Source organism: Sphaerodactylus townsendi, linkage group LG06 (assembly GCF_021028975.2).
Source record: "Sphaerodactylus townsendi isolate TG3544 linkage group LG06, MPM_Stown_v2.3, whole genome shotgun sequence".
NCBI classification, from domain to species: domain Eukaryota; kingdom Metazoa; phylum Chordata; class Lepidosauria; order Squamata; family Sphaerodactylidae; genus Sphaerodactylus; species Sphaerodactylus townsendi.
Window position 1 is genome coordinate 94,499,373 of NC_059430.1, and position 144,179 is coordinate 94,643,551.

The 144,179-nt window shown below is 42.7% G+C and overlaps 4 protein-coding genes across 9 annotated transcripts; 1 reads left to right on the top strand and 3 right to left on the bottom strand.

Moving 5' to 3' along the window:
* Positions 1-9,445: 9,445 nt before the first annotated feature.
* Positions 9,446-92,312, bottom strand: MACO1 (macoilin 1). Its single transcript, XM_048500564.1, is given in 12 exon segments — positions 9,446-11,502; positions 14,683-14,702; positions 14,704-14,849; positions 19,473-19,593; positions 21,407-21,589; positions 22,731-22,889; positions 56,984-57,482; positions 59,795-59,973; positions 65,076-65,199; positions 67,926-68,052; positions 68,458-68,599; positions 91,920-92,312. Coding segments are annotated over 12 exon segments (1,983 nt in total). The 5' UTR covers positions 92,000-92,312; the 3' UTR covers positions 9,446-11,299.
* A 5,824-nt stretch (positions 92,313-98,136) lies between these two features.
* Positions 98,137-122,888, top strand: LOC125434599 (RH-like protein). Of its 3 annotated transcripts, XR_007244804.1 has the most exons (11): positions 98,138-98,512; positions 102,559-102,745; positions 107,194-107,344; positions 110,216-110,363; positions 113,533-113,699; positions 116,523-116,660; positions 117,800-117,936; positions 118,089-118,168; positions 118,874-118,947; positions 120,373-120,472; positions 122,604-122,888. XR_007244804.1 is itself a non-coding variant. In XM_048500127.1 (10 exons), the coding sequence occupies exons 1-10, from the start codon at positions 98,350-98,352 to the stop codon at positions 120,397-120,399; spliced, it is 1,272 nt and encodes a 423-aa protein (XP_048356084.1). In that variant the 5' UTR covers positions 98,139-98,349; the 3' UTR covers positions 120,400-120,568. The 3 variants fall into 3 exon arrangements, 1 of the variants encoding a protein (XP_048356084.1); XM_048500127.1 differs by lacking the exon at positions 122,604-122,888 and having other exon boundaries at positions 98,139-98,512; positions 120,373-120,568; XR_007244805.1 differs by lacking the exons at positions 117,800-117,936; positions 122,604-122,888 and having other exon boundaries at positions 98,137-98,512; positions 120,373-120,568.
* Positions 121,187-127,754, bottom strand: TMEM50A (transmembrane protein 50A). 4 transcript variants are annotated; one of them, XM_048500131.1, is made up of 7 exons: positions 127,640-127,754; positions 126,240-126,352; positions 125,346-125,458; positions 125,010-125,077; positions 124,487-124,579; positions 123,888-123,948; positions 121,187-121,504 (listed from the first exon to the last, which is right to left on the bottom strand). In XM_048500131.1, the coding sequence occupies exons 2-7, from the start codon at positions 126,330-126,332 to the stop codon at positions 121,459-121,461; spliced, it is 474 nt and encodes a 157-aa protein (XP_048356088.1). In that variant the 5' UTR covers positions 126,333-126,352; positions 127,640-127,754; the 3' UTR covers positions 121,187-121,458. The 4 variants fall into 4 exon arrangements, with proteins under 4 accessions (XP_048356088.1, XP_048356085.1, XP_048356087.1 ...); XM_048500128.1 differs by having other exon boundaries at positions 127,549-127,703; XM_048500130.1 differs by having other exon boundaries at positions 127,552-127,673.
* Positions 127,755-129,811: 2,057 nt separating this feature from the next.
* SYF2 (SYF2 pre-mRNA splicing factor) lies at positions 129,812-136,272 on the bottom strand. Its single transcript, XM_048502125.1, has 7 exons — positions 136,203-136,272; positions 134,394-134,501; positions 133,622-133,747; positions 132,494-132,611; positions 132,103-132,193; positions 130,569-130,667; positions 129,812-130,313 (listed from the first exon to the last, which is right to left on the bottom strand). The coding sequence occupies exons 1-7, from the start codon at positions 136,224-136,226 to the stop codon at positions 130,148-130,150; spliced, it is 732 nt and encodes a 243-aa protein (XP_048358082.1). The 5' UTR covers positions 136,227-136,272; the 3' UTR covers positions 129,812-130,147.
* Between the last annotated feature and the right edge of the window lie 7,907 nt (positions 136,273-144,179).

Consider the following 144,179-nt stretch of genomic DNA (forward strand, 5'->3'; position numbering starts at 1 on the left):
CTGAAGGCAGCCAGGTCAGATAAAGGTGTTTAAATTTCCCACTTGGGGATTTTAGAAGTTGGCAAGGACGCCTGTGTTAATGAAGCTTAAAGCTGCTCCTGACCCCACCAGCAGCCCAAGACACTCTGCAAACGGAGGTGGAAAATCTAACTGGCATCTTCCTTATGCACTCTAACAAGCTTGGGATACAATTTATGGAAAAGCTCTCCTGTGCGAGCTGCATTTCAAGGAAGAAAGAAATTCACGAGTATTTTGTTCTGGTTTTTGTATTGTGGTCATTTTATTTTGGAATATGTATTTTTTCGACCGCAAGCCACCACCAGTATCATAATGATCTTGCCTAACAAGCTAGATAAAAAAGAACACACTTCTATTGTGAATCAGTTGCAAACCCTGTTTCACTCAGTAGTCAACCAATAGCCCTACAGGGCCGCAAACTGGGCACAAAGGCCAAAGCTTTCTCCTGATGTTGGAAGCATTCATGTATTTTTCAAAATTTATATCCTTCTTATCTACCTAGTTGGGACTCAAAGTGGCTTAGAACATCATTCTCCCCTCCTCCAATCTCTCACCACAACCATTCTGTGAGGTAGACCAGGCTGAGAATTTGTGACAGGGCTAAAGTCACTCAGTGATTTCCCATGGTAGAAGTGGGGATTCAAACCCAGGTCTCACAGGATCTTACTCTAACACTCTATCTGCTACACCACAATGGCTCTCATGTTGTCTCTTGGCTAAGGTGACCAGATTGTCACCTTTGTAAACTGGGACCTGGCCGGCCAGCTGGCCGGCCGCAGGAGCGCACTGCCTTCTGGGGCGCTCCTGTGACAGGGCGGAGAAGCAGACACCCAGAAGGCAGTGTGCTCCTGTGGCCGCGTGCGCGGGAGGCTTCCGCACTGCCTTCTGGGGCGCGCCCCAGAAGGCAGTGCAAAAATTGGGACGGTTCAAAAAACCCATGGGACGCAGGACAAATAGTTTTAAGGCGGGACTGTCACGCCAAAAGCGGGCTGTCTGGTCACCATACTCTTGGCCCTGGTATTGAGGCTGGCTACCTCTGAATGTGGTGTGACCCTCCTTGCCTAAAAGTCATGGTTGGATGGACCTCTCCTTTGTGAATCTTTCTACTCTCCTTTTAACACCATCTACGCTCACAACCTTCACACAATTCACTAGCAGCAAATTCTACATTTTAATTACTCCCCTTCTGTTACCTCATTTTGAGTTATAGCTGGAGGCTGAAATCTTCCAAAAGCTGGTTTTTACAGGTTATCTGGCTCCAAGGTAATGAGAGATAAATGCTGGCCATCCGGAAAGATTTGTTGTTCTGGTTGCTGTGCTTAGCACCTGGTCCTGAACACATTTTCAGATAAAATGCAGATAAAATGAGACTTGAGGGGGCTGCGTTTTCAACCCACCAACTGAAATATTTCTGTTTCTAATTTCTGTAAGCCATGAATATTTCATATGATCCAGGTAAAATCCCAACAGTGGCACACCACGTGGCCCATGTCGCGTGAAGGAAACCAGTGTCTTAATTATGGGGATGCCGCTGTCAGAAACAAATGTGAGCAGAGGTTGCCATGGAAGCACTGGAGGTGATAATATTGCCTCATTTGTAACGTGTTTTCAAAAGTTCCAAGCGCCCACTGCCATTTTTTATAATAATTACTATACTACACACACATTAAAAAAGACAATGAGCAAAGCAAGGGGCAGAAAGGAAACTGGAGCTAGAATGGAGCAAAGCCTTTGGTCTAGAGTTGCCAACCATGTTGGGAAATTCCAGTAGCTTTGGGGGCAGATCCCAGGGAGGATGGAGTTTGAGAAGGGGAGGGATCTCAGTGCAGTATATAATGCCATACAATTCACCCTCCAAAACATTCATTTTCTCCCAGGGGAGGATTGATCTCTGGATATCAGTTGCAATTCTACGAGACCTCCAGGCCCCACTTGGGGATTCCCAACACTACTTGGGTTCTTGGAGGTTTGAGACTACTTGCATGGCCCTTGCCCTTCATGGCTACCTAAATATTCTGGAAAGGGGGCAGTCTGACAGAACCTGAGAGGTAATTAATGTCTCCTTGAGAAGAGAGAGTGGTTGGTCCAGCCTTGAAACTAGCCCCCCACTGTAGCAGGGATCCCTAATTTTAGCGCCCCAATAAATAAATAAATAAATAAATAAATAGATAGATAGATAGATAGATAGATAGATAGATAGATAGATAGATAGATAGATAGATAGATAGATAGATAGATAGATAGATAGATAGATAGATAGATAGATAGATAGATAGATATTCAGCCAGCCAGTGGGGGGAATTTCAAGCAATAAACTTACTCCAAGGCCTCTGGCATCTGAAACATGGTGACACTGTCTCTGATGTAGACCAGAAGTGACGTCATTGCATTGCCAATGACTGTGGGAGCATTCTGCTATTGAGGCAAAACTATGTGGTAAAAGCAGCTTCTATTATAGAGTTTTAGAGCATCGCTGCAGTCAACAATGCGATGACATCATTTCTGGTGCATGTCGGAAATGACATCATCGTGTTTTGGATGTCAGAGGCTTCAGCGTATGTTTGCTGCCCATTATGTGGGACTGCCCTTCAAAAATATTTGGAAACTTCAATTGGTGCAGAATGCAGCAGCCAGAATGCTGACTGGAGTAAGTTGTAGGATTCTGAAGGTAGGAGGAACCTCAGCCTCACAATATTCTGCAGTGCTGCGGACAAATTGATGGGAAAAGGTTTTCTTGAAGGAGAGAAGGAAGTTTGTTAGAAAGGCATTTGCAGAACCATGTCTACCTGTTCTGGATTGTGTCTACAGGTCACAGGATCCTACAACACAGTATCATTTTTATAAAGGGAAACCACCAACTGCAGAAAAAGGAGACTCGCAAGGCACCAGTAAACTAGTGAGGTATTATTGCACAAGCCCTCCTTCCCTGTTGTAGTCCTCCATCTTCTGCATAGGAATGATAACACACTGACCTACCTTGCAGGACTGTTGTAAAGGTCACTTAATACATATGAAGTGATATGAATATATATTTATTTATTCTGCTTCTGCTTCTTATAGTGAGAAGCTAGAGAAGGAGAAGAGTTGGATTTATATCCCCCTTTCTCAAAAGGGCTTACAAACAAACACCTTGTGAGGTAGGTGGGGCTGAGAAAGCTCCAAATGCAAAGAGCAGACTTCCCCACCTATTCAGCACCTCCTAGTCACTTATTTCTCATATTTTATGAAAACATTCCAAACATATTTTACCAAGCTTCTAACACACTTTCCAATAATTAAATGTAGCTGCACCAGCTTAGAACTTTTGAAATGCTCAGTGGAAATCATGCACTTAACAATAAATTATCCTGGAACTGATGTGTACAGATTCCTGACTATGCATAGCTGAGACTTGGTAGGTATCTAGTAGGTTCTAATAAGTTTATCTATTGCAAACTACACACAACTGAATACTTCATTTCAAAAGATAGTTGAATTTTTGCTGTGTAATTTTAACTGTACCTCTAAGGTCGTGAAGAAACTTGCTTTTGACAGAACAAAAAGCAGTACTGACAAGATTCATAACAGATCAGTTGCAAGAGTCCATACTTCTGGTTTGCAGCCTGAATGACACACAGCCCATTATGGCACCATTTAGCAAAATGCCAATTTTCAAATTCATGCCCATCTTTCCAAACACATCCCCAACTGCAGATTAAAGCATTGTTATCCAAGTATAGCTTTCATTTCTTTGGGAGCCATCAATTATTCTCATCCAGCCTAAATTTAGAGAGAAATAATTGCTATAATTATGCAAGAAGCTTCCTTCCAATCTGCAGAGCAAAGGAGATTTTAAGCTTCGAAGCCGCGGAAAGGAAGATGGGCTCATTCTGACAATGTGCAGCCCTAATAGAATGCTTTGCTTGAACTGACAGAGATTGGACACATAAGAATAAAAAGGAGTCAATGTTATTGGATTAGTTTCTCTCCTTATTAGAGTTGATTTCCTTGAAATGCTTCTGTGGTATTATCAACCGTCATCTCATAGAAAATGGCATTCAATTAATGTACAAATAAATTGCGGGTCTTCTCTTATTCTTTATAGTATCTATATTAATTGGTATTTTGAGCTAGCTTCTTAGCTGTCCCTCCAAAAGAAAAACAGCAGCAACAGCTTCCTTGCTTTATTCCGTGGCAGTAGGAGTCCTTTTGCTTCTGATACACTTGTCAATAATAAAGACAGAGGAATTTTGGGTTGTTCTGCTATCAACCAGACCAATAATTCCCATACTGGTATCTTGAAAGCAGGACTACTGGGGTTAACGTGTGCAATATTAAAGCATTCAGCACAAAAGTGGAAGCACTAGAACTATTTCTGAAAGCGGTGGAGGATGAAACTCAGAGAATCAAGTTAAAATACAAGCATGAGTCCTCTCATTCTTCAGAGCTGTTGTCCAAGGTGGGGGTGGGGGGCAGGTTGCAGTCACTGTTTACCTGCTCTTTTCCCTTTGAGCAGCAACTGGGGAAGAAGCCAGATGGGAGATCAGGTTTCTCATTGGCACATGGGCTGAGCCACCCTTTCCTGTCTTGTGGGAGGAACAGGAAGAGTCACCAGCTGCGTGTGTGCGCGTGCGTTATTTTAGAGACAAAGACAACCAAGGGGTGGGAGTTACTCCAGGCTTGTAGACACCCCACATGGGTTGGAGAAACTCAATACAACTCCTTCTCCCTCTTCTATCAGACAAACTCAGGGGAACACAATGAAACTGAGGGGCAGAAGAGCCTTGACTGACAAAAAGAAGGACGTCTTTATGCAGTAAGTAATTACACTGCAAGGTTCACTGCCAGCAGATACTATGATCACCACTAGGATGACAGTGGATTAGAAAGATTTAGGGAGGAAGAGCTACTTGCCATGGTGAGGAAAGGAAACCCTCTATGTCCAGAGGCAGTCAACCTCTGAATACAGTGCTGGAGGGCAACATCAAGTCCTTGGCCTCTATGCCGGTTTGTTGGCCATCCGGGGCAACTGGTTGGCCACTGCATGGAACAGCATGCTGGACTCAATAGACCACTGGTCTGATGGATCTCATCCCACTGCTTCTGCCATCTTCTCGGCAGCAAGAATTGTGTGTGTGTGGGCAGGGGGAGGATAAGGTAGCAATGTTTTGGTACATGGTGGTAACCAACAATAATCCCTCTATCAGCCTTAGCTAGCTGCCTGACTGACTCAGCCCAATACTTTGCTTGCAATGGGTCTCACCTTGGTGTTGCAGCCTTTGGTAACACCTCTGCCAGAATTCTATCAAGCTCTGAAAGAGAAGCACATCCCAATTCAGAGAAAGACGAGGAGTCCTACCCTGTTGACATGGTGATTTCCACTGTCTTCTGCGTAGGCAAAGCACAACTAGCACAATTCATGAAGACAGCTCTCTTCCAACTTGAAGTTACTTAAAAATCATTCAGTTATGTGTTCCAAATGATCACAGGTTGCTTCTTTTCACCTGGGTATCAAGCATTTCAACACTTTTTTTTTTAAAAAGACATTAACTACACATTTAACATTGACCTCAAGGACACAACTCTGCAAAAGAGGCTAGGGACTCATGCCAAAGGAGAAATAGATATGTTAGGTCAGGTAGAATGTCTGAAACCATTGGCCAGATGAAAACATCTATAATATGTACTGGCATGGGACTGGCTTCTCTGGTTTTATCCGATTTCCTCAAAGGCTGGAGAAAATCTGGGCAGTTGAATATCACAACTTAGGGCCAGCTTGACACATGTAGGAGAACAAAATAGTAGAATGAATTGCTCCAAGTTGCAAATGGTGGATTTCAGCTCAGAAAGTTTCTGTGCATTAAAAAAACCCCTCCATGTGGTACATTGAAAGTTAGCATATTGGGAAGAAATATTCCACCATCTTGTTCACTAGTTTATAATTTGCAGGAAGGCTTTTTAGTGTAGGAGTATATTCCAGAATGGGTTCCTCTTTCTCCTGCAGGCCAAATTTCATTCTACCCCTCATTTTCCTTGCATGTGTGAACTATGACGAGGATTACCCATCTTCATCACCTTTTCCAGCCCCCACAGCTTCAGCAGTGTAGACAACCAAGTGTCTAATTCACAGGGCATCCTGTTTAAGCACCCTCGTGTGCCAAATTCTAAATCTGGAAAGGACCAAAGCCTCGTACTGCAAACCTAGGTGTGCGGTCATTTGTCAGAATTGTTTTGCAGGGCTTCTGGAAAGGGCTTTAAAAGTGAGAATCGCACTTATGAATAGAGTGGTAATCCTTCAGATTTCACTACGGAATTAAAAAATGTTTAATTTGAGATAAATACAGGGATGCATAGTGAATGTGATGTATAAAACTAAGGAACATTCTCTTCACATAGATTCAGTTCAAAGTTACATCATTTGGGGTGAACATTATACTTGACACTCCATTTAAAAATCTATTATACACTAAATTTATCACAAAGCCCAGCACTTCACACTTTGGCAATGATGAAAATTAATAAATCAAATGAAGGTATAACTTTTTTTATTCAAGCAGCCCAAACACTTGCAGATATGAGTGGCCAAGTGCAGGTCTCTAATATCTGGCAAAATCGGGTTCTGTTGATCACCTATCTTTCATGAAGGATACTGATGACACAAATCAAACAAACAGTTTTCACCTTGACTAGATCATCAGTATTAACAGAGACAATGTAAGATGCTGCCAAACACTCATCAGATCTTGGAAGCTACACAGGATCTGTTGTTGGATGGGAAGACCATCTCTCCCTCTCTCTCTCTCTCTCTCTCTCTCTCTCACACACACACACACACACACACACGATGCTTCTTGATAATCCAGGGAAAGATGGCAAAACACACAAACTACCTTGCGCTTTCAATTATTGCTTCAACTATGCCAGGGGCAGGATCTTTATATTCCTGGCATGCTTCAGGAGGGAGGCCTTTCTACAATTAATCAGACTCAATGCCATTTTAAGAAACAATGCAATTACAAAAGCCTTTTATGACATTTCCCAAAATTGGTTCAAGCTTAATAGGTATCCAAAGTCAATCCATGAAGCATGCAATCAGAAAATACTGACTAATATAGCCATGGGATGGCAATTGGGTTCCTGGCTAAATTTGTTTTGGTACATAACACCTGGGTCTGGGGGCAGTTCACAACAATGCTGGTTTAGGGCACTGATGCCATGTGGAACATACACTTTGACCTCAGGCAGAAATTTTCACTGGATCAATTTGTACCCAATTGCTCAGGAGGATAAAACATACTGGAGATAAGAAGAGAGCTGCTCCCCTCATGTAGAAATGAGCCACAGTAGTTCTCTTTCTACTAGGAACCTTCCAGCTGGGCCTCCTTCCCAGATGTGCTTTAGATGAGGAGTTATGGCTTCGTGGTATAAGAGAGGCTTTGTAAGCAGAAGACCAACTCTCTTGAATCTTGTCTTAAAAGGACCAGCTGCTTAGAAAGACCCATGCTTGCCTGAGACTCTAGAATACCACTGCTAGTCAGAACAAGCCATCGTGAGCTTATGGGTGATGGTGTGATTCTGTGCATGGTACCCTCACAAGTAGGGATATGAGTCTGCAGGAGTGCCCTTACAGAGCGTGGCAACTGACTTGCAGGCATTTGCTCATTAGTGTCACGTGTACACAGATCTTTATAGAAAACTTAAAGCAGATTCTGAGGATTCATCAAAAAGACAGAAGGGACAGGAGGCGCAGGGGTGGCAAAACTGTCCTCATATCAACCAACTCAGGAACCACCTCTGGAATTCCTTTCAAAAGATACAGGTGCACACATTTGCAAATCAAGATGGTTGCAACAGGACAAAGAGAAAAATTGTGTTTGATAAAATGACAGGTGCCGGTTCAAAGAGGATTCACTTTTTCTGGAAGTTGCCCTTCCTTAGATGGCATTCATTCATATGTGGTTTGGACTCTCAGCAATACACACTGGAAGCTGCCAACAGAGACCAGTCTGAAGAGGTGCAAATGATAGAATCAGGGTCAGTGCCACAAAACAGTCTTCAACTGAGCCGCATTTACAATATTCTACAAATGTATATTTCTACCAGTTGGCTGGTAGGGGGAGGAAATACTGGAAACAATCCCCCAGGGAAGGTCTCCAGTATAAGGTCCCACTGAAATGAATGGAAAGCGTGTTCTTGTGGAATTGCTGTTCATTTTGATGGGTTCAAGTTAGAGAACTTGATCATGCCCATTTGCTAAATTTCACTAACTTTTTAAGCCTTCCCCTTCTTTTTGGTACAGCAGTGGCATAGTGGTTAAGAGCAGGTGTACTCTAATCTGGAGGAACCGGGTTTGACTCTCCATTCTGCTGTCTGAGCTGTGAAGGCTTATCTAGGGAATTCAGATAAGCCTGTGCACTCCAACACATGCCATCTGGATGACCTTGGGCTAGTCCAGGGGTCTGCAACCTGTAGCCCTCCATATGTTCATGGACTACAATTCCCATCAGCCCCTGCCAGCATGGCCAATTGGCCATGCTGGCAGGAGCTGATGGGATTTGTAGTCCATGAACATCTGGAGAGCCGCAGGTTGCAGACCCCTGGGCTAGTTACAGTTCTTCTGAGCTCTCAGCCCCCCCACCTCACAGGGTGTTTGTTGTGAGGGGGGAAGGGAAAGGAGTTTGTAAGTCCCTTTGAGTCTCCTTCAAGAGAGAAAGGGGGGGATATAAATCCAACTCTTCTTCTTCTTCTTCTTCTTCTTCTTCTTCTTCTTCTTCTTCTTCTTCTTCTTCTTCTGCTGCTGCTGCTGCTGCTGCTGCTGCTGCTACAGAAAATGCTCGTGCAGTTGTCATGACATGTTTCCTTTATGCATTTTCACAGAATATTTCACAAGGAAGAACACAGAGCCCTTGTACATGAGAAGCTTCTATATACGTCCACTGCTTATACCAATTCTGTAATTTGGTGTAGACTAATTATTTCAAGAAGGCTCCTGGTCTGACATTCTACAGATCAGCATGATAATTCTTAATGGTTTAGTTAGTAGAAGTCTATAAGCGGTCAGCTACTTGACCACTTCTGGGGAGTAAGAATCATTTTGAGGCAATCAGACACGGACGTTCTGCAGAAAATCATGAAGTTGGTAGTCCTTGACACAAGTAAGATAAAATAATATTGGCAGGGGAATCAGTAATGTGTGGATTTATTAGTAAAGGTATATTTAGAAGCAAAACTCAAACGATAATAGAAATATGCTGAATAAATTGCTGCTCCCAAGTGGTGTGAAAGACAGGAGTAATTCTGATCAATCTTTGCAGCAATATTAAATTGTGCAAAGTATCTTTCACCTGAATGGCAGATACACAAAAGCTTATTTTTGGTTAAACACACACACACACACACACACACCCCTGCATATGAGCCTCAATAATCCAAACCACTGGCAAAAAACTATCTGCAAGAAAATGTTTATTTTTTGTAAACCCCACAGAAAAAAAGAATGCAGCCAAGACTGAGTATTTCAACAAAAGTAGTGCCCAAAAGGCAGCCCAAAAAGGAGAAAAAAGGGGAAAAAGGAAAAAAAAGGGGGGAACCTCAACACAAAGTCAGTGACAATATTCCATGTTCTGCACAAAGATGAAAACCTATGACATTTCTGAGTAACACTTTCATGGTGACAATTACACGAGATGATTCAAAAATGCAAAATGACAGCAACATGCACGCTTGGCTAAAGCTAGTAGTTTTATCTAAAAAAAAATCTCTGATTAAAATGATGGATCTTTAATACTCCTATTTTGACTTGCTTGTCCTACTTAATTTTTTTTAAACGAGGCATATCTGCCAATTATTATGAAACTTTTAAAAATGTTTTTTAAAGAAGAACATTGTCCTTCCAGAGTCCACTGCATCTTTGTGCAAAATCATAAACTGTTTTGATTTTATAATTTTGCGAATTACTAATACGGTTTTTGTATCCCTGTTCCCATTTTGACTCTCCCACCCGAGCCCAAACCTTAAACACTTCAAAAGTCGCCAGTGCAACACACTTTTCTACCAATGTACAATATACATTTCAACTTAAATCTCTGTGCAATTTTAATGAGTTTCTATTTAAAAACTGTTTTTTAAAAAAAACCACACACACAAATCCTTGGCACAGTTGCTGAGATTGTCAGCCTCACTGAAATTAAGTTGTCAAAACACAAAATGATGTAAAGCGAAATCGCAGTTGACTTTTTTTTAAAAAGAAAGAACCAGAACTGTGGCTTTGATGAGCCAGCTTGACAGTCTCTTGTATACAGTACATTGCACAACTCCGCCTTCCCTAGAACTCTCCCTGTCACTACTGAGACCTCTACAGCACATCCTACAATCAAGTCAAGTTACAGAACACTGTTGATTTTTGTACCAAAAAAGACCACAATAACACAGAGATGTAACCTTGGGGTTGCAGTGGGCATCCAATTCTGCAGCAGACTCTGTAAAATGAACTCGGGTGTCTTAAGCTAGATGACAGCAAGGGGGGGGGGGGTAGGAGAAAACTGTTTGAACTACCAAGTTTCCTCTTGAAATGTCTTTTCCCAAGGCACTGTTGAACAAGACTGGTAGCAATTTTCAAAATGACTAACACACACCAATGGGAATCTAAACACTTCACACAACCAACATTACATTTTTGTTTCTCTGTTCTTTACTTCGTCCCTCTCTCAAAATGGATGCCCCCTTGAAAATGTTTGGTCCTTAGAGGGATAAGCGAATGGACATCTCACACATACCCTTTCCCGCCCCTTGTAATAATACACCAATGTAGCAAAGCTTTGTGTGATTCAACCCTTTCACAAAAACAGAAACAAAAGAGAATTTCCATCATTATTCCTTGCAACTCTCCATGTGCCATTTGGGCTTCATTATGTGTAAAGAAATGTGAGAGAAAAGGTTTAGAATCAAGCAAAGCTCAACGTTATATTTTTGTCCTTTCAAGAGGAAACCTTGCAAGAGTGTTTGTTTTTAAAGAGGCAGAATTTGCTACAAGAAAACTAATATTTGTGATCTTTTCCCCCTTGATGCATTGGCCAAGAAAAAAATTGTAAAGTTCTGTGAGGTTTTCTAAAAATTTAGACAAAAAACTGATGGGCAGTTCTAGCCAAACCTTGATGTTGGGGTTCTCTCCCCCCACTTCCTTCTCTTTATTTATTTTTCTTAAACAATAAATCAGTACAGTCTCACACAATACAAATTTCATCTTGACTGCAAGAAATTTTTCTGTGTGATGCCTTCTGCATGACAAACCAGACACTGACATTTACTTCTTCAGGGGCTGATAAACTGAGGCATTGGGATCAAGTCCAGAAGGGCTGGTCTCCACAAATTTGGAAGAATAATGGGGGGAAACCGGACTCAGCGTGCTGGTGGCCGGAGTGTACGTTATGCTTGGCATTACTGCCATAACTTCTGCTATCTTCTGTTTTAGGTCCTTGATTTCCTGATCTTTTTGAATGATTTGCCCTGCAAAAGGAAGGGAGGGAACATGTTATTAACCAGCATCGCAGAACAGATTAGCCTTATTGTCTGAAATGTTTCGGTGGCAGAACCTGAGGGCAGAAGAGGTCCCCACTGTGAATCAATGAAAAACATAATCTTAAAAGAATCCATAATTAAATAATTCTGCAACATTTCATTTTTAAAAAGCACCAAGTTCTTATCCATCATCCCAGTCTTTCCAGCCCAAGAAAGAGCATTCCTCCTGCAAAAAGGAAGGAGTGATAGAGCACTTGGTTTAGTGATAAAGCATATCTGTCACAAAGTCAAAAAAATCTCAGATAAGAAGCACTGGGAAAGATTCTTCTTTACCTGGTGCCCTACAGCAATGAGTTATATATATATAAAGCCTGATTCTTAGTGCCAACATTTTGTCCTTCCCTCTTTGAATGCAGAAGGACTAGACAATCTCCCCCCAGCCAACAGAAGCTGACAAATCAGAGAATGGATCTAGAATGTCTGAAAGAACAGCCCTCTATTTTCCCCACCCCGCTTTGGCTACAAACTGGCCTTGAGTGTGATCCTGTAATCACTGCTTTTGAAAAACCCAGTTTCATTTTTACCGGTTTACACTGAATTTGTGCATGGAGACTGCATATCATCAATGCTCAAGACACACACACACACCCCCACCGCCCATTCCCTTCCAAGGTGATGGACGACCCATCTAACAAAATCTTTGTTGGTGACAAAATAAACCTTCCCACGGTAGCATAAGCAACAAACATGCTGGTTTAGGAAGACATGTCACACAGCTCCATTTTGTTCTCAGAGGGGCTTAGTGGAACACACAGAGAACTCAGCACGAGCATGCAACCATTTCTCATTTTATTTCCATTGATTTGCAAAAGCATCATTCAAAAATCCCAAGGGGGTTTCTACCACAGTTTTCCATACAATTTAAATTTTATGCTTCAACTCGCACATTTTTAAAAGCTGGAAATTCCATTATTGCCCAATTAAAATGCGGTTGTTTTCACAGATCTGTGCAAATCCACTTAAAGTCTGAAGAAAAGTGATACAACAGCCTATACAAATGAGCGTTTTAACTTTCACCCCAGATACTCGATGGCTGTACCAAGATGCATGAAATTAGCAAAAGTTTAATATGGAAAAAAGGAAATCTCCAGCTTTTTTTTAGAGGACTGAACAATATACTGGCGTCAAAATAACAACTTTGTTCACTTGTTTTGATTATATAGAACACAGGAAAACACGATTTGTGCAAAACTGCCTTGATTGAACTGGAAATTAACAGCTTTCCTTGAACACAGCTGTTTTGTCAGGGAACAAGGCTCTTTAGTTAAGTTTGTGCACCCTCTACTGACTGAACTGGCAGCTTACAGCTCATAAAAACCAGAACTGAGCAATACAAATATTTCCACATCTTCCTTCAAAGAGGATGCCCTTTTCATAGCAATTTGGGGAGGGGAAGCTTAAAAAGTAACAGAAATGTGAAGGGACAGCCTGTGTATTATTGTGCAGCAGTGAATCCATCACAGAAAAATGAGGAAATGGGATGTTCCTTCCACACATGCTGATTAAACTGGGCAAGAAAGGTCAGCTCGCTTCTTTCCCCCCACTCTTGGTAAAATTATCAGTGTAGCCCAATCAAATTGGCTAGATCATGCTGTGACATCACCACCTCCCTATGGGATGCCTAACTGGCTGGATTCACTTTGGAAGCGCAGACAAATATGGTGCCAAAATGCAAGGGGCGGGGGAGGCTCATATTGCCTTGGGCAGCAGCAAAAGTAGTACTCATTGAGCTCCCCCCCTTCCCCTCCAAGTCCACACATGCCACTCAAATATTTAAGGATAAAAATTTAATACAGTCTAATTGCAGCTTCTACCTATTTCGTTTTTATAGAAGTTTGCCCTAGTGGGTCATCTCCCTAAAATTAAAAAAGAAATCAGCTTGTACCCAACCATCTGCAGACTCCTGGCACTCTTTCATTCCCACCCCCGGACCACTACAGTTCACTGAGAACCCTGAAACCTTCTTCCTGGGTGTGTCAATGGTCTCTGAGGAAGAGAACTGGGGGCTAAGTGAGGATTTGCAGCGGGTGGGTGAGGGAACTGGTGGAAGTTACCGTCCCCTCTTCAAACACATGCAGGCACGTAAGTCTTTGGAAATTCGCAATTCTGGTGACAGCTAGAGACATTTTACACTATTCAATCAGTTATCTATTTATGAGTTTTGTCTTCCTTCGCCCTCCAGCATTTATCTTTCCTTGACAGAATATACAAAATTTAAAATTCTAGCTGCGTCTAAACTGTTAATTTCCCACCATTACATTTCCACAGTGTTTGCACTTAGGAGTTGCACTCAACAATCCAATTGAACAATTCAAACTCTATGTTTACCTCACAGCTGTGAGCAAGTGTCCTGAGTCACATGCAGCTCCTGTGCTTGAAATGGAGGATGCTGTATTTGACTAGAACTGTCTGGCCAACTTGGTACTGTTCAAGTGGACCAAAGGCAATTAACTATCAAATCTCTGCACCAGCCATCTGTATTCGTTCTCTCTACCCAGACTCCACAGAGAATCTCAGTTATTGTTAGATACGCAAACAGTAGTTAACTTGATTTAACAGTGCAGTGCCACTGAGTCAACCAAGGGCTCTACTGCGGCAAACAGCTGCTACTGAAACTTTCTTAAAATGAGGTGGGAGTTTGGGGCCTTCAGGAATTTCAGGCGAGGGTAGAAGGCTAGGGAAGTTTCTCAGGGGAATACAAGATATCCTATAGAGCACTGTCAGCTTTAATAAAAATTCTAAATGAAGTTGGAGGTTCTTCCTCAAGTGATGCATCAAAGGGAAGACAAAAAAGTTTGGTTATTACAGGCCAGACTTCTTACAGAAAGGGAAGGAGGTGCCCCCCCCCCCTCCTTGTATGGGTAATTTTACATGAGAACTGTCGTATGCTTTAGTGGAGTTGTGCTGGCCTTCCCCTAACCACTGGAGCAAGATCTGATGTGTAGCTGGAAGGGAAAAATTGCCAGTTATGAACGGTCCCCTCAAAATGTACGCATGGAAACAATTTCCATTTGCACATTGTGAATCTTTGTCCAGCCACATGTTGCAAAATATACTCTCCTCAATTTACACCACTGTGCCCATTCGGGTTAGAAAAATCCAAATTACCTTGGGCGATCTCAAGTTGCATCTCCTAATGCAGAGAACAGGTCCAACTTGATCCTTGTCTCCGCGCTCAAACTGTTTTCTAAGTGCTGTGTCTTATCTTGCATGGCTGAAAGTGCAGACATTAACACCTCTGTATCCTTTTCGTTCTCTTTGTATTTTCGCAGTTCCTTTGAGAGAAATTGAAGCAAGATTATTACAAACTGGGTCTTGATTCTGAGACATGATCAACTTGTTCTGTCTCTGGTGTTCTCAATAATTACTTGAGAGAATCTGAGGCATGCTGGGTTTTTAAGATAACTTGGTTATATTGTCAGAAATAATCAGTCAAATATGCTCCATCCACATCTAAAAAATAACTTACTTAAGATCTGCCAGAGCAGCAGCTTAGAATATACCATATTCAGGTGTAATTATAGCCTCTTTCACCCACTCTCCTATTCACAGGAATGGAAGAAATTGTCAAGGCATTCTTATCATGAAATGTTTTACACTATTATCCACGCCAGGAACACTTAAACCTCTGATTTGTTTTAGTGTTCATGAGGTCAATCAGAGTCTGAAGTGCATTAAGTCTGCTAGGTCCGGTAAGATGACCTCGTCAAATTCCTTGTTCACACACAGGAGGACTTACATCTGGAGATAATCCCGAGATGACCCATTTATGAATTTCAAAAGGACCGTTATGCACAGGTGTGTTACAGGAAGCTCATCTATCAACTCTGTAAATGTCAAGAAACAGCCAGTTTCCACGGTGTGAGATACTGTTGCCTATAAACTCCTATATGTAAAAAAACCCAGTCTCCATAGGAATGCAATATAAATCCACAAGCAAATTATACTAATGCAACATTACAGTGTGCACAAAGGCAATCAAAATCACTCTGTGAGATATTCCATAGAGATGCCAGTTCATCCTAAATTGATAGGTTAGCCTTTTTGTCTGTGGTGTAAAAATTGGTAGTGTGGGTAGGTAGCACCAATGGTCAACTGGATACAAGAACTAGTCCTTGCTGCTGAAGATAACTGTTTAATCATTACTACACTTAATAAAGTAGGTGGCTTCAGCCAGAAGTAAGCTCAGACTACCCACAGACAAGGTAGAAAGAAAATATGCAGAAAAGAGGATATAAATCGACTGAAAGAAAAATAACCCCATCTCCCCAAATGGACTGAGGACTGTTAAGTCAAGTCAACCTTTATTACAGTCACAGACCAGCGTAAGGTAAATAAAGTAAAGGATAAAACATATTAAAGTGTAAAAAAATTAAAATGGTATATACGTATCAAAAGGAAACTAAAAGCAAAACCTACTGGCAAGAGGACATTGGGGATACAAAAGGCATGAGAATATAAAAGAATAAAAGCATGAATACTAAAAGAGAATAAAAACTTTACAGACTATAAAAGAGGGATAAACCTATTAAACAATAACAGTGGTGGTTTGACGGCTACGGCTATCAAATCAAATAAATGAACATGGCCCATGAGGCAGGGAGTGCTGCTGATAGTTAAAGGAAAAACAAACAGAGAGATGTGAGGAAAATTAGCCTACTCAAGACTGAAAGTATACAGAAATGTGGAGAGGTTGATTTCATTTGATTTCTTCATCACCCTTCCCTAAAAGGCTCAGAGCGATTTACAACCTCGGGTTAAAACAATACACATCACAATAAATACTTTAAAACTTCTTCTCTATAACACATTTAAATCGACCGGAAATTACTTAAAACTATCAGAGCTATTAGAGGGTAAATGCCTAAATCGCTCCCTCTTATCACCAGATTGTTTAGTTTAGGTCAACCCCTGCAAAAGGATCAGCAAAACAAGGGGGGGGGGGGGAAGAAGAGGAAAAAAGAATTTTTTAAAAGAAAATACAAAAAAGAAAGGGAAGCGGGGAAGAAGAAAAAGGGAGGGAAAATGGGGAGAGGGAGGGAGGAAGGAGGGGGCATTGATGTATTGCCGTACTTTCCTCAACCATATGCCTGCTCAAACTGCTCCTGCGGAATTGCCTTAAAACCTGCATGGCCCTGGTCTCTCAGGGCAGAGCGTTCCAATAGGCAGGGGCCAGAGCTGAAAAGACCCTGAAAAGGTTGATATGAGTGGGTGTATGGGGTCTTTTAAATGGGGTCATGAGGCCTTCACCATGGCAGCTGCAAGGGGCACAGGAGCACCATCCAGTCTTACCCATTCCTGTGCTGATGCTACTCCACCTTTCCTTTTGCTCCCTTTGTAATGCTACAGTGCTGCTCAGCTGAGAGAAAACCTTCTAAAGGGATAGAGGGTAGTGGCAGTGGCTAGCGGTTAGCTACCCAGTGCCATTTTGCCCCACCCCTTGCACTCTGAGGATTCCCCTTCAAACTGGAAAAAAACAGGCATTTTTTTTTTCTCCTGCTGAAAAAAAGAAAGTCCTGGAAACTCCACGAGCTGTACTTGGCAAAAAATACAACTTCATGCGTATGCTCCCTTTGATCCAGACGTTCCCTGTTTTCTGTCTGGGAGGGGGGCAGGCGGGGAAATCCCTGTGTGGAAGCCGCCTGAAAGAATTCTGATTAGGGGAAAAATTCCCAACAATTCATCACAGACTCCCCACTCCTACCTTGTAATCTCTGATTTCCTAATAAATGGAAGAAAGGATTTTCTAACTCTCTCTCCTCTCAAGCTAAATGTCTGTGTTTGCTTAATTATTTTACTAGTCTATTTACTCACCAAACCAGTAAAATGTTTAAGGCTAAGGGTGGTGCCCTTTTTACTTTTGATCCAACTATTTTCACCTTGAAAACTTGAATAACTTGAGAAATCCAAAATGCCCTATTAAAAAGTCTATAAACATGCATGTCAAACTTTTATTGATGGTGAATCTAATAGGTACTCTATCTCTCCTATGGCCTGCCTAACTAATTTTGAACTACCTAGATGGGGAGAGCTTTTCTCTGGCTCGGTGCCAGACCCTCCCTTCAGCTGTACTGGAAGGCCGATACAGGAAGATTCCTTATTGGAAGTGAAAAGGTCCCTGTGGATTCGGGCACATAGAAAAAATAGAACTGACAGTATTATAAAAATATATGTAGTCATTTTATTTCACTTCTGCTTTGACCGCTGCAGCCAGCCAATCGTGGGACCTACGTAATGCTGCTTCGGTTCTTCTATCTAATGGGTCCTTTATATTACTCTCTCCCTCCTTAGCTACTAGGGCTCCTGAGTGCAGGACTGCCACTGGGGCATCAATAGCTGGAACCTTCAACATAGTATGGAATTGTTGAGGTAAAAGATAGGTCTTTTTATAGGCTGGTGGAAGCCCTTTCGCAGCGTAGTGCAGGGTAAAGGAACCTCGCGTTTTCTCTCAGATGTTCAGGGTCCACACTCCATCCTGTTCGCCATCCCAGCCCCTGCCAGCATGGCCAATTGGCCATGCTGACTGGGGCTGATGGGAATTGTAGTTCCTGAACATCTGGAGAGCCGCAGGTTCCCTACCCCTGGGCTAGTGGGATTAAGCCATTCTCTTTGTATGCGTTTTAAGAAGTACTCTGGTACCGGAAAGAATTTTTGTCCTTCAGCATCTTGGGGAAAATGATCAGCTTTTCCCTTTGGAAACCCCTTAATAGTTTTGGCAGAGGTGTTGGTTTTATCCTGTGAGGGAGGTTCCTCCGCATCTGCCTGGTCATGGAGTTCCAGCGCCGAGATAGTTTTATTTATTAACAGCTGGATGTCTTCTTGCTTAAAAAACTGGGGAGAGTGGTCAACTTTCTTCTTCCTCCTCCTCCCCTTCTAGATCCTCCTCCTCTTCCTCCTGCAAGGCGAGGGGGTCGCGACATCTCGCTACAGCAGCTTCTCCTGAGAGGCTGGGTTGTGCTCTGGGGGGTTGCACTAACGGTCTGCTGGGCATGGCTCTTTGTTCCCTTGCATCCAGTACCTTTTCAATCTCAGCCCTGAGCAATTGCGCAAAAGCTGCTGGCGGCGCGTTTTGCCAGACCAATATATCATTGGGGGCGGGGTTGTCTTCGTCCGCGTCGCTCCCCTCCCCACTGTTTCCCTGGGGCCCCTGTACTTGCCCTGGATGAGAAGTCGCCTCTTCCGCCGCCTCCGCGGTGGGATTAGCCAGTGGGGGGACACAGCACTCCAATTCCCTAATAGGGTAGGAGGAACTGGTCGGGGAGCCGCCGGTCCCGGCTGTGCCCTGGGAAGGCGCTGAGCTCCCAGGCAGCACTTTCGCTTTCTCCTTCTTAGACGCCGGAGGAGCCTCCGCGCGTCCTGCTGCCTCGTCCTTTCTTCGTGTCTTTGCCGGTTTCTCCGGCTGAAGCTCCGCGGGGGCTTGTTTGCGCCCCCCTTTCTTTGCTCTGGTTTCCTCCGCGGCTGATCTAGCGAACTCCTGGCGTGGCGGGGTAAAGGAGCCCGACGCCATGTTGGTTTGCAAAAAGGCGGGAAATTAAGGCTTTTTACCCTGCGGCCGTTTTTTGTTTTCTCCTTCCCAGTCTAACTAGGCGGGGAGAGTTGTGAAGTACTGCTCCGAGCCCGGAGCAAGCCACTTCGCCTGAAAATCACTCACACTGAGAGCCCTCCCAAGAGCCTCACACACACACATGCACTCCCTGCTAGGCAGGAAAAAATACTGATCGAAAATGGCCTCGGAGCTCCAGACGGGAAGTGACACGGCTAATTTATGACGACTTCCTGCCTCCTTGCTATTGGTGGAGAAGACACCCATCTAAGATGTCCCCCACCTACAGTAGAAAGGAGACTGTTTCTCAAAGAAAAATTAGCTGCCAGGTTATGGAAGCAGGCTCATTCATTACCTGAACTTTCATTTCTAGATCTCGTATCTGATCTTCTTTCAGCTTTATGTCAATTGTTAACTTCTTGCACTCTGTCTCCAGGTCTCTGATGCGATTCCGTAAAGTTTCAGTGCATTCTCCTCTGCCCAGACAAACAAAACAAAACACACACTCAGAATGAAGGAACTTTTCAGCATGTTAAGTAATACAAACTGTGCAAGACCAAAAAATGGGGCAAAATGGGTGCAATCAGGTCTGTTGTTTTTACAAACAATTCAGCAACAGGCAAAGACAACAACTGCTGGCTTACACCTTCCTCGTGAGACACAAAACTCTCAGACACCTTTTGGCTGCAGGCACCAAATGTCAGATCCAGATCACTGGGAATCAGCAACAATCCTCCCCAGAAGAAGGGAGGAATACTTCTGTGTGCTTTTGTTTTTTATATCTTTCTAGTGAGTTTGTACTCTCTGTCTCCCACCTCAGTACTTGCGTGAATAATCAGGAAGGAAACTGAACTAGCACACTTGTGGTGGTTTAGTCACCCAGCATTATGTCACACAACTCAACAATGGCCAAAAATGTATTGTTGAAGGCTTTCATGGATGGAATCAACTGGCTATTGTGGGTTTTCCAAGCTGTGTGGCTGTGGCGCCAGACCACTCCAACACAACTCATAAAAACCACAACAGCAAATGGCCTCTGCACCAGACATTTTCATATTCAAGTACTAGCGGGGGCCGGCCATGCGTTGCTGTGGCTTATTGTGGTGAAATGGGAAAGGAACAGTAGCAGCAAATCAACTGCAGAGGCCAGCAGTATGTGCTCATGGAAACGCGCAGGCTGATACTGTGCGATGTCATTGATGTGTGCGAACCACATCCTCCCTCACTTATCTTCCCTTGCATTGCACCCCTCCCCCTCCCTTCCCTTTGCTAGAGTGGGTGGGTCATATCCTGATGCTGGGCCCCCTCCTTCCCCTCGCATGCCACCCCTCACTATCTCCCCTCCCTAACTTCTGTTCCCTTGCATGGCTCTCCCTCGGTCCCTTCCCTCTCCCACCCTCTCTTCCTTTGCATGCCAACCCTCCCACTCCCTCCCTTTTGCCTCCCTCTGCTGGGGTGGATGGATCATATCCAGATGCTGGACCCGCTCCCTCCCCTCCCTTGCATGCCTCCCCCTCCCCCTCCGTCCCTTCCCTCTCCCTCCGCTGAATGTGTATGAGAGTAGGTGTGTTGTGCGGCAGTAGTGGGTGAGGCACAGAGAGTGAAAGGTACCTGTGTATAGGGAGGAACCCCACCTGACGTCTCAAACGGCAACATGTGTATGTGTTTCACGTCCACGTGAGTTATTGCCTATGTACTGTTTTCACTGCTCATATCTGGCCATCTGAGCGAACATTCTAAGGGCACGAACATTCTAAGGGTGACAGTTACACACAGGCAGCTTCATGGCCTGGTGCGCCAGGAAAAAGATGTTTTACCTGGCTCAGGTGTGTTGTCTGACAGCGGGAGGTACGTGAGAACACAGTCGGGGGAATGAGTAAGTGTCTGTGAAATTTTCAGAGCGTTTGGGCCAGCAGGTGCGGGGTTATTCTCGAAGCAACAAACGCATGGTTCCATTTTTATATATATAGATAGATGTGATGGAATCCTGTCACTAATGTGACCATGGAAAACAACAGGGATCTAAACATTCAGTAGAAATAGTCTTCTTGGATTATGCAAATTCAAGGAACGGAGAAGGGAGTGGTTTGAAACATTAGAAAACTTGCATTCCGGAGAAAAGGAACAAGCTTTCCCCCTCATATCATATTAGGAAGATTTAAAAAAACACCAAGTGGGGTGGAATAAAAAAACTGCAATCTCCAGTGTGGAATCCCAAAAAACAAACTAGCACTTCGCTAGTTTAAACTAGCATTCTCTGAGATGGAGAAAAACAAGGAAACTAAGTACCTAGTAGCAGCAGCAAAAGCAACAGCCCGGGCAGCAGTGGCTTCTTCCAACTTCTTCCTTTTTTTTTCTTCCATCAACTGTTTTTCTACAAAGGTTCGTGCCTCTTGCTCTGCTTTCAGCTTTTTTTCCAACTGGCCAATGGTCTGCTTGTCTTTTTGTTTCATCTGCACAGCGTTGTGTAGTCTTGTGAGGTGGGGGTTGGGGGTGGGGGGAAGAAAAGAGATGTACATTATTGGTGGTGCAGCTACCATCTTCAGCATTAAAAGAATGCCCTTCTGGGCATAAGGAGACAGGTCTCCAAATCTGAGTATAACAAGAGAAAAGCAGAGAAAGCCCTGTTAAAAACAGGAGACTCTGCAAAAAGTTTCTACAGAAGCTAAATAACAGCAGTCTTGTACAATATAGCTGATTCCTCTGAGCAAAGGCAACCCCTTCCCCCAAAGAATTTAAAGCATTAACGGTATTGGGTTATTTAATACATTTCCACTTTGACCCAGACAGACAACATCTGCGGAATTATCTCCCTCCCCTTTCTCTGGGGCCTGCTCTTTTGAGGTTCAGGTGCCAGAAGAAGACATGTTTATTTCCACAGGCCCCTGGAGATCATTAACATTATTTTGTCCTGTCATTATGGCCAATTAGCTCCTGCTTTGTTATCTACCTGCTACTGTTGACACTTTAATACAGTACACCACTGCCTTTTGTGAGATCTGTTCCTAAGATCACAGTGAACAGCAAAATCTGCAAACACTGCTCCAAAAACACGAAGATTCCTGCAAATTTCAACAATTTATAGATTATGATCATGACACGGTGGGGGAGGGGCTTCAGATTTACAGACTGCAAGTAAGTAAAAATGTGAATAACAAATCCACGAATGGCAAGGGTGTACTATATTGCTGTTATGGTTTGTTGTTTTTATTATACTTTGTGGTACTCTAAGCTGGAGCTGTAAGGAGAACAATAAACTTTTGAAAAAAACCCCAATAACAAGCAAGTTAAAAATCCAACCTATTTACATCGAGGCTGAACTAAAGATAATGGCAAAAACGTTTCATAAAAGTCTTTGCCATGTGTTGAACAGAAAGATTCTTTTTTGGAAATTGTGCAGCAGTTTGCTACTGTTAAGAGTGACCCCGATTGGCTTAATTCTCATCAACTGAAACAAGAAGGCCTTGAAAGAGATTTTTGTCCGCTGGATTGTGCCCCAACATTTTAAAAATCCAAACCTATGAAATATAAGGTAAAGTTCTGAAAAACAGCTTATGAATATAGACAGACAGAGAGGGCCTACCACCTTTTTGGGCAGCAAGGTTCAACTTACTTATTCTGAAGCAGCTCATTTTCTTGTCGGAGCTGTCCGATTTCAGATCGAATCCCCCGCTCTGTGCTAGTCAGAGAACCAATCTGACTACGCAGCTCTTGCTCAATTTGCCTGCTTGCCTGAAGGTCAGCCTTTAACTTCTTAATATCTTGCTCCAACCTAGGACAAAACAGTTTGTTCTTAAACAAATTCAATCACCTACAAAAGGTTCAAGGGTCAGCTTTGAGCTTTTTTCAGTTTCCTTCTTTCATCTTCTCCTCCAACTCACCATTTATCCCATCTTTCCACTGGCATCTTATCTTGTGTAGCTATTGGTGGTCAAATGTCACATGAATATAGTACATCTGCATCTTTAAATGCTGATCTGTGCACAGGTCAGGGAATGCAATTTAAAATACAAAAAGGATGCTGAACCGTCTACCTGGCCAGTTATTTTCTCCTCTGTGGTCCTTTCCCAACTGTGCTCATGTATGGTCCTAGAACTTAACTGGATGGAGTGTTGATAGAGAGTTACCTCAGTGGACAGCCTGTATGTCTGTCTAGCAACTGTTATAACCGTCTGCCATCTCATGTCCACACACCTCTCCAGTGCTTTAACATAGTGCCTCCTACCAAATCCGCCTCACATACAACTGGGACTGAACCAGTCCAAGACACAGTCCTGTTGCTGTTATGTGTAATTTGGCCCTCATGGAGGACAAGAAAAGGGTTACCAATGACATGTGCAAGTACATTTTGAGGCAGGTAGTTGATATTTGAAAACTGAAAGATCCTTTTTATATCCTGAGATTGTCTGCAATAAAACTGAAGCACAGGGAGTTTCAAGCTTAAGAAGCTCCACATTCCAATTCTGAGCACTGGAATCCTCATACTACTTTTAAGTGAAACGTTTTGGCAAGTTTTTGCTTGGATATTACAGAAGTATGCTCCCCACCCCCACCCCCACCCCCCAGGAGAAATGAAATGTGGGAAGGCAAGGCAGAAAGAGAAAGTGCTAGATGTTCAAGAAAATGAATAGCTGATTATGCAGGGAACGCTTACCTTAAAGCTGCTCTCTGAGCATTGGGCTTTCAGAGGGCTCTCCTCGCATTTCTCTGTTTACAAGTGAGAGGTAGCTCAGTGCTTGCCCTGCAGCTACTCACTGAAGTAACCTGCCCATTAACAGCCTTAAAGGCACAGATCTCTCTGACATTCTCTTCCTCTTCCCCTCCCTTCACGCACAGTGGGAGGCGGGCTGGGGGAAAGCCCTGTCTATCCCAGGTTCTGTTGGGGAGCACTGTGCTGTTGAAGTCAAACTACTTTGACAGGGAAGGTGGCCTGGGTGATTTGGAGAGAAGGGAAAGAGCCTTGCGGGGGTGGGGGGAGGAGGCTTCCCTCTTACAGGAGCGCACAGCCTCTTCCCCTTATGTGTGATTCTTCACCTCCCAGCTTTCCCTGCTCCTTTCCAGGAAGTCCTGCCAAAGATATTTGTAATCTGAGAATTAAAAGGGCTGCTGGTACTGGGTCTTGGTGGTGGGGACACCTTTTCACAATAATAGTCAGTGGCAGTCAGGCTCTGGCAAAATGGAGCTGTCAGTCACCTAAAACCAGGTGGGATTTTCTTTATTTTGGCAGAATGGAGGGAAATTATGTTTGAAGTCAGCACAGTAATTGCTGGCAAAGGGGGTGACAGTAGTGGTGGTAGAGAATGATCAGAGAGTAGGTCTGAACAATCGAGAGAGAGGCGGGCAGGCACAGCCTTGTCAGCTGCTGCTAATGTTAGAGGTGACTACTGTTGGGGGTGTGTGTGTGTGCTTTTGGAAGGAGAGGAGGGATCCACCACTCCACAACATACATACACCCTCCCCACCGGCTGGCAGTACTGGAAGATCCCAGCAGACACCATGCCAGGGACGGGGAGTACCTGTGGTGGAAGCTGAGAGCACCTCCATCTCTCCCCTTTCTCCTTCCCCACACCCTCCTTCCCTTCCTCCAGTGCACGAGAGAGTGAAGATGTCTTGTGGTGTTTGATGTATTGATACAAGCATTTAGAGAAGTGGGAAGGAGATGGCAACAGGGAGGAGGGCAATGGGAAAGCGTGCAAAGCAGAGTGAGGAAGTTGGCGGGGGAGACTAGGCAGTCTAGCTGTGGGTGGAGAGAAGAGGTCCAGGGCAAAGCTGTGCTCATTGTAGAATCTGCCCACTCTGGTTGTGAAGCAAAAATTAAATTAAATTCATGCTAGAAGTGGTCTCACTTGCCACGGGGAGAATAAAAGTGAAAGCGGGGCTTGAGGAAATATGTCTGTTCAAGAAATCTTGCAGCGACACACATTTGCCCCCATTGCGCAACAGATGCCTTGTACATAATTGGTCAACGCTTACTTCTCCTACAAAGTTCACTATCACACTTTTAAGTCTTGATTTAAATGCCCATTTCTCCTTAGTCTTACAAATGTAATATCTGAACATGACACCATTTATTTAAAATCTATATTCCACATTTCTTCTGGTACAGCAACTTAAATCACATACCAGGTAGGCACTGAAGCCAAGGAGGGAAGACTAGGAGAGGAGACCACTGGGACAGAAATATCAAAAAGAAAATAAGTACATCTTAACTTGCACCAACTTAACAAAGACCAACACAGAAGTCCTGATCCAGAGATCCTCATACAGAGAAAGAGGTTGTGCTCCCCTGCTGGGTCCATAATGGACCCTCTGACAAACTGGAAAGGGACTGAATCCTCCACTCCCACAAGTCCTTTCAATCCACACCACTGATCTTAGTTACACATATACTTGCTTCGGGAGCACCGTAAGCATATCTACTGGATGCTGGATGTGAGATTGTTACCCACACAGCACCTCATCCAGCAGGACACACCTGATTCTGTACATCCATCTGGCTTGCTCGATTTGGACTGTTTTAACTGTGTTTGGATAAAGAAACAGCAACACAAAAGTCTACCTATCAATACTGTACATAAAAAAAAGAAAAGAAATTAAGACCACTTAATATGGTAAACAGAGAAACTTGCTTCAAAAAGCTGTTCAATCTCTTTCATAAAGGCCAACCAAATTAACAAAACACAAGCTTTGGAGTTCTCCAGATCTCTTTAGCAGGCTGTATGTTAAACACAGAGAGAGAGAGGGGGGAAAGCAAAGGAGTGGAGGTGGGGGAGATATTTCAGGCCATAACATGAAAGCCACTGTCTGCATCTTGAACAGACTGCTCAGCTGGATTCAGTGCATGTAGCAGGCTGCAGCAAGTATCAGGTTTCATCCATGGCCTCCTCAGACAAAGGAGAACCCAGTTGCAAACCTAAAAATCAACTGTTGATCAAATACTGAAGTATGTTGCAGATCCAAGTGCGGCTCTCTGTCACACACACTCAGTAAGAGATAAACACACAGCAATTTAGAAGGTTTAATTTTAATCTTTCCTGACCAGCAACCATCTGCTGTGTGTCATATTTAGAAGTAAAATGTCATTTTGCATAGGAACATCTAACCTTTCACTGAAATGCAACAGAAAGTAGAACATAAACAAGGCGAGGCATATAAAACTAGCTAGACTCTTTTTGCAAACCAAGACGTTAATCTTGTATTACCCGAAGTATGTAACCATTATAGCAAATAAACAGTGCGACAATAAATCCTGATTTCTATATTAATGATATTCTTTTTTATCATGGTCTACAAAACCACATGTCTCCTCTTCCATGCTGGTGCAACTAGAATGCAGGAGGACTGGTCTGCTTGTAATTTGGCCACCAGCCTGGGAAGAAGGGGAAACGGAGGAAATACATATAAAAATGCTCCCTACCATGCAAATTGAAATGCATCCTCCAAGAATCCCTGTCCTACCCCTGCCTGAGAGCAGAAGTTGGGGCACTTGCAGTTCTGGGGCAAAGTGAACAGATCTATGCTGGGTTTTCCCCATATATCAAACATCTTGCCCAGATAGCATCATTCATGATTGGAGAATTCCTCCCTGCTTAGAGCATCTGCGAGGATATTGTCCTTCCCGCAATATGAATAGATGACAGGGACACCCCGTGTTCTATGGCCCACAACCAGAGATGGGTGGCCTCCTTTCAGAGGCAAATAGAACTTGTTCCCCCTGGTTCAAGATATATTTCATCATGGTATTGTCCATAACCACCTGGTTGCTCTTTCCAGAAACCATCCCTGCAAAAGAGATAAGAGCTAGTCTCACTGCTCACGCTTCCAGCATGTTAATATGCAACTGAGACTCAGAGGGTGACTGAAAACCCTGCACAAAATTGTCCCCCACAATGTACTCCCCAACCATAGAGTGAGCCATCCGTGAATAACTGCAAATCATAAACGGAATCCCTTCTGTACCAACTTTATGTGCTTTGTCCCGTTTTATGTCCCGTTTTAACACCTGCTCTATCCTGTATTTTGTTTTTTACTGATATGCCTAATAAAGGTCAATTGAAGTTAAAGTGGAATCCCTTGCAGTAAGTTAGAACCACCAATGCATCAATTGATCTCCTGGGACATGCTTTGCCAAGACCTGATCCACCATCCGCTTCCAGAATGGTGAACTTAATCACATGGAAATTGATCACAGTAGAGATAGGATAATGCCCTGATGATACTAACATGACCCTGGCATCTAGGACACTTTTGATATCTAGAATATGCAGTGCCACATGGAAAGCTTTTATTCATTGGTGCAATTAGAAGAAAGTACAAAGCCTTCAACCAGACTTGAAAGCAGTGCTAGAGTTCCTCCAAGAATGGCTAGGTGTTCACACTTAAAAGCATCCACACTTTGGCTACAGTTATTCCTACCTTTGATGAGTTTGCTATTTCTCAACATCCCCACGTCACTTGTTTCCTTAGAGGAGCCTCTGTTAAGGATTCTCCACCAGTACACAGACTTTCTATCTGAAAACTAAATACGGTCGTATCAGCCCTCATTAAAACACCATTTGAACCCATTTAGGAAATTCCACTCAAATGGCTTTGAATGAAGGCTCTCTTTTTAGTGGCCATCACCTCCGCCAGGACAGTATGTGAAATTGGGGCTCTTTCCATCCGTTAGGATCTCTACATGTTCCATAAGGGTAAAGTCACATTAAGAGCAGACCCCATCTTTCTCCCTAAAGTCAACTCCTTGTTTCACAGATCCCAAGTGATTCACCTTCCTTCATTCTGTCCTCAACCTAAGTCACCTGAACAAATGAACACTGCATAAGCTGCCATGTTCAAAAAAGTGAACCTGGCGTTCAGTTTCTGAAGGGCTCTAAAGTGCTTCATTCTTAGAACAGAGAGAATTAGTAAAACAGACTCTCTTTTCATATCCATATCAACTCCAAATACGGGACAAAGTATGTCCAGGGCAGTTATTAGCAAATGCATCAAGGAGTGAACAGCAGAGGCCATAAGGCCAAGGGCCTTGTACTCCTAAAGGCAATACTGTCCAGGAGCAGCAGTGGTATAGTGGTTAAGAGCAGGTGCACTCTAATCTGGAGGAACCGGGTTTGATTCCCCACTCTGCCGCTTAAACTGTGGAGGCTTATCTGGGGAATTCAGATTAGCTTGTGCACTCCAACTCATGCCAGCTGGGTGACCTTGGGTTAGTCACAGTTCTTCAGAGCTCTCTCAGCCCCACCTACCTCACAGGGTGTTTGTTGTGAGGGGGGGAGAGAAAGGAGACTGACAGCCCCTTTGAGTTTCCTTACATGAGAGGAAGGGGGATATAAATCCAACCCCCCCCCCCGGGGAAAAAGTAGTTCCTGTGTCCCTGACTAGATGGTGGGAATCACCCAACAAGATGCCCTCCTATCCTCAGGGAGAAGAAACTGCCATGATAAGTAACCACTGGCTCATTTCTATTGTGCCTCAATTATATTACAAGCAAGTTATTTTTGCAGATCTTCAGTTTGTCCAACACTCCATTTTGATTGTCCTGTTGCTGTCTGCTTATGCATTCTCCGTATAGTTTTTGAGACTCCACTTTATAGATTTGGATTATTTCAGCTCTGCATAGTTTCAGTTTGTTTTTATCCCCCCATGGGCAAATGACTGAAAAGTACTCTGTAAATATAACAAGGAAACAAGAAATGGTCCCAGTTTAAAAGCCACAAATTTGGCAACTTTCCTTTGCCTGCATCATAACTGAGTCTTCATCTATCCCAACATAATGGAACTACTTTAAGGGTAGATGTAACTATCCCCCAAGAGATAACTACTGATGATTTAATACAGTTTGCAACAGATATATCTGATATATATCTGATAGATCTCAGATATATATATCTGAGATATATATATCTGATAGATCTATATATCTATATATATAGATATATATATCTGATAGATCTCAGAACAGTGGCATTCACACTGTGGCTCATCAGTCAAAGCAGCAACATTTGCTTCCATTGGTGGCATGAGGCCGGCACCTCAGGTAGGCTTGCAGCTTATTTGTTCTCCCTGCTGCATTTGTTTCAAGATGGAAACCATCTACCAACCATAAGCCCCAATGGCCAAAGGCTTTTCCTGGTTCCCTGACAAGTTCCATTCTAAAGAACAGTGCTCAGAAGAGCCACTGGTAGCAATGTCATAGAGTCACATGTGGCTCCTGAGCCACTGAGTATCACAGCCTTAGAAACAGCAGTTTTTTCCATATTCTCCTATGCCCCTGTAGGTGGCAGGGGTTGGTCAGCAAGGCAATCGCCACCACAAAATCAACATCTGATAATTATAGTTACCCAAATTGCTCAAACAAGAAGAGCTGAAACTATAACCTGAGGGGGATAGTGCGCAGGAAGCTGAAAGGGAAAATCAAGAGAGTCAAAACTGTCCAGGATGCTTGGAGGTTATTTAAAAACACAGTAATAAAAGCTCAGCTGGAATGTGTTCCACGGGTTAGAAAAGGCAGCACCCAGTCCAAAAGAAAGCCACCATGGTTAACAAGGGAGGTTGAGGAAATTATCAGAAAAAAGAAAATGTCTTTTAGAAAATGGAAGTCCAGTTTTGCTGATGAAGAATATGAGAGGGAACACAAATGGTGGCAAAAGAGAAGCAAGTTAGCTGTAAGGGAGGCAAAAAAGGATTATGAGGAACGCATGGCTGCGAACATCAAGACCAGCAACAAACAGTTCTTCAAGTACATCAAAAGCAGGAAGCCAGCAAGGGAAGCCCCGGTAGGCCACGTTAGATGACAAAGGAACAAAGGGTGTGCTAAAAAGATGGCAGGGAGATTGCAGAGGAAGCTGAATGAATTCTTTGCATCTGTCTTCACCCAAGAGGGAGGTGGAGGAACATTCCTGCACCCCTGAACCAAGCTTCTTAGGAGGCGAATCCGAGGAACTAGGCGAAGATAGTGATAGACAAGGAGAGAAGTTCTTGGCAGCCATTGATAAACTAAATGTTACCAAATCCCTGAGCCCAGATTGCATTCACCCAAGAGTTCTTAAAGAGCTCAAGCATGAAATTGCTGATCTTCTCTCACTTTTAATATGCAACTTATCCCTGAGAATCCAAGGGCTCCATCCCTGAAGACTGGAAGATGGCCAATGTCACACCAATCTTTAAGAAAGGATCTAGGGGGGACCCGGGAAATTACAAGAGCCAGTCAGTTTGACATCTGTTCCTGGTGTAAATTAGTAAGAATCTATCATTAAAAGATAAAATTATAAAACATGTAGAAAAGAAGCAAGAGAATACTGCTGAGAAAAGAGAGTCAGCATGGCTTTTGCAGAGAGCAAATCCTGTCTTACAAACTTTACTAGAGTTCTTTGAGGGTGTAAACAGGCATGTGTGGACATGAGGGTGAAACCGGGATTGGACAATGTCTACTTGGATTTCCAAAAGGCTTTTGACAAAGTTCCTCACCAGAGACTGTTGAGAAAAAACTCAGCAAATGAAGGAATAAGAGGGGAAGTCCTCCTATGGATTAAAAACTGGTTTGAGAAACAGGGAAACAAGGGGAGTGGGTGTAAATGGGAAGTTCTCACAATGGAGAGATGTATGCCGGGAGTGGGTGTCCCCAAGGATCCGTTTTGGGACCAGTGCTCTTTAACCTATTCATAAAATGATGACCTGGAAGTAGGGGGTGGGTAGCGTGGTGGCTAAGTTTGCAGATGATACCACCAAATTATGTAGGGTGGTAGAGGAACTTCACAAAGGATTGCGAAGAGCTCCAAAGCTGACCTTGATAAATTAGGTAGAGTGGGCTCAGAAATGGCAAATGCAGTTCAATGTAGCAAAATGTAAAGAGTGATGCACATAGGGCAAAAAATCCAAACTTCACATTAACGACGCTACAGAGGGTCCAGTGCTATCAGTCACAGACCAGGAAAGGGATTTATAAGAAAGCGTCTTAGTTGATAGTTCCATGGGAATGTCAACTCAATGCATGGTAGCACAATGTGAAAAAGGCAAACTCTATGCTGGGGATCATTAGAAAAGGAATTGGATAATAAAACTTGCAAAGATTGTCATGCCCTTATATAAAAGCAGTGTAATGCGACCAAAGCACTTGGAGTACTGTGTCCAGTTCTGAGTGCCGCATCTCAAAAAAAAAGGAATATTGAGGAGATAGAAAAAGTGCAGAGAGAAGGGCAACAAGGATGATTGAGGGACTGGAGGCACCTTCCCTATGAGGAGAGGAGCTGCAGCGTTTGGGACTCTTTAGTTTTGAGAGAGGCTGGCTGAGGGGGATAACGATTGGGGAAGTCTATAAAATTATGCATGGGGTAGAAAATGTTGACAGAGAGAAATTTTTCTCTCTTTCTCACAATACTAGAACCAGGGGCATTCATTGAAAATGCTGGGGGGAAGAATTAGGACTAATAAAAGGAAACACTTCTTCACGCAACGTGTGATTGGTGTTTGGAATATGCTGCCACAGGAGGTGGTGATGGTCACTAACCTGGATAGCTTTAAAAGGGGCTTGGACAGATTTATGGAGGAGAAGTCGATTTATGGCTACCAATCTTGATCCTCTTTGATCTGAGATTGCAAATGCCTTAACAGACCAGGTGATCGGGAGCAACAGCCGCAGAAGGCCATTGCGTTCACATCCTACATGTGAGCTCCCAAAGGCACCTGGTGGGCCACTGCGAGTAGCAGAGAGCTGGACTAGATGGACTTTGGTCTGATCCAGCTGGCTTGTTCTTATGTTCTTATGTTCTTAACCTATTACTTTGTCACACCTGCTAAGGTTAAATGCAGGGGAAAAATGTTTTCATGTGCTTGCTGGCCCCCTCAGCTGTAAATGCCATTATGCATCTGGCAAAGTACACTGATTACTGGCACAGTTGCTGCGCCAGTGCTAATGCCGGTAATGCTCAAAGGAGGGCAATCAAGTGCTCAAAAGATGGGATTTGTCACTGTTTCCCAGGCCTCAAACTGCCAGTCCCCCAAGATCACTGCCTTTCAAATCTCACATTGCAGCAGTTCCTCAGCCGGTCTCAGATAAAAAACAGTCACCAGCCAGTGTAAAAACAGAAGCAGACAGGCCCTGGTATTTACATTCACTGCACAGACTGCTAAGGAATGAATCATTTGTCTCTGTAATGACACAGTTAACCCTTTGAAATTGGAGCACTAACAGACACCTGACCCAAGCACCAATGACAGACAGGCAAACACAGCTACAAGAGGTGGTGAGAAGCTAGTGGAGAATCTTGAGATGCATGCAAGTAATTTTATTAAATTGCCTACTGAGGGAAAGAATCAAATAAGGCAGCCTAAGAATGTGTGTCATGTAGGACTACAGAAGTCACCAAACCTGAGATTCCCAAGGGAACCTGCCAAGAAATGTTTGTTTTTGTGGCTATCCAACACCCTGAACTTGCCTCCTCTCTCAAAGTTTGCTGTTTCTGTAACATATGCGTCACCCTCTAAGGTTCACGCCCTGAGCCAATAGAAATGAAATAAGTGCTAGAGGCCCAAGTTCTATTTGTCCTGTCCACAGTGCACTTTCCTTATCTCAGACCCACTTCTCGTGTCCCAAATCTATTTTGTGCATGCTGAGACACTACCTTTCTCTTGTGTCCATTCTCAAAGGACAATTGTTTCTCCAAGACACCTCATCCCTCGCCTCCACTATAGAAAGATTCAGCAGGATTAAATGAAAAACTAACAGAATATATTTGTTATGAGAAGACACAATGGCTAATATTGAATATTAAAGTTTTAAAAGCTAGGGACTGGGCAAGTTCATTAAAGGGGGAAATAAGTGATATTTTTCTGTGAGATTGACATTAATTGAAATCTGAGCACCAAGTATCTAGCAAGGAGCCATTCATTACAATAAGGCAATGCAGCCACCAACATGTGCCCACAACATTCCTTGACAGAATTTTAAGCCAGGGTGAGGTTTTTCAACTTGAGGACGATGTTCTGGGGTATGGCTTGACTTACAGGAGGTTTCTTATTCTCCAGCAACGAAGTATTATCATACTATCTGGTTTCCATTTGCTGTGCACCTTAAAATGGGAAGGTTTTTTGGAGGAGGGAGTACCCTGAAATACGCAATTCTTGCTTTTTATCAAGCCTAAACTCAACAAACTTAAAATATATAATTTACAACTTAGCATATAAAAATGGACTTTGGGACATTTTTGAAATTTCAAAATGCAAATGGCTTAGTTTTTTTAAATTACAAATAAAGTTGCAGATTCACCCAGCATGAGAACCAGCAAAACAGCCATATCTTGTTATTTTACCACATATTGCTTATTTTAATGCCATCTGTGATAGTGAAAATTTTAACATTGAAAATAAGAAAGGCACATTTTTGTTATATATAATATAAAGTATATTAGCAGGAAAGAAAACATCACAATAAAGCTAGAAGACAACCTAAACACTGAGTTAAATGTAACAGTTAACAATTGGACCATTTAACACTGTAGTACCACCAAATTAGTCACTTTTAAACAGTAAACAAATCTGACTGTTGCGGGGTTTTGGGGCTGTGTGGCTGTAGTCAGGTAGCGTTTGCTCCTAAAGTTTTGCCCCACATCTGTGGCGGGCATCTTCAAAGGCCTGTCATGGTGGGATGCGTTTCTCTTTGTGGCACTTCCACATCTCTCCATGACATGCCTCTGAAGATGCCAGCCATAAATCCGGGTGAAATGTTAGGAGCAAACACTACCAGACCATGGCCACACAGCCCAGAAAACCCACAACAGCCAGTTGATTAAACCGATCACTGAAAATGCTGTCATCACCTCCAGGGCAATAAAGTGCATGTTTCCCAATCTGTGGTAAGTCAGAGACGTTTGAAGACTACGTTGTAAATATAGACAACACAAGGTTCTGGATAAGATGATAACAGATTCAGGGTACTGGTTTCTACAGTTTTTATCTATCTAGATTAAAGTCACCAAAGGAAACCAAGCAGCAACCCTCAAGTAAACTACCCTCATGAAGCTGTCAGTGCTTTATTGGTAAAGAAACGCAACTTCAACTTGAGAGTTTTATAGTGCAGTCCAGAAGGGTGAAAGGGCTGTGACCCCATCACCGGTGTAAATGCCACCCTGCGCACTGTAAGTGAAATCTATGCTAGCAATGGGGCCACTGATGCTGAGAAGCCTGGGTGTGAATGCTGCGGCTGCACCACACTTCTCTGGTGCAGGTGCCTGTGCTGGCAGAGGCATCCAGGGGTGTAGCTAACTTTAATCAGCTTTCTGAGGCCTTTCAGCCTGGGAATACTTTTGCTGGAGTGCATTTATGCCACCAAAAGGGCAGGAGCAGTCCACTGGGCTGCTTAGTGGGATTGCAGCACAATTAGAAGTTTTTCTGGTTTTCTCCTCTGTATTTGCAGTGTGCACTGCCAGAAACCTCTTTGGAGGCAGCAGTGCCCTGCTGTACCTAGCCACTGCAAATCCCCTCTCCTTCTGGATTGGCTGTCCTATGTCGAAAGCAACAATACTTGGTGACTCAGGAGCCAGATGTGATTCGTCTGCTGTTCTCTAATGTGGCACCTGGCTCATGTTTCAGGAAAGTAGGCAAGGCACTTGCCCGATGGGGCTTCTGATTTGCAGGTGGTTCCCACCTCAAAACAGCCACTGGCAGAGGAACAGGTAAGCTGCAAGCCTTCCTGAGGTGACAGCAACAGGACCAGGATGAAGTAAATGGGGCTGTTTGGTTGATATTAATTGCAAACGTGACTCTCCATGAGCTGTAGAATGGATACCGCTGAACAGTATACACAGGAATTATTATCTAATCCAGTAAAAATGCTTCTCTTAGAGCATTTTACTCATTCAAAAAGAGAAAATAATTCATAGGATTTTTTCCCAGTGTTCTACAAAAAGCCTTTGAGAAAAACTGAACCCCCTCCAATTTTCTAGTTTTTTTCCAGGTAGAGGGACCATGGGTACATCTGTGAGGCATAGGGTTTAGAGAATTGGACTAGGACGAGGGAGAGCCAAACCTCCACTGATACGAAACTTAATAGGCATTGTTTACTTGATATCCTACCTTTTCCCCCAGTGAGAACCCAATGTGGCTTTTATCATTCTCCTCTCCTGTTTCACAAAAATCCTAGTCCAACACTAACAGCTGCATAATGTTGGCTCTCATTCAGTCACTGTCTCAGCCTCATTTTCTCCTAGGGTTATTGTGAAGATAAAATGGGGAAGGAAGAACCAAGCACGCTGCCCTGAGCTCTGGAGTGGAAGGGTGAAATACCTGTCACTAAAAACAAAAAACTAAACATTATTCGTAGAACTCCTGAATTAAGTTTCCTCAAAATCTTTAAAATTATAATCAAACGAACAGTTTGCTAAGCCAGTACTCAGCAGGAAGTGTCTAAATCAAGCTACATTCAGATCTGCTATGTTTACTATGGCTGTTTAGCAGGCCCCAGCATCCAAAAATAAACACACCACACTGATTACTAGATAAACCTGCATCGTACATGCCCTTCTGTCACTGCTTGATAATCTGTTAAAAGTACAAAAAGACAAATGTTTTAGTCAACAGAAGAATGACAAAATAAAAGTAGACGATATTGCAAATCCTCAAGTCCAGTTTTGCAGTGGGTCTACCGTTATTTGCATTATTCTAGCAGACTGCAATCGTGTGCACGCTGACTTGGGAGTACGCCCCTTTGAAAACAGTAGAACTTACTTTTGAATAAACCTAGGACTGGCATACAAGTTTCACCCAGCGTTTCTGAAATCAGATTGCACATAACCTGTGTGCCACCCTTTGGGTGTTCCCACACTTAGAGTGGCAAGCCTGGTATGGACTACAGCCCAGGCTTTTCCTATTGTGCCATCCACCGTGTGAAATGTTCTCACCAAAGAAGAGAAGGGAGCGCCCTCACCGGAGACCTTTAGCAGGAGCGGAAGACTTTTGATGGGCAACGAACAGCAACAATCTTTAGCAGGGGAGGGGCATATCTGCAGTTTATAGTTTTATTTTGGTTTTAATTTTTAATGTTCCAATAATTATTGTAAGCTACCTTGTACCAAGAGGAAAGACAGGGTCAAAATATTTTGATGAATAAATAAACCTGAGTCCCGGGGATTCTGAAGGATTCAAAAGCCGGAGTTCAGAAATTTTGGCTTACCTTGGTAGGCGACCACATTATGTGTGGTCATCTCTGACTACAGCTCTTCTCTAAGACCTAAAGCAAGCCCAAAAGAAAAGGAATTCTGAGACCCCCCAGGAGTGAGAATCTCACTGTTTCTTAGCAATTGCTAAAGCCTGGTCTGAATTAAGAGATTGAGTGCCCCCTTCCCCAAAGTTCTCTGCACTCACTGAAGGGACAGGGTTCTTCTCTCTTGCCATCCTCAGATACTCATTCTTCAGCTGAGTTTTTAGGATGGAGTAATCAGTAAAGAGGCCTTGAGCACCATGCCACACAACTAGGGGCAGCTTTGAAATTGTTATCGGCCACCTGGGATTTGCAGGCTAAAGCAAAAAATGAGTGCAAAGAAGGTCCTGGTCAGGGAGATGCTGCCCTATTAGAAACCACTCTTCTGTCTTAAGCAACTAGGTGCTGCTTTCAACACATTATTCCTAACGCTCATGGCAAAACTTTGTTAAAAGGAACAAATACGCCTCCTGAAGTGCCATTTTCATGTGTTATTCCCCCTTCCCCTCCTGAGAATCTTTGTTTTCATGTAAGAAGGTAAATTTCTAGTTCTTTTGAAGCGTGCATATTTAGTGAAGTTTCTCCTAATTTGTGCAATTGTAAAACATTTTATTCCTTGTGTGATCTGTTTTAGATTTGCTAGCTAAGGGAGTAGTCTGTTCTGCGCACTACAGATCCTTCCGAACACCTGACAATCTTATTCAGTAACTCCTGTCTTTTGAGTCTTCCACATGTGTTGCTCATATGCTTTCAAGAATCTTTTTGCACTCAAAAGAACTAGAAATGTACCTTTTCACAATGTGAACTGCCTAAGAGAAGAACTAAATTTTTTAAGCATGCATATTCCCAGCAACCTGACAACTCCAATTCATTACAAAGCTTCTTTCCTTTATTTAGCATCAATCCTGCAATAAAGCAGTTTACAAACAAAGCTAACAGAGATGGGTAAAAATTATAGGGAAGGAAAATGAAGGTCATATACATATTAACATTTTTGTCACGCTATCTCCACAAGCACACAAATGTTTACACCAAAAACTCAGACGACTGCTTTTATTACAGCAAACAGGGTTCAGAAAAAGATAGTCTGAAGTGGAGAAGCAGCAGTGGAGAGAAAATGGGACTTCAATCCTTGCTTCTGCGGAGTGCCCACTGTGCAATTTTACCTCCTACAGGAATCCAGATATTTGTTTGTCCTGGCAAATATGCAGCTAAGACACAATGGGAGATGAGTAGTAGAGGAGAACAAGGATTAGGCAGCCTACTCTCACCCCAACTTCTTTTATTAAGTGTGTCAGGAATCTGGCCTGACATACTTCTAAGTGATAACAATTTTTCAACTGGTGCAGCAGCAGGATGCAACTAAATAGAAATGCTAAGAATATTTTCTGTGGCTTTTAGAGTTCCCATGAAAATTAAAAACGTTATTCCTTACAGACTTGGAAACTAGGAATCCTAAGAAAAAGGGCTGAAGAGGAAGAGGAGGAGGAAGAGGAACACGACAATGACTTTATTTACGGTCAATGACCAAATTTCAGAAAAGGGGCAGGTAGAGAACACAGTAACACATACGAAACATGACAAGTCAGCTTCACAACATGGAAGCACTCTTCTTTCCTGCCCTGGGACATGGTAGGTATATTTTAGCTTCCAAGTGTTTTAATGATGTATGTTTGCTTTGTTTTAGTGGTTTATAAGGTCTGTTTTATTATGTAAGGTTTTTTTATCAGTTAGCCACTCTGGTAGCCCTGCAAAGGCAGAAAAGGCAGGGTATAAATTTTATAAATAAATACTTTAAAAATGGTTCAAAGATAACCAACCAATAAATGAAAAATGTAATGCTACTACTGAAACAAAATGGTAATAAAAGAATTTTTCAACAAAATTATATTGATGTCTTTCCTAATCTGTACATTATTATATAATTCAAATACCTCATGGTTACAGTTGTGCAAGAAGTAAGTGCAATTTGCTCTGTTAGTTGTGCCCAGAAGAGTCTACTGTGGGAGCAATAGCAATCTTGAAAAAGACAACTTATTAAAAGGTTTCTGGCTGATCTCAAATGGGAAGCAGTCTGGATGGTACATTCTCCAAGGCATCTCTCTCCAGCTGGAGGTCTGTAAGTTATATCTGTAATACAGTTTGATTTTAGGAGACCTCCAGCAGTATATATCTAATAGAAAAAGGGACTCTTTCCCTTGTAACCAGTAATGGCTTATGTGGCTTAAAGCACATAAACCTCTCACCAGTCCATTATATAGAGAACTGCTTAAACATAGAGAGAGGATACATCTGTCATTTGCCAATTTTACAGGAGATTTCTAGAATCCCCATATTGCTCCCTTTCTGTACAATTAAAGTCTTTAAGAAGCACCCTCATTGTACTTGAATTTTTGTTCTTTAAAGGAGCCACAGAAGCAAGAGACTCTTGTCACTGTCCCTAAACAACTTAAATGTTAACAGTATGTGAGAGGCAAGGAGATTAAGCAGTGGCTGAATAGAAGCAACTGCAGTTACAGATACAGTATGAGCCATAATTTCACAGCTGAGGAAAAAGACTAAATAGATAAAAATGTAGGTCTTAGAGGTCAGTTTTGAGAGTGTATTCTGAGAGGAGGTTCTAAGCATAGGAACAATACTGAAGAAAGGGAAAGAGTAGTTTACCATCCAGCACACATTCAGAACATGCTGCTGTATTGGTAAGTGCCCCTACGGTTGATGACATCTGAATCATTTGTATCGTCTTCCTTCAAGGACCACTGAGGAGTCTCAGGACTGATTTCTCCAGGACACAGGCAATATGCATAAGCAATGCAATGTTTAATTGCCTTCTCATACATGCAGGCCCATCTGTAAGTAGTTTTAACCTGCCAACGGAGAGCAGCAGTGGCGTGGTGGTTAAGAGCAGGCGCACTCTAATCTGGAGGAACCGGGTTTGATTCCCTGCTCTGCCACTTGAGCTGTGGAGGCTTATCTGGGGGATTCAGATTAGCCTGTACACTCCAACACACGCCAGCTGGGTGACCTTGGGCTAGTCACAGCACTCTTTGGAGCTCTCTCAGCCCCACCTACCTCACAGGGTGTTTGTTGTGAGGGGAAAAGGGAAAGGAGCCCCTTTGAGTCTCCTACAGGAGAGAAAGGGGGGATATAAATCCAACTCTTCTTTTTCTTCCATCAGGCCTTACTCTAACAGCCTTTGAGGCAGGTTAGGCTGCATTCAGACATCCCAACAAGCAGAAATTAAACTGGAAAACATGCATGAGAAATATGGTGCTTATGAACCCCACCTTATGAACCCCAGCTCTCTCTGTGAGTGAAGACTGGTTAAAAACATCTTGGTTTGCCAAGCTCTAAACTCCTGTGGCATCCAAATCCAAGCACCTTGGCAAAGTGGATTCTAAACCTTATTTTATTACCATCTTAGACTCATAATTTGCAGGGAAATAAACAAACACCAGTAAGCAAAGGCACATGAATTTGAGTATCAAGGCAAACTGAAGAAAAGTTCTCCAATGTGTTGGAAATGTGAAATTAAAAGAGGGCACCTTTTTCCATTTATGGTGGCAATGTAAGAAAGAGAGAATATTGGAAATTGATTCATGTAATACTGCACAAAATTATGAAAGCAAAATCTGAAACACACTTATTAGGGATAATTAACAATAAAAGGGTAAAACATAATAATGTTGTGTTTCTCTAATTGCCAGGATTGTCTTGTCAAAAAAAAAAACTGGAAACTACAGACAATGCCCACTGTAGATAAATGGATAGCAAGAGTTTGGAATATAGTTGAATTAGATAAACTGACCTGTTAGTTAAAAGACCTAGGAAAAGTTTAATGTACCCTAGGCTCTTTTCATGAATTACATAATGGAACAACTTAAAGTAAATTTGTTAATGGTAAGGTTAAAAGAATAGGAACAAAAGAATCTATTAAGAATTAGATAGTATGCTGAATAAAACTATGCTGATGAAGAAGTTATAAGTTAAAGGAATGTCTGAAGAAAATTGTTATAGTCAGAAACAAATAAGGTCAAAAGGTTTTGCGGGGAATACATAAAGTCTAGATTTACACATTGACTTCAGAGATGGACACTGTGGTGTTTGTTCTTGTTGCGATGGATGTTCACAATTCTTTTCCGCATTGTCTTATACTGTTTTTGTCATTCTAGAGCTTGAGCCAGAGATTTTCTTTTCTCTGACTTGTGGACTGAGACTGAGACTGTCTTTTAAGTATGTTTATGCATAGATGGTTTTGTTTATTGAACTTTGTAATAAAGATTTAATTAAAATAAAGGGAAACTGAAGCTTGACCAAACCAGGTTGTTCCGAATCAAGCTTTACACATAAAGGGAGGAAAGAGTGGATTGTACAAGCTCTGCAATAAGCAGTGTTCTTTGTAAGTAACTGTAGCTTTGGTGGAATGCTGGCTGTTGTTCCTGTCAGGTGTATGGGCACACCACCAACTGTCTAATTGTTCTCGGCCACCCATTATGAAGAAAACACCAGGGTGGACATTTCCAAAGCTTAATCAGCAGGCAGAAGGAAGATGATTAACTCTCTCCTACATATGTCTGTTCTTAGACAATTTATCAGGAGGCAAGTTGGCGGAAGACAAACATGGCCTCAGGGAAAACATTTACTATGCAGAACTGGAAAGTGTAGGAAGGGTCTATTCTTCTCTCCAAAAGGCAGTCAGTTCTCATTCCCCTCCCGCAACACATATTTTATTCTATCCCACCCTACAGTGCAAAGCATTCAAAGCAAAACAAGATCCCATATATATGTAGTGGTTAGAGATTCAGATTCAGACCCCCATTCTGTCATGGAAGCTTGCTGGGTGACCTTGTGCCACTAACAGGGGGCAGCAGTAGTGTAGTGGTTAAGAGCAGGTATACTCTAATCTGGAAGAACCGGGTTTGATTCCCTGCTCTGTCGCCTGTGCTGTGGAGGCTTATCTGGGGAATTCACATTAGGCTGTGCACTCCAACACACGCCAGCTGTGTAACCTTGGGATAGTTTAGGTGTCTGCAACCTGTGGCTCTCCAGATGTTCATGGACTACAATTCCCATCAGCCCCTGCCAGTATGGCCATTTGGAGAGCCACAGGTTGCAGACACCTGGGCTAGTTCTTCGGAACTCTCTCAGCTCCACCTACCTCACAGGGTGTTTGCTGGGGGGGGGGGGCGTAAAGGAGTTTGTAAGCCCCTTTGAGTCTCCTTGCAGGAGAGAAATGGGGGATATAAATCCAACTCTTCTACTTCTTCTTCTAACACACACTCACGATAAAAGGGAGAAGAGAAGAACTGTTCGAGTTGCTTTTGGGGTTCCAACTTGGGAGACAGGTAGTGTAGAGACGAATACATACATATAAAGTTATTACGCACAGAGTACACCGAAGGCCAGTTTTGCCTACTCTGACTGGCATCAACTCCTTAGAGGCTGAGGCAAAGGAAGTCTTCTCCAACTCCTGCCATTTCAGACCTTTTTCAAATGCAGGAGGCAAGGACTGAACCTGGGATAGTCTATGTGCAAATCATGTACTCTACTAAGCCACTGACTCGCTGAAGAAAAAGATCAGCTGACTCTTTTTAAGTTCGTTAATAACTGGCTGGGGGGGGGGGAGGATCCTTCTTTGAAAATTATAGCTCATGTTGGTTTGCAGTCAGTTGTACTGAGTTGATGATATTTCAGGCTTTCGTTAATAATTTTACATGTATTTATTGGAACTTCTAACGTGCAAGCTGCTTTATAACCCCTGTGGGGCTACCAATACAAATTAGGTACCACACGCATTGTCTATTACCAGCATTGCATGCTCATGATAAAATCTTCTCAATATTTGACCTTCATTTGTTAAGGCACTCCTAATCATTTTAAAATAAAATGCAGCACTTCTAAAAAAAAGTGCTTTCATGCCATTTTGAAATGAAAAGGCACCTAGCTCATCAAATGGTACTTTTCTTGGCAAGAGTACTTGATTGAATAACTTTCTTGGAACACTGCTAATCTCTGGGTGTTCTTCACTGATATATCACTGAAACCCCATAAATTGGGTATCCGACAAATGCTGCAAATGCTGCACTGGTCATAAAAGTTATCAGCTAGATTCCTTTTCACTAGCCTGCATATGTATGTCGCTTCAGGCCATTGGCTACTTCCCATGAATTGTTCTTCTCCTCTGAGGACATCTTGCTGGGTGACTCCCACCATCCTCTTGGCAAGGAAGGAATTACTTTTTTCTCCTTTCCATCTCCATTGTGGTGGTTCCAGTGAGATCTTGTGCAGATTCACGAGGAATCCATGGGTCTGTAAGCAGCACGTGGTTATTTTTGGATCTTCCCTTGATTTGTGACAAGAGCAGGACCTGATTAGGATGTCACAAAGGTAAAGGGTGTATATGTATTCCTTGTTCCCTCAACTTTACGACTAGATCAATCAGCAGTTTTGAGACCACCCATGGGGCTGTAGAGACCAACAGATAAGGCTCTGAATTGAAGATGTTGCTCTCTTACACAGAAGTGCAGGAACTTTTCATACCCTTGAAAAATCAGTATGTAGAAGCAGGACTTCTATCGCAACAACGAAGGATTCTAGGGAATTTTCCCTTGTTATCAATAGTCCATATAAGGATTCTATCAAGTGACTCACCAAACATTTGTCCCCCTGGAATGGATAGGCTGAGATGATGGCCTTGGAGTGGAAATCCACCTGCCATGAATGCAGCTACAAGGTTCTTCTGGGCTATGGCCCTAGATGGAAAAATCATGGAACCTAGGGTAGCATTAATCTATTGATCTCTTTGCCGGGATAAGTTGGAGGAATTTTATGGATCACACTGTAGCCACCCTGAATGCAATGGTCACTGTGGTGGATGCCCTAAATGCCATGGCTGTGGCTTCCTGAACTTTTCTTAATGTAAAGTCACCCTTCTTGTCCAGACTGACTTTAATGAAGCGTTGGCCTGACAGGCCAACAGACCTGACAAATGAAGTATAACAGGTGGGTCTTCTAAAGAAACCTGTAAGAATTCACTGACATAAGGAGCAAGGCATATAATCTTTTAATGAAACCTGGGAGCTGTTTATTGGTCATAGATTTGGACCATTCTGCCTTCAGTTGTTTCTTGAAAAACTCAGGGAAGGGAAAAACTTTCTCATTAGCGCCTGATCTGAGGAAAAATTCTTTATTCGCTTTGGCCTGCACCTTAACCCTTGCATTGTGACTCCTCTCCCTCAAATGTTTCCTGCAGGCCGAATGCTGACAGGGTATCAGGTAAGTGATACTGATCATCCTCCATTTTAAAAAAATCTGGTTGATAAGTCAGGGATTATCAGCATCTTCTCCCTGTCATTTAGATCACTTTCTGAACAAGGATCAGTTTCCTGACATCGACTGTGTCTTCCTCCTTGCCTGTTGGATTAGTCCTTTGGGCCACTTTAGATGGCCATTGGAATGTGAAATCTCCACCCAAATGTTTGTGTATAATAGGGAGGGGAAAGAGGAGGGATTGGACAGAACCCTGAAACCACCCTAAAAGCAAAAGCTCTGTATCTCTTATCTCATGGTCTGCCTGATGAGAGAGACTTCTGTAGAGAGGCTCATGGATAATCACTTCACTGTTCTTACTCAATTTCTGATTGTTCTAGAGCTTAAAGGGGGGGGGGTGTCCCAACTGTTTCTGCCATTTGCTGCACCTGACTGAATTGTACAAGCGGTGAGACCTTCAATGCAGTCTTGGCCCATGTGTTGAAATGGCACTACTCACAGGCAGCAGGCTAGAGCAGGCTGGCAGTTTAGATGGAGCTTTCTGTAGGCGGCATTTGTGGTACCCTTGTTTAGCGCCTGTTGGGGCACATCGGACACTGCAACTAGAGCAGCCTGTTTGGGACAATGCCCGCCTGGTTTGGCAGCTCTCCTATTGTAATGCTGGGAGGAATCTGTTGCTTTCTTCTTGCAGCACGGCTTGAGTGGCTGAGAAAAAGATACACCTGGCAAGCCAAAGAGTTGCACTTGGTTGTTGTTCCTTGGGGAACCCTAATTATGCTCTCTATTTTTTTACAGTGAAAGGGAATAAGAGAGAAGTAAGATGAGAGTTAGATAAGAGTAATAAGGAGAAGGGCTGAAAGTTGAGTGAATAGAATTAGAAAGAGGGTAGGCTAAGACAGGCTACTTTCTAGCTGCTCTCCTGGATGAGGCAGGAAAAGAACTGAAGGAGGGATAACTCCTACAACAAAGACAGGAAGGGAAAAAAAGTTCCTACCCTCCTCACAGGATGGCGGGAGTCACTCACCAAGATGTCTTCCACCTCAGAGGGAGAACTACTGTTTTGGATTTAAGCATTCTAAAAGTTCACATTTAGAATAGAATTGCAACCTGCCCTACCAGCTTCTTTGAAAAAAGAAGACAAAACTGCTTGGAATCTGATTTTGCACCTAAGGAGTAATTCCTATGAACATACCCATAATATAGACAGTCTTTGAGAGTGTACAGAAATGTCTGTCCTTTCTGCTGAGAAAAAATGCCTGTTTGAAATCTCAGAGGCACATTTGACATGATGAATCCCATTCATGCATAAAGTAGGGAGTGAGATATGTACAAGTGGGAAAGCCTGTGCAGACCAAAGATAAACTCCAGTTTAGTCCCTGGCACCTCAGTTGAACGGATCGTACAGTCTTTTAATTCCCAATGATCTCCCAATATTGAGATATCAGGAAATTAAATCTGATAAACACCCATATTGGGAAATGCCCTACAAAAGAAATTCAAAGGGGAAATTGCACACAAAATCACAGATTCAAAATTCATTAATAAATTCAAGGCTATGCACTAAATTTAACAAGGATTACAAATTTCTCAATCACTGAAGCTGCTAATTTCTTGCAAAGTCCCACTTCTTATAGATGTTAATTAGTTGTCATACCTCTGTAACTGGTTTTGGGGGCCCTTTGTTTGATTCCCCTCTTTTAAACATGACATTAGTGGTCCTCAACCATCCGGAGCAAACGGACTACTGTTTTTGACTGAAACTTGTTTTCAACCAGCTTCCCTTTGTAACATCGTTATCTTTCAGTTAATGCAAATGCATCAGCTGAATGGATAAAGTGCATGTGATGAAGCAGGTTCTGACTCAAGAAAGATTATGTTGGAATAAATTCTCCTAGTCTCTACATCGACACCTGATGTCATGTTTTATTTTTCACTCAAAGACTGTGCAGAGTCACCATTTGTCAAAGTAGGGAATACTGTGCTGCCTAAGAGCTAGTATGGAATGGTGGTTAGAGTGTCAAAGTGGAACCTGGGACAACCAGGTTTAAATCCTTGCTCTGCCATGAAAGCTTACTGGGTAAACTGGGGGTAAACTACAATCTCTCATCCTAAACTACCACACAAGATTGTTGTGAAAATAATGTGGAGGAGAGGAGAATGATGGGCGAAGATGCTTCGGTTCTCAACTGGGCCACAAGAAGGTTTAAAAAAAAATAAGATGAACCAATGGTCCAACGAGGTAAAGGCAGCCTTATATACTTTCACATACATATACAATTAATTTACACATAAAACATAAAAATGTGCTTAAGGGGAACTGGAGTCTCCCATAATTTCCATTTGGACTTTGTTTCAGACACTTTTCATTCCAGCATTGATTCCTTCCATTATTGGAGCCAGACTGGCACAAGGGACTGGCCTGATGATAGGCATCAGGAAGAATTCTATGCCTTTTCCCAGCATGTCCATTTATAAGTGAAAATTAGGACACCCCTACTCTATGTTATTAGTGGCTCCCAATGTGACACCCATTAACACATTTCCTGGTACTCACCAAGTGTTTTTAGAAAGTGGGTGGGGCCACATGGGGCTCTTGCCAAGCAGGGTTTCTGACTGCTTGAACAGATTTAAACAACATCATTTCAGCTGCATCTGCCTGCACAGTGCTGTTTTATTCTGTCACTCCTCTTTCCTAGTGTATTTTTAAAATTATCCCTCTTCTACATGGTACTCCAGTTTCCCCCGTACAAGAGACACTGCCTCCTGTGGCAACTGTTTTGTGGCTGCGCCCACCATGTTTCAGAATTTGAAAGGCGCCCACGGTCTACTGGGGATCATTGCTGTACATGAAAGGGCAGATACATGAAAAACATGGCTACTCCTTTATATTTGTATTTTATTTATTGAAAACATCTTTCTACCAAAATTAGGGTCCCCAAAGTAACAAACAAAACAAGTTCACATTCTGAAAAAAATATATAAAATATTTTAAATCAGGAAATAAAACATACAAGAACACAAATACACAAGTCAAGAGAAGGACAAAGGAATGTTAGTGAGAGGACAGCAAACCAAACCAAAATAGTTTTTACCCACTGGCAGAAGACAATGAGGAGACACAGATGAATCTCCCTGGAGAGGATGCTGCAGTGTCTGGGCATTAAGGCTGAGAAAGCTCTTTCTTAAATTGCCACCCATTTAGCCTCAGATGGCAGGGCCTCTGAAAGTAACTGTGACTGGGTGGGTTGATATGGGAATAGGTGGTCCTTATGGTATGCTTGCTCCAAGCTCTTCAAGCGCAGCCTCACATAGAACACTGTAGTAGTCTAATCTAGATGTTACCAGGGCATGCACAACAGTGGCAAGATATTTTCTGCCTAGGAAGGGCGACAGCTAGTTCACCAGGCAAAGTTGGTGAGAGGTACCTCTTGCCACCACTGCCACAGGTCTAGCCAACAGGATCCAACAGCACCTCTAAACCAGGTTATTTTGGCCTTCATATATGCATGCACCCACTTCATATATGCATGCACCCATGACGTTTCACAATCAGAGAAGAAGGCGGCAATTAGGTGATGGCATTTCTCATTTTAGAAATACTGGAAGGAGCAGAAAAGGAAAATAATCTTTTTGCTTTTGAGTTAATTGCTCACAAAAGCAGTTCCTAGACCTGCTGCTCCCCCTTCAAATGGCAAACAGCTCCAATTACCTTCACAGTTCAATTCATACCCAACACTCTCAAGTTACAGGGGAGAAGAAAAACTACGGCTTCTAGACTCTGTCAACAGAGGGATCCTATTTAGGTTCACAAATAGAGAGTACAAGCTTTAGTACTTACAGAACAAGCTTTATTTTTTAAAAACACACACGAAATGAATAGGGTTTAGAGCATATAAAATGCTGACCATTCAAAATCAGAGTTTTTCACCCTTAGAACATCCAGAAATACACTGAGGAACCAGTGTAAAGTGCGGGGGGGGGGGGGAGGGTTAAATGACCCATCACAATTCCTGGAGGTAATTTGTACTCAGTCTAAGCTATGGAGAAGGGATCATTTGTTGATCTGCAGTATCACAAAGCATTAAGAACATAAGAACATAAGAACAAGCCAGAGTCCATCTAGTCCAGCTCTCGGCTACTCGCAGTGGCCCACCAGGTACAATTGGGAGCTCACATGCAGGATGTGAAAGCAATGGCCTTCTGCAACTGTTGCTCCCGATCACCTGGTCTGTTAAGGCATTTGCAATCTCAGATCAAAGAGGATCAAGATTGGTAGCCATAAATCGACTTCTCCTCCATAAATCTGTCCAAGCCCCTTTTAAAGCTATCCAGGTTAGTGGCCATCACCACCTCCTGTGGCAGCATATTCCAAACACCAATCACACGTTGTGTGAAGAAGTGTTTCCTTTTATTAGTCCTAATTCTTCTCCCCAGCATTTTCAATGTATGCCCTCTGGTTCTAGTATTGTGAGAAAGACAGAAAAATTTCTCTCTGTCAACATTTTCTATCCCATGCATAATTTTATAGACTTCAATCATATCCCCCATCAGCCATCTCCTCTCCAAACTAAAGAGTCCCAAACGCTGCAGCCTCTCCTTATAAGGAAGGTGCTCCAGTCCCTCAATCATCCTCGTTGCCCTTCTCTGCACTTTTTCTATCTCTTCAATATCCTTTTTGAGATGTGGCGACCATTAAACCTAAAACATACCTGGGAAAGACAGCAAATGGACTTCCCAGATCTTTTCTCCATTCATGAATGCTTTGTTATATACTGTACTCTATATTTATGTACTGCCTGGGCTACCATTCTACAGGTGCCTGAAGAGCAGGTACCACTCTGGAACAATTATAAACATTTGTTTAAAGCCAGAGGTGAGCTAGTGCTCTCACCTGATTTCCTGACCTCTCTAGACCTGTCGGTAGCTTATCTCCACGTTCCCATTCATCCGTCGCACTACCAGTTTCTCCGTTTCGCCCTCGGTCCAGATCACTTCCAATTTGTAGCTCTTCCTTTTGGGCTGGCAACCGCGCCATGTGTTTTCACCAAAGTCTTGATGCACCCATAGCCCTTCTTCACATGGAGGGGATTCATCTGTATCCCTATCTCGATGACATACTCATCCGGTCGAGATCCAAGGCTCAAGCATGTCAAGACGTACAGAGAGTACACCAGGTCCTCACTCACCATGGCTTGATTGTCAATGAAGCAAAGAGTTCCATGGTACCCTGTCAGAGGATAGAACACCTGGGGGCTCTCATAGACACTACCAACTGTACTCTTTTCATTCCAGCTCACAAGATCGTCAAGATCCTGCAGGTCACCAGCAAGGTCCTATCTCAAAGAACTTCCACTCTCCTCCAGCTTGCCAGCCTACTCGGTCTCCTGTTGTCTACCATGGACTTGTTGCAATGGGGCCGTGCCCACACAAGACCTCTTCAAATGCTGTTATGACCTTGGGCTCGTCAGATCATCCTGAAGAGGGATCAGGAGACCTTGGTTCTCAGTGTTTCAAGAAATGTCCATAAAAACCCCGTTCCATCTTCCCATCACAGCAGATCTCTTGACCCAGGGTCCCATCTTCCATTGGTTGGTTCAAATTGACCGCCTGGCTGTTGAGCAGAAAAGGCTAGTCAAAAAGGGCTACTCCAGGAAAGTTATTGATACCATGCTGGCCACTCGACATAAATCAACCATAATTCTTCCTGGAAAGCGTTTGTACGCTGGTGCAGACGGAAAGCTGTCGACCCGGAGAATCCCTCCTTACCCACAATTTTGGACTTTTTGCAGAAGGGTTTCCAAGACAGTCTGCGTAGCGCCACCCTATGGAGACAAACGGCAGCGCTTAACACAGTCCTGCCAGAGCTGCACGGCTTTCCAGTCTCCAGGCATTGGACATCTTAAAATTTCTGAAGGGGGTACAACAATTGCAACCTCCTGTAGTTCACCGGTTTCCATCGTGGTGACTCCACATAGTCCTGGACGCTTTGACTCATTCTCCCTTTGAACCCATTCAATCTATCCGCCTCCGTTGGCTCCGGATGAAGTTACTTTTCCTCATAGCTATAACATCAGCTAGACGGGTCTCCGAGCTTAGGGCCCATTCATCTAACCCTAATTTCTGTTTGTTTTTCCCAGACAAGGTGATCCTGAAATTAGATCCATCCTTTAGACCTAAGGTGGCCATGCCCTTCCACCTGCAACAGGACGTGGTTCTTCCAAATTTTTGTCCCACTCTCACTCACCCGAGAGAGCGATTGTGGCACCATTTGAACGTCCGCCGCTCCCTCAAAGCTTTTCTCATCCGCACGGAAAACTTTAGGAAATCGGAGGCTTTGTTTATCAATATAGCCCCACCTAGATTGGGGGATCCCATGTCAGTAGCTTCGATAAGTTCCAACATCAAAGCCTGTATTTCAGAAGCTCACCAGGCTAAAGGGGTCCCCGTTCCTTCAGGCCTGACTGCCCATTCCACTCGTAGTGAAGCTACAAATGCAGCCTTGTTAATACATGTTTCAGTAGAGGAAATTTGCAGGGCTGCTACCTGGGCAAATCCATCTTCCTTCGTCAGGCATTATAGGCTGTCCTCCCTGGCCGCCAACCAGGCATCCTTCGGTAGAAGGATCCTGGAACATGTTATCGGGGAATAATGCTACCCGCCCTATTGGGTCATACTGCTCTGGGAGATCCCAACAAGATGGACTCCGCCATCCAGGAGAACGACCCATTGGATACTTACTGTGAAGGGGTCTTCTCCTGGGTGGCAGGAGTCCATCTTGGCCCTCCCTAGGTAGCATTCTTGACCGATAACTCATGTTCCCTTATGCCAAATTCAAACTTAAATTCATCTCAGAGCCTACTATTTAGATACTTTGGTCTTAGTATTATAGATATAGTTTATTGTTGCTGTTTGGAGGTTGTTTGTTCCTTCTGTGTTTACTTGTTCCAATGTTACTGTTTGGTGTGTTGTTACAGCACTTGTTGTGTTTAGTTTTTTCTTCCTCGGCTAGTGCAGATACTGGGGACTTTTGGCGCCAAACACCAGACAGGAAGTGACCAAAGTATCTTTCCTGCCCTCGGATCGAGTTTGGGAAACACCCCAACAAGATGGACTCCTGCCACCCAGGAGAGACCCCTTCCGGTAAGTATCCAATGGGTTGTTTTACTGCCAACATTTCTACACCTGGATAAACAAGCAAAAGCTGGTAATTTTAATGGAATCTGGTGTGAGCATTTGAATTGAAGATCTAGTTCATATTCTAATCCCATTTAATTATCATGGCTGGGCTGTGACTGAGGGGAAGTGGAGTAATTACTTTTCAAGGACATCTTGTCCCACAATGCTAAGCTACATTCAAGTTATCATTGCTAGATTTTTACAGCACAATGTTTCACCACCCCGCAGGTCACCACTGCTATGCTACATGTGCTTCTGGTTTTGTTTACTAGTTCTTCTCTGCTTCCATAAAGTATGCACATTGCTAATTACTGCCCTGATACATTTGGTTAGTTCAGGGACTTATGGCAGGAATGCTGAGCAATTAATATGTGCAAGTATCAATAAGTTGCTGCTGGATACATGATGAAAACCTAACAATACAACTTGACACATGTGAAATATTTTAAGCACAGTATATTCTCCCAAGCAAGATAGCTGGGAGGAAAATCCAGCCAAAGATAAAGGTCTTTGAAGTCCACTAAATCCACTTGGAAATGGACTTCTATTTATTGCCATTAGTCCTAGTCCATTACCAAAACTTCACAACTGCTACAAGAGTCAATATTCATATATTGATTTAATGCAGATTTTTTGCATACTACCTCTTCCCACTCTCACTATTAGGATTTAGTCCTTTACTGTGCAGCTTTGTACCATGAAGACAGCATCCTATTTGTTCAGTTACTTTCTGTAAACTGATAAGCAAGGAGGGCAGATTTAATCGCTTTTCGATCACTTAGATGTGATATAATGAACTATAGTATGAAATAAATCGCTGCAGCTATAAAGGCAACTGCAGCAGGATGCTGTGACATAGTTTTGGTCAACGTGATCCCTTCACCCCACTGACCAACAATCCAGCAGTGGTTACCACTATTATGAACTGCATATCACTGGCTGGCAAGCCATATGCTGCTGGATGCTCACTTCAAGAGCTAAACAAACCACTATTACAAATACAAAACATTGCATTGTTTTTTCATGTTAATTACCAAAGGAAACTATGATTACCATCACACAGAAAAGACATTTGACGAGTCCTACCTTTCTGTAAGTGATTACATTAGAATGGAGTCTGCAAGCACTCTCTTCCTTTGAAAATGCATTGTGATCTCTTGTTTTATTAGCCAACAGAAGACCCCATTCTCACTTGTCATTTTTACTGGTATTTGGCTCCTGAGAAAAAACATATGCAGCTCTCACATCAGTTCTGGATGACATTTTAAGGAGACTCCTTTGGAGACAGGGACCTGAACCTCTCCCAATCACTGTATAATGTAATTCAAACAGGTCAGCTAAAAGTTAAATATGCACAGGACCATTCAAAACCAATGTAAGGAATGTGTACTTCACACTTGGCACTCCTGTAGGGAAGTAGGGTTGCCAGCCTCCAGGTGGGGCCTGAAGATTTGCCAGAATTACAACTGATCTCCAGACAGAGATCAGTTTCCCTGGAGAAAATGTCTTCTTTGGAGGATGGACTATATGACATTATGCTTGGCTGAATTATTTCCCCAGGATCAATCCCCAAATAGCCAGGAATTTCCCTAGCGAACGTGGGCAACGCTATAAGGAAAGTGAAAATGGGATAGTGCTCCTTTCTCACTGGGACTCACTGAAGATTACAATAAGTCAGTATGAGTGGGCCATCCAAATGACAATGCAATAAAATTTGATTTGTGGATATCAGGAAACCAACCGGAGGTAAAGAACAGCGTAAGTATTAACATGATACCTTAAACAAAAGCAAAAATTGCATAGAAAGAGCCCACTTACCACAACAGATACTATATAAGTGGTATAGTCTACAACTCCTAGCCTTTTAATACAAGGTTCCCTCTAAACCATATTATTCAATGCAACCTGATTTCCTGTGCAAAAAGCCCTCTTGAATAATTCAGCTTTGCACAGACTACGGAAAGTCAGGAGGGTGAAAGCTTTCCTGACTTCATCAGGCAGACCGTTCCATAAGGCGGGGGTCACAATAGAGAATGCACATATGAAATATTTAACATCTAGCATTTTATTTAAGCCCACAAGACAGCTAACTACTAAAGTAACATAGATCATTAAAACAAAGCAACCCAAAATAAGCCATGACAATGCTGGTCTGCAAAAAGACCTGCTAAATAGACAGCAACACATAAAAGCAGAGAACAGCAACAACAGATATATACGAGGCTCCAAAACACTCTTCTGAAGAATATCACTGAAATGCCACCAGAAAAAGAAACACAGTGAATTTCCTCTGGGACACTGGGATCTATAATCTGTGTGACAAATGAAAAGGGCCTGTCTGGTACAGCCACCCACCAACTCTTTGATGGTGAATGAACAGGTTAATATGGTAGTAAACAGTCCCTTAACATCCAAAACCAAGACCACTTAGGACTTAAAATCGTCAATTTGTAGCAGGCCTGGAAGCAAATTGGCAGTCAATGACTCTGGTACAGAACTGGCACAATATGATCTGTGTAGCAAGCCTCAGTTAACCAGACACTCTTCATATAATGTATATTACAGTAGTCTAATCTAAATGCAAGGAAGACTAGTTTCTGCAGCTGGGCTGTTTTCTCCAGCAAAAGCAGCGCATGAAAACAAAGTCTAAGCAACTGGTAAAAAGCAGTTTTTAGAAAACCTGTAAAAATCTTTACTCCAGCAGATGCATAGTAACTGCAGAGAAAGGTGATTTTTGAAGTGCTTTGAATTGGTTTGCCTAATACTATAAGAAGAATCCTACTGTATAAATAACATGTCATTGCTATGCTTTGCTTTTGGTCTGTTTTCAGAAATCAGGGTGGTTCCAGATTTCTGTTGCAGTGTTGACTGCATGTCCCATCCTGTTGATTGCACTGATTTACTCAGAACAGTCTGCCTTCAGTCCGAGTGAAAAAGGCTAGCTATAAGAGACTGTTACTCATATGATCTTCTGTCCTAAATATGCGAGTATCAGATATTTGCTGCCACAAGCTACATTATTAATTTGATCAGCCAATTCTGGAATTGCCCTTCTTCTAAACAGTAAAAAACCACAGGTATTGGAAAAGATTGCAAAATTTCTTCTGCAAGTGTTTGCTATATGTACTCAAGAACAACATAAGAGAACTTGTTTTAATATCTATTTATTTTATACTTGCCCTTGTTTTATGCCTAATAAAGGTGATGTGATTAATTATAAATAATGTAAATAAATAAAAATAATAAAATTAGTTACACGTTTTAAGAGTTTTATTGGTGCTTCAAAGTATGCTTCTCTACATATAGGTAGGTTACGTGAAAAAATACTTGCGCACACACTTGAAAAAGAGACTTCCTGGACTTCCTTGATGGAGATTCCTGCACATGACTGGAAAACAAAATCCTGTTCAACCTATGTGATCTACTCAAAGCCAGGAGAATCTTGAGAGTCTCACTCTAAAGCACCATTTGCTGAGCAGCATTTGCTTCCCAGACTAGGTTTCCCATTTGGCCTTGTGAAAATAAAAAAAACACTGCTATAAACTACTATATCTCCAGAAGAGATTTCCTAAAGTTTAATCCTACGCATGTTTACTCAACCATACCAACCAATTCAATGTGATTCACATTCAGAGCAACAAAATTCATTCACAAAGCTTTGCAGCATATTATGTTTTATGTTGTCTTTAACAAAAACAAAACAAAGGTCTATGAACATTCAGAAATTCACTTTTTTATCTGGTGTAGTGGTTAAGAGCAGGTAGACTCTAACCTGGAGAACTGGGTTTGATCCCGCACTCCTCCAGATGAGCAGCGGACGCTAACCTCGTGAACTGGATTTGTTTCCCCACTCCTCCACATAAAGCCTGCTAGCTGACTTCAGGCTAGTCAGGGTTCTCTCAGAACTCTCTCCACCCCACCTACCTCACAAGGTGTCTGTTATGGGGAGAGGAAGGGAAAAGAGTTTGTAAGCTCTTTTGAGTCTCTTTACAGAAGAGAAAGGGTGTATAAATCCAAACTCTTCTTCTTTTCTTCATATACACATACAATAATGTATCTTATTTACCTCCCTCAGGCCCTCAAGACTATCTACATATTTTAGCACTTATTTTTCAGATTCTCTGCCAACATGAGAATTTGTACAGCATAGTGGTTAGAATTAGACTAGGATACTGGGAGACCCAGGTTCGAATCCCCATTCTGTTTTGAATACTGGGGGACCTCAGGCTAGTCACACCTTCAGTCTTGGTGTGAGGAAAAGATGTAAGGAGAAGAAAACAGCATAAGCCACTTCAGGTCCCCACTGGGGAAAAAGGCAATGTTTAAATGAAGAAAATACATGAGAGGCAGAATTACACTGACTGGCAAGACCGAGGTTCAAAATTCCATCAGTCAGTCGCTCAGCTTGAACTACTTATCAGCGCTGTTGATAAAATGAGGAAAGAGAGAATAATTTTTACCACCCTGAACTCTGTGGAGAAGGGCAGACTAAAAGTGAATATGTGAGAACATAACTTTAGCACTTATCTCCCTCCCCAAGTAGCAGACTGAGTCTGTATACTCAAATTAATCTTAGGAGCCAAAGTCAAAGATTTTGCAATTATTCTAAGCACTAGCAATAAAACCCATTGTGGTAAAAAATACAACGGCCTCTAGACTAGAGGCATAGCAGGGGAAATGACGCCCAGGGCAAAATGGCACCTCCCGTGCCCCCCCCACTCTGTGCCTCACTTACCTGAGCCAGCGGCAGTCCTGGGTAGCCCGGCAGGGTGGGGCTGAGGGGTGCCTGGCTACAGCCTCTGATGGGCCTGGGCTGAGAGGCCCCGCTAGGCCTGCTGAAGGAGTGGTCTGGAGGGGCTGGGGCTAGCTGAGGTGGAAGGGGCGTGGGGGGCGATTTTCCGCCCAGAGCATTTGTCCCCACCCCGCCTCATGTTAGCTACGCCATTGCTCTAGACCGCTGTTGTTGGCGGGTGCAGCAGGATTAGGATCTCCCCACCCAACCTCCCTCTAACCCCTCCCCCACCCAACCTCCCTTCCCAACTTCTGCTGGTCTTGGGAAGTGAGGTGGGGGGAACGATCCTGTGTGCAGTACTGCAGATCTCAGTCTCTCCCTCCCCCCTTGCTTCCCAACCTCAGAAGGAGTTGGAAAGCAAGGAAGGGGAAGAGATCCTGCATGCGGAGCCAAGCTAGCTTGGCTCCACAAGCAGAATCATGTTCTCTCCCTCTCCTGCTTGATGCCCAACTCCTGCCGGCTCAGAGGCGGGAGGAGTGAACTTGCAAGATCATGTCCACTCTCCCTGCATCTCCCATCCCAGATATCATTCAGTAAGAATGGAATGCAATTTGGCTACGAGTGTGACGTCACGATGTGTCCCATTCTTACTGAATTACATTTTAGGATATTCTCAATCACTTCTTCCCTTGGTGTGAATTTAACTACAATTAATTCCATCAAGTGTACAAATATCTGCCAAAGTCATACTGTATATCCAGCAAGAAATATTAACACAAAAATGCCAGCCAAAGCTTTTAGCTTAATTGTTGGAATGTTTTAAATTTTAAAATGCATATTATTTATCTGTATTTTATATGTAATTAACCTAAGGTTAGCCACCTCGGGGCTCAAGGGGAGGAGCAGCTTGTTAAGTCCAATAAATTGAATATAATAAGGTGCCTTAAAACATACGAAGCTTTAAGAGTAAATGTGATGGTCATGGGACCCTGTCACTTGTGCAGCACGGTATTAGGTTCTCTTCACTTCCCACATGGTACACATTGAGAGTGATGCTCACCAATCAAATGTTAAGTCTCTTTAATCAAGAAGTATGACTTGAAATGTATTGTTTCCACAAACAGACACTCATGTATTAGCCAGCGTGTGGGTCCCCACTCTTCCCCAAATGAACAATTCCTTCCAATGAGGTGAATCAGAAAATGCATCTGTAATTCCATACTAGCTCAGTCAATTATAATTGTGAAACATAGCAAGAAGTAGGACTCAAGGAATCAGGAACCTAAAACAAGCTCCATAGCAATCTACTCATTCCTTTACATACAGATCCCATAACATGATCACAAGACCATATCCTGATTTTAACCCACCGTGCTTGTCTTCTCCTGATTGCCAGTCTTCTCTTTGAAAGGAGTCTTAATTGGAAACAAACACAGAATGCACAACAGCAAGCAAGGAAAAGAAGCGAGAGGAAACTAGGTCACTAACATATCAAACTTACCTTACCAGTGCATCTGGTTTGCTTAGCTGGTTATTGGGAATACAGTTTTCCAATAAGTCTTTGTGTGTGCATGGGCTCTTGCTAGCACACTTCTGTTTTTTGTCATTCTTCGCAGATGAGGAAGGAATGCTCCCATTAGTTGCACTGTGGCTGCGAGGTGAGGAGTTCACAACACCGCTGGCATTTTTGTAGTTTTTGGATGAGGCAGTGCATGAGTCCTCTTTTAAGAGGTTTTCTGTACTTCCCACAAGATCGTTATTTAATCTTTTGCTATTGATATGGTTCTCCATGTACTCGATTTCCTGTATTTTCGAGTCTACAGGTTGCAAAATATTGTTATTTATTCCAAGGTTATGTTTTTTGGCATCTTTGTCTTTTTCTTTCCCCTTTTCCCTGTACTCCAATTCCGGTAACGTGGTAGATAATTTTTTATTGGCTGGAATACCCCCATTGTGCTGCAAAAGTATTGAGGAATCCATATCAGACAGTCCTTTGGCCGCTGGAAAAAAGTCAAAAGGAAAAAAATACTATTAATGTTTTTTTAAATATACAAACAATAGTGATCTTTGTCCTCTTTACCAGGGTATGTACTTGTTTTATGGAGAAAAAAACTAGGAGTCAGACACCATGGTTCTGAGCTGGGTGAAGAGAAGAACCGTGGATAGTTACCATGAGGATTCCTTCTGCTTTGTGGTAAGGAGGGCATCTTGAATTTGGGTGTTTCTCACCAGCTGTTCAGGGAGGCAGGACTTATACTTGTAATTGACAGGGAGATCTAAATTCTCAGCCTTAATATCTACATATTCTCATTCCTGTATTTTCTTTTTGTTACTCCTCCCCCCCGCACCCCCACACACGGAGGATGCTAAGGTTCATGAGGAATTCAGCAGGGATGGCATTCTTTCTGATGAGAAGTCAGATCCAGGGCTGCTGTTTCCTTTGCCTCTAGGAGACAACATAGTCTCCAAAAGCCTGAGGCGGCAAAGGAGTGTGAGAATGGAAGAGTACTTGGCGCCAAAACAAAAGTGGCAAACCACGCAGCAGAAAAATGGTGTGAAAAAGACCTTGCTGGGGGAAAAAATGGTCCCAATGACTGCCGCTTTGGCCCTGAGTGGCAACAATGGCAAATCCAACTCTTCAGAGGATATCTCCCCTAAACCCAAGAAGATGAACCACCCTCAAAAGGCTAAAGTACTTCTATCCGCCGTCCTCCCGAGGTTGTGGAAGGACAGCCATTTTGTTCCATCAATATTATGGAGACAGTCAGGAGGCCCCTAAGGGAAGAGCTGAAACAAATTCAGATGCACTCCCCTCCAACTACTAACTATTCCTTTGGTGGAAAAGCCACTGAAACTGGAGGAACGCTTTCTGATGAGCTGAGAATTCTCGACTTCATTCATTTCTTCTAATTGCAAAGATTAATGAAATGCTGGACAGGATCTGATGGATGCTCCCACATGGGCTCAATGATAAACTGTGGCATGCAAATTGGGAGCTGCCCTCTGGATTGTGCCTTCCCTTTCATTCTCATGACAGCAAATTCCCTTTTCCTTCCAGTGAAGTTGAAAATATAAGTTAAACATCATGGTTAATGCCAAAAAAAATGCTAATGCAACCCCCCCCCCCAAACAATAAAAAAACAGATTCCTTTGTAACAATATTTCGCAAACCATGGTTACAGTCTCTGATTTACAAGGGGAAAAGCAGTTACCTACCAGTAATTATCATTCTTCAACTTATCATTTATGAAATTAAACTATCGTGTCTGCACATTGCACTGCTGGAAACTTTAGTCAGGGAGACAGCTCTCCTGTCCCTCCCCTTAGAATGAAGTACTCCACCCCATCTAGCATGTCCTGAGGGATGGGATGAAGGCATTCAGTTTCCCGTGCCTAACCATGTAAGAACTCACATATAAATAAGAGCCCAGCACTGGGAAAAGAGATTATCACCAGCATCAACTTGCACATATATTATTTTACTGGCCACCTAACTGAAAGACTGTACAGACAGACTCAAAAGAATACTAGCCACAGGCAAGCAAACCTTCCTTCCCCTGGCCTCTGTACACAAATATGTGGGTAGTTGCTTTAAATGCACCTGGGAGGTGGATGCTCACAAGTTAAACTAGTCTGAAGAACAGATCTTTCAAGTTTTGTGTCAGCTGGATTCCTGATCTTTAGACATAAAGTTTTGACAAATATGGACTAGTCTGCCCATGTGGTAGCTTTGGAGAGTCTTAGTGGGGAAAAAATAATACCATTATGAGGAAAGTCATAACAAGTGAATAATTTTGTCCTTGACAAGAAGAAAAATAAAATCTCTCCCAAGAGAACTGAACTTGGTGGCACAAGAAACAAAATTATAGCACAGCAAGAATATTCTAACTTTAAGATGGGAGCTCTTACAAAAAATCTCAGAGAAAATGCCTGATGGTGTTGCTATTGTGGCAAGATCCAGAAAAATCAGAATGGCTCCTTGAAATATGCTTGGAAAGGTCAGTTGCTCTACCCAGGAAGAGGGCAAAAGTGCCAACACCTCCATCCTTGAACTCTAAATGTTTTTGAAGACATTCTACTGAGGTAGAGAACATGATTGCGGGACCTGACAGAGACCACGAGGAAGCAAGTTTGCAAGCATCATCATCTGTATCAGTGCACATGTAAAAGAAACCAGTGTTAACACAGCGAAGAGAACTGATTCAGAGAGAAAGCACATGCCAAAAGACTGGCTCCAAATTCAAAAACCATGGTTTGCAGGGAGATACTGGCATTAACTCTGTGCCATGTCTGTGGAAAAGCAGAAACTTACCTTCCTCTGCTTCTTTTTCTTGTCTTTGTAGCATCTGCTGTTCCGGGGGTAAAGCTTGCTGAAGAAGCTGCATGTAAAATTCATTCTCTTTCTGCACCTCCTTTTGTTTTCTTAATCGCATTTTATAGCTGACATAACTTTTGAAGCCAAAGCCCAAAGTCACAACAGGATAGCCAATACTGGGTACAGGGTGGAAGACAAAAAGGCAATAGTTAATAGAAACAAAAGCACCTTGGTAAATAAACTACTGAGATGTTCAGAATATAATGAAATATATCAGGATTACCATTCTCATCAGAAACTATGATGCCCACAGAAAGGCACAAACAGGATTTGGATATTATTTATATGTCAAGATAAACAACAAATGAAGTCCTGGAATAAAGCAATATCCCCACCACATCTCTCCCTGTATATTGCCATGTCTTCAGCCTGCTACTCTCTGGGCAGTCTCTCACTAGATGTGACTCAACAGGCATCAATGAAGGCCCACAGTTTCTCAGTGCTATTCTTATTTTATGGAATGGGCTCCATTGAGGAGATGAGGATGACATTGTCTTTGGAAACTGCTATAAGGCACTGTAAGGCTCTTTTTATTTTGCAGAGCTTTTAATAGAATGTAAGATGCAAACATTAATTAGATAGGGACGCATGTAGACTGGAGTTTTATTTGATGCCTTTGTTATGTATTATAAGTAGCCCCAAGGCATGAGAAAAGGTAGAATATAGGTGTTTCAATAAATAAGTCAGAATAAGTTTGCCCAGTCTATCCCCATACTTATAATCTGCAGTGAAGACAGGAGGGTTAGTTCACAAATAATGTTTCCAGATTTCCAAAGAATGAGAGTTGTTCTCCCTTCTCAGTCTGAATTGCTCAGCTATCTCCTGGTTTAGGCAACACATTTTTTGCTGTCACAGTCCAACTGGCAAACTATGGCTTCAATCCCACCTAGAGTTTCTGGGAGAGGGCATGTTCATGGAGAAAGTGAAATATTTGTAGTCTCTTCTCTCATCATAATCCAAAATGCTCCCTGAAATGCTGTTTCTGGGGAATGGGGGACCCCACGAAAAGAGGAATCAAATGTCTCTTGAAGAAAGGGGGAACTGGCAAAAAACCACCTTGGGAATCCAAATCTATGGCACACACTTGCTCATAGCATGACCATGCAAGGAGAGGAGAAAAGGCATAAGACATGTTCATAGACCCTTTCCCCCCCCCCCCCCAAAAAAAAAATGGTTTAGAGGAGTGGAAATGCTATGTATGAATTGGAATATAGTTTGTGAAAGGGGAGAGGAATCTCCCTGAATATGCCCAAGAGTACTATGCTACCTTTATGAAAAAGATTACCCACACACATAAAAGTTATAAGCTTCAATTGACCCAAGATGTTGAACACTGTTTCAGTGGTAGGAAAAAGTGCTCTTACAGAAAGCTCTCAATTAACAAGTCTCAAATAGAAAGAGACTGCCTAGTGAACAGACACATTTCTAGCATGTATCATCTTTGCCACTGCGCCTTCACAATATTGGAACACTTATGTTATATTAAAGCAACACATTAATTCTCGGCTAAGCGCAATATTAGTTACTCTAATTAATTATAGTTCAACAGTCCACTAATTCCATTAAAGTGATAGTCCTGGGCACAGTTCTGCCAGCTGACCCTTGTTGACTTCAGCGGAGCTCCTTTGGCACTTGATATGCTTACAATCATGAACTTCAAAGAATTAATTTAGCAGCTGTTTTAAAATCACAATTGTAAACCAAGTAAAGGGCTATAAACAAATAATGAAACAATGCATTAAAAAAGGGACATTGCGGTTCTAATAATTTTAAAACCACCCAAACTATCCAACTATCACCAAATCCCGTTGCACAGAAATCAATAATTAAAAAAATTAAAAATAAATTTTTAAATTTAAATTGGAGTTAATAAAAGGCCTTTTAAGGGGAAAAAAATCTGTCTAAAGATAGTTTAAACAGTTTTCCATTTAAGATACATTATAGTCCAAAGGTCATTTATCATGAAAGGATTGATTTTTAATTATGTGACATGAAGCTGTATATTTTTATTTGTTTGTTTGTTTGTTTAATTTCTAAACTTCCCTGCCCCTAGGGGCTCAGGGTGGTGGAAAACAGTTATAAAAACAGCTTAAAAACATAACATAAAACAATTAATTAGCAATAATAAAACCATGTTTAATTTTTTTGGTAAATAAATTCCATTAATCCATTCACAATGTCATATTCTTCCAGAGGTTTCTATAAGACTATTTTGTGTAGTTTTTCATCTAGAAGACATTTTTTATTTTTATTTACACTTTAGATTTTTAGGCCGCCCTCCCTGGAAGGGCTCAGGGCGGCAAACAACACAATTTTTTGTCACACATGCATGGTTTTACAGTTCTCAAAACTGTGAATTAGTGTCTGCAGATAATAAGCCTCATCTTCACCCAACATTCAAAGCTATAACCAGTGGTGGGATTCAAATGATTTAATAACTGGTTGTTTACAAGCACCATAAATATGAAATAAACATACAGAATTATACAGAATGATTATAGCTATAGCCAAATATTAAGTAAACCGGTACAAATGTACATATTTATCCATAGTCATTTAATTAGATATATGCAGTTTTAAAATGGCTGGATTGCTTGCTTCTTGGTTCTGACTTGACTCTGAGGAGAACATTATGTATTAGTATGTTATTGTTTATTTACTATGTATTATTATGTTATTGTTTATTTTCTATGTTGTGCACCGCCCTGAGCCCTCCGGGGGAGGGCGGTATATAAATTAAATATCTAATCTAATCTGTGAAAAAGACCTTAATCCTATTGTTCCTTTGCTAATCTGTGTACCAAGAATCAACCCCTACCTCTTAAGCACTAAGTTTCAAGAAGTTCAATGAATTGAAGATTGTTTGGATTGGAATAGATCTGTTCAAAGAGCGAAGTGTGATGAGGGACGGGCAAGCAGTAAAAATGAAAGTGAAACCTTTTCAGCAGAATGTTCTACAAGTCTTGGGATCTTTGTGTGCATATACTATTCTCTCCATGCAGGAGAAAATCTATAATGGCAGCAGGTCATAAAAGAGACCAAGTTTGAGAATACTTTTATGAAGTTTCTCTACCTAAGGGTACAACAGGCATTATTCTAAAAATTAAACTCTCCTCTTGATTTAAATCAACTCTTGCTGACTAGTGATTTGAATTGCGATTTAAATCAATTTGATTTAATGAAATCCACCATGAATCAAACTACCACTACCAAAAGCCTCACTGAACAAAGAAGTCTAACGAGCAGCAGTGGTGTAGTGGTGAAGAGCAGGTGTACTCTAATCTGGAGGAACTGGGTTTGATTCCCCGCTCTGCTGCTTGAGCTGTGGTGGTTTATCTGGGGAATTCAGATTAGCCTGTTGTAACGGATCGAAGCTTCTGGTAGAAAGGATTCCTGGTAGCTGTTTTCAGGAACCTTCCTTTTAATTAACTTTTCATTGCCACCATTTAATTCAGATAACTAGAGAACCCCACACTGTTACTAGACACCAAGGCTTTAAAGATTCTCACCTCTCTCCCACTCTGACTTGAGGAGAAATTACTTCAGAGTCCCTTTAACTGTTTTGGAGGGAACTCCTAATGGCTGGGGTTTCTAGCCAGTCACCCACTCTAAAGACACACACACACACAGACTCTCACAGGCACAAGGGAATTTGAACACCGTAATTGAAATTTATTTTTAAAACAAAAGAAAGGCTTCTTTAAAACTGGCTCAGAGAAGTACTAAAGCTTGGCGGTTACAGAGAGGTTCTTTTCACTTAGGTTTCAGAGACGTTGTTGGCACTTTAGTTTCACACAGACACATGCAGGTGTCTCTTCAGAGAAAGGTTTTACTTTAAAATATCAAACACCTTTACTGACAGACACTAGTCTTTTGCTGTACCTCACCCCACTGAATCAACACACACCCAGTCTATGCCCTGTGAGATTCTGGCATCCAAGCCTCCCTCTCCCACTGTCCCAAACTGGCCAAACTGCCACTGGACTGGACTGGGCCTCCCAAGACTGGTGTTGAACTGGGTAGGACAGACTCTAGGTCTGGACAGTCTCACTGTCAAGCCTCTGACTGGCAGGTCCCTTTCCACCAGCCTCAGGGCCTCCACCCTCTAGCAAGTCTCCTCAGCTCGTAGAGTTATCTGAATCTTGACAGTTAACACAGCTGAGTCAGAATCCTTCTCTCTCTCAACTGTCAGTTTCAGACCCCAAACTCTGACTGATCTTCAGTCTCGACTGCTCTCTGACAGACTCTGATTAGAACTGCCTCTAAGTGCTGTAAGCACACTAGCTCCCCCTAGCTTTGGCCAAACGTTATTGGACCTTTTCCAACCTATCAGGTGGGTTCTTTGCTTGTGGAGCCTTTTTCTTTACTCTGGCTGTTGCTAAGGCCTTCTTAACTAGGCCTGCTGTACGCCAGCCCTTCAGGGTGAGGCAAGTTTGTTACATTGTACGCTCTCAACACATGCCAGTTGGGTGACCTTAGGCTAGTCACAGTTCTTCTGAGCGCTCTCACCCCCACCTACCTCACAGAGTATTTGTTGTGGGGGGGAAGGGAAGGGAGTTTGTAAGCCCCTTTGAATCTCCTAAAGGAGAGAAAGGGGGATATAAATCCAACTCTTCTTCTTCTAAGGTAATGTTGACATTATCAAAACGCAAGGGTAAGTCATTCTATGAAGGATTGCATATATACTAAAGGTAGTATGTTCTTTCCCACATTCTTGATGTTACTGTGCAGCTGCAATCCAAAGAACAATATGTGTGCAGAAAGTGCTTCTGAAGGATCAGTTTAAGTATTTGCCACTATCCTGATTTAGTCTCTGTGTATCGCTAAAACCAACTCTCACCCAACATTCAAAGCTATATAACCCCTAGACCTGTTGTTCCCACAACAGGTCTTATACAGTAAAAGATGTCTCTGGAGAGAAGAACTAACTAAGGCTGCAAGAAGTCTTGGTCTATATTTAAAAGCTTCCGACTCATTAAAATTTGAAGGACAACCCTCCCAACCGTTTCTGATTTGTGGGCTTGTATGGGATCCTTACAGCCAGCTTAGTTGTATATCAGTTACAAGTCCTTTGAAGAATTAAAAATTCACAAATACAATTGGCTGCACATCTGAAGCATATGAAGACTGAAATTCCATCTGCTTTGTAATGGGAAACAAGGTCATGAATTCTGAAAAAAAGATCAAATGAAAACTAAAATATTTGGAGAACACTTACCAATGTGCAGCGAAAGGTCGACAAAGATCTACATGAAAGTTCTTGAGATCTTTAAATCTAATTGCTGCTTCAATATAAACAAATAGTATCCACAGCGATACTGTAGGTAAACATACTCCCCTCTCTGTTAGCAACAAAAGAAAGCCAAATATCATTAACATATAAAAAGAAACCAGAATTCCTAGGATCATGTTTTCAGACATTAAGAGATCAACAGAACTTTGTTATGACACATCTAGAACTAAGCTAAAATAAGATGCCCTTTCTAAAATACATTTTAAAACTTGTACATTTGGTCTTGTGTTCAACAGATTCTGAGTTATGTAGAGACAGCAGTTCATTCACCTTAAAATATTTATTTCCTGCCATTTGTGACTTAACAACTCATTAAAACAGATTAGCACTTTATTATGAATAAATAAAATTTTAAAATACAACCACATCAAAATTAGACAGAAAGTCTATTAAAAAAGAACACCACAGTTATCCATTCAAAATAAAGTTAAACAACTCAGACTCCTGCTGAAACCAACCAACCAATCAGCTTCTTGAATTGCATCAGTGAGGAGGAGGCCATATAGGCCTTTCTCAGGAGGGTGTCCTACAAATTTGGTGTCACATTAAGGAACATTTATTATGTTCCCAAAGCACAGCTGGTGGATACACACAGCAGGGCTACTAACGATAGCACATGAAAAGTCACATGAAAGGAACAGATACTTTAATTATGGCAAACTGTACCTACCCACTACTATTCCTATTCTGCACATCCCTCAAAAAGATTGGACTTGAGTTACGTACGTCCACTGAAGTAGTTGGGCACAGAGGGGTTAGGACTGTACTATATTTAGGACTGTACTGATAATCACTCATGCATCCTTCCTAAATCTAGAATTCAGTCACCTGACAGGCATGAGATGGTACATCATTGTTACTGAGACAGAACCCAAAGTCCAGAAACCCTCCTCAGGCAAGCTGCATTTTCTCAGCCCCATTCCACTTTCTGCAATATGGGAGCAACGATACAGTCTTGTATTTCAGGACTACAGAAGAGTGCTTTGGCACTTGGAAACACCAAAGAAAGCCTAAATATTATTATAAATTACTTTGAACCACAGCCACCGGATCTGAATATACTTCACTGTACACAAAAAGTGAACTTTTGCTAAATTCAAACATGTTTTGCAATAAGGCAACTTGAAAGAAGGGGAAGTGGTCTGAGAAAGGGCAGAGAAAGACATGAGAAAGAATAAACTCTGGCTTGATTAATGCTTCCATTATTGAAACCTACTTTAAACCCATGGTCTCAGGCTCAGTTTGCTCATACTTGGTAGGAATGGGGAATCAAAACACACGAAGGGAGCAAGGAGCCACATGGAAGCAGTTCCCATATTACAGTGGCTAGTCTCCTTTAGTGGGATTCTTCCTTTCACACATTGGCTTGGTTTAGATCAGGGGTCTGCAAACTGCGGCTCTCCAGATGTTCATGGACTATGAATCCCATCAGCCCCTGCCAGCATGGCCAATTGGAGAGCCGCAGGTTACATTCCTGATTTTCCAAAACACCCTAATAACATTTGGCTACAGGAATCACAGACTTGAGGCAAGGACATTATTCCTTGCCGTCTGATCAACCCAGCTGGGACCGAGGGAGCTGACTGGGCAATAAAGGATAGTCCCACTGGCCCTGCCGATACTGAAAAACAAATCCACCAAAAATCTGCTCAGACTGATGTGTGAGTCACTTGTGGCACATTTGTGGCCAGAAAGAACCAAAAATACTTCCAATTTATAAAGTTTCCTGGTAAAACCTTTTGGAGATTGTTCTTTCTTTTTTTTAAAAAAGGAAGAAAGAAACAGCAGCTCCATGGGCAAAGAGGTCAGTGCCTATTTTCAAGCCAGGTCTTGTGAACATGGTTCCTCCATACAAACATTACACTGTTGCCTGAAAAAAAACAACTAGAGGAAAGAGGCTTTCATGCTGCTGGAAATGCACAAATTATCCCTGTGGGAAAGTGTTGATTTTGTCAACAAATTATTTCCAGAATTAAAAATCCACAATGTTTGTTGTTATTCTGGAGATTCTTTACACACCAGTAGTTTTCAAACTGTTCCTTGTGTATTCCCAATGAGAAAAGTAGCCAATAAGATTCCACAGAAGACAACCTGCCCACCACTACAGTTCCCCCTGAAACATGTTTGAGGCCTCACTTTATTTTGCAGAGGACAACTGCAAAGCCTGGCTCACATTCAACATGAACCAAATTATCTGCTGTAAGTCAAAGTAAGCTAGTCAGAGTTTCAGACATAATTTGTTTTCTTCTAAAGCCGTTGTGGAACTGGGGTGGAGGGCATCAACTTTTCCCTCCACACGCACCATTTCTGCCCTTTTCCCCATGCAGATATTTTCCAGTGGGAAAACAAAACAACTTGCCAGTCTTTTTTTTCTAAAGGAGCTTATGTGGGAAATGTCCAGGGAAGAGAAGATAATAGCCCCTGCCTGAAAACCTACTGCACCTTTAGTAGTCACTGCAGACATTTAAAAAATGTGGAGATCAGAATAGATCTTCAGCACCTCATCAAGCTGTGCCGTTAGTCAAGATACAGCGCCAGCCAAGAGATCATGAGTTCAGTATATATCAGCAAGCCATTAAAGGTATTGTATTTGTATTTGTATTTGTATCAGCAAGTTAAGAATATTTTAAGACTTTTTGGGCTCTCCTTCAAACTCCAACCACAGGAAGATGCTAGTCTAAAACACAGTTTTTGCAAAAATAAACAAACATACATATTTGACATGCTGTCCAACATTAACATTTATAAAGTACAATAGCAAATGAGATCACCTACCTGTATGCCAAACATACTGTACCCAAACATATGTGCTGGCAGCAAAAAACAGCCACTGTATCGGTATGAAGAGTAGGCATATAATATTGGATGTGAATGCTACGCAAACGAAAAATACTGAAAAGGCCTAAAAGAAAAAGGGGGGAAATGGGGAGGCGGGGAGAGCATGTTACATTTTAACACATTCAAAAAAAGTTTAAATGATGCAGCACTGAAACGATCTTTTATTTAAGTTTTTCAAAATGTCTCACATTTCTAAAGTAACCTTATGAATTAAAACACAGTAGCTAAACCATATTTCTATTAGTATTATGTTAAAAAAGTTTTCTTTTAGAAAAGTAAAGATTGGTTATGGATTAAGATCTGTCATTCCCTCTTAACTTTTTTACAAAGAGAGTCAATGAGTTCCAGCGGTTTGAATACTTATTTCAGGGATACTATATGTATCTATCACCACAATGGTTACCAGTACACTGATACTTCTAACAGGAAAAAGAAAAAAAGAAATAAGGTAGTTGTCTGTTCTACATACCAGTCCCTGGTATCTGAAGGAATCATAAACGCTCCTGATGAAAAGCCAGAATGGCCAAAGATATTCAAATCTGAAGTCCAACACAAAATCGGCCAGCAGGACAAGGGCCCAGACTACCAGGAATTTCAGGTACAAAAAAGTACTGTGGAGAGGAAAGAAAAGCAAAACATTTATATACACAACTACTTCATATAAATATTCAAACCACCTGCTACCTCAAGATACATCCCTAGAATTTCCAGTAAAAAGAATCTGGAACCTTCTTCAGACAAAGCATGTACTCTGCCACTGAACCCCCCACACCTTTGTGAACAGCAAAGCAGCCAAACGCCACACTTTCCCTTATTCAGAATAAATATATGGAGATAACCCTACTATATAAAGAAGGATGTATATTGAAAATGACACTGAATAAGTACTGAAGCATGCTGACTTAAAGTTACACACACTAGAGTTCGCATGTTTTGTTACTTTCCCCTTAGAGAAAATGCATATTTATACAGATGCCATAGACTTCTGCAGCTTTTTCAATATGATTGTGCCATTACTTTTCTCTAGAGAACTGAAGTTCAGCTAGCAGCTCTTTCCTTGTGTAAGGAAGTGCATTATTATGATTACAGACTTTTAGTTACAGTCTTCTAGAATCTGTTAGCAATGCTCACATAGTGCACGATTTGCACAAGCAAAGACTGCAAAAGTTCATCCTGACATAAACATGATGAGAAACATATAAGTGTCTATGTACCATATCTGAATGCAGTTACTTTAAAAATTCAAAACTCTTATCAGAAAGCCAAGTTAGTGCAAAGTATGCAGCTGAACTAATTTATAGCATCTGAGTGAGTGATTAAAAGTGTACTATTAAAATTCAGTAACAATTCTCTCTCAAATGAAACAAAAGTAGCCAAATAACAGCAAGTGATTTATTCTTCGCAGAAGCTAACATTTAGCCTACCAGCAGGGCTGCAGCTACCATCACAATGTCATCAGGTGTATTCACTGGGCATGCTTTTTAATTAGCAAATGACTAAACTCACAGGGCTTTCGTGAACTTCATACTGTCAGGTATCTATGAGAAGAACTGTTTCAAACAGTTCCATGATGATATTGCAAAGTGAAACAGTCCAAACACATGTAGACATGATTCGAATGGGAGGATATTGTTTTAATGCCTGTGTAGGGGTCAACTGATCTGCTCCTACCACAGCAGCAGATAGAATCAAATGTCTTGTGTGGCAGCTCCACTGATGCCAGCTACACAACTGCTCTGGGATCATCAGCTCAGAGGAACTCTTTCTCCATCACATTCAGAGGAACTCGTCATTCCTAATATGTAGAAGGAAGTTTTGTTCTTGTCAAATTCAGTGCTGCTTATATATTCTTCTTTATGTTTTCCTCTCTCATACTGTCTCCTCCTCCAGACTGTTATGTGATCCTTTTTTTTACTGCAAGCCCTTTAAGAGATTTAGATTCAAACCAATAGCGGAACTATTAGCCATTCTGACAGCCTCAAGACACAGGGACAGAAGGATATATAGCCAAATAAACACATTTATAGTCAATCACAGCATCACTAGTAGTAAGGAATTATACAGGAAAATACACACAGTCTGTAAAGGATGACAACAGATATACGTGTAGCCTGTTTTCTGCAATCCTATTTCACAACCTCAATAAGTGGATGGATGAATGTATTACAGTGAGATTTATGTTATTTTTCTGTGCTTTTCCAATAGGCAAGTTAGACAACAAAGAAACATATGAGGTATAAATCCAAGAGCAAGCTTTTTAATGCAAAAATCATAAGACGCTGATGCACATATTACCACTGTCACAATCCTTGCTAGGACTGTGAATAGTTTGTGTCTTAAAAGTTCTCTAAATGCTGCTAGTGCATCTTTTTAAAATGGTCATATGATAATGAAAAGCAGGCTGCATTGGATACAAAATGGTTATTCATAAATCTGAGCAGCTCTCCAGGAGTATTTGACTGCCAATACACAACAGAAGGTACTTCTTCCCTTTGCAAGAATAAAGACACCACACCAGGTGCGAATCTAGGCAAACTGGAGCCCGGGGACAAAATCTGAGTTTGGTGCCCCCCCACCCCCACCCCCACCCCAGGTATGGACGACCACCCTCCCCCACAATGACCAAACAATGATTTTTTGCACCAGCTCACAAAACACCTCCCACCACCAGCAAAACATACATGGCTTTCTCCCCACCAACTCTCTTTCCTAATTGCGTCCTCACACCAACCCTATGAGGTAGGTTGTTGTTAGCCTCAAGAAAGTGAGCTCCGAAGCCAGTGCGTGAAGTGGGGAGATTAGCACTTTTAAGCATGTAAAATCTCTCACAAGTCACCCCCCCCATCTGAGAAGGTTTCTTACCAAGCAAACATCAGCATCATCTCTCACAAATCACCTCCTACCCCCAGCAAAACAGGCATGGCTCCCTCCCCACCACTTTCCTAATTGTGTCCTCACACCAACCCTGTGAGGTAGGCTGCTAGCCGGAGAAACAGCTCCAAGCCAGTGCGAGGGGAATTGACTTTTAAGCATGTAAATCTCTCACAAGTCACCCCACATCTGAAGGTTTACCAAACAAACATCAGCATCATCTCTCACAAATCACCTCCTACCCCCAGCAAAACAAGCATGGCTCCCCCCCACCACTTTCCTAATTGTGTGCTCACACCAAATCCTGTGAGGTAGTTGCTAGCCTGAGAAACAGCTCCAACCAGTGCGCGAAATTCCACTTTTCAGCTTTCAGGAATCTCTCACAAGTCACCCTTCCACACTGGAAGGCTTCTTACCAAACAAACATCAGCATCCTCTCTCACAAATCACCTCCTACCCCCAGCAAAACAAGCATGGCTCCCCCCCACCACTTTCCTAATTGTGTGCTCACACCAACCCTGTGAGGTAGGCTGCTAGCCTGAGAAACAGCTCCGAACCAGTGCGAGGGGAATTCACTTTTCAGCTTGTAAATCTCTCACAAGTCACCCCACATCGGAAGGTTTACCAAACAAACATCAGCATCCTCTCTCACAAATCACCTCCTACCCCCAGCAAAACAAGCATGGCTCCCTCCCCACCACTTTCCTATTTGTGTCCTCACACCAACCCTGTGAGGTAGGCTGCTAGCCTGAGAAACAGCTCCAAGCCAGTGCAAGGGGAATTAACTTTTAAGCATGCAAATCTCTCACAAGTCACGCCCATCTGAAGGTTTACCAAGCAAACGTCAGCATCATCTTCAGTTCTGCTGCTGCTTCTGGGCTCCCTGCTCAGCTTGCCTTTTCCTGTGCCTGGGAAGTGCTGCCTTCTGCTACACGAGAAAGTTTCTCCCGAGAAAGTAACGCTACACTTAATTTAAGGCGAATAAGGCACGCTGGGTCAGAGGGAGGGGAGGCGGAGCTCTCCAGTCCTGCTCCTGGGAGCCCAGTGGGACTTCTCCCCCGCCCCCTGGACACTCCAGGCCACCGTACAGAGTGGGCGGGGCCACAGCAGGCACTGGGATTAGTCGGCTGCTTCAGTGCCTGCTTTCTAGGGCTTGCTCAATCCCTCGCTGTGTAGGAGGATGTTTTGGCGCCCCCCACGTGACCTCAATCGATGCGCCCGGGGACAAGGGGTACCCCATGTCCCTAGGCAGGAACGCCAGTGCACCACACTCACTCACTAGTTACTCCAAGTTTCTGAAATTTATTTCAGTGGAAGAGTAAACACATTACACTATACAGGTTGTTACAGCAACAAAATAAAATCAAGACAGCTATCAGACAGCCAGAAATCAAATAAGAGTCATCCTGAACTCAAACACTGACAACCACTCATAAAGAGAGCATGTGCAACAGTATTTTGCTTTTCAACAGCTCTGGGTCTCAGTACAATTTCTAAAAAGCCATTTGCTGGAGGCAAAATGCAAAGTTTACATATCCAAATGGAAACAAGTTTATTGGCACCATTTAGGCAGCTTATGTAATCATGTATGGAGATTTTCTTCCACAAAGGTAGCCTGATTTTTGGGGCTCAGCTTCCATTTGCATACTTGGATGGAAAGTCTCCACCCACGTGAATATTTAAAATACGTATATGTCGCACTTTTGGCAAGGCAGCTCTGAGGTGGCTTCTAATTCATAGTAATTAAAACAGAGTCAGCAAACAAAACATATAATAAAGTAAAGGCTAAGAGCTTTCAAATCGCTAAAATCAACCACATAAAAAGATCAGCAGCAACGGCAAGTTAGCAGCAATAGCTATAAAACCACTAAGACCACTTGTAAGGCAACAGAAGGGTGATATCAGCATTAACACCTTAAAAGCATCATCAAAATAAAAAGAAAGCCATCTGGCACCTAAAGCTCAATATTTTTTATTGTAGCAGGAAGGCAGTTCCATACTCAAGGCTCCACACCAGAAACAGTCCCATGCCTGGTAGCTCCTCAACTTACTTCAGAAGTTGGCAGGCAGCTGGATTTTGGGAGCAGTCCGTTTCTTAAATACTTTGTACAGCCCTAACTTTCTGAGACCAGGGTGAGAAACAGCCTTCCATTTGTGCCTGAAACGAAGTGGCAGCCAATACAGGTCTTTCATTAGTTGGTGAGACCACAAATGGCTCGGGTTAGCTATCTCAGTGCTGCATTTTGAACTAGTTGAGGTTCCTAAAGTCTTCAAACAGTTGTAGTCATAAGTAGGTGAGAAGGTATTTGGAAAATAGAGAGCTAGGAGTCTTACAAAGGGAGAAGACTCTGGTCTGTGCAGTCTTAATATTCCCAGTCTCTTGACCTCAGCTGTGCTACAAGTGAGTGCTACAAGCTGGCACATTTCCTCATGCCCTGTACAAACTGCTTCCATCCTTCTATGGCTTGCATCAAGCATTACATGTGCAAGAATGCTATGCTAATAATGCTAAAAGCAATTCCCCATGTACTCAGACCCTGAAGCTGGGGCTTGAAGTAAATTTCAAAATCTAGTTACAAGAACAGTTCTGGTTACCACTGATGAAAATGCTACATTACACAATGGTTAAAACAACCAAACAGAGGGATGGGGGGATTTCTGTAGAAGAGGGGAGGCAGGAGGAAGAAAATACACAGTCCTGTGGTTTGCTCTCAATATGCTACCTATGGTGAGGGCCTAGGAGATGCGTAATGTTCTCCCAACAAAGTTAAGCCTTTGTTTCTTCTTCCATTCTACAGTAGTAAATACAGCAACGTAGGCAGAAAAAAGGGGAAAAAAGAATATTAACAATGAAAGACAGAAGGAAATTAAGGGAACATGTCAATTACAACAATGGAACAGGGAAGGGGGGAAGCCTATACCTACTGAAATGTAGTATAGCAATAGCTAGGTTAGCTGAAGTTTTTAAAAAAGAGCTCGAATGACAACACAGAAAAGGCATTTCTGTGATTAGAACATTTGGGGTGGATTCACGGAATGGTGCCCAGCTGCTTTTCACAGCATTAAAAAAGAGTCGCTATATTAAGAACTGGTTCCCTTAGCTACAAAAATGGAGAGCGTTTGGACAACTGATTCAATTCATTTGCAGATTTTGCATAACTTTATTATAGGCTCTGATCATAAAACCCACCTGATCAGATTTGAAAGTCCTTTTCCTTTTGTAGGCAGCCATTCCTGTCACCCAAATCAATCACGCTAACCTGAAAACCTGCCCCACATGCCAACTGTTATAGTAGGGATGGGGCAATGATGTCTTTTCTTGCTGGAAAACTCCCTTAGACCAAGGGGTTCCTGGAACACAGTCACCCACTGCCACTACTTAGGAACTCCTGACAACTTCTATCTAGACTGACTAGCTGTACTATTGCGCATTAACAGAATAACAAAAAAGTGCAGTGCTGGCATAACAACAAAGTGACAGACTATAAACATTGAAAAAAACTTATAATCAATCTTATAGCACTCGTGCAGTTTAGCATGAGGGGAAGAAATTAAGAGAAATATCCCAGATAAACAAATGTCTTTTTAAAAAAGTTTATTATAAAAGAGAGAAAGGGGGGGGGGGGGAGTTGTTGGATTCCAAAAGAAATAGAAAAAGAGGGGGGGGGGGGACAGAGAAAGGCACAACAACAACAACAACAACAACACAACCACATTCACATGAAAAGAGATACCATCAAACTAGGTAAGCTAAACACACATTACCCAAGCTGTATTATGTTCTTCAGAGAATATGCAGATATCCCTGAGGGAACCAGAGGTTGAAGAGGTTAACTCCAGTCCAACCTCTCATGCACTTTGGAGGCACTGTGATCAGCCAACACTTTACGCTGCATGCCTTGCCTAAACTTTCAGGATTTTAGGACAACAGAAGTTCTGAGTAAAGCCACACAGAGCCTCAATGAATGCAGCAACAACAAGCTTGGACTTTAAACCCCAAAACTTCAGCATAACAGAAATAAGAGTTACAATGTTATTGAGTATACTCCAGTGAACATAATTTTATTGTGTACATTCCCACTGCATCTGCAGACTAATCTGCAGTTCCCATAAAAAATACAGGTGTGTAAAAGAACTAAATTAGGTGCTGTGACTAAATTAGTTACTGTAGGAAGAACATTAAAAAGAACCTCCTCTTCCTGATAACAGAACTAGAGTTTGAGAACATCCAGTGAAATTGACTGGCAGTGGGTTCAAGTCAGGCTTAAGAGAAGTCTCCATCAGATATCTGCAGCCACAAGATACTACAATGATTGTTTTTAAAGATCAGGCCAGTAATGGCAAACTTTTTGGGCTCAGCGTGTCAAAATTAGGAAAAATACCGAACTTGACTCTGCTGGCGTGACGCCCCCCTCCCCCAAAAACAAGAGAAACTACATATTTATTTATACTTGTAAAATACAGTCAAACCACATGTAGTACTACGTATTATATAAAGAAATATCAAACAATTACAAAAATGACTCAAAAACTTAAGCCTTAAAAACGATTATTGGAATTTAATATGAAATGATGAACTTTTCTTTGCTACTTTAAACTTCAGGAGTAACAGCTAAAAACTGTATCCAGGAACAGATAGGTTTGATTTATTGGACTTCAGGTCTACAAAATCTTCCTGGTTATATCTCAGCTGTATTAATGCTGTATATACTGTACAAGAAGATATGCATGGTTTGTACTTTTTTGCACAGTTCATGATTGTACATCAATAAATATTTGCACAAGGGCTTTAAGCCTTATTTTCATAGGCGATGAGGGTATGGTGGGTTTTTTTTTGTTTGTTTCAAGTAGCCTACTGCACTGTACCTATGAGTTACTGAGGATAAACTGAGAGCCCTTATGCCAGAAAGTTCTGGTTGGCTGCTTCTTTCACTAGATATTTGACTGGTTCCACAAGACAGTTCATATGGAAGTGAAATTTTCTATGCTGGTTTAAAAGGGAAATTTCTAAATACTTACATGGTGAGCATTGTCTCCAAACAATGACTTTTGACATAGCAGATGTCAGAATAAAAAGACCATGTAGATATGCTTAAAAAGACAGTGAAACATCTAGCAATTGTCATCTGTTGTATTCAGACTCTGGATACTTTCACATACATGGAATAATGCATTTCCAATGCACTTTGCAACTGTGGATTTTCAGCTGTTTGAATTGGCAAAATCCACTTGCAAACAATTGTTAAAGTGCATTGAAAGTGCATTATTCAGTGTGCGTGGAAGCAGCAACAGTCTGAATATGACAGATGACAGCTACTAGATGCTCAGAGAGGTCTAGCCATGTGAACTGTAACATCACTGTACTGGCTGAGGATTGGAGACAAAGGGGAATCTAGTGTGCCTGTGAGTGGAGAGAAAGAAATTAGCTGTTCAGTTTTATTGTTAGTTTATTATGTTTTAACATAAATTAGAAGCTACCTTGAACATTACTGTAATGAAGAGGCAAAAATAATTGACTTGAATTAATGTTTCTTAAGCATGCCTCTCCAGGATATAGTCTAAGAGTACATGATGCAGAAGCTTAGCCGGCTTGGATCTACTCAGTGGGTAGGCTATGTGTGCAGCCATGACTGAGAAAAGTAGGATATAAGGTAATAAATCAATCAAAAGTTGCTGAAGTGGACATATTGAGGATGGAAAAGTGCAGCTGACAGGGACTTCTGTCTCTTAGATCACTGCTTTCTGCCCCACCAACAAGCAAATAATGATCCCGCCTTGATATGTCCACATGAGTTCTGAGTATTATATGAAGAACAGGAGGACTGCCCGGTAAAAACTTTGCATGTCTAAGCAAATAACTCTTGTAGAATGGCAAAGGAGACAAGGATACCAGAAACAGGAGCTACAGGTGTCCAAGATTCATCTAGACCTGTTCCTACCATACTTTTAACTCTTTTCTGTGCCTCCATAGGGAAGCTTTAAACAGTATCAAATAATGTGTTTCCATCACTTCATTCTGAAGTAAATTAAACAGGTTTTATTCAGGAAGGTCTTTAAATATATTTAATGATATAATTACTGTATTTTAGAGAATCTCTACGTCACGCCTTCAGTGGCATTTTTTAAATATCCCAAATCATACGACTGGCTTTTGTTTCACCCTGCTTTAACAATGAGCTGTTTCACAGTCCTATCCAAAGGTTGGGGGGAGGGGGGGAGTAAATCCACCTGTAGGAGTGGCAGTGTGCTGTTGGATTTGGCCTCCCTGAGGCACTTGCCCAAAGGAGGGTGATTCCACCAGTGTGTGGCTGCTGTATCAATACAAGAGGCATATAAAATACAAAAACCTCTATACAGAATGTACAAAGATGGTCCTGTGTTACCAGAATATTGAGGAATGGGAAACCCCCACAAAAGGATGGAAATACTGACTGGAACAATCAGAATAAGAAAACAAAACAACCTTTGATCCCATAAGGAAATTATTGTGATAGATTTCATGGCTTGTATTGCCCCACAAGTACATATGTTTGTGTTTTGTTTGTGTTTATTCCTTGTTTGTGTTTATTCCTGTTCCTTTTTGAATCTACCAACAGTATTCCTCTCAGTCCCATGGCTAATTTTATATACTGGAACATATTTTTGGGGAAGGGACACTACTGCAAGATTATTTCTCTCTCTTCTTCCAAATATCAGAACCTTGTTTGCTCTTAGAGTAGTTCGTACTTTTCAACATTTACTGCCATATGGATTGTATACTCCTAAGACCTTTCCTGCTGTATTCAAAAATTGAGCTTTTAGCTCTACCTTTATAGTCTCTCTCTCACAAGCAGGCAAAAAATTATTCTCAGAACTAATATGTTTAGTTTATGAACTACACCATGCCACGGAGAGCACTGATGGAGAGACACATAGCTGACCCCTGTGTGAATAATGGAAGTGACACAACAGGATCATCCAAAGAGAAGGTACACGTAATCTACCTACTCAAGGCATTCCTCAAGTTTGCAGAAAAATGTGACTTTTTAAATTAACCAACTCCGCCCTCCAGACACACATACCCCAGACCAAAAATGCCCCAAAAGGAATCGATAGTTGAAAGCAAAGTAATAGATATAGGGGGAAAAGGGGAAGAGAGAAGAAAATGTGCTTAAGTCCCTAAAAGTTTATGAGATCATGGAGGGGGAGATGGGATTTTTGAGAGTCAGATAGCTTGGTGCAGTGGTTAAGAGAGGGGGACTCTAATCTGGAGAACTGGGCTTGATTCTCCATTCCTCTACATGAGACCTGCTGGGTAACCTTGTGCCAGTCATAGTTCTCAGAAGTCTCTCGGTCCAAACTATGTCACAAGGTGCCTGTTGTGGGGGCGGGGGAGGGAGGGAAAGCAATTGTAAGCCACTATGACACGTCTTAAAATAGAGAAAAGCAAGGTATAAAAACCAACTCTTCTTCTAAATTGTCTCCCCCTTCCCCAAATTGTATGAGTATGATGTACGAGTCTGAAATTGTGTGCATCGAGGAATGCTGCTGTAAATTTCGTTGTGCGTGCACAATGACAATAAATGCTTATGCTATGCTTATGCTTATGTATTTACCAAAATATCAACCCACTGTCACCAAATTGATCCTGCCCATGCTTACATGACAACAAGTTACAATTCTGAAGTAAGAAAATATAAGCTACATGCATACAGCTTTTAGTTAACTGGGAAATGAAAACAGGCAAAGACAGAAAGCAGAAATGCTGGAGAGTGAGTGCCTAGGGGTATAGATTTTAAAAACTGAGTTAATTACCAATAAGACAGAACCTATTTTACTTTAAGGAAAAACAATCTGAGGAATATGAAGTGGGGAACGACCCCTGTATTACAGGGACAGGCATGCAATAAGAATGAATAAACCAAGCACATTCCTTGTCCTAAGGCTCCTTTGGCAGTATATTGCTGTCCTCCCACACCCTAATTTAGGCAAAGTTAGAGGTTGCATGTATTAAACAGGACAATCTAGTTAGTACAGAAGAGGCTACCTGACAAACAATTCGAGTTAGTGCAAAGGAAAATTTTTTAGGACCAAACCGCCCTTGCTAAGCAAGGAGCTCCTTGGAAAAAAATTCAAAATTTTCAATATATTTTTTGGCAGAAACTATGAAGATGCAGTGCAGATAAGGCAGTATCTTAGTGCAAGATTTTTGGTAGGCGCTAATAGAATCTTGTGAGTTACACAGCACACACACTAGAAAGAAGAGAATTCTCATGTTGTACTTAAATGACTGCCCTGAGGCAGGTTTTTAAAAAGCTTATAAAACTCATTCTATACTCATTTTAATTTAGCTCAGCTGTTGACCATTAGTCCATACAGAATGGGATAACAGCAGTTCAATGATGCTTAGAGGAAATCTCCAGTTGCAGAAAGTTCCACTGCACTAAGATGTGAAATATTTTCCCAGGCCTCTAATGTGATGTTACAACAATCAGCATTAAGTCAGAAACAAATAATATACTTCAACAGCAGATCTCCTTAGATAAAAATTGCAACTTGGCTGGAAAAAAACCGATATAATGTGGTCGGAAAAGACAAGTCAGGAAGAGGTAAGGAAGCAGAGTATAAAGAAGCAATACTCCATATGCAGATGTTAACACCGTGTGACATGTTTATATTGCAATTTACCTTGTTGCCAGTCAGACAAAACCAAGGTTTGCAAATGTGGCAAAGTTAACGAGAATGAATGCTTCCAGATGGTTAAAAAAAAATACATGGCCTAGACAGTGGTGGCCAACCTATGGTGCTTCAGATGTTCAGCTGGAAGGCCATGCTGGCAGGGGCTGATGGGAATTGTAGTCCATGAACATCTGGAGCACCATAGGTTGGCCACCCCGGACCTAGAACTTCCTGAGATGCCCACAGGGCTTTCACAGTGAAAACAAAACACATAGCCTCAGGCTACAGGTAAACTTGTAATGTGTACCTACTTCTGCTATCAAGTGGTCTTCTATAGCATGTTTTTTTTTCCCCAGCATGTCTTTAATACCTCGGTTTGATCAATGCTGAAATCTTGCCTAGGAATTGGGGCATATTTAAAGAAATTACCTGCAATTACTAAGGAGAAGGCTGGTAAGTCTTGCTTGGAAAATGTGTGCTGCCTCTATTAGGGAGAAAAGCAAGGGCTCATTCTGCACAGCATATTTATAACGAGTTGGAATCGTTATAAACGAATTTGTTTCCCATTTATAAAAAGGGAAAACGAGTTCACTTATAATGATTGCAACCCATTATAAATATGCTGTGCGGAATGAGCCAAGACTTAAATGACATAAATAAATGAAGGTCTAAATGAAGTAAATAAATAAACAAACAAGGCCTTACCTCATGACCCGAATATGCTCGATGCTTTCAATGAAAAATATATTTCAAACAAATCTAAGTCAGACCTCTTGCTCCATCTAGTTATTTTCAGTGTCTGCAGCTTTAAGGCACAGAAACGTCTCCCCCAATCTCTGCTACCTGAGATTTAGCTAGATATGCCAAGGACAGGACTTGGGACCTCTCAGCAAAAGCCTCTCATTTAACATGTTAAGTGGTCAAAGCACTTCAAATACAAAGTGGTCAAAGCACTTCAAATGAAGGATTAATGAGATAAGAGCAAGACAGATCAGCACTGTCCTACTATTGTAGTTTTGAAAGAGGGACTGAAGATGAAACAAAACAGCTCTCCTGTAGCTAACTAGAGATGCTGTGATAACGCTGGATTTGAAAGGTCAGCAGAGACATATAAATTTAATAATATTCAGGGAAATCAATATGATTTCCTAATGACCAGCCTTGGCTGGATCATGCCCTTCTTCTATTTTTATTTTAGACAGAATTTAACTATTAAGCACTTTAATGTCTGCCTCCCTACATTTTTACCTGCCTTTGGAGCTGCCGAGCAACTCCTCAAATGGCAGCTGTGATCTTGCCACATAGTGTTAGGACAGCTCATAAGGGAACAGGGATTCTTTAGGTTGTGATATCTGTGCTTGCAGAATTTTGTGGAAGTTTTAATCCTTCATTTTGTTTTGTTTGTTTTTAATTCCCCTACAACCCTGGCAATTCTCCCGGGGTTTACAGAAGAATCCCACGCTCTGGATGGCTTTTTTTTTTAACCCACATACCAACAATAAAGTTCCAAATTAGATATGAAACCTATGTCTGTAAAGGCTTAATGCAAAAGAATTCAGGGCAGGAAGGTTGTAACAAACCAAACCAAATCTGAACCTTCAGGAATACTTTATCCAAAGGATATAATCACAAGGATGAATAAGAGCTCCAGGAAACACATTGTAATCACTAGAAATGTAAAATTCTAATTAAATATCTACACTTCCTCCTGGCACAATAGTGGAAGATCAACCAATTGAGAGCAGGGTTGGTATATTTTAAAAAAGCATATGTGAAATTAAAGCAGATGGCTAGAAAAACCATATGGAATTCTGCAGTACACTGCACAAGGAGCTCACACTCAATGGAAAGTACTCAAGAATTTTAGAATTGGTCTCAAAAGCCTGTAGAAATCTGCTATCACAGCTATGTGACTCTACAAAAATGCATAACAAATGAAGCTGAAGGTTTTATTTGCAGACATCAAACATGGCAACCTGGAGAACAATTTTTTTTTCACAAAAAGTAGAAGCCACATTTTTAAAAAAAGACAAAACATATTTAACTACCACATGCCATTTTAAGATGACAGACTTAATACACGTAGTCTCAACTCACTTCAGACAAGTGAAAAATTTCATACACATTTTTAGGAGCAAACTCCACACACTACCTATCAAGGCAATTAAAAGTAACTAGAAAGTGGTGTGTGCCAAATCCTTAACCAATTAGATGGGGGAAGGTTTCCAGTAAAATGATGCAAGAAAACCATTAATATTTGGCAATCTAATTTGGCAAAGCCAACATTTAATGCATTATGTATTAGTCACTAAAAATCTTTAGAGTCTAAACAGCAATTGAAGAAAGCAGCCACTTTTTATCCCAGCAGACTTGTCAATAGTTCCACAAATGCTACACATCTGAAAACTGCTTTTTTAAACACATAGGAGATTGTGTGTAGTATTTGTGGCTAGTGTGGTATAGAAACTGGACTAGAACTGGGGAGTTTCAAGTTCAAATCCACTAGGTGATCTCAGACCAGTCATATTGACTCTCATCCTACAAAGCCTCACAGTGTTCTGCAAAGGTCAAAGGGAGAAAAAAAGAACCATGTACCCACCCTGTGCTCACTGGAGAAAGGTAGGATAAAAGTTGTAAATCTTTGTCAGTTCTCTTGCAGTCAGTTATGACAGCCCATTTGGGGGACACTAATGTCCCCATTTGTTCATCAGCAGTTAAACTGGTCCCTTAGGAATGAGCCATCTAAAGAATGAGTTGAAGGCTGTTATAGGCGTGTATCCAGTTGTAACGAGGAATCAACCCTCTTCTTCTTTCAACACAGTTCAGAGCTGCTCGTTTATTGTACAGCTTGAATTTAAATACACATCTTTGTTATCATTGACATGCTATGCAAAGATTGTTACCACTTTAAGGACAATCAAAACAGTGTGACTTGAAAGTATACCAACCATGAATGCTTCGATTATCTGCAGCTTCCTTCTCATGTCATGACCTACTAAGCAGGACAGGGGTCAGAAGACAAGAAACAAGGAAAGGGGACAAACTGTCATATTTTGAGACAGCCCAGATTCCGATTTTAAAAAGGTAATCATCCATTAGCACATAATCATCTTCTTTCTAGGATGATTGTTTTCAACTTGCCAAGGAGGCACTGCCTGCAGAAACAGTTAGAAATGAAATACTGAGGTGGTAGCAAAAATTACAGTCCAGGTGAAATTAATGAAACCCATGGCATGTATCCTACCTGATGCTTGAGGAAGTTCCTCCAGCTGAAGAAGTCTTCCTCCAACCTGTGGCTCTTGCACTGAAGGCAGAACCACTTAAGTTGGAAGAAGGTTCCTTAGACTGGAAGGCTTTAGGCTTAGTGGAGTACATGCCAATGTAATGATCCATCCTGGAGACAAAGGTGAGGATATGTTCAGTCAGTTGCAAAAGTAACCACCATCAAAGACCTCTGGCATGCCATCCTTCCCTATAAGGCAAAGCTGAGAGGAGACTCAATTGTGTTCTGGAAGAGCAACTAAAAGAAGAGGAGTTTGTTTTTTACCCTGCTTTCCAACGTGGTTCCAACAAATTCAACAGGATGTCATTGTCATCCCCAGATGATATGCAAAACTGGCTATTTCAGAAAAGCATCTCATCAGCTTAGATATACTTCCTACCCTTTTGGTCAGAAAAAACACTATGAAGGACATTTTATTAATGTGAATAATTCAATAGTCAACATAAAACAGTACATGGAAGAACTGACACAGAGGATGGGATTGCACAACTGGCTAAAGGAACCAATCTATCGGTAGTTGTTCATAAGAACTTCTAAATATCTGATTTAGGTAAGAGATGGCAAAATGGAAATCTGTGTGATGAATCCAGTTATTTAACACCTGCAAGAGATTGTCTGAGAGATAGTCTAGACAGACACCAGCATGGCAGATGTCAGCAGCTCTGTTCAAGGCACCACTTATTAACTGGCCAACCAGCCACTTCTCCATTTTCTCAGTGCCAAAAGCAGACACCCAACTTCTGTGCTATCACAAGCTTTCTTGTGCATCCCTCCCTCAGAATCTGGTAGCTGAGGGCCAGTCTCTCTCAGAAACAACATCTCTCTCTCAGGTGCACTGCACTAGCTTAGGCCGTATTGGTTTCCAGTTCTCAAGCAACCTCAGGAAAAATCAGACCACCTGAAATGAGAAAGAGGGCCATCCCTGATTTCAGTATAAAGACATCCAGGCTGTAAAATGTACTTGCCATATTCAGCCATAAAAAGAATTTTCCAGATCACAAGAACTGCTCACAGATGAACTGCTGTTTGACTACTGCACTGAGAAGACCGAGGAAGGGATTTCAGTTCATCAGTGTTAGCTTAAAAGGTTTTCTGCAAGATTTTAATATCTATCTTCTAAGCATTTGCGTCTACCTACCACCTACTTCATATACAGACCCTGAGTGAACTATAAATAGAACCAGTACATTATCACAGCTTATGATTTTCAGCAATCTACTTCTCAGTTCTCTCTAAACATCCAAAATTCTTCCTTTAAGAATGTTTTAGCTGTTACTGTTGAATTCAACATTTTCTTTACTTCCTATAACATGCCTAGGGGGGAAAATTCATTCCATTGTCAGTAGAGCTCCATTTTGATTTCAGGAAGGTCAGAATTTTGTGCCAAGAAGAGCATCACCTACTGATATGCCATCCAAAGAAGCAATAAAAATCAGTTCTTAAAACAACACTTTTGGATTTGCTTTTGATACCATACGGCCTATATAAAGTTATTTTGCCACTCTAAAACTTGTGCAATGTAAAGTATGTTTGCCTTTGAAATTTAAATATAATTTGAAAACTCTCATTTCTTAATTAAGTAATCTACAAACACAAATAAAAATGGGAAAGTCATTATAATTTATAAGTGGCAAATTGGCGACAATGGTAGAGACACAGCAGCAATTTGTAGTACTCCAGGCTAAGAGGAGAAAGATCTGTGAGACTGGGTATGTGGTAGAGTCAGGCCCACCCTCCTACTTGTGTCTCCACTATACTCTGTTTCTCATAAAGATGTTAGTAGATTGTATATTCCTCTGCAACAGAACAAAGCATGCCAGACCTTCTATGAAGTAAAAGGCTCTGCCTGGGTCCCAGTGCTTACCTAGCCCTGCTCCCCTCATCCATTTGAAAGTAAAAATACATTTTGGCACAAATGCCCTTGTATCAAAGTACCATGTTCAAAAATGCACAAAACAATGGTTTTGACAAAGGCAGTGTGTAAAAATGAATAATTCTCATATTCATTCAGGACTATATTTTAATGTGGAAGCATATAATTTTCTCAACCGCTGCACCTCAACTGTCTGAACTAACATGTGAAACACAATATAGTGATCGGTGGTCTCCACCCCACAAAACAGGACATAAAACCTCTCAAAGCACTGTATGTGCAACTATAACAGGTATTAGAACTGGCAATGTGACTTATGAACCAAAAAGTCTGGCAAATTATTATGAACACAATCCTTGCTGAAATCACACTGCACAAGTTCTCTATCTTGCTAAGTTTAATGCAGCTTTTATAGCTTGAGTTCTCTTAATGTTTTATGGTGTCCTGTTCATGTTGTTGATTCTGACACTACATTTTATTGTATTATATTGATTTCAGTATTTCTGAACTACATTATTACTGGCTTTAAGTGTTGTATAGAAAGAAGATGATTGTGTGCTAATGGAGGATTACCTTGGGACTAAGGCAATTTATGAATACATAAAATGGCACTTTATATGTAGTCAAGAGCAGGTCATACATGCATGATACACATTTGGCTATATGTTGCTTGCTGAAAAAATATTCCCTACTTAAAAAACCAAAAAAACAACAATAGTACTATGGCTTCTCACGTTGATTTTGCAAGCCTCATTCACTCATGATTTTCAGTGTTGAAAAGCAATCTAATGAAAAGCATAATAAAGAAAAACACTTCAAAAGTTATGCCATTTCTCTTTTTAGATACTGCTTTGTGCCAGAATTGTTTTCCTTAATTTTGAAATAATTAGTACTCTCACTGCTTTGATAAAAAGTTTATCTGCAAAAAGCAACAGTCAAAAGTCTCTCTCTGGTAAGGAGCCAGTTTGGCGAAATCAATTCTATAAGGGAAGCCACAATTTGCTAATCTGTTGTAGCAAATTTAAACAAGAGATCAGTAGCACCGTAACACAATTTTTCCAGCATAAGATCTTTGTGAGTCAGAACACACATCCTTAGATGCATATACATTTGAACCTGAGGAAGTGAGCGCTGACTCATGAAAACTTTATGCTGGAATAAATTCTGTTAGTTTTTAAAATACTACTGGGCTCCATTTAAGACAGGGAAAACAATCCTGTCAGGAGCCTAACAACAATGATGTTAGTCTCAGGAGTCCAAGGAAGCGTTGGGCTTGTTTTCTCTTGAACAGCAATTCCAAAACCACCACCACCCTGCCCCCACCCATATAGCAATCTACTTGAGAAATCTGAAGAGAAATTCCAAATATTGTTTACAGTATGATGGTAGCAGGGTGGGGGCGGGGGGACAGCAGTAAGTAGTTCTTTGGATCTCAGCCTACAAATTTGTAGGCATCAGCCCTGCACAGCCTTAAAATATTTTTTAAATTCCCAAGTGCCAAAAAGATGCTTCTAGGTGCTACTAGACAATATTGTGATTTTTCTAGCCTTGAAAGAAGATAACCTGTTGTAATAGTGCTGGCACTTATTTATATAGTATTTTGAACATCTGCAGCACTTCACACAACATCTGCAGCAGCACAACAACCTTGCAAGAAATGTGTGCATGACCCTCAGGGCTGAGGGTGAGAGGACAGCTGCGGCAAAAGGAATAGCAGCTTGCCTACAGCCTCCCATTGTCTTTACAGCAGAGGAAAAATTTGAAGAGGGGAGTTCTCAGCTCACACAGTAACCAAGGATGCAATACCCAACATTAGGTGAAAACAAATAAACTGTTTCAATGCCTGCATAGAGACATTTTGCTTTCCTCTTCTGCCTTTGCTGAAACAGCACACAAGCAGGAACACAAGACATTCAGCCATGTCATGATTTCAAAGTTTGGAACGACTCAGAGAAACCACCACCTTTCCCTACATAAACTATAGTATATAAACTGGGGAGAGGGGAGCTTCTTTTTTATTATAAAAAAAAGCAAAAACACAAAGAAAAGTCTCTTCAAAATGGAGATGTTTCAAGAGATAAAATTCTGGCAATTAATAATTCTAATTACTAGGAATCAGACCAGGAATTACTGCTCAATTGTGAACCTAACACATTATGTACTTCTAAAGATTTCTGTGATATGAAAAAAATTAGGCAGACTTGTATTTAAGCTAATATACAAAATATACAGAAAAATTAAAATGCCTAGTTCCTAATTAGCAGCTGCTGTCAAGAAACAAATTCCTATTTTTTCTCTGGTCATCCGGTTGAAGGGTAGACATGTTAATAATGGCAACTTAGGTGGAAGCCAAAGCAATATACTCTAGAAATAAAATCAGTGAAAGATGATACTTCTTTTAACTTGTTACTGTTTACCACAAACACCACCAGGAACAGACCTCACAATGACACGTGGCCCCCTGAACATTTTCCTGAAATGACTGGTTAATCAACACTGTTTTGTTTAAATTTGAACAGAAGCTCTCCCCCCCCCCCCTTCTACCTCTCCATCAGCTGTGCTGTGGCCACTCAACCAGGATTATTTCTGCAGAATTATTCAAAATAAAGCCAAGCATATTTTACTTTTGGCATGGAAGAATAAACTTCAAGGTGATAAATACATTTCATCGCATTAAGGGTTAAGTAAGTGTGGTGAGCCACTATGGGAAAGGTTAATGTCACAAAGTAATCTGCCCGTTAAATTAATCAAATGTCAACAGCATATGCCAACCAGCTTACTTGTGTTCAGTGAGCAAAAGTCAATCAAAAGCTGACTGCAAGTCTTGTGATGCTGAGACTGGGCAGCAGAAGGAAACGGAGCAGGAAAACAACTAACTAAAATGTGTACAGGTATCAGAGTAGAACACTGCTACAAGTACCCAGCATATGACAGGATGCCAAGGTTTGTATAAGCATCGTGTCTGAATCACACACAGTAATATTTACTCCTGTCTTCAATAGCATCTAAAAGGGACAAAGGTGGATATCTTGTGCAAAGTGCACACACAAGCTCATTTAATCACTTGCACATTTAATCACTTGCCAACAAGTCCACTCGCCCAACTGTAATACTCGCATCATTCACTGTTTGAAAAACACTGTAACTTGATGGATCTCACAGAGAATTTCCACAGGCAGAAGGAGAGGGGTGGTTTCTACTGATTCTCCCCTCGTACTGTTCAGAGGGGTATCTTCTGCTCCCCAGGACAGCATTTCAAGGTATATTTCATGCTTCAGTGGGATGGGGGAGGAGAAAAAGTTGTGTTCTGTGTAGAGCTGTAAAAAAGATTTTCCCCCACCTTTTTTTCAGGAAAAAACAGAAATTTTGGGGAAAACTGAAACTTATACAGTAATAGTCCAATTAAACCTAAACTAATATTATTGTTTAATGACAAAAAACATCACTTATGGGTCCATTTTTTTACAAGCAAAACTGCAAATATACCCAATATTTTGGGGGAAGCTGCAAGGAGATGCACCCTATGCTGACTTAGCAAATGTACCTTAATTTTTGCTATCTAGAAAGTAGAAAAAAGGAAGTTAATCAGGGAACACAACCTTTGTGGAAAATAACACTGGTCAGAAAAAGTGTCAGTAAGGATAACAACAAAGCTACATGCTGTTTTCTTCCTTTTGTGGCTACTGGGTAGAGATAACTCAGTTCCCTGAAATTTCAGAGTTTTCTTCTGAGGTTTTGGTGCAGTTCCTGATTTTCCACCCAGCAAGCTACCTGTCACACATATACTGTGGGTATATGTCTCACAGTGGTTTGAGGGAGAGGTGAAAAAGTCAACCAGGATTAATCAGGTCCAAAAGGGAACAGAAGGCATGCATTAAGAAGCAATGAAAGCATTCCATGCCCCCCTCTTGCAAAGGTTAGGTATCCTTCTAGGTGCAGAAATGCATCTTGGATGTAAGAGCGGTATAACTCAACGGTATGCTGCCTTTAAAAACATTTTACTCATTCTAAAAAAATTCATTGGAACCTTCTCAGGTTTTCTTTCTGTCAAATCATAATTGACTTTTAGTAACCCCATACGGTATTCAAGCAAGAGTCATTTGGATGTGGTTCACCATTACCTGCCTCCGCATCACGACCCTAGTATTCATTGGAGGACTCCCATTCAAATATCAGTCAGGGTTGATGCTGAGTGTGACTGGCCAAAGGTCACCCAGCAAGCTTTCAGAGTGCAAGTGGGAATTTAAACCTGGGTTTCCCAGGTCCCAGTCTGATATTTTAACCACAACATTCCACTTGTTCTCTGTTTTTCAGTAGTCCCCCAAATTTTCAATTTTTCCATTGGAAAACTGGAAAAACGACTTGGGGGAAATCTGGTTTTTACAAAATTTCCTTTTTTAAAGACCTTCACATCTCTGTTCCTGTGGGTGATGTCCCTTCCATTCTGTGGGACCCGAGCCTGTATTTTAAAAAATTCAACTAGCATTGAGATTTAAAGGGAAAATGTCAGCTCAAAATGATTAAAATAAACAAACAAGCAAGCTTTATAGGCTCATTTCAAACATAAGCACCCAGCATTCCTATCTGTCCCATGCTGCTGCTGCTGCTGCTAGCGACCATCCCAGCACAGAATAGGAGCACCAGAAACTATGCAAAGGAGCATGGTGACCTATTCAGGGATGGCAACGGCCGCCTATAATTCATAGGCCTGTTTAAGGAGCCATCGGTTACAAAGCGGTTGCTACTTATTAACCTTTTGCCTTTTTATAATGTGTGTTCTGATTGTGCTGAAAGGCAAAACACCCACCTTCCCGCACAATCAATTCCCTGAAGAAGGCTGCATCACGTAAGACTTACATCTTAATAGTTTATAACTACTCTAGGCCAGCCCTCTTTTATTTTCTTTGCAATGTTTGACAGGCAGAGGCATCTTCCTCATGGATACAACTTGTGGCTCCCCAAGGTCTTTGTCTGTACCAGCATCAGGGATCATCTTAACAAGTTCTCAAACCATTCTTGTTTTCCAGATGGTATTTTGGGGTTTCTGAAACAGTATGGCAATCTTTACTGTAGATATTTTTAAAGAGCCATGTTATCTAATTTGGGTGAATAAATCATCTTTGAAGAAAAAATAGGTTTTGGTAGATTAGTCTCATCCTAATTTACTCTTCAGTACAGTTGTTAGGTCAGCAACATCTCTGAAGACAGAAGTCATACTGCATGTCATTCTGAGTATTAATCTGAATTTTTCCTTATTGCTCCTTCCCAATCCTCTATGAATCCAGAGCTCCTAAAGGCCTTGCTGATGACAACTACAATTTACCTGCCCAAACTATGCCTCCAAAGTCCCTTTCAATTGTACAAAGTGGCTGCATCACAACACAACTAACAAAGCAAGCTACTGGGTACTTATCCCAAAGTGGCTGCATCACAGCACAGCTAACAAAACAAGCTACTGGGTACTTATCCCATGATAATTCCCACAGACTTAAAAAAGCCTATGGACCACTACAGTGACTCCCCTGAGAGCCATTTATCCATGGTTTCGAAACTGCCATGGATTATCTCATGCTTTAAATATCCCCCTCATCTGAGAACCCCAACAAGAGTCCAGCCCACATCATCAACTCTCTCACATTAAAAAAAATATTCCCCCAGATATAACATAAATCACAAGAAAAGATGTAGAACAAGAGGTAAGCTTAAGGAGAATTGCCCAACCCTGTGCACACAAGCTGCGGAATAGATATGAAATTGGGAATCTCTTAATGGAAAGCAATATTTGCAGGGAATGGAAGAACAAAGAAGTTTCAAGACAAGTGAACTTTTGGCCCCTGAAAATATATAATATGGTGACTGGAAGAGGAGTGATGCAGAGACTCAAACGAGAAGATCAGCACAAGAGAAAAAGTGAAGTACTGACATTCTGAAAAGAGCCAAGAAAATGAAAGATGTTAGAAAAGATATAGGAGATTTTGGAGAAAAGGGAAGAAGAACAAAATTGGGGAAAGTGTTCTCCTAAAAACAACTGGGGGAGTTGGATCAAACCTGAGGTGATAAAGTGGAATATTTTAAACAAATACATACATAAGGAGGGGGCTAGTGGATGGATCTGGCAATCTGCAGCAGTGTCAATGAATACACTCAGGAGAAACAGAGCTGCCATCATAGGTTGCCAATGGATAGAAAAAAAGGGGGGGTGAGAGGCATGGTTAGTGGGGAACAGTTGTCTCTGTGTGTGGGGCGGGGGGAACCAACTGTGATACACAGGTTTATGGTAAACTGTCTAGACGTTGAGAAAGAGAGAACGTCAGGCTTCCAGAGGACCATTAATACAGAAGCTGTAGCCACAGGAATGGGAGTTTCCAAGGAAGGCCTAGAGGCACTGTGGTGTTGGGGGAGAACTTGAGGAGCCAGACTAGCAGGAAGAAAACCCACTGCACTTAGGCAAGAGATCTGTCAGGAAGAAAACCATTATGTGGTACATTTTAAGAGGAGGGTTGGGGGCACCCAAACTGATTCTTGAGAACCATCTGTGCAGAGGGGTATTAGAGGAAACTTACTCAAGTATTGTCTATACGGGGAAGGATTATTTTAAGAATGCCAAAGGGGGGGGGGAATTGGGTCTGAGAGGAGAATAGGGGGAGGATACTGAACGTACACATAGACTTTATACACTCAGAGAGAAAGAAGTATTTTGGGGGTGCTAAGAGGAGGAATCTCTGAGAAGAGTGCATGTGTGTTCCGGGGTGGGGGGTCCCCATGAAGCACCTATTGTGGGGGGTAGGGGTACGAAAGAGAGGCCTTCGGAAAGGGCAAGTCTGGTGGGGCTATTTGGGGTCGGGGTCGTTCCTCAGTGCCTGACAGAAGAATTAGAGTGTATTTATTGGAGGGGGGGCGGAGAAGTGACACTCTGGCGGAGCGGCCTGAGGGTACGGAGCAGACGGCGTCTACATATCGAGGCGGGTCCGTGAGGTGAATCTGCGGGGAAGAAAAGCGACGCAGCGGTCGACAATGGGCGGGAAGGAAGCGGCGTGTGAGGAGGGGGCCGCGGCGGCGTGTCAGCGGCAGAGGGAGGCCTGTGGAGACAATGGGGGAGACGAAGCCCCGCCAGATTCGCGGGATGCGAGCGAGGCCAGACTCGACAGAGCCGCCGTCGCAGCGAAGGGGATGCTGAGGGAAGGGGCCACGGCCGCCGCTTCCCCCTCCCCTCCGCCAGGCCGAGGCAGGTGCGGGCCCTCCTTACCTGCCATAGATGCCTTCGGTGATGCGGTTCCGCTTCAGCGGCCGCCGGAGTTTGCTGCAGTCGGCGCTCCGGCGCTTCATCCTTCCCGGCCCGGCCGCTCTCTCGGCTTCTGCCCCGCCCGGGTCACGGAGACAACATCCGAACGCGGCCGGGCTGCCCGCGCGGAGAACAGGCGAGGCGCTTATTAGGGTGGCTGCCCTTTTTTTTTCCTTTGGCAGGCTGGCTGTTGTTGCTTGTTTTGCCCCCCCCCCCTTTTTTTTTGGTTCTGTTTTTCTCTTTTTCCTCCTCGCCTTTTTTTTTTGTGGCCCCCCGCCTAGGAAACAAAGAAATAAAAAATAATTTCAAGATGCGTCCCTCCCCGCCGCCGCGTCCCCGCGCGCAGCCTCCGCGCCCTGCTCCGCCTCCTTTCAAGAGACGAGCCAATGGGCTGGAGGGAAAATAGGAGGTCGACGGGCGAGCGAATCAATCAATTCTGAGGAAAGGGAAGAGAGGCGGACCGAAGAGCCAATGAAGGGGTCGGCTTCTGTCGTCCCGCCTTTTGGGAGGAGGGCAAAAGTCTCCTTCTGCCCTGCCCATACCCGCGAGCGGCGTTTGCGGCGACCCGTCGGAGTAAAGAATTGGTGAACTGATCGCCGAGAAGTCCAGTAGCTGACTAGGGATTCGAAGATGGGTGGAACAGGCTAACTATTCCCCAATGGAAGAAAAGGGAAGAGTAGGGTTTGGGGGTGGGGTTCTGCTGTATCCCACCCTTTGGTTTGACATTAGAGGATGGTCCTAAGTTTGATTGAAGGAACGGCGCGCCAATAAACTCTGAGCAAAGAGCTATCGAAATCTTAGATCCGAGGGATGGTAAGCCAGTTTGCATTGTAACCCAGCTTTGTCATGTGCCCGCCTTCAAATGTGACTGATACGGAATGTATCCAATGGAGATCAGGCTGTGAGAAGCACGGCAACAAAAGGAAACCAATAGCAAATTGGAAAAAAGGGGTAGCTTGGAAGTACAGCCAAATAAAGCGACATGGGAAACAGCCCTCTAGCCAATCAGTTTTCTGTATTCATTTGGTAGGGTAGAAACTGGTGTTCCTATGGCCAGAGGCCAGGCTTTGCTCTAATAGGGCCAGTGTTGCCTGAATAAATATTTTGGCAGCTACCAAAACACTTTAACGCCCTAAATCTGAGCACTTTTTTTGTAAGTAAGTTCCATTGGCTTGAATGGAACCTGATGTGCATATGTGCCCATGGAGAGTGTGAATCTGTCTTTTCTGGGTTATTTTTGGCTTCTGCCATTATTTTTATTTGACATTTGTTATTTTTATAAGTTGGTTTTTAGGCTGACTTTATCTTGCAAGCTGTGTTGGGAGCAGCATGCTTAGAGATAGTATACAGTCTTTTAAATAAAAACAAGTGAAAACCCACCATAGTCTGACAGCCCAGTTCTGTATGTGATATGAACATGAGTTTTTGCATAAAACAAATTGTGTTATGATTCTTTGTTGTTTGTCAGGCTCAACTTATTTTTTCATTTGTTCCATTTATACCCTGCCCTACACCGAAGTCCCAGGGCGGCTTACATAATGAGGTGACAGCCCATTAAAACATTACAATCCTAAAAACAGTAAACATTAAAAACCACCATTAAAACATCCTTTAAAAACAGTCAATAAAAACATCGTAATAATCCCCATCCCTCCCCCCCCTTTCAGCTAGCATCAATATGGGGGAACCTGGACACCCCCACTGAAAATGCTCAACCGTGGCATCCAGGCCCCTGCAGATCTGGGCAACTTTATCCTGAAAGTGCCCTGCAAAAATGTCACAACAGATCTCCAAAGGTGTTCCAGCCCCTATCCCCGATTGGTGGATAGCAAGCCATTCACCACTAGAACAGTTCTGCTGGACGACTACTTGAGGATGCGATGATGGAGAATTAGCCTCCCTCACCACCACCTGATAGGCCAGAAAATGGGCTCTATGCCACCACTGGCTCTAACCAGTGTTTGGTCAGTCCTGCAGCGGAATTTCAACCACCTGCGCTCTAGCCGTCGCCCCTCCTGTTTCATTACCCACAAATCCCCATTGAACCAAGGGGCTCAACAGCCTCTACAGATTGGGCAGGGATGCTCAGGAGTGAAACCAGGGCCTCGACAGGAGCCTAGAAATTCCCCAGAGCTCTCAGGAATCCATCAGGCACCATTCTTCTCGAGGGACGAGCCATTGTAATAGGGCCCTCACCCCTGCGGTGGGAAGGAGCAGCCAGCAGTCCAAACTTATGGAAGAAACGTCAAAGTTATATACTATCTTTGTCTTGTACATACAACAAACTGTGTTGTTCTAAGAAGAACTACACCCCTTCTAAGTCAATTAAAACAGATTAATTTAAGAGGGTGTGACTACTTAGTGTAGCGCTAAAAGAGTTGTGTGGCACCTTAAAGACGGATGAAAAAACCAAAGCATTTGTCAGCAGGAGCTGACTGTCAGACACTTTTACTTTCAAAACTTTTCAAATACTTTATTTTGTTACAATTTCTGCAATAGCCCTGTAAGGTAAATAAGCATGACTCTGAAACTGAGACTAGATGGCTTGTCCAAGGTCAGGTCTCCAAATTAGTTATTGGCTGATTCTGCATGGGCCAAAAACAGCAGTGTGAAAACGGTGTGAAAACGGTGTAAAAGGGTTTAAAATAGTGTAAAAGGGTTTATACTGTTTTCACATCATTTTCACACCGCTGTTTTTGGCCCATGCGGAATCAGCCATTGCCACAGTGAACCATTCCATCTGAGGAGGAGCCAATACATGCAGTGGAAGTGGAGCAGCCTTGTCCAGGGCGTGTTTATTGGAAAGCCAGTCCCACTATAGCAGGGGTAGGGAACCTGTGGCTCTCCAGATGTTCAGGAACTACAATTCCCATCAGCCCCTACCAGCATGGCCAATTGGCCATGCTGACAGAGGCTGATGGGAATTGTAGTTCCTGAACATCTGGAGAGCCGCAGGTTCCCTACCCCTGCACTATAGTAACTGGTGGTTTCTCCCAAATAAACATGCATAGGATTGCAGCTATACAAGACACTCCTAAACATGATTATTCATAAAGTAAAACCCACTGCATTCAATCGGGCTTACGCCCAGGCAAGTATAATCAGCAATACTATGCACAATGACTTGGGAATAGAGATTTGTGCTCAAGTATCAACTAAATAAAATCCTAACTGAATCATAGCTACTCTTTAATATACTCAGTGTAACTGGACTAATTGCTAAAAATATTAGAGATCTGTGCAAATTGTTGAAACTGTCAGTTATTTCAGTGCCACAACATTAACAGGAAGTTTGTCAAGTGATCAGTGAGTGACTCAGATCATTTTATCTGACTGAGGTGTCTTCCAACTACAAGATTTAGCACAATGTCCTGCTGAAGAGGATCATCATTTGAGGCATTTCTGTGCCTGGTGTTTACATTTTTAGTCATCCTCAAGAATGCAGGCAGTGCTATGTCCCAGCTAAATATCTCTCTGTTCCCCACATCTCCAGGAGACAAATAGAAACATTTTGCTTGTACCTTTTGGAATGTAGGTAGTACAGCAGAATGGAATGGAGGAAGTGGGGAAGAGAGGTAAATAATCTTTCCAAATCAAAGATAATATGTGTTTGTGAGTGAGACATAATACAGCAAAGTGCTTGAAGAGGGAGAGGCAAGAGGTAAATTGATTAACAGGGCAATCCCATGTGGAGTTAGTTTGGTCTAAGCCCCATGAAATCAATAAGCTGATCTCTGGAATGTCAGGAATGCTCCAGATCCCTCCTGGAGTAATCAATTTATTTTAAGCACTGCTGTAAATGTAGGAGCTGCTCCTAGAAAGGAAAACTAACTGGCTACAGCCTTGTGCACCAGTCTTCCCTCCCCTGATTTAAAAGCCATGAATAATTTTAGTAAATGTATTCCAGGAAAAAAATCTTGCAATTTGTTATCAGCAGCTACTCAGAAGATCCAAGATGTGGAATGGCAAGCAGTGGTAGATGGAGGTATTTAACATACCTGTTCCTTTGAATGGGAGATGGGAACTTCTCTGTGCAGAGCAAATGCTCTCCCACAGATAGTTGGCAACTCCAGCTTGGAAAATCCCTGGACATTTGGGAGAGGACAGCATTTGGGGAAGGGAGGGAAGGAACTTAGCAGGGATATGGCACTACAGAGACTATATTCCAAAGCTGCTGTTCCCTCCAGAAGCATGGATCTCTGTAGTCTAGAGATCAGTTGTAATTCTGAGAGATCTCCAGACTCCGCCTGCTCCCCCACCCCAGGAGATCTCCAGACTCCAGATCTCCGCCTGCTCCCCCACCCCAGGAGATTGGTAACCATAGTTACTGACCCATGTCACCTGCCTAGCTTCCTTTCAAGGGGTCAGATCCTTCATTTATTAAGATCAGAACTGTCTAATTGGCTATGACCTGGATGACCCAGGCCAGCCTGATCTTGTAGATTCCCAAAACAAAGCAGTGTTGGCCATGATTAGTACTTGAATGGGAGACCATCCATAGAAGGCAATAGCAAACCACCTCTTTTAATCTCTTGCCTTGAAAACCCTACTGGGGCACCACAAGTCAGCTGTGACTTAATAGTACTTTCCACACACATACATACTTGACTGACAGAAGCTCTCCAAGGAGCCTGGTAGAGGCTGATTCAGATTCTTTACCTGAAGAAGCTGGGGATTTCTGTATGTATAGTAGGTGCTGTATGGTGAGTTTTAGGTAGTAGGACCTCAAACTATATCCCCCCCTCCCCCAAGCAATTGGAAATTCAAAAAGTAAGAAAATTTGATTTAACTCCCTAGGATTCCCTTGGTTAGTGATATTTCCAGGAATTATTTCCAGAACTTGTGAAGTGCTACAAACACCATTCCTTTCACATTTTAGAAACTGCTAGATGAGTTGGCAGGTGGCTTTCTTCCCACGTTTGTAGGAAGAATATAATGCACATCAGTTCTTGGTAGTATAGAATTTCAACCCAAGCAACCCTGTCTTTAGAGTGAATTTTCAACAATGCAAAAGTTTGATGTAGCTCATAAGGTCAGTTTGGCGCTCCAAATTTCCTTTGCTGTGCACAAGTTTTTTTAAAATATATTAAGTTATTTGGTGGATTTGCCAATTGGTTGAGGAGCCTGCCCCAGTAATTCGTAAACTGTGAGAGAAACCCAACAGTGTGTCAGAAGAAATAAGTCATTTCAGCAAAGGATGGGCCAATGTACAGGTGAGGCCTGGAGTTCTCTTGGAATTGATCCCCAGATGGCAGAGGTCAAGTTTCCTAATGAAAATGGCAGCTTCTGATGGTAGACTCTGTGGAATCTCATTCCTGCTGATCATCCTGCCCTTCCCAAACTCCGGCCCTTTCTGCACATGCAGAATAATGCACTTTCAATCCACTTCCACAATTGTTTGCAAGTGGATTTTGCTGTTCTGCACAGTAAAATCCAGCTGCAATGTGCATTGAAAGTGGATTGAAAGTGCATTATTCTGCATGTGCGGAAAGGGCCTCTGTTGTTCCCAGGCTCTGCCCTGCAGCAGGAGGAATATTCCCAGCCTGGAACTGGCAGTCTTGTGAATAACCCGAAAGTAGTCCTCCTTACACACATACTCTCTCCCTCCCCCCATTTGGCAACACTGTTTCCATTCCAATCTCACTGACCAGTTGCAGAAAGTAGAGTAGGGGGAAAGTTGATTAGGTCTGTAATATTAATGCAATGGTTTCAGTTCTTGCTATTCAACATCTATGTGAAACTGTTGGGAAAAGTTGTCCAGAGGCTGAATTAAGGTTCAGTGCAATACATAATTCTGTTTCTCCTTTGGCACCAAATGAACACCAATACACTGTAGCACAATCTGGAAAAGATGGAACTGCAGTTAGTATATTCCAATCACAGATTGAGGAGTCTGCAGTAAACAGGGACGCTTGGAAGGGATGCACTCTACTGCCTTCATTGAAATTCAAAATCTTTCACTGACGATGGCTGTCTCCTTTGTCTCTTGAGGGTATCCTCACATTAGGTCCACAACCCTTTCCGTTATTTCTATGACCATGCATTCGCAGTCAAATTGCTCAGTTTAACCAGTGCCTAAGGTTCACAAAAACGATGACTGGCAGATATAAATTGTGTCATATGGAGGCATTTCCAACAGTTATGGCTGTGATAACCACCTCATTTCAGGCAGAACTTATCCTCTGACTGCAGGGCATGGAACAACTTGATAGCTGCAGACACCCATCAAGGCAAGTCAGGCCTTCCTTCCCGCTGTTTCAGATAAGGACTGAGGAGGCCGCTGCCTGGTGCTAATACCTTCAGGACTTCCTTATCACACTCAGACTTTCTCTGCTACTTTATTTTTCTTTTCATTTGGGGCTGATGAAACGTTTAAACCAAAGGAAAGATATTAATGCCCACTGGTCTTTTTTTATGCCGCACAATGGGTTCGCAGTACCCTCCAAGTCTTCGAATTCTTCTCTCGGCTCTGATTCTCGTGTATGAAATCTCTTTCATCCTCATATTTTATTTCTTTGTTTTATATGATCATCAAAGAAACCTTGATATCTACCCAGGTAAGTCTACAGATGTATTTTTACAGGTACCCTGACCTCTATTCACTTCAATTGGTAGTTTGATTTAGTTTAATTAAGAGGGAAAATGTAGTTCAATCAACTCAAGCTTTAGTGGATACTAGTATTTTGTGGAGGGTCATTCTGTCAAACAAAGGACTTTCAAGACTCATTGTCATAACTGGAAACTCTGGCTTGTCAGCTTGAAGCTATCTTAAACCCTTCAATGTCTCCCTTGGGAGTTCCTGGATATATGCACATTAATTGAATTTTAATTCCTCAAGTAATAGCTACATAATCAGCCAGCTAACATATTTCATTCCACCATTTTTGTACAAAAGACATTGGGCTGGATCCTACCAGCTTTTCTAATGAGAACAAAGAGAATACCCCCTCCCCCCCGCGCTGCTTGTCAACCCCTCAAAAGACTCTGCAGGGGATTCATATATATATGTATGTTTGTTTTACTGTTGTTAATTTTGTAAGCTGTCCTGAGACCTCCGTATAGGACAGGGTGTGCATCTCAATCAATCAATAAAATAAATAAAAGATCTGAATGGAAAAGCTGGCAAGACTCCAGCACTGAGAATACCTAGTGTTTCGCCAGAGGGGAAATAACAGAACCACAGAGTGTTCTGTGAGCAAATAAGCCATCTTGAGCACGTGATAGGAATGAAGCAGGGAGTGCAAAGCTATTACCCTACTTCCACCCCAAACACAGCTGTTTGAGAGAGGCAGAGTGGTCTTTAATTCATTCACAGGACAGGAAAACCAGCATCAAATACTGGGCCACCCTTGCATGGCTCAGAGCAGTAGCCTCATGGATAGATGGGAACCAGGGAGGAGATGAACCATGCAATCCTAAACACAGTTATATACCCTTCTAAGACCACTGACTTCAGTGGATTTAGAAGGATGTTAATTGTTCTTGGGACTACACTAAACTGTGCTGGGGCAGCGTTGTTGCAAGGATAAAATGAAGGATGTGAGAATGACATAAGCTACTTTGTATTTCTATTGAGGAGAAAAACAGGGTATGAATAAACAAAACAGTAAAAATTGTAGAATGGTGTTCTATAAGTGAACAACTGAATGGGGAAAAGAGAGCTGAGCATTTTCAAGGTGTATGTTGGCATAAAGTAAAGCCACATGGGGTCATTCCATCTACTCCTTCCTCTTTGGTAGTTTGGTGCCTGCTAGAGAGGGCTTGGTAATGATTAACAGTATCATCCTAAGGAGAATAACACCCTTCTAAATCCATTCACTTATTTGTTATTTTCATGTACAATCTGCCTTGCACAGTGGAACCAAAGGCAGATTACAAGTATGGTTGTGTGGGGTCTCCACTGTGTCTTACCACAGGATTAGAAACAGGGTTGCCAACCTCCAGCTGGCAGCTGGATATCTCCCACTATTACATCTGATCTCCAGGTGACAGATCAGTTCACCTAGTGAAAATGGCCACTTTGAATGGTAGACTCTGTGGCATTATACCCCTTTGAAGTCCTTCCCCAAACCCCACTCCTCCCCGGGTCCTCCCCAGAAATCTCCAAGTATTTCTCATCTTGGAGCTAGCAACCCTAGTTAGAAAGCTCAACTTTGTTAAAGCAAAGCAGATTTGGATCTGATTGATGCCTAAGTGAAAACCAAACAGGGTTTTTTTTTTAATGGGCAACCCACAATGTGAAGTTCTAAAATGTGCAGCTCAAAAAAATAATCTTCTGCATTTGTGCCAACAAATCCCTATTTCTGAAGAGTTTCTCCTGTCTGGACCAAGGCTTCTAGATGAAGTGTCAAGGGACTTTAAGCAACACAATATGCGCACACACACACAAGGAAAATGAACAGGTATGTTGTTGTGGTGTGAACTATACTTGCATACCACTGGTGCAGTTTTAGGGTTTGTTTAAAAAAATGACAACAACTGAGCCCCACAGATCATACCACCTCAACTTCCAGAATGAAAGAAAGGGGAGGGGATAAAAACAGAGAATGTAAATTAACAGTATTTTAAACAACACCATTCTTCCTATCCTGGCCCTTTTTTCTCCTGGGTGACTTGAATAACACATTCCATGACATCATGTCACATGTCCTACTAAGAGAAGAACACCGTATATTTTCAGCAATATTGTGCTGACTAGAACTGATCTGGTGCCTGCACCTTGTCTGCTAAGGAGCTCTTCTCCCCAAAACAGAAACAGCTGTACATGATAATGGCCTGCTTATCACTGGTGCAGGTGGAGCATCTGCTCTGGGCTGATTTTTAAACTAGCTCTTCATGACACCTCCCAAGCCTCTTGGGTGGACTTTGCCATGTAATTACCACGAAGGCATGGTGCAGTGGTTAAGAGTATCAGACTAGAATCTGGGAGACCCTAATTTGAATTCCCACTCTGCTATGGAAGCTTGCTGAGTGCCGTTGGGCCAGTCATTCTCTCTGTTTAACCTACTTCACAGGGTTGTTGATGGATAAAATGGAAGAGAAGAGGGTGGAGGTGTAAGTTGCTTTGGGTCCCCATTGGGGAGAAATGCAGGATACAACCACCAAATAAAAAAATAAGCTGTGGGGTACAAAGGAAGACCTGGAGTGGGAAGGCCAGCAGTTCTCCAAGTAACCAAAGGTCTGGAGCGCTGTGTGGTTTCCGGGCTGTATGGCCGTGTTCTAGTTGCATTTTCTCCTGATGTTTTGCCTGCATCTGTGGCTGGCATCTTCAGAGGACCTTCAGAGCATCTGTGGCTGGCATCTTCAGATCCTCTAAAGATGCCAGCCACAGATGCAGGCGAAACATGAGGAGAAAATGCTACTAGAACACGGTCATACAGCCCGGAAACCACACAACACCCCAGTGATTCCAGCTGTGAAAGCCTTCGAAAATACATTAACCAAAGGTCTTTGCTCCTGTAAGATGCTCATACAATGTTTTTGTTTCCTCAGAGCCAGTTGGTCAAATAGCTTCCCACTGGTGTGAGGCTTGCAGCTTTGTCCTAATTGCATTGCCTTGGATGTAGGCCCTTTTTATTTTAAAGGATCTTTTCTGCCTAGTACAGTTTATTCTCTAAAGAGTTTAGGATGCTGTATACATACCTCTTCCGGTCACCATCTTATTCTTCTAACAATACTGTAAAGCAGGTAGAAGGAGAGCAGCTGGATTAAGGTCATCCTGTGCGTGACATGGCAAAGCGAGAATTCGAACCCGAGTCTCTCAAATTTTACCCCAATATTGCACTTAATCATTAGTTGCCCTGGTGGCCCTCACAGGGGGAAAGGTCGGCACACAAATTCTGTAAATAAACAGTACAAATTCTGTAAATAAATAGTACACTAATTTTGAATGGTGAGAAGTTTCAAGGGGCAGTGCCACCAAGCTTAGCTTCATTTTGATGAGAGAGCAGTGGAGTGTCCTTGAAATATGTATTTTGTAAAAACAGAGCATAGTGGAAACAAACAAGCCCTCTCTAGCAGGCACCAAACTACCAAAGAGGAAGGAGTAGATGGAATGACCCCATGTGGCTTTACTTTATGCCAACATACACCTTGAAAATGCTCAGCTCTCTTTTCCCCATTCAGTTGTTCAAAGGATGGCTAGGGTTGCCAAACTCCAGATGAGGCCTGGAGATCTCCCAGAATTATAACTTAACTCCAGATTACTGATATCAAATATCCAGGAGGAAATGAGTATTTTAGAGGGTAGACTTTACAGCATTATACCATGCTGAGGTCCTTCTCCTCCCCAAACTCCAGACTCAAGCCCAAAACCTCCAAGAATTTCCCAGTACAGTTGGCAACCTTAGGATGGACACTGGAGGTGGTAACCCCTAATAAACCCATGCAACACAAGTGGGTAGGTGGCCTGCAGCAGCTACCCTACTGAGACATGCCCTATGCAACTAGAGCTAATGTCCTACTTTATCCAAAGGATGCTATGATGCCACCTATTGGTCATTGCAAAGTTTGTCTGCACAGCTGACAGTGGTAGGAGTAAGTCACACATGAGTGCTGCCCTGTTGATTTTGTGTCCAACATGACATTCATCTCTGCCACACAGTATTTCAAGATGTCAACATCATGGTGTTTTTTGGTTTCGCCTTCCTCCTGACTTTCTTGAGACGATATGGCTTCAGCAGCACTGGATTCAGCCTTCTTCTGGCTGCCCTGGCAGTGCAGTGGGCTGTGATGGTGGACGGATTTCTGTTCCATTTCTCAAATGGGAAAGTGAGGATCAGTCTTCAAAGGTAGTCAATGTGTACTGATATGCCTTTTAAAAATTGTGAGCAGCTGAGATTGAGGTGGAGAAAGGCTCCAAAAAGCCTTCCTTCTGCCTAAGGAGTTTTCCTCCAACTTTCGTAGCTGTTCCTCCAGAGGAAGAATTAGTTAAATTGGAGGAAGGCTCCTTAGATTGGAGGAAAGATTTGAAGTCAAGCCAAAAGGAAAGGAAGGATATTAGAGGGGCCAAGTATATTCCCCCCTTCCTTGCTGGCACTTCAAAGGCCAGTGGGTGGGGATGGGAGATGTTAACCAAATAGATTTGTATGTGTCAGGGTTGCAATGGGCAAAGGCATCAATCCCCTGGCTAGCATGGAAAAAACACATTTATGGTGAGTCCTTCAGTATTTGGGATCTTAAGCCTGTGTACACCCAGGTCCAGATTCAGATCAACAACGGAGAAAATGAAGATGGAAAGACTCTCATAAAAAAGATGTTTTTATTGAAAAGCCAAATTGATCTAAGCAACATAGTAAAGCAAAAACAGCATTACAGAAAGGAAAAAATGTCAAGTAAATGCAACACAAAACCTTTGCCCAGTAAATCTGCCAACCTACTGGAGAATGAAACTAAAAGGGCAGCAGCAAAGAAGCAATGTAAGTGTCAGGAGCTGAAACTGACAGAGGAAGGAGACTTGGAGTCAGATCTATGAAGCAGAGAAGCAGGAGACCAGCCATGAGACTGGAGTCCCAGACCAGCTACAAAAAGTGGGGCTGAGGGGTAATGCTTTATATAATCTTGCTGAGATTAAGGAAGGGGCAGGTTATTGGCAGTGGGATCCAGGAATAATAGAAGTACAATATTTTCAAGATGAATCAGACTGAAAAGAAATCCTTTGAGCGGATTTTTCTCCCTTTACATGGAGAATCTCTAAAGTGGGTTGAGAAATTCCTTGATGTTTGGGGTGGAGCCTGGGACAACAGGGTTTTGGGAGGAGAGGGGTCTTAGTGGGATATAAGGCCACTTTGGAGCTCACCTCCAAAGAAGCCATCAGCTCTAGTGGAATTGATTTTGTTGTTTTGAGAGTAGGTGCAATTCCGAAGGATCGCCAGGCCCCACCTGGAGGTTGGCAACTCTAACTAGAACTTTTTTTAATGTTCCTCTCCTTCAAGGAGTTGGGCAGCATGCCCACAGCAACCCTGTGAAGTAGGCTAGACTAAAAGAGAATAACTGGCCCAGGACCAAACAGTGAGCTTCATGGCTGTGTGGGGATTTGAACCTGGGTATCTCCAGTCCTAGTGTAATCATCACTCCAGTGTAATTCCAACAGTTGTATGAAAAGGCTCAATTCTCTCCTTTACTGCTGAGAAAAGGAAAAGATAAAAGGATTTCCTTGCAGACATATTCTGCTTTGGGATCAGAAACAGGTGTAGTCTGGGGTAATTGGACAGACATAAAGTCCCATTGCTGAATGATCACTGAATCCAGTTTGTCATGTATTGTCGAAAACTTTCACGGCCGGACTCAACTGGTTGTTGTGGGCTTTCCGGGCTGCGTGGTCGTGGTCTGGTAGATCTTGTTCCTAGTGTTTCGCCTGCATCTGTGACTGCCATCTTCAGAGGTGTATCACACTTCTCTCTGTGATCGATGCCAGCCACAGATGCAGGTGAAATGTTAGGAACAAGATCTACCAGACCACGGCCACACAGCCCGGAAAGCCCACAACAACCACCAGTTTGTTATGTTAACTTCTTGGCTGATATTCCTCAATAGCGTTGATCTCTGGACCTTCGAAAGGATGCATAGATCCCTCCTGTGTCTCTGAGAGCAATCTGCTGATACCTGGATGCAGATTCCTTGAATTATATTTTTGCACAGCTACCTGTTACATTTACAATCTCAAAATTAATGGCCTTGCCTTAGACACTCCATCTTCTTTCTCTGAACCCCTTCACAAAATAATAACAACAATAATAACAATAAATGTGTCCATTAGCTGGAGAACAAGCATTTCAGTGAGTGCATTAACCAACACATGTAGCCTATTGTGAAAGTAATTACAAATGTTGGTATCTCTGCTCCTGCTTAAGCCTCTATTGATTTCTTTTTAAAGAAAAGGGCATGCAAGATTTTTCAGTGTTCAACACTATTAGCATAGAATAGATTAACAGAATCAAGGACATCCAGCCAGTCTTGTGGGAATTACGCGAATCTTCGTGCATTCACTCATTCAGATATTTATCTGCTGGTTTTCACCCCAATGGGAACCTAAAGCTGCTTACAGCATAATTCTCTCCTCCATTTATCCTCACAACCTTCCTATGCAGTAGCGTAGGCTGAGAGTGTATGACTGGCCCAAGGTCACCTAATGAGCTTCCATGGCAGAGTAGGGGATTCAGACCTGGGTCTCCCAGGAGTCTGACACTTTAGCCACCATACCTCACTGCCTCTCTTCTTGGCTTTACTTTAGGTCAGGAGAAGTAGCATGCAGTTTCTAAACAAGTAAAGCAGACTCCAGCAATTTATCTGTCAAAAAGTCCTCCGTCAAAAGACAAAAAGTAGAACACAGTGATTGATCATCTCGAATAAATAGGGAGTTTCCAGTGGGTGAATGTCTGACAAATGGGTCGGCTTAGTTGTGTATCTGGCACCAGCAGACTTCTTGATGGTCAGATTGCTTTCAATGTCCCAGGGTAAGGGAGCAGCCCACTGGGAGCACACAGAGAAATCAGGATAGACATCAAACACAAAGCCCTCCATGACAGCAAGTCTGATGGTCTGGATTCTTCCTTGGCAAGAATGTCAGAAGGCATAGGATGGTACAAAGCGCCCTCTTTTGATGAAAGGGCGGAGGGAACAAATCCATTTGCCCAAGACTTCTGGCTACCATAAAAAATAAGGAGAAGCAGGACTAAAAGGGGCAGATGTGTGTTTTCCAAGGAGAGATAAAGCACAATGACCACAAGGTGGATGTGTGCTTAACTCCCGCCCAGCCATCACTCCTTCACTGCAAATTCCCTCCCCCTCTTCAGTACTGGTAGAAACTCCCCTTGTAACATGTGGTTCTGCTGAGGAATGATAACCCTCTGGTAATGAGAAGGCCTCCCTTTTCTCATTCACTGGCAGAGCTAAGCAACTCATTACACAGGAAGTCTGTGGTAGAATTTCCTAACATATTTGTCTGCAGCCCTGAAGCTCATCTATGAAGTGACTTTATAATATTAGTCTAGAACAGGGGTGTCCAACTCTGGCACTTCAGATGTTCATGGACTACAATTCCCATCAGTCCAGGCCATGCCAGCAGGGGCTGATGGGAATTGTAACATCTGAAGCACCAAAGTTGGACACCCCTGGTCTAGAAGCAATAGATTGCTCTCCAGGGTCTAACGGAGAAAGGTCTTTCCCAGTAGCTATTCCCCAAGATCTTTTTCATAAAGCCAGAGAGGCCAGGCAGGACTACTACCTGGAGATCTATACACAAAGCCACTAAGCTATCGTACTCCCTGCCATAACGAAAGAGTTCTCAATTTGATGTGTCCATGGGACAGAGCGTCTGTTGGGTGCTTTACCTTTTACCTGGGTATCTTTTGCTATCTGTGTCCCCAGCATTATCTGTTCCTTCTGCTGGGGGGGGGGGAAGGGGGAGTAGCTGTCCTAGCGCCACTGATTTGATCAAAAGTGAATTAAATTTGAAATACTAAAAAAGAAACCATGGAGCTCTCATGCAAGTTTAGCATTTGTGCCTGACCCCGCTCAGGATTTGTGGAGGGGAGGGGGGGGGGACATAATGGGATGGGAGAGCTAACCTGTCAGACACTGTGGGTCCCTAGAGGGGAGAAAAGTGATGCAGAAATATCTAAATAACTACATAGATAATAGAGAAGATGAGGGACATACAAGTAATGGAATGAAATACAATGGGAGTGTTGTTCGAGGTGTGCCCTTAGGGTGGAACTGGATATTGCTAGAGATACGTGGCCACTACTGAACACAACAGCTTTGTGCCTTTCCTCTGCAGTGTTTAGCAAACAAAAAGGTGAATAATCTGATTTCAATCTACTTCAGACTTCCCTCCACCTATGGATACCAGCCAATGACTTGGTGCAAGGGTGGCAAAATTCAAAACAAAACAATGGCATTTCCCTCGTTTCCACTGATAAGAGAAAAAGAAGAGCAAGCTTGTTTTCAGCAGCAGCCTCCTATGATGTCCATGTCTGCTGTCAGCCTCTGACTGATTTGTCCTTGTTCTCTCAGTAACAGTGTGCTGCCAGGAGAAGACGAGGGGACAATAGCAAATCACATGCCCCAAGCCAGGGCTGCAGGCTTAGAAAACAGGGCAGTGGGTTAAAGAAAAGGAGTCAAACAATGCTTTAAAGTCCAGTTTTCTCTCCCTCTCTGCCTGATCTGTAGAAAAAAATCTCTTCCAGGCTCCAAAGCAATGCTATTTTTTTCTTTTCCTGTTGTTCCTCTCTGAAAGCATCTTAACAGCTGTTATGAGCATCCCCACGGTGTTGATTTCAGCTGGAGCTGTCCTTGGGAAAGCCAATCCGATCCAATTGATCCTGATGGCTCTGATAGAGGTGACCGTTTTTGCTGCTAACCGATGGATTGCTATGGATGTTCTGCAGGTACAGTAGCCCTCACCACAACAGAGATGTGGCACAAATGAAAAAGGATTCAGCCTCAGCTTTCAAAGTTCTTTTCAACTTGGGAGTTAATTATTGGCACCTGGGTTGCTCTGTTTTCACTCTCTCTTGCCTCTAATAATATATTATTATATTATTAGCAGGACAGTTTAGTTGGACCAACCTACATGGGATACTGAAAATCTGCATCTGGAACTCAAATGTGTAATTTGGTCCTTCAAAAAAAGGTCATTCAGCTGGAGGCGAAATGTTAGGCTTGTCAGCCCTTCACTAATAATAGGTTCCCTCTTATGGGGGCAAAGTCTTACAAAATCAGTCACACAACTCTAGGAATTCCCCTGGTCCCTGCAGTAAAGGTCACAGAGATTTAGGGGATTACTAGAGCATTGTTCAGCATGTTGGTGTCACTTTTGGGTCTCCGTCTGGAAGTGACATCACTACAACCACTGCCATTCCCCCACTACCACTCCTGTGTATATCTGTGGGGAACAGGGGAGCACAGGCAGAGGGTTGCTCATTAATAGTAGGCAAACAGGATCCCTGTCTAATATGGATCGAGGCCACAACTCTTAGGAGGGGGAGGAGTGACTCTTTGCCACCTTGAACTATTTCCACAATTGAAAATCCCCCTTCTCAGGCTGCTTTTAGCCTGATTTTTTCCCTACTAGAGCCTAATAGGCGAAGAGGTGTGGAAAGGTAGGGCGTAGTTTCCCCTCCCTTTGTCACTGGGTGAAGGGGAATAGAGTGAGCTCAGCAATGTGATAAAATGGCGCCAAGGAGGAAATTCAGGGATGGCACAGAAGCATGGAAAATATAGTAATTAGATCACATGGCAAGTGAAAACATTTTGAAAACGTTTTAGGGTGCAGGATCATTTAAAAAGGGGATTCATTTAAAACATTGTGAGGCTGGAAATAAAACAGATAACAGTGTAGAACTCCATTGAGGAAAAGTCTTATTTCCTGCCTCAAAACGTTTTAAAAGGTTTGTGTGGCAAGGGCCTCAGTTTCTCCCTGTCCAGAAAGTTTCTTCTTGTCAACTTTCCCATCCCTTACTCTACTGAGGCTCCTCACCTCCTTAAACTCCACCTTCCTCAGGCTCTATCTCCAAGTCTTAGGAATTTCCCAACCCAGAGCTGGCAATTCTCCTCCCATGTTATGTCTGTTTCAGTCCTTAGAGTCACTCTAGGACCGCGGTGGCGAACCTATGGCACGTCAGATGTTCATGGACTACAACTCCCATCAGCCCCTGCCAGCATGGCCAATTGGAGTGCCATAGGTTCACCACCACTGCTCTAGGATCTAACCTCCCATTATATTTTACCTAAGCGCAACTAAATGTTTTCCTGACATTCAGTGCTGGGAACTCAAATCTGAGACATACACAGGACCAGTCTGGATTGGGGCCACAGTATATGGGGAGAAGGTGTTTATGCCTCCCCTCCACCCCGCTCCCCCACTGTTTTCCTGATTCAATAACACTGGAGAGTGTTATTTGTACCATTAGGGTAGCAGTTCTCAATCTGTGGGTCGCGACCCCTTTGGGGGTCGAATGACCCTTTCACAGGGGTCACCAAAGACTCTCTGCATCAGTGTTCTCCATCTGCAAAATGGATAAATGTTAGGGTTGGGGGTCACCACAACATGAGGAACTGTATTAAAGGGTAGCGGCATTAGGAAGGTTGAGAACCACTGCATTAAGGAAACCTTGCTGAATTCCACCAGTACATGTAAAGCCCCCATTAGGGCATATGGTGCCCCCAGGGTCATTGCAGGTCCAAGAAAATGGAAGGGGTGGGGTGGGGTGGCTGAAGCCTTTTTCTTTTGTGTGCCATGGTGGGGTCTGGGGATCACCAAGAATTGCAGCTGATCTCCAGGCGACAGAGATCAATTCACATGGAGAAAATGACTGTTTTGGAAAGAGGATTTTGTGGCATTATAAACTGCTCAGGCTCCTCCGTTCCCTTCCTAAACCACACCTTTGTCAGGCTCCACCCCAAAATTTCCAGGATTTTCCCACCCCGGAGCTGGTCACCTTAGCCGTGGCACCAATCCAGATCAGATCTTGTGTATTTGGGAATTGAGCTCCAAGCGGCAAACTCCCTGTTGTGCAAACTCAGGAGAGAAGCGTATCATGTCATTAGGCCCTTATTTTCACATGTTGACTTGAATGTACCTTTTGTCACCCACATGTTACCCCCTCCCATACTCCCACCATGCCTGGTTCACTCATGCAGGTGAATCAAGTGATAGAATACCACGGTACTTGAGGGGTAGGAAGGACCTTTGGAGAGCACAAGTGGAAGGGGAGGGCCACACTGTGAAAGGCTCTTCGGTGATGAACACCCTGCAAATAGAAAACCGGCTCAGCAGGCCAAGAGAGGAGGCAGAGCTTTTCTTCCCATTTGGCCTGTTTCAGTGCACTGGCATACAGAGTAAAGGGACGAATGCAGGATAAATTCAGCACATGAGAAATGTATGGGGATTATGGTTGCCAGCTCCAGATTGGGAAATACCTGGAGACTTTGGGGGTGGAGCTTGAGGAAGGTGGGGTTATGGAGGGGCGGGACTGCCGTGGGGTGTAATGCCGAGGAGCCTACCTTCCAAAGTGACCATTTTCTCCACCTGAACTGATCACTGTTGCCTGGAGATCAGTTGAAACAGCAGGACATCTCCAACCACCACCTGGAGGTTGGCAAACCCTAATTGGAAGAGGGTAACCTACAGGAATCAGACAAAGAGTGAGGGATGAGTTAATCACACCCTGTAGATTATGACTCCCCTGCAAGGGTTCCATTTGTTCACAGTATCTCCATATCTGGCTTTGAATAAATTTTATCTTTATCAATGGCAGGTGGAAAACCACTTAAGCTTGATGTACGTCCATTTGTTTGGGGCTTATTTTGGGCTGATGTTAGCCTGGTGGCTGTATCATCCATCCCTGAGCCAGAAAGCGGAGAAGGAGACCTCAAAGCCAGCTTCCCATTTGTTTGCAATGCTAGGTAAGTCCCTCGATTGTGCAGTTGGGGGGTAATTAAAATGTTGATTTGGTTTCCTTAGAATGTAATGTGGTGGAGAAGGAAGGACTCTTCTCTGGGAGGTTCTTAGGTTGCAGCAAGCCCCAGTTACTTTTGCGCTCCTCAGACCTGCCCCTTGAGCTGTCTTCTTCGGAGAAATCTTCCTTCCAGGTCAAACTGGGATCAGGGCAATACCTGACAGCCACTGGGAATGTTGTTTTTTTAGGAGTAGTTGGTGTTGGTGGTTTCTAATGTAGCTGCTTTTATCTGCTCACATTCTTGTAAAGCTGCTTTGATTATAAAAGCAGCAGATAAATAGAGTAAATAACCAAAAGAGAGAAAAAGCCAAGGATCTATTCCACAATGGGAAGAGCCAGTATGGTGTAGCGGTTAAGAGGGCCGGATAAGTGTCTGGAACATCTAGATTCGAAACCCCACTGGTGCCATGGAAGCTTGTTGGGTGACCTTGAGCCAGTCATTCGCTTCCAGCCTAACCTACCTCACAGTGTTTTTGTTGCAGATATAAAATGGAACAGGAGAGAACAATGTTGTCAGCAATACAGGGGGCAGGGGGGAATGAGGTGTGAATATCGAAATAAGTGGATAAGTAAATAAGTAAACTTTTCCTCTGTGTGGTTTTGTCCAGTAAAATGACCCCCAGATGCTGTTATTAGCTGTCCAATAAAGAAAAACAAGCCCTTCAGACTTCCTCTCTTCCCTTCTCCACCCTCGGTCCCTGATCCAAATTGGGCCCTTGTGCACCTTTTTTAAATGCTGGGAGGATTCTCTTAGCATCCTGTGTAGCCTGATCCTGCAGCAGAAGGACAGAAGAAGGAAGAAAAAGATCAGGAGCATTTCTGGGAGCAGCCTGAAGCCAGCTCCTTTCTTTGATAGACATGCCTGTGGAACAACAGTTTGCTGTTTGCACCGCCTCTTCCGGCTGCAGTCCATACGACCTCACATGCCTAAAATAAATTACAAGCCACTAGCACCTGTTGTTTCTTTGTAAGGGTAATATTGCTGAGCAAGATATATTTACTCTGTTGAGGCTGGATTCCTCTTTCTGTGTGTGTAAACATAGAGCAGTCTGGCTCACTCTTGGCATGTAGAGAGACAACACAAGACCAAGGGCAACACGGGAAAATAGCAAACAGGGATCCCTGCAAGTAACATGATCTTCAGCTGTATCTATCTCAATGTGGGGTCTGGAGTTCCCAAGTAGTGTCCCAATGACAAAGGTCAGTTCCCTTGTAGAAAACGGCAGATTTCGAGGACAGGCTGTATGATACATCATCAAATCTAGGAGAAACAGAATGCCTAGAGTGCCATGTCGCTGCTGAGTTCCTTCTGCTCTTGAGACTCTGCCCTCAAAGGCACCCCAACCCAATTGCCAGTAATTTCCTAAGCCAGAGTGGGCAACCCTAATTAATGCATTTGATGGAGAGAGGAGGTGACCATTTCCACAGATTCTCCCCTCCCACTGAGCCTCATCATGACATTTCGTCTGGAAAACAAGCCAGTGCTTCATATTTGCTCACCAGCAATAGAGACCAGGGACTCAGGATTAGATAACCTCCACTCTAGTTAGGGCTGTCAACATCCAGGTGGGTCCTGGAGACCTCCAGATAATGGAAAACAGTTTCCTTGGAAGAAGAAGAGTGGATTTATACTCCACCTTTCTCTCCTGTAAGGAAACTCAAGGTGGCTTACAAGCTCCTTTCCCCACAACAGATACGTTGTGAGGTAGGAGGGGCTGAGAGTTCCGAAGAACTGTGACTAGCCCAAGGTCACCCAGCAGGAATGTAGGAGTGCCGAAACACATCTGGTTCACCAGATAAGCCTCCGCCACTCAGCTGAAGAAGTGGGGGAATCAAACCTGGTTCTCCAGATTAGAATCCATTTGCAATTAACCACTACACCACACTGGAGAAAATGCCTGCTTTGGAAGTAGGCTCTAATGGCATTGTAACCTGCTGAAGTCCCTCCCCAAACCCCCCTCCCCCCTCCCAAGGTCTCCTTGCATTTCCCAACCCACAGCTAACAACCCTAACCCATTCAGGATAATAGCGTACATTGCATGAGCTTTGCCTTGAAAGGACATATTCTCAGTTCTTTGCATCCTGCATCAAAGACAAATTTGAAGGAGGATTATGGGGTTTTTTGTTTGCCAAGAAAGCAAATGAAGGAGGATTATGGGGTTTTTTGTTTGCCAAGAAAGCCCCCCAAAACTAGTTGAATAAATTGTACTCATGATCTTGTTGGTCTGAATTCAGCCAGCTACTAATACTGACTCATGACAAGAAAAATGTCAGTCATTTCTGAGGGTTAGGATGAGTGGTGTATACACTGCAAGGACTGATTCCAGGGCAGAGAGGGATGTGGTGGATTGAACTGAAAATTTCAGGGGTATACCTAAAGAGGCCCTTTGCAGGCAGGGCATCTATGGATCTAACTGCAGGTTCTGGATCAAATCCAGAGTGTCTCTATGTATTCTTTAAAACAAAACAAAACCAGCAGTTTCATCATGGCATTAACAGGATCTTTCAAGAGACTGGCTTGCCTACCAGCCTTTTGTCTTTTCAGAAACATTGGTCGAGGCCCACATAAATCATACAGGTTTCTCTCTCTGAGAACTCCCATTCATGCTGACAGCAGTTTCAGATAGTAGGATAAGGAGAAAGGAGAATTGACACAGGTGCCATTGAAGTCATTGGGGCTAGAGTTTTCAAGGCCAAGATACTGAGGAAGAAGTTTTGCCTAAATATTTCATCTTGCTAGTGCGAGGACCCCGGGGTTGGAGAAGGTGCCTGCATTCTGTCCTCAACACAACCTTGTGAGGTAGCTTAAGCAGAGGGAGAATGACAGGTCCAAGGTTACATAGCAAGAAGGATCTCCCAGGTTCTAGTCTAGCACTCAAACCACTACATAGCAACAGTGAGTTTGATGGCATCATTAATGGAGTTTTGAGGCTGCAGGATTTCAGCCTGTAAATGGCAGCCTCTTGGTGGCTGACCTATAATATTGGCTTTGTACATAGTTGGTGTGGGTGGATATTGAAGTGAAGAGGGCTGCCTACAGAAAGACTTTGAAGAGTTGAAAGGTTTGCAAGGGCAGTGATGACAACTTTTCCTCTTGGGGTGGGGGAATCTACCAGGTACTCTCTTCCTCTGGATATTCTGGCCCAGCTTCAATTCAGTCCTGATCAACAATGAGGGGGACAAAAGTGTTGCCATCTACAACACCTATTTTGCAATTGCTTCAAGTACCGTCACTGCCTTTGCACTCTCGGTGGCTACCAACAAAGACGGAAAGATCAACATGGTAAGTGAGAACAGGTCTAGCTGGTGGGAATTCTTCCCAAAGCAGGACTCTTCAGAAGGAATGTGTTTGCTTCAAAAATTCTTTAAAATTAAATTTTAAGGTATATGTAGTCCTCCCACTTACCTGCCTGGGTTGAGGCCATCTCTAGTCCCAATGTCCTGCACTTTAGGAATCAAAGAGTAGAAGGAAAAACAGCCTCCACACAGGGATGCTCTGGCAATCTTCCTAGTCTCTATAGTGAAAGCCATAGAGCTAGGGTGACATTACATTGTCCCTGACCTATGCCATCTCCAAGCACTGCTCTCCAAGTCTCCTGCTATTTGCCAAGGCAGTTTGGGGAACCCTAACAGCCCGATCCAGACTGTGGCGGCGGCCAAGGTCAATGCTGCTGCTACACTGCACCATCACCTCCAGAGGGCTTTCCAGAGGTTCAGGGAAGGAGAAAAGAGCAAAAGCCCTCCATTGGAACCAATGGACATAGGCCATCCAAAAGGATGGAATAAATTCAAGGCCAGGACAGCAGTGCAACGGGCTGCAAACCCCAGGAATGCCCCACCCTGCTTCCCACACTGGCATCTGATTTGGATGCCAGAGCAGTTCTGCCATGACCAGGAATTCTGGCTTTTGCAGCAGAGCTGGGGGACACCCGACTGCCCATGTTTCAGGGCCTCTGCCAATGCATTTCCCCATTGCACCAGACAGACGGGGACCTGCAACTGCTCCACAGGTAGGTCCACCCCTTCCCCCCGGATTGGGCTGTAGGTGTACCTTTGGAAAGTCTTATATTTCTTTATTTTCTACAATATCTAATAGTAAAATGTTTGGGCCATGTACACAAGGCAAGTAAGAAGCATCTGTATACTTGGGGAACACCCCCCAAATATGTAGCAATAGTATTAGCAATAGAAGAGTTGTTTTTATACCCTGCTTTCCTGTCCCTTTAAGGAGTCTCAGTGTTGCTCCCCACAACAGACACCTTGAGAAGCAAGTGGGGCTGAGAGAGTTCTGAGAGAACTGTGACTGGTCCAAGGTCACCCAGCTGACTTCATGTATAGGAGCAGGGAAACAAAGCCTGCTCACCAGATTAGAAAAGTAGATCTTTGTAAATTAACAAAAAAGAGAATCCACTTCTAACCCCCACCCCTTATTCCTTTGTGAGGACTGAGCATGTTCAAGGAAGCACACAGTGTTGAGAGCAGGTGAGATCCAGGAGCAAAACAGGTGCAAGAGAGCTCCATCAATCTGCAAAACTGTAAACCATTCACACATTTCACCTACATTGACCTGCCTAAGCCCCTGAAAATGTATAAAATCCTGGAAGGAAAAGGCAGATGTGTATATTTCCACTGTGGCAACTCTGAACTCGCTTAATGTGAAGTTACTTCTGAGTATGGATGCCTATGATTGCACTGCAAATAATCTCTCCCCTATTTGCATTTTCTTATTGTAGATAGGTGCCTCAAATGAAAACAGCATAAAGTAGTCACCCACAGACAAATGCAGGGCTTCTACTTCCTTAATGAGCTCCCTCGAGATGCAGAAAAATAATCTGTAGATTAAAAGAGAATACCCCCACTAATATTTCTGCTTACTTTGACACTTACATATGAAAGGTTCATGGTGAAATTCCACCAAGCTTTGATTCCTCCACCTCCCCAACCTACCTCATGAAAATTCTCCAGGAGGGTTTTCCATCACATATCTATTGGACAAAGTAAGCTTTGACTCAAAAAAGCTCCTTTTGCAGTTTAAGACGTTGCTAGATTTTTGTTTTATTTTGCTATGACAAATTTGCATGGCTAACCCTTTGAAATCCCCAATGGAAGTCACCAATGGAAAAGGTCAGTTAAAGAGGGGAAGACTGAGAAATTCATCTGATCAAGCCCTTAAGAACTGAATAGGATTAGGAAGGGGGATATAAATCCAGGTGAGAGTCAGGAATTTTCCAGTAGCATATACCCACCCCCCCATGATTCATCACAGGCCCCTAATTTGGCCCCAGCTATTTGTGCTCAAGAGAGTTACCAACCTCCAGGTGGGGTTTGGAGATCTCCCAGAATTGCAATTCATCTCCAAATGACAGAGATCCGTTCTCCTGTCTTCTCCAAACCCCATCCTCGGTTCCATGCCAAAATGTCCAGGAAATTCCCAACCTGGAGCTGGCAGCCATAGGAACTTCATGTTTTTAACTGCTAACATGATACATCTTGTGAGTCATGCTTTGTATTTGCAAAGTTACAAATATATTTCTGCCTTGTGAAGTATGTGAAACGCCAAGCTGTGTTGGGGTTGGGGGCAAGATTAGGCAAGACCAGTAAACCTGAGGGCAAAGAGACAGGGGTGAAGTCAACAGACTAGACAGCCCATTGATAGCTCTGGGCTCAAGGAGGAATGGGGCCAAGACAAACCAACACCTGGAAGCCGCAAATGCCCAGGGCACAGAAGTTTTAATGAAAGGCAGTGAGGTGTAGTGGTTAAGAGCAACATATTCTAATCTGGAGAACTGGGTTTGATTCCATCCCTCTCCACATGAAGCCTGCTAGGTGACCTTTGTGCCAGTCACAGTTCTTTCAGAACTCTCTCAGCCCATGTGAAGGCAGGTAGTGGTAAACCACCTCTAAACATCTCTTGCCTTGAAAACTGAATGGGGTTGCCATAAGTCAGCTGTGACTTGATGGTACCCTCCATCATACTGAACTATGGGTTGGGCCACTACTGATCTCCCTTCCTCAAAAAGCTGCACCAGCTAATCTCTAAACATCATTAGACTGCCATTCAAGGTTGACAACCTACTTTTCTTCTTCTTTCTGTTTTTTTCCAAAGACCCAAATCCAGAATTCCACACTGGCCGGTGGAGTTGCTGTTGGCTTTTCAGCATCCAGCATCCAGCATCCTTGGATCGCAATAACTTTGGGCCTGCTGGCTGGGACTGTCTCTGTACTGGGGTCTGTCTTTTTGCAGGTAACACCTAACAATGTTCAAACCATCCAGTTCAGGTAAGATAGGAAGGAGCCACTAGCACTAGGATTCCTGGATTCTTTTGCTGGTGGGAAGAGATCTGTTTATTACATGCAAAGGTCCTGGCTCTGCCATACTGGGAGGAGAAGCTGAAGGAACTGATAAAGAGTAGGTGGAGGTCCTGGAACCAGCCCCAAAGGCAACATTTGGGGGCCCTCTACAGGCATTCTTCAACTTCAAGGAAATCCAAGAGACTAGGCCAGTTGTTTGACCCTGGGAGGTGATGCTCCCTTCCTCCACAATATCTGAGCCCCCCCTAAATCCAGTGACCCCTAAAACCTCCCCTCAAATGACAGAACCCATGGGGCCCAGAAATGTTCAAGCTCCATTAGAGTACTTGCCAGCATGTACGGGTGGAGCATCTTTAAGTACTACTAGTCTGCTCCAGGGAGGTGGGGTTTGAATTCTCTCCAAAGTACACTTAACGTCTTAGTCCCCTCTCCAGTGGGGAGGGGACCACCCCACCACAATGTCCGCTCCTTGATTAGTTGAATATAGCATCAGTGATCTTCTGCCTTGACTCTTCCTCCCCACTCCTGCCACTAAACCTTTTCTAGGAACAAAGTGTTGTCTGAAGATACCATTTTATCCCTAGTTTCCTTTTAGGATCTAGGTGCCACATTCAGCTGGCAGGACTGACCATTGGGCTGCGCTTAAGAGTCTTCTGGCTTTCTCTTACAGCCAAAGCAGCCTATTAAGCATAGTTCAAATGGTATTTTTAATTTTTTACATAATTTACCCTGCAATTTACACCATTTTGAAAGATTACCGGTAGTTGCAGTTGTATAGACCCCCTCCTTCCAAATTTTGTTCTTCTACCAGCTTAAAGCTCAAAAAGTGTTGCTCACACATTCACAAACATATTTATGGCAATAAGGGCTAGAAACCTGTCCTTAAAAAATAAAATAAAACTTAGTTTGGAAAATACATTTTGCAACCCTCCAGTTCTGCATCAGTGTGATGCACACACAATTCTGTTTCCAGCAGACCACATTCCATTAAAAGGATAGCTTTTGACCTGCCATTTGAGCTCTTGATTCAATGTCTTTTTCTGTATTTTAATATGTCCTTTCCAACTCCAGAAACCCTTGAATACATATCTGAAGATCCATGATACCTGCAGAGTCCATTCCACATTTGGCTTCCCCAGCTTGCTTGGTGCGATAGCGCACACCATTCTTACCATAGCAGACCACTGGGGAGGCAGCAATCAGTCTCAGTAAGTTGAACCTGAAAGTTTGTTCAGGCCCAGCCAATTCTGGCATCGCAAGGCCACTGAGCCGCAACTCCTCTCTCTTTTGGAACATCAACAAATGACTGACACTTTAGAGCTTTGCTCGTTTGTGAAAGTTCTTTTTTCTAAATTTGCAGCTGGGGCTACGTGGCTTTGATGGGACTTGGTGCACTCTCTCTGAGCATAATCCTAAGTCTAGTTGCTGGTTTTATTACAGGTTTGTATCATCCTAATTTTCTCTGGAGTATGAACAAACAATTGAAAATGGGAGTGGTGGGGAGCCAGGATAGAGAGATTTAGATGGAAATCATTAGTATATTGGTGATGAAGGGAAGGATGAGCTTTGATGAGGTCGAAGACAATGTGTAGAGAAAGTAAATTCCATGATTTTTTTCAGCAGCCCCAGGGAACTATTAACACCTGGACATGGTTGGTGCTAACAGTAGCCTGTAGCTTTAACCCTTCCCCTCTCCAATGTATATACGCTTTAGATAATTTGCCAAGTTAAGGCCTGGCAAAACTTTTTCATCACCTTACAAGCAGAGACCAGAAAACTGTTACCTGTAGCTTTGGCTGATGCCCCCAGAAGCAAGGGAGACACAGAGCAATTCTGATGTATAGGAAGACTCCCAAAGCTCAGAAAGGCTACCTTCTTCCACTCATGGCTTTATATCCTGGTCTGCAGTCAAACCATAACCACATGATGGCTGTAGAAAGCAAATATATCCCAGTAAAGGATATATCAACTTATATTACTATCAACGTATATTATTTTCAAAATTTCAGGCCTTGGAAAGTATTACTGAACTGAAGCAAAATGCTCTTATTCTAAAAGCCAAATGGTTAAGTGTTCCAATATAATTAAAGCTATTTGAATGAATTTGCTTGCATCTTCCCCAAAGTCTTTTTTTTTCAAACCCAGGTTCCTTGTTAATTTGTAAATTATGGAAAGCACCACCTGTAGCCAAGTACTTCGATGATCAAGCTTATTGGGAGGTAAGACTGAATAGGATGCTAACTATAGTATGGTGCAGCTCAGGAAGCACAAGCTACCATTTAAATCCACAGTCTTTCTTGTAAATTCAGGGTAGATTCTGCCAGGAAAGAGGCACTATCAGCCAGCCACCATCCTCTTATGAGCAGGACAGAAATGCAGTACAAGGAGGGTAGGGAAACTTACAGACCTAGATGAGAAGAACACCTGGGCTGTTTTGCTGTAGGCTTAAACGGATCTAAATGACATTCTCTTTTATAAGAGATTCTCAGGACTGGTAGAGCAAGATCCATGGCTAGTAGCACCTTAAATACCAATAAGTTTGTCAGGATATGAGCTTTTGAGAGTCAATGCTCTTTTTATAAGATACTGTCTCTGTGCGAAGGAAGCTTTGACTGTCCAAAGCTTATACCCTGAAATGCTGGTGGTCTCTAAGCTGCTACTGGACTCAAGTCTGGCTTTTCTATTGCAGAACAACATGGCTACCCACTTACCAGTAATGGCAGAGTTTTACAAATTCTGGCAAAGAATTATTTGCAAACTACAGATCTCAGTACAATCGGTTTTAAAATACAGACAATAATTTAAAAAAAACCTTATTGACTTTAAAATTCTAGTTTTAAAATTCTGATTGGCACCCTTAATGCAGCAAAGACTTCAATACTATGCATACCTTGATGGCAACCCCCACTGAATCCAATGGCCTTCTTTGTCAGTAGACGTGCCAAGGATTCAGCTACATTAATCAACTAAGGACACCTACTAAGCTAATTTGAAATATGAAATGCACTAAGGCTGTTTGATTACTGGTGTGTTTCAGCCAACAAAATACTGAAAGTTTGGAATTAAGCAGTTTCAATCTGAGACTTCACTCAGCCATGAATTCATCAGGATTACCTGAAGAAAGTCCCCACTGTTCCTGTTTTTTAAAATGGGAGACATGCCTTACACATTTGGTACAAGGATGGAGAGTGATATCAATGCCTAGGGCATAGGTGTCAAACTCGTGGCCCTCCAGATGTTATGGATTACAGTTCCCATCATCCTCTGCCAGCATCATGCTGGCAGGGGATGATGGGAACTGTAGTCCATAACATCTGGAGGGCCGTGAGTTTGACACCTGTGGCCTAGGGAGAGAGGCTATGATTTTCCACTGGAAAATCACAATTCTTCAGATCACCATATTCCTGGAATAACACGCAAGATCTATGTTTGCTTCTGCTGCTTAGATCACAAGCACTTTAGTAATAGTGCTATTCACATCAAGGGGGAGGTAGTCAAAGTAAATGTTTAAGAATGCGGCTTGAATAGTGAAGGTCTATAAAAAGTGACAGTTTTAAAGTGATGAACATGGCTATGAAGTTCAGCATATTTTCCAACACCACAGGTTTTTCCCCCTCATCTCACCAATATTCTTTCATTTCTAGTTCCCCCACTTGGCTGTTGGATACTGAATACAGACATCCAGATTGCCATCAACCAGAACACTGGCGAGAGTAACTTTCTGTAACTGTGAGACTATGTGGAGTTAGTATCATTATGAGACTTAACAGCTGTTTTATTGAAACCACCAGCGCTTCTGTGTTAAGCTTTTATCATTAAACATTTATTCACAATGTTAAACAAGCTACATTATTTATGTTCCACTTTTCTCCCCAATGGGGACACAGTTCTTCCTTTGCTCATTTTATCCTTACAACCACTCTGCAAAGGTAGGTTTGGCTCAGTGTGAGTGGCCCAAGGTCACCTAGCAAACTTGCATGGCAGAGTGAAGATTTTAACCTGATACTCCCAGATCCTAATCAGACCTTCTGATCACTCCACCACACTAGCTTCACTACTCTCTAAGAACGCTACCATTCATATTCTATACTTCATTAGGACATCTACGAAGACAATTATGATTTTGATGGGGGTGGGGCTGGGACTGGAGAGTAAACATTCTGAATTTCAATCTCACATTTATGTGAGTTCACATTTTATGCTGGGTATGAGCAGCTACCACTCATGAGCCTGCATGCCTTAAAACATACCTTACCCTGTGGTTGTACATTTACAAGGAAAAGCTGGAAGTACTGATCTTCATTCTAAAACCTGTACTCCCTGATCAGGTTCGAAGGTCCAGTATCCCCTTCAATACAGCTTGAAAATGCAAGGCAAACACACTCTCATCTGTGAAATGTTGCATATTCAAAATTAGCAATTATACTCTGAAAAGACGCCACATATTCAAAGAGGCTATGTTGTTTAGTATTAATTTATTTTAAAAAGTGAAAAGGATTCATAATGTTACCTTTTCCTTGTCAGCTTTACATTTTAATCACATGATACAATATTGAAAAGTCAAGAGCCGAGAACACAAAAGCTATTTCAAAGACAGAAAGAAAAAAATATGGAAATGTGTTTCATGATTTTTAAAGTGCAGAAGGTTTTCATCTTCACTGGTGACCAGAGCAAGAGCATTTTATAAAATGGGAGCGGGAAATTAAAAATGGATACAGTCACTCCATCAATCACTGCCACAAATCTTCAGTGCGACCAAATTTAAACACCAGACCACTGTTAATTAAAAAGACACAAGATAATCAGTACGTGCCTAATAGCAATGGGAGTGCAGAAAAAACAGCTACAATGAAGAGGTGCTTCTGATTATGAGTGGCATAGGAACCTTCATTGCTGTTGTGACCTTAGGCCAAAGCCTTGTTTACGCATGCAGGAGAACAATGCTGAGGTAAAAGAACAGACTGCAGGTGGAGGATCATAACTCCTCCAGGAGCCTACTAGTATCTTTCTCTTCCTTAAATACTCTTCTGAAAATATGAAAGAACAGCAGGCAAAGAGAGAGTGGGCAGAACACTGCTGCTGCATGTTTTCCATATGCAGGGAATTCTGTAGGCAAAGATGTATTCAGAGTAGGAATCAATCCTGTGAGGTGCAAAGCAGCCAATCACTTTTTGCTACCCTCAGTCTTCGGCAGAGGTCTTCAAACTATGGCCCTCCAGATGTTCAGGAACTACAATTCCCATCAGCCTCTGCCAGCATGGCCAAGTAGCAGGGCTGATGGGAATTGTGGTTCCTGAACATCTGGAGGGCCATAGTTTGAAGACCCCTGGTCTTCGGCATGTATAAAAAGCCTGAGAGTGATTAGGGAGGACTGTCGGTGTGCCAAATCAAAGGCCATCCATTCAGATTATTTGACGAGCTGTGTCCATGTTGGACAGAGCAGGAGAGAGTCAACTGAATTGAGGGCCTGCGCCCATGCATCACTGCCCATAGAACCTATATACTGGGGTACAGTGTGAACCAGCTGTTGCAGTTGCAAGTACCCTCATCAGTGATAATGAGAATGGGATCAAATGGGGCAGGGAAGAAACAGTGATTTTTTTCTTGCACACAATCTGTCTGTATCAGACAGCTTTAGACCCTTTCTTTTTATCTTCTTACCATGACATCTATTAGCTCATTGTTGTGGTCCATGCCAACAGTTCCTTTCAAATAATGTTTTACATGGGGCCTGAACCCTAGACTTGTCACAAGGACAGTTAAGTCAAACAAAAGTTTAACTACTGACAAACATCACGTTAAGAAAAATACATGAATATATTTGAACAATGTTCCGTAAGCCATGTATTACTGAAGATTCCTCTCTTCTGTGTAGGTGTAAATGGCTGATTAACGGGGCACTAGAGGCTACTGCACAGACTCTGCCTTGCAAAGAAAGATGGACAGATCACTGTAACCTATCCTCATCAACTACAGCAATGATTCTCAACCCATTTTGTATGGTGACCCACTTCAAAGGAGAGTAGGCACAAATCAATAAAACTGCAGAAGCCTGTCACCCATTTTCACTGGCTTCATGACCCACAGAAGGAAAAAAAAACCCTGACCTACATCATAATAATATAGCCAGTGGTGGGATTCAAATAATTTAACAACCGGTTCTGGTGGTGGGATTCAAATAATTTAATAACCGGTTCTGGTGGCAGGATTCAAATAATTTAACAACTCATTCCGGTGATGGGATTCAAATAATTTAACAACTGGTTGTTTACAAGCACCCTTTTAACAACCGGTGCTGCCGAAGTTGTGCGAACCTGCTGAATCCCACCACTGTATATAGCCATTTAAGGTACTTCTTGCATCTGCCCACTTTGTTTGGCCACATCCCTTCCTTATCTTTGCTCAGGCGCCTTCTTCCAAAAAACACACAAGTAATGTGAACAATATGTCTGAGTGTGTACAGTGCATGTTTGCCTCCCTACTGAATATCTGCAGCTTGGAACCACACTATCAAGCTGCGTTCAGGCAACACACTTGGGTCAAAGTATCATTAATGTTGGCATCTGAACGAACAACGCCATTAAACTAGAATTTGGCAGATGTTACCAAACTGGGAATACAAACCGTCTGAGCTTTTAGCTGTCTGAGTTTACAGACCATAGTTAGTTGAGCTGAACTGACCCCTTGGCTTCATGCCAGGGCTCGTGACAAACTGGAATTTTTACTTACTTCAGGCAGACTAACCTGAAGTACTGGTGAAGGCTTTCACGGCCGGATTCAACTGGTTGTGGTGGGTTTTCTGGGCTGTGTGGCCGTGGTCTGGTGGATCTTGTTCCTAACGTTTCGCCTGCATCTGTGACTGGCAACTTCAGAGGTGTATCACAGGGCTTTGTGATACACCTCTGAAGATGCCAGCCACAAATACAGGTGAAACGTTAGGAACAAGATCCACCAGACCATGGCCACACAGCCCGGAAAACCCACCACAACCAAACCTGAGTTTGCTGTCCAAACCACTGCTTACTGCGATGTTTGAATCCATCATTATTTAAGAAGCAAGGCTACTAAACAGACCTGAGCCCTAACCCCACCTCCCTTGATAACATACATTCAAGCAAGTTAGATTTTAAGCATGTATGCATCTAGAATATATGCTTACCCAAAAAAGATAAAAGCATTTTGGAAGAAGACTGCTATTCCTGGGTATACCTCTTCTTTTTCTAAGGGAAAAAGATGTTTTATTAGATGCCCAGAAAGTCTACCCAGAAGAAAGTTTTATTTAGGACTGCATTTTGATTGATTTAGCTTTTATTACTGGCTGTCCAAATTGCTGATTTCATTGTGCTTTCATAGTGTTTTATTTATACTTTAAATAAATATTTCCCTCCAATATCCAACTTGTGTAGGTATCACTAGAATCAGTACTATCACAATCTTGCAAATATGTTGCTAGCCCACAAACAAGTTTCTAGCCTGCCCATATCCTTTCTAGCTTTTCCAGGTTCCCATTTCATAAGCCCCAGAACACATAATAAATTTGATGTCTGAATAAGGTATGGATAAGAAAGTGAAAAAGCAGTGTTATGGCCACCAGAGCTTGGTATCCAGAAAAGTGATATCTCAAGCTGATTCTGTGGGTAAAAAGACCATTTTTGTTTTTATCCAGTGCCATTGGTGGACATGGAACACTGCAATCAGACATGTGCTCAGAAGGAGACTACAATCACATTCAGTAGTGGCCCTCACTTGTTGCCTTACCTTTAATAACATAGCCTCCAAAGAGGATCCACATAGATGCAATCAGTGATCCAAATGCCAACATAAAGCCGATGAACAGCCAGATGCGAGCCCCTGTTAAAAAAAAGCAGTGAAAAAAACACAATCATCTCCATCACTCAAAGGAAAATGTTGGAGTATGTACAATCTAAGACCTAAGAAGAACATGAAGTTAAATCCACCAGTTTTCAATGTGGCAGCTTCTCATGGCCAAAAAGTCTGAAAATGCAACATTCAAACATGTTTGATTTGTCACAATGCGCATTTACACGTACCATGAAGCAAGCAGTTTTATCGCAGCATCCCATATGAATAGCTAGTATGGATGTTACAGGACACTGGCCAAGTCATTCTCTCAGTCCAGTTTTCAGTTCACTTAGCTGAAGCTAACAAAATTATTTAACCTGTGTTTCACCCTTAAAGACTGTCTCAGGGTACTTCCAGAAGCTATTAAGCTATTCCACTGATTTACAGCTGTAATTTTTATTTATTAGAAACAGAATACCTGTTTGCCCAAGGCAGCCTTCACTGTAACTGTCCCCACGCACTTGTCCATTGGAAACGGCATTGATCCTAAAAGAATAAAGCCACAAAGTGCAACATGTTTAGGTGTGTTCTCCCTGTGACAGAAACCATTCCTTCAGTTTGCAAGTACATCAGTGCTCATATGCATTCTGAACATTTTAGTCAAGTGTTGAGTGATGACATTAACAGCCCAAAACTTGAAAGAAAAAAAACATACTAAGCAAATCCAGTTGATGTATTTGATTTTACATTTTAACAAATATTTATACACATATTCTAAAAGAATACCTAGTACTGGGATGAGGCTTATACCTACATGAGGAATGCAGTAGTAGCTATAACTCCACAAGCATGGTATGAATGATTGAACTCTTCCATTTTTGGGTATTTAACAGCAGCGTCAATAATAATCCACCATCCTGTAAAAAACTATTTGGAAAATAAAGCTAACATCAGTACAGTAATTCTGTAAAGCTCTATCATATACATAAATATGGCAACATCCAGAATTCAATGAGAAGGTGTAAATGAAGAATTCTTCAACAAAACTACACCAGTAAGAAAGATTCATTATACAATTACATTTTCTTCTATTCTACTCATTTTGGGGGTGAATTAAATCAAGGTTTCCTTTCTACTACATGTGTTAAATTAGCATAGCATAGCTTGGAAGATACTGTAAGAAATACCTTCTGTAGAGAACAGGTTAGTTTCTTTACCTTGTAGACAGTTATACTTTGTCTAGAAATGACACAAACCACATATCTTGTATTTCAAGGCCTTCTGGCCCCACAGTTCCCAACCTGTTCAGGCTAATGCTCTATGGCATGCCTTTAATGAAATGAGACCTTGAATCTTCTGCTACAATGCACTTAATTGTCCTTCCTGAAAGAAACTAATGCGGCTGTCACTCTACAATTTATCACTCGGCACATGCAGTAACATCCAAATAAAGTGTATGCAATACTATGCACACTTCCTTTGCATTCAGATCTACTGACTACTATGGAGCTTACCTCTAAATATCACATACATAGGATCCAGCTCTAAGTTTGCTTTTACTGTGGTCTCTCCCACACTCACATTTACAGGAGCAAGATGCTATCAAAATTAAATGCCGGTGAATGTTTTGCACTAAGCTAACAGGAAGATGGCATAGAAAAATTATCATGAAATAATGGAAACACAACCAAGAGGTCTGTACACTCACCAGTAACCCAGCAGAAACAGAAGCAATTGTATTCCTCTTTTCGCCCCAGTCAATGCACTCTGAGCACCTCATGTTCTCAAAGAATCCAGACATGTTTAAGAGCTGTGAGTATCCTAGGAAATAAAACAAGTTCCATCTCTCTTTTCTGTCTTTCTAAATATTATCCAGAAAGTACAATTACCACCATTCATTCGAATCTTCCCTTTTTTACAGTACTACCAAATTTATATATAAGCACATTAACACAGAGAGAGAAATATGCATACATAGAAAACCTAGAAAATGATGCATTCTTTGCACTACAAGCAGTTTATGTTCTATATATCGTTGAAAGCTTTCATGGCTGGAATCAACTGTTGCTGTCGGTTTTCTAAGCTGTGTGGCCATGATCTGATAGTTTTCACTCCTAACATTTTGCTCGCATCTATGTCTGGCAATTTCAGAGGCATGTCACAGTATGATGTGTTTATCTCTGAGACAACATCAGAGGAAGGCCTTAACCTCTAAATCCTGTCATTTTGTCCCCCCAACAAATTACTGTCTACTTTGTGAAGCAGGATGCTAGACGAGGTAGACCACTGGTTTGATCCCACAAGGCTCTTCTTATTTCTATTTCTATTTATTACCCACCCTTTACCACAGTTGCTGAGTGTTTTCCGAGCAGGTTACAATAAAACATGCCATTTACACTATGCCCAATGGCTTAAAATAGAAACATATACACAGGGAATAAAGGTGCAAGTGCTCTATTAATGTGCAATAAAGTGCCTAAACATATACATACTAATTCCTATATAGTACTACTTATTCCCTAATGCAGATACAAATTTCATTTCCAAAAAACTCTTTAAGGACATTTAAGTCCCTTTTTGAATCACCAGAGTCCATAAAATCCCCCACCCCCATTCTCATATATGCACTTGTATCATTCATGAGCTCCCTTAGGACCCATACTGGGAGGGAGTCCAGTGGCTCAGAGGTGACGCATCTGCTTTGCATGCAGAGGGTCCCAAGTTAGATCTCCATTATTCCCAGATAAAGGAGCTCGGCCAGGTGATGTGAAAAATCTCGACCCGAGACCCTTCCCCAAACTTCACCCCAAGCACTGCCTCCAATCTCCAGGAATTTCCCAAACCCGCGTTGGCAACCGTACTCTGATATCATCCCGCCCAGTTCAGAACGGAGCACACTTGAACTCTCTCCCCATTACATCCCGCTGCCTCTCAGTTCAGCCACTTACTACCAGATCGGAAGGACCGAAAGGGGAAGCTTTCATAAAGCCCTTCCCTTAACGGGACTGCCCTCTTACCACCTCCTCCACCCTGAAACCGCTTTTCTGAGACTTCACAGGACCACCGCTTCCGGCAGCGAGGACAAAGGCAGCAGCACCACCCCCCCACCTGGTCAAGAAAACAAAATATCGATCAGGAACCCGGATGGAGAAAGAGCCACCGCGCAGGCGCGTCCACGGGAAAGGTTTTGCGGGATTAGCCCAGAAGAAACTGAGCACGCATGCGCAAAAATACTACAAGGCGCGATGGAGAGGGGGCTTTATGTGTGGGGTGGGGGAGGACACTTTTCTTCCTTGCGCATGCCCTCTCGGCCTCTGCCCGCTTGAGGGGAGCTGCTTGCAAGAACAGTGAGCGGAACAGGAAATTGGGGGAGAGGAAGCTGCTGTCCAATGATCATTTTAGTTCAAAAAAAGCACAATCACGCAGCAGGGGTCTCTTTAGAGAGCAGGCGATGTGGTGAAGGGGGAAGTCTTCCTTCCCCAGTCTAGAGATCCGTTGTCATTCTGGGAGATCTCCAGGCCCCACCTGGAAATTAGCAACTCAAAGTGCAATTCGTTCAAGACAAGAGCTGCAAGCCAGCATTGGACTGCCTGATATTTTATTGCAAACCACAGTTCACATAATATATTTTTATTTCGACCAACCAAATTACACAGAAGAGTGTGCAAACTTTCAAGTTCTCCTAACTTTTTCTCAGAATGGATGTTCCTTTTTTTAAGTTGGGAAGAGAAAAATATTTTTCAGGTCACCATTTTAGCAGGCTTTTTATGCATCTATGTCAGTAGTGGTGAACCTATGGCAGGAGTGCCAGAGGTGGCACTCACCCTCTCTATGGGCACATGTGCCTTCGCCCCAGTACAGACTCATAGCCTCCCCTTCCCACCCCACTCGAGGCTGTTGCTGGCTGGGGTTCAGGGAGGTCCTCTTGAGTCAACCTGATTTGCTGTAAGTACCATCTACCGCCCCACAAGTACCCCCTCTCCCTCATCTCATTACCAGACCAGACAGCAGGTCCAATAACCCAGAGCTCACTTGGGCACCATGCCAGCTCCACAGAGTGCCTTCCCCCACCACCTACACAGCAGCCCCAAGTGTGTGGTAGAGCACAATGCCTTTTAAGACAAAATATGGTAATGTTTGAGTTGTTTTTTCTAAACTAAAACCTCAGTATTCTGGTTAAATTGTCGTGTTGGCACTTTGTGATAAATAAGTGAGGTTTGGGTTACAGTTTGGGCCCTCAGTCTCGAAAAGGTTTGCCATCACTGATCTATGTGCTCAGTGCTGGTAGACAAGTATACAATGGTGATTTTGGTTTCAGATTGCATTCTAGTTCTGAACAAAACATAACAGGATTTCTCAATTGAGCAAGCATTCCCACAGCCTGAGGAAACTGGTGTAGCCACATTTAAGGGGGAAATGTACTTGTAGCTTACTAATTTTATTAGTTTAGACTAACCTGCACTGAGTCTCATTAACAGCATCGGTCTTCTTCTCCAGGAACAGTAAAAATACTCCAAGGAAGCAGTCCTATTCTAGAAAGCACAGCCTTTTTCTAGAACTTGAGGTTGGCTTCTCTCCCATAAGGACAAAGGTCAGCTCTACCTGTGTGTACTTTGTATGAGAATAAGAATTCTGCCCTAAGAAAGCTGCAGCTGGAACAAATGTTATTTTCCATAATGCATAATGCTTTGCCCCTTAGGGGGAACTGCACTATACAGTCCTGCTCAGAACCCAGATTCCTAGCCTCATTTTGGAGATACCATTAAGCAGGTTAGAATCAAGGCTGGAAAAGACAGCATTTATACACATCTGTATTTGCTTCCCATTCATTCCCAAATCACCTCAATTGCAGTCTCTACTTGAGAGAGTACAGTGAGCCCGTGGCTTCAATCTGCCTATGACCTTCCTGCCTGCAAAGGAAAGAGTTCAGAGGTTTGCCTTTTCTGAACCAACAGGTGGCCCTTTGTGAACACCTCCAAAGTCCCTTGCCATCCAGACACAGAAAAACATACCACCACAGAAACCACAAACTGCAGGCCAGCAAGCCACGATTTAGCTGCAGAAGAGGGACATGACACTTGTGGCCCAAATGCTGGCCTCTCCCATTATAGTAACAGATATAAAATGAAGGAGAGCTAGTTATAAATGTGGCTATTCATCAGGCTGTGTTAACAAAATGTTCTGTGGGGGTGGCGATGCAATCAGGAATATAAAATTCAAGAAAACATATGAATGTTTTCATTTGCCTTCCTTGAAATTTTGCCACATTGCAAAGAAGTATTTGTTGAGACAACAGGATAATTTAATCAAGCCTTTGTAGTTAACATTTTACAGCAGAGCATTAGTTAAAAAACTATTTTCCCACAGAAACTTTGAAAACTGAAAAAACATCTCACATGAAAACTGCTCATGGTCAAAAGTAAAAACTGAATTTCTTTGCTATGCAACTATTTAAGCACGTAGTGAACTTTTTATACCTCTGATAAATTCTATCTTTGCATTTAAGTTATTTGAACAGTTTTAAAAGGTTGCTTGTAAGAGACAGGTTTTACAATATGCTGTCTTTGTACAATCAGGATGGTTTTGCGGTTGTCCTTGTATTGCGCATGTTCAAATCTAGACAGCAGTTCCTCTTTCCAAGTTCTGTTTGATCTCTGCTGTGTATTTGCCGTAGAACCTTTCAGCTTTCTTATTGAACTTGGCATTCCTCTCATTAATGTAGTCAATATCTGCATCATCGTTGTAAGAGCGCCTCCGGCTGTATTTCTCACGCTTTTGGATTCTGGAAGAGAAATCGGGGGAATTGAGGTTGGATAACCAAATTGTTTTGTGCTCATATCTGCATTTGTAAATAACCATATTGGCATTCATGTAAGATAGAGGTGTCTAACTCTGGTGTTTCAAATGTTTGTGGACTACAATTCCCATCAGCCCCTGCTTGCACTGCTCTTTCTTCTTTACCCTGTCAATCTAATTCTTTTACATGTCGGCTGAGTTAATCACAAGGAAGTCACAACGTTGAAATTAAGTCACTTACTGTTTCTCAAGATCCCCAACCATTTTATCAACCCCTTCTTTAGAAGGCACATGAGTTCCATGAAGAAGGCTGTTTGATGTGGGATAAAACTCTTCACCACTGAAGGAAGGGAAAAAAATCAGTGATACTTTAATATGGAAAATCAGAAAAATGCTTTGGTTAAAATCAGTTTCCTATGACACTTTATCCTAGGAACACAAGAGTGCCATCAAGACAAGTAGAGATGCTGTTCCAAGACTAAATATACAAACCTACACCCTATTCAAAGCAATCAGACACTCCACTGCAAGCAAGACGGTTGCACTGATTACACAACTTAACACCTTGCATTAATGCCCTCTCTGCAAGCCCACTTTATTTTTTAGACGAAGCTGTAGGGAGCAGCAACGGTGTAGTGGCTAAGAGCAGGTGCACTCTGATCTGGAGGAACCAGGTTTGATTCTCCGCTCTGCCGCCTGAGCTGTGGAGGATTATCTGGGGAATCCAGATTAGCCTGTACACTCCCACACATGCCAGCTGGGTGACCTTGGGCTAGTCACAGCTTCTTGGAGCTCTCTCAGCCCCACCTACCTCACAGGGTGTTTGTTGTGAGGGGGGAAGGGCAAGGAGATTATAAGCCCCTTTGAGTCTCCTACAGGAGAGAAAGGGGGGATATAAATCCAAACTCTTCTTCTTCTTCTCTTCTAGGTAAACTAACATTCAGCATCTACCCTATATGTCCATATGCACTGAGCATGGAAACCACCCACAACAGGGGTAGGGGTGGAAAGAGAATCCCTACTTGCCCAAATGGCTAATTGAGAAGAATTTTAAAAAGCCATCACAGAATTTCAGGACACTCCTGCCTACCAGAAACCCACTATCTATTTATTACCTTGCTTTATCGTGCACACAAAACACTGAATTTGCCCAACTGAGGAAGGAAGTACCTTATGAACTCTACAAACCCACATAATTCTTAATCAATCCAATGATGAATGACCCGAAGAGCACTTTCTTTTGTCTCAGGGAGGTTGCTTTCTTTCTTTAAATATTTATTATCTCAATTTCCTCCTATGAAGCCCAAGGCAGTTTACACTATTAATAATAAACATAAAAACATAGACAATTTTTTTAAAAAAAAATCAGTTTAGTATTGCTTTAATTAAATGTAGTCCTAATAAAATAGTCTTCAGCTGCCTCCTAAAGATAGAAAGTGACAGTCAGGCACACCTCGCTGGGGAGGTTGTTCCATAATCATGGGGCTGCCACTGAAAATGCCCTCTCTCCCATACCCAACCAACTGAGCATCTTTGATTGATAGGACAGTCAGGAGGACCTCTCCCTTTGATCTTAATTCCTGGACAGGAACATATGGGAGAAGATTATCCTTCAGACAGGGATGCTTTATGGGTTGTTGTAGCTTTCAGTTCTGACAGCTACTCTTTCAGTCACTCTCGCGCTTCGAACCCATGGAAGGCAGTTCACAGGCAAGTGGGAGAACTGGGCCACAGGTACACGACTAAGAAGTGAAACCATCAAAAGCCAGAGTTACCTTTCTTCTCTTAGTTTTGCATACTTCTCCAAGTCAGGTCTGATCTGCTTGGTCAGTCTCTGATACTGACGCAACTGAGCAGCTGCATAATCTGTTGAGCAAAGAAAAAAAGGCTGTTGGGCAAGAAGCCAGTCTCAGGCGGTAGAAGAGGCCAACTTATGGAGATCCCATAGGATTTTCAAGACAAGAGACATGCAGAGGAGATTTGCCATTGGCAGCCTCTGGATTCTCTGGCTGGTCCCATCTAAATACTACCAAGGACCATCCCAGCTTAGCTTCCATGATTGGCCTAGCCTGGGCCATCCAGGTCAGGGCAGCCCTATTTTAACAATGGCTCTTGTTTCAATTGCATTCATAGACTGAGCTGATGGGCAAACACTTCAACCCTTACCTGAAAATCCAAGATCTGGATTTCTCTTTTTCCTCTTTCTCTCAAATCGTTCTGCATCCTCTGCGCTGATTTCTAGCAGTTTCACTCTTTCATAGTCTTCTCCTTTTGCTATGCATTCCTACCATATTGCAAGAAGGATTAAGGGAATTTGGAGCACAAGTATAAAGCATGCATCCTATAGAATCTTCTCAAGAAGAAGCATGCCCTCCTCAAAATACAACTAAGGGCCAAATTACACCTTACATTGTAGATCTGTGAGTTTTTAAATACATATATTTATTTATAATATTTAATCTTTATAAATAGCATGGAGTGGATTAGAGAGCAAACTGGACCAGGCCCGCAGTAGTGAGGAAAATAGATAACAATGCTGAGAGATGCCATGGTATACTGGATAGTGTTGTATTAGGATGTGGGTCATCCAAGTTTGAATCCATGCTTTGCCATGGAAGCTTGGCTGAAACTTTTTCCAGAAAACACAGGGCTATGTGATCATGAAATGTTGCAAACAAGCTGTTTTTCCCTGAGCCTCCAAAAATACGTATGAAAGATTGGAAAGTGATGCAGATTTTTCCTTTCTAATATCTACATATTTTGGTTGACCTCTCAGGTGATCCTAGTTTAGAAAAGGATATGACATCAGTAAACCCAAGGTTATCTGTAGCTATAGTTACAACAATGTGGGTCAGGATTATTTCAAACATCCATTTCCCACTGTGATCTTATTCTATTAAACTACAAAGTCTTGTCTCTCCGAATGCAGCTAACTTGTTTTTCTTGCTTTTGGACTCAAAACATACTAATCCATTTTATAGGGTGCTGGGGATTACCGAGGGAGCATACCTGATGCTTTCAGCATTTAACAGTGCTGTATAAAACCCTTACCAAATGTGGTCACAAACTGCATTGCATAAAGGGTGATTTACTCTCTACTAAAGCAACCTAGGATCGTGCTGTAAAAGATTAATAATGTTATATCTCCTGAATTTTGTTCTTGGCCAGCGGGAACACAAAAAGCTAATGAAAGCTAGGTGCAAGTTGGGCCCAAAGCATGTCTTGGGGCAGTGATGGAATTGAATTTGGGGATAAAAATGTGCCAACAAACTGATCATGCATGCGAAAATTTACCTTCTTTTTTTCCTCCACCTTCAGTTCCCATTCTAAACGGGCCTTTTTGGCTTCCCAGTTTGCTGGCAACTTCAATCTTTTATCCTCTTCCACAACTTCCTGGTGATTTAATTTGCGAGCTTCATTCTAAAATACAAGCACATACAGAAAGACTCTGGTAGCCTGCCTGTTATCAGCAGTGGACGATTCTGGACTGCTGAAATCAGAAGGGGAAACAGCTGTACAGTTCCTAGTTACTTACAGAGTGGGAAAGACTCATTTTCAACTCATTACTGAAGCTCGAAAATGCAGACATACTGTGTGTAATTATGCTGGCCCCACCCACTCCTTTGCATTGTAGGTTAAATGTGAGACTTGCATATTATGCTACATGTCAGTGTTTAAAGCAATATACCTTAATAACAGACATAATAGCATGAAATCACATTTTAGACTCAGACTACAAGAACTCTTAATGTAATTTCAACTTGCCAATCAAAATCCAATTTCATCTTGACTACTGAAATGATCACATAGGCCACAAAAGGAATTTTCATTCCCTCTGCTGTTCTGCAGCAGTAGGCACATTGCTGGATATGTACCAAATGGCACAAGACATCTGGCACTAGACTTAATGAGACAATTTAAAATCAAAGGACTTAATTTTTTTTACTCAATGGGGCAGCAGAAGACCTTGATGGAGAAATCTGGCTACAGTTACTGTCACATGTAAAACTCAACGAGAAAAAGGATTCAGAGCTGGAAGCACCAACCCCTCGACTGAAGAGCTTACTCTTTTTAAATGAAGTTCTCTGAATTTCCTAAGCCGCTCCTCTCTCTTCTGTACAGCCATATCTTCTGCTGCAATGGAAGCAGGATCTTCTGAGGTGCTAGCAGAGGCCTGTAATTGTGACACAAATGTTATGTGAGAAAACATGTTTTGAAGTTCTGATTTATAAAGTATAGGTACAGAAGAAGCAGGCTCAACAACCTAGTTTCAGGGATCTAAGAACTATTATGAATCTACACACACACACCTTCCCTCAGCCAATGATTTAGGACTGAGGAATTCTAATTTTAGTGAACCTACTTAAACAAGAAAATTCATTTCCAGGCATTCCTCAACCGTAACAACAGAGAAACAGTTTAAGGGTGAGAGTCACTTGCTAATCATTGGTTCATGTGTTACGCAGACCAAAGAGTCATATGTGGCCAAAGTATTCTGAAATGATTTATGGCATCATAGGAAAAAAAATTAGACACTGGTGGTTGTGGGGAATCAAATGTTGACTAATGGACCCACTTATCATTGCCAAGACTCCTTTGGAGGGCATTTTCCACAGTCCCCAGTACTCTGTAATGATGACTTCTGTATGACTTATCTCCCAAAGTTGAGGATTTGGGATTTTTTCTTCTTTCCCCATACAATTTTGTGGTGCATTCATGCACATCCAGGAGTTTCCACAACTTTTCCTGATCTTTCTTGAACCTGTTTTACTCCAAAGTTTTGGGAAAGACTGCAGAAAAGCCTGGGTGTTTGCAGTGTGGGTAGCAGCCAACACTTTCTACAACCCAAACTACCACACAGTATCACCCTCTAGTCTATCTCCTATAGTAAGCTATTTCTCACGTCCTTCTTTTATGCCACATGAGAACCTGACCCTTTGTTTTTTTATATAGTAGCATTTCTGTTTCTATAAATAACTGTACAGCATCAACTTCACCGTCTAGGTACACCACTTCTTATATTTCATCTTTTAAATATCCCACCATCCAACATTAATCTAGTATTTAATTGCTTTCTAGTATTTAATTAATTTTCCTTTCCCAGCTGAACCCACACATGCTCTTGCTGTCCTTAACCAAGGCTCTTCTATCACCCACCTTTCATTAATTTTACCAGTTAACTGTTGTGAGGAATAGAGAAAGAGTCAGTTAAGGGATGGGAAAGGTATGAGGGTATATGTTCCAGCAACCAGAGAAGAATTCAAGGATGGACCAAAGAAAATTGAAAACCACATGGAATGCAAAGAGGCTAATGCAGGACTGGGGATATGCAGATCTTAGACAAATGAACTCGTTTAAGTGAAAGAATTGCTGTCACTAACCCCAGAAGTTGTAGCTCTGAGACTATCTATTCCTCCATAATGTGGTATAGTGGTTAGAGGTCTGGACTACTACTGCGGAGGCCCAGGTTCAACCGCCACTCCCACCAATCCAGGAGCAGATAATCCCTGACAGCCGAGCCCAACTCACAAGGCTGTTGTGAAGATCAAATGGAAAAAGGCAATCTATTCAGGCCACCCTGAGTTCCCTGGTGGAAACGAAAGGCAAAATGCGACGAGAACAAATAAATGTAATCAATTCACTGGGCAATGGTTTTCTTCTCCTGTATCGTAAACAACCCAACCCCTTCTTTGGAGACTCCGCCAGCCCAGCGTAGTAGTTAGAGTATCAGACTAGGATCTCAGAGTTCAACTGAAGAGGTTAGTTCTCGCCTTATAAAGCCAAAGCCATCCAGGGAATCTCATAAAAGGAACGGAAAAGCAGCCAATGGAAATTAATAATAAACAAAGTTACTACACCTCCGTCTCCCTCTTACCTCGTTCCCCTCGACCGCCGCCATCCTCCTTATTGTTTTCCGCTCACGCTACTTCCGCTCTCTGTGTAACGTCACCAAGGAGGAGGGAAGAGGCGGGGAACCATTAAGTGAAGACGAGAACGACAAAAGCCTTCCTCGCTCGTGACAGTCGCCCGGCAGCGACCTCTTACGCATGGGAGGAAAATTGCAGTTCTGCGTGGCTGGAAAGAAGAGGGAGAGCCGAGGAAGGCAAAGGAGGCAGCGTGGTTCAGTGGTAAGAGTGCCAGACTAGAATCTCGTGCATCCAGGCTCTGTCATGGAAGCTCGCTGGGTGACCCCGGTCTAGTCATATACACTGAGCATAGCCTACATCCCACGGTTGTTGTGAAGCTAATATGAATGAGTGCGCATCTGTGCGTACCCCTCTTAGTTTATTGCAGAAAGAAGAGGGTTACGAATAAATCGTGTGGGTTTGTAGGGGAGACATCACTCCTTTGGCCAATGAGCTACCACATTGTGGTCAGAGGCAGAGGTATAGCTAGGGAAAATGGAGCCGGGGACAAAAAATGAGTTTTGCGCCCCCTATCCCATATGGGCAGCCACCCTCACCCAGCACAACCAAACAACATTTTTTGCACCAGGTCATCTCAAAGTCACCATCACATTATAGAACATGCTCCAACATACAAGTCTGAGCACACCCAGGGCTCCCAAGTTTAAACAAAACTGAAAGTGATGCTATTTTTGAAGGGGGGAAATCCACCCTGAAACAGCATCACTAGTAATGTTGTTTAAACTAGACAGCCCAGATTCTCCTTTTAAATCCACTGTAAAGGGAGACTCTGGGCTTCCTAGTTTAAACAACATTGAAAGTGATGCTGTTTCAGCATCATTTTCAATGTTGGTTGTTGTGGGTTTTCTGGGCTGCGTGGCCATGATCTGGTAGATCTTGTTCCTAATGTTTCACCTGCATCTGTGGCTGGTATCTTCAGAGGTGTATCACAGAGAGAAGTCTGTTATACACTGTGTCCAGACTTCTCTTATAACAGACTTCACTCTGTGATATACCTCTGAAGATGCCAGCCACAGATGCAGGCGAAACATTAGGAACAAGATCTACCAGACCACGGCCACGCAGCCTGTAAAACCCACAACAACCAGTTGAATCTGGTCGTCAAAGCCTTCAACAATACTTTCAATTTTTTTTAAATCTAGGGATCCCAGAGTCTCCCTTTAAATCCACTCCAAAGGGGATGGATTTAAAGAGAGAACCTGGGAAAAATTTGAGGGTGCAAGTCAGGGGAGCAGTGTTTAAGCTAACAATACCAAAATGTTAGGCTATCTTCAGGAGACTCTCCTGATGAAACCACCCAGGTTCAGTGAAGTTTGGTTCAGGGGGTCCAAAGTTATGGACCCTCAAAAGGGTAGCCCCGTCTACTATTAACTCCCATTGGAAACAGTGGGGGATGGGGACACCCCTTTTGGGGGTCCATAACTTTGGACCCTCTGAACCAACCTTTACCAAACCTGGGTGGTATCAGCAGGAGTGTCACTTGACAATAGCCTGAAATTTTGGTGTCGCTAGCCTAACAACTGTGCCCCTGCTGGCAAATAAGTAAAAACACTAAAAAACCCCCAAAAAAGTAGAAATGAGCCCAGATGGTGGGCACCCGGGACATTTGTCCCCATTGTACCTATGCCTCTGGTTAATATAAGGGCAGGGGCTCAGGCTTGCCTTAGTGTTACGTTGAGTTCTAAGGCGCAGTCCGAGAATAGGGCTATGCTCAGTTTCAGGTTTCGGGGTTTTGCCATCACCCTTGCCCTTGCTTGTTTTCAGTCATGAATTGTTCCCAAAATTGTAACAAAAAATAAATTAAATAAAAATAATAGGTTAAGGTTAGGGTTAAGGCAAGGGCAGGGGCTCAGGCTTGCCTTAGTGTCACATTGAATTCTAGGGCGTAGTCCAAGAACAGGGCTAGGGTCAGTTTCAGGTTTCGGGTATTTGTTATAATTTTGGGAACAATTTATGACTGACTAAATTAACTTAAAATAAAAACGTAGGGTTAGGGTTCCGGCAAGGGCAAGGGTTGAGGCAAAACTGGAAACATGAAACTAACCATAGCCCTATTCTCGGACTGCACCCTCGAACTCAACATAACACTAAGGAAAGCCTGAGCCCCTGCCCTTGACTTAACCCTAACCCTAACGTATTATTCTTATTTAATATATTCAGTCATAAATTGTTCCCAAAATTGTAACAGAAACACGAAAACTAAAACTGACCATAGGCCTATTCTCACACTGTGCCTTAGAACTCTACGAAAAACTAAGGCAAGCCTGAGGCCCTGTCCTTGCCTTAACCCTAACCCTAATTTATTATTGTTATTTAATGTATTCAGTAATAAATTGTTCACAAAATTGTAACAAAAACATGAAACCTAAAACTGACCATAGCCCTTTTCTCAGACTGTGCCCTAGAACTCAGAGTAACACTATGGCAAGACCGAGCGCCTGTTGATTCCTTAACACTAACCCTAATTTATTATTTTTATTTAATTTTTTCATCCATAAATTGTTCCCAAAATCGTTATAAAAACCCGAAACCTAAAACTGACCATAGCCCTTTTCTCAGACTGTGCCCTACAACTCAACGTAACACTAAAACAAGCCTGAGCCCCTGTCCTTGCCTTAACCCTCACCCTTAACCCTAAAATTTGTTCCCAAAATTGTAACAAAAATAAATTAAATTAAAAGAAAAGAAAAGCCTTTATTGGCATACATAGAACAACAGCAACAAAACACAAAAAGAATAGATTAGGGTTAGGGTTAGGGTTAATACAAAGGCAGGTGCTCAGGTTTGCCTTAGTGTTACGTGGAGTTCTAGGACATCTTTCCCACTCCAAGTTGTTGGCAGTCCTAAGTGGCTGCAGGACATGGAGGATGCACTCTCTCCTGGTGGAGAGGAGGAAAGAAGAAGACACATTAGGGTTTCTGTACAGATTGTGTGAGAGGTGTCATGGTTAGAGTGTTGATATAGGTAGCTGGGAGACCCAGGGCCAAATCCCCACTCTGCCATTAAAGCTGGCGGGTGACCTTTGAGCCAGTCACGCACTCTCAGCCTAACTTACCTCACAGGGTTGCTGTGAGGATAAGATAGAGGACAGAAGAGCAATATAAACTGTTTTGGGTCTTTTCTGGGGAGAATGTGGGGAATAAATGAAGAAAATGAATAAGTAAATAAAAGAGTGAAAGAGACTTCAGAAGAGCTCATGGTGCTTAAGTGGTGTTCATGGGAAAGCCCTGGGCTTGTGGGAAACCATTCGGGGCTTACATCACCGGCCCTGACTCCAGCGAAGAAAGAGCCGGGCAGCAGTGGGGAACTACAAGCAGGGTGAGAAGCCTTCCTGGCTAAGCCATGGAGCATTTAGAAAGTGCAAAATCAGCCTAAATAAACAAGAAGTGGTTCTTTTAACATGAGCTTAAACAGGGCTTGATCAAGCCATCTGACAGTCTGCAAGGTTTGCTCTCATGTTACTGCTTTCTTTTGAAGAGCAACTCATGACGATGTCAAAGCAATGCTATAAAAATAGATCCTGTACTTGCCTGATTAGAAAATAATACTGCATTCAAAAATTGTCACCCTTTTAAAATTCTGACTCTCTTTGCATCAGCTTTTCAGCTATGCTTGCATGTGAACATAGGATGGCAGCATAACTCCAAATATTCCCTGGGAGAGAAGACAAATGATTGAGTGTAATTTTCTCATCAGACACACTGTATCCCTAACAGACGTCCCTCTGTGATACACCTCTGAAGATGCCAGCCACAGATGCAGGCGAAATGTTAGGAACAAAAACCACCAGACCACGGCCACACAGCCCAGAAAACCCACCACAACCAAAAGTAATACAATTTGATCATGTATTTCTTGACTTGAACCTCTCACTTTCTCCCTGAGCCATTTTGACAGTGGAGCTTAATACCCCCCTTCTAAGGCTTATTCAGCCCTGACCTGGATGGCCCAGACTAGTCTGATCTCATCAGATCTCAGAAGCTAAGCAGGGTCAACTCTGGCAAGTATTTGGATGGGAGACTTCCAAAGAATACCAGGGCTGTGACAAGCAATGGCAAACCAGCTCTGAATGCCCCCTGCCTTCAGAACCTCATCAGGGTTTGCTATAAGTCAAATGTGACTTGAAGGCAAAAAAAGAGCACTATTCAAATGTTACACTGAATGGATTACAGCCTGTTTGTAGCCAATGTATATCCACTTTGTAATTGGGACCAGCATGAGGTTTAAATCACATGTTCAGCTGTACCTGCATTCAATGTTAAGTGAAAATTACTTAGCATTATGTATAAAGAAAAAATCCAGGGTACATTGCACATGGGAGCACCATAACTTATGAACAGGGCTCTAGTGTCTACAGATAGACTGCCCAGGTGGCTGCTCCACTCTCAGCCACCCCCAGTTTTTGCTTTGAGCTGGGACACATGAGGTTTTTATTTTCTTTGGCTCAAAGGGGAAAAAGAAGCAGCTAAATTGTGCTCACAGTGGGCATGGCATTGTCAGGATGTTCTCATTTACTGTAGGGGCTTCTTATTATGCTGCTGGGGAAAAGCCAGTACCATCTTGTTCTGGATTAAGAACGTAAGAAGAGCAGTGGTGAAGCACCAACGTGGACATCCGGGGCGCCTTGTCCCGGGTGCACCCTTGCAAGGTCACGTGGGGGGCGGAAAAAATCCCCTCCACACTTCTGGGAAGGAGCAGGGGTGTGGCTCAGCCTCAGTGCACCATGCCCAGGAGGAGGCCTGCGCCTCTTGGCTTCCAGCCGTAGAAGCCTCCCCTCCAGGCAGCCGGCCGGGAGGGAGACAGCCAACCAACAGCAGCAGTGCCCTTTTCCTGCTTTTCTGACCAGCGAGGCTCTCCTCGCCTTCCCTGCCCTGCATTTCTTGCTTGGGCTCCGCTTTCCCTATGGGAGCCAGCGAGCTCGCCCTAGCCATGGCAACCCTTCTCCGCCGCTCCCCCTCCGCTCCCACTGCCTCCCTTCACCTCCTGTGTCCACCGCCGCTGCCTCCCAGCACCTTTAATGGCTCAGACCCTCCAGCGGCAACAGCAGCGACTTGTTTGCCAGCCCTGCCGCCCCCATTAATGGCTGAGAGGAGTGCAGCACATGGTGAGGGGGTGCCCAGATGGGAACAATGGGGAGAGGGCGGGGGTGCTGACCAGGCAGGGGGTCTCCCAGGTCCAGCTGGGCGGGGGGGGGGGAGGCGGACCACAGTGGGGAAGGAGCCCTTTCAGTTTTGCGCCAGAGATGCATCTGGACCTGGTTTGGGGCCAGATTCAGCCGGAGGAGGGTGTGTGAGGGTGGAATGCACGGGGCGTCCAGGCTTCCCTTCATTTCCCGGGAATCTCATTGTGGTTTCCCTGCTGCTACTTGCAGAAGTTGGTGCCTTGTTTTGTGTCTTGGCTGTTGTGGAAGTTATTGGGGCGCAAAGGGCTTTGGACTTCTCCCCTTCCCTGCTCCTTCGCCCTTCACGGTAGATCTTGGGGGCGGGGGGAGGAAGAAACTCCCTTTTCCTGTCCTTTCCCAGAGCTGCCCTCTGCTTTGGTTTTGGCCTCTTCCAGGAACGGGGTTTTTTTTGTTTATACTTTTTTTTTTAACAATCCTCTTCTTCCTCTCACTTCCCTGACTTGCTCGGAGCGCATCGGCTGCTCAGACAAGAGGGACTTGTGATGGGGGGGGGGGGGCTTACTTCGACTGAGCTCAGCCGGACTGGCTTGTGAGTTTGTCACCAGATTGTCACCTTCTAAAACCGGGACGGGCATGCGCGCAGCCACAGGAGCGCACTGCCTTTTGGGGCGCTCCCCGGTTTCCCGCCCTGTCATAGGGTGGGAAACCGGGGAGTGTCCCAAAAGGCAGTGCGCTCCTGCAGCTGCGTGCGCAGGAGGCTGCCGCACTGCCTTCTGGGGCGTTCCCCTGTTTTCCGCCCTGTGACAGGGCGGGAAAAGGGGAGCGCCTCAGAAGGCAAAATCGGGACAATTACAAAACAGATTGGTTTAAGGCCGGACTATCCCGCCAAAAGCGGGACGTCTGGTCACCTTAGTAAAGGGACACTGGACTGGTTTGGACAGCAGGATTTAACATTTTCTGGAATCAGGATTTCAGTTTTTATCTCAGAACTCACCCATCCCCGTCAAAAGGAAACTCAACCACCGCAATTAAACAGTCCCCCCCCCCAAATCCCTCTTCTAGTCAACTAAAAAGAACCTCTTGAAGTGCAAACCTGGAAGCATATACTCTGAAGTAAATCCCACTGAATTCAGTAGCAGTTACTCCCAAGTAAGTGTGTTTAGGATTGAGCTGGGCTGTTAAGAGGGGGGGTCAGCTTTTCTCCTTTCATTCTACCCCATTCCACACAAGGCTGCACTTAGTAAGCAACATAAATAAGGGTTCAAATAAATAGATGTGTTTCCCTTAAAAAGGAAAGGGAAAAATGTAAGTAAAAAAGAAACACACTGTTCCAATTGGTTGTAATATAAAATATTTCCACTTTTCCTCTGGGTGAGAGAGTAGAAAAATTGGATGTGTGGAATCGTGTTGAAGAAAAAAACACTTCCAGATAGGCCAACCTTTCATTTTTTTCTGGGCTTTTCATTAGTATTATAGTTTATATAGTATTATAGTATTACAGTACATGCAGAAAAGCCACCCCCCACCCCCAAGTGTGCAGAAGTCAGGATTCTGCGGAGTCCTCTGCCTTTATGGAGGGGAGGGGAGAAGTTTGGGGGCAAGACTCTGTGGAAGAACATCTAGTTTGCATTCAGAAAGTCCCCAGTTCAATTGCTGGCATCTCCAGTTTAAAAAAATCAGGTAGGAGGTTATGTGGAAGACTTTCCAACTGAGACCCAGCAGAGCTGTGTCCAGTGAGAGTTAGAGTGGGCAGTGCTGACCCCGACAGACCAAAAGTTCTGGCTTGGGATAGGGCTGTTTCCTGTGTGTGTCCATGTGGTTTTTCATAGTGCTGTGCTTCCAGGAGAGTTTTTATCTGTATTTTTTAAAGTTGGTTTTCCAGTCTTTCTCTTTTTGTGATGTGCTGATCAATTGGCAATTTGGTCAATCCAGTGTGTGCGTGTTTTGGCCAGCCAAATGCCTATCCTGTTGGTTTTGTAAAGTGTATGAACTGTTCTTGGGGCACTTTGGCATTTCCAGAATAATGCAATTTCAATCCACTTTCACAATTGTTTGCAAGTGGATTTTGCTCTTTCGCACAGTAAAATGCAGCTGCAAAGTGCATTGAAAGTGGCTTGAAAATGCATTATTCTGCATGTGTGAAAGTGCCCTTGGCCTCACTTCCAAAACACCTGTAGAAGGTGATTTTGCATCAGTTCAGTAAGTATCATTGTGGACCTGCTGCTCTAGGAAAGTGATAAAAAGAAGGAGAGTCTACAATTAACCTTAACATATGCTGATCTTAAGAGGGATATGAAGAGTGATGGACACGCTCGGAAAAACAGCACCCCATACCTTGTGGTGAAGATGCTGTATTTGCCCAGGGTTGTTTTTTGTGGAAGTATACCCCATATTTTGGCCTTTGAGGTTAACCAGTGTTCAGAAATGTCATCAAGAAAAGAGTGGACTGTGTTAAGACATTAATATTGAAATCAAGATTTTGTCTGATTCTGAGTGATAGTATCGGAGTGTGTTTATCTGCTTCAGATTAAGCACATATGATATTTATACATTGATTTGTACTGTTAAAATATTGTACCACCATGAGTCCTTCAGAACAGCCTGCAATACAAACACACCCCACAAATTGCATGCAGAACGATGACCCTTGTCCCTTGAACCAGTAGATCCAACAGTCTTCTTGTTTTCAGTCCAACCCATCCTGACCATCTTGGTGCTGCTGCCTTGTGGCTGGTTCTCAGAGAGTTGTGCTCCAGCGTCCTCCTTTTTTTTTTTTTTAGCTGAGAGAGGATCCTTCTCTGGC

Coding starts and splice junctions, on each gene's coding strand:
- LOC125434599 (XM_048500127.1), top strand. CDS start 98,350: ATGCCCACTGGTCTTTTTTTATGCCGCACAATGGGTTCGCAGTACCCT. Junction 107,345..110,215: donor TTGCTATGGATGTTCTGCAG/GTACAGTAGCCC, acceptor TATCAATGGCAG/GTGGAAAACCACTTAAGCTT. Junction 117,937..118,088: donor GGAGGCAGCAATCAGTCTCA/GTAAGTTGAACC, acceptor CTAAATTTGCAG/CTGGGGCTACGTGGCTTTGA.
- TMEM50A (XM_048500131.1), bottom strand. CDS start 126,332: ATGTCTGGATTCTTTGAGAACATGAGGTGCTCAGAGTGCATTGACTGG. Junction 125,459..126,239: donor CTGTTTCTGCTGGGTTACTG/GTGAGTGTACAG, acceptor TTTTCCAAATAG/TTTTTTACAGGATGGTGGAT. Junction 125,078..125,345: donor GCTACTACTGCATTCCTCAT/GTAGGTATAAGC, acceptor TTATTCTTTTAG/GATCAATGCCGTTTCCAATG.
- SYF2 (XM_048502125.1), bottom strand. CDS start 136,226: ATGGCGGCGGTCGAGGGGAACGAG. Junction 133,748..134,393: donor GAGAACTTCATTTAAAAAGA/GTAAGCTCTTCA, acceptor CTTGTATTTTAG/AATGAAGCTCGCAAATTAAA. Junction 132,612..133,621: donor AGGTGGAGGAAAAAAAGAAG/GTAAATTTTCGC, acceptor GCAATATGGTAG/GAATGCATAGCAAAAGGAGA.